Source organism: Bubalus bubalis, chromosome 4, assembly GCF_019923935.1.
Source record: "Bubalus bubalis isolate 160015118507 breed Murrah chromosome 4, NDDB_SH_1, whole genome shotgun sequence".
Taxonomy (NCBI): domain Eukaryota; kingdom Metazoa; phylum Chordata; class Mammalia; order Artiodactyla; family Bovidae; genus Bubalus; species Bubalus bubalis.
In genome coordinates, this window is record NC_059160.1 from 90,031,031 (window position 1) to 90,171,673 (window position 140,643).

Sequence of the window (140,643 nt, forward strand, 5' to 3'; positions counted from 1 at the left end):
GAGTGGATGGTAAGTCCTTAGGAGGACAAGGACCTATTTCTACATATTTTTATTACTCTGGTGCTTTGCATATAGCCTGTATCCTATTTTTGCAGTAAGCTCCTTAGAAGTTTGTTTAATTGACTTTTATACTCTTATAGCTTGGTATAGAGCATAACATCACAGTGGGTGCTCAATAAATGTTTAGGGACTCAATAATTACTCATTTAATTTGCTCCCAGTAGCCTCCAGAGGCAATAGCTTTGGCAAACAATGTTTTGCACGTGCTTGCTGCCAGCTCTGACAGGCTGCTTTAGTAGGTCATTGACAAGCTATGTCATGTAGTATGGTTAAGAGACCGAATTAGGACTGTCATGGTGGTTAAGCATTTAACACAAAGAGATGTGGCTCTCCAGGCAGAAATGCAGCCTGGAAGAGGCCTCAGCGGCAAGAGCAAGGCAGCTCAATTAAGGAAGAGTGGCTAAGACTCTGCCTTCTCAATGTAGGGGGCCCCAGGTTCGGTTCCTAGCCAGGGAACTAGATCCCACATGTGGCAACTAAAGATCATGCATGCCACAACTAAGACAAATAAATAAATACTAAAAGAAAAAAAAAAAAAGTTCTAGAACAAAGACAAAACTGACCAGTGCTGGAAGAGATGCATCAGCAAAGATGGAGAGGACCTCCAGGAGAAGGGGGCACCTTACGGAGGATCAGAAGAAGCATTTTGGTAGAGGAGTAGCATTTGAGTTCCTTTACTAAACTTTCCTGAATAGAAAGGGAATCGTCAGTTTTCCCCTCCACGCCTGCAGTCTGTTCCCATCCCTGTGGCCAGGGTGAGGTTCTGGAAGGGTGGATCCAATTATGTCATCTCTGCTTGGAATTCTGCAGTGGTTCCCATTTTATTCAGAGTTAAAATGGCTCCTATTCTTTCAGGGTGAAAAACAAAGCGTCCTTACAGTGGCCTACAAGGCCTTAAGTGACCTGTCCTCCAGTCATTCTCCAGCACTTTCCACGCTACTCTCCTCCCCTCACTCACCTGGCACCAGTCACACGGGAGACCTGGCCATTCCTCTAGTATGCCAGGCATGCTCCCACTTCAGGCTGTTTCCTTTGCCTGCGCACCCTTCCTCACAGCTTGCTTCTTCATCTCCAAGTCTTTACACAAATGTCAACTCAGTGAGGCCTGACACGCCCCATTTTAAATGGTAATCTCAGTTTAAAAATAAAATAAAATTAAATTAAAAAAAAAATAAATAAATGGTAATCTCAGGAATGCCCTGGAGGTCGAGTGACACTTTTCACTCCTACTCCTCTGCTGAAATTTGTGTTTCTTCATCATCTCAATGGAGAAGGAAATGGCAGCCCACTCCAGTGTTCTTGCCTGGAGAATCCCAGGGACAGAGGAGCCTGGTAGGCTGCCCTCTATGGGGTTGCACAGAGTTGGACACGACTGAAGCGACTTAGCAGCAGCAGCAGCGTAGCATCTTTTACCATCTGACATACTGTGTATTTTACTAATTTTTTGTCTATTTTTGCCCAATAAAAGTTCTGGGAAATCACTTTAAAAAAACAAACTCTTTTCTCTAGCACTATATCCCAATGCTTTCAACAGTGCCTCCTATTAGGTACCCAATAGATATTTGTTGAATGAATGAGGATGTGATACATATTTGAGGAAGTCTTCAGGAAGGGCCTCCTGGCAGAATTCCTAAAAAATAGTTACCTGAAGTCACTGCAGATGGTGATTGCAGCCATGAAATTAAAAGACGCTTACTCCTTGGAAGAAAAGTTATGACCAACCTAGAGAGCATATTCAAAAGCAGAGACGTTACTTTGCCAACAAAGGTCTGTCTAGTCAAGGCTATGGTTTTTCCAGTGGTCATGTATGGATGTGAGAGTTGGACTGTGAAGAAAGCTGAGCGCTGAAGAATTGATGCTTTTGAACTGTGGTGTTGGAGAAGACTCTTGAGAGTCCCTTGGACCTGCAAGGACATCCAACCAGTCCATTCTGAAGGAGATCAGCCCTGGGATTTCTTTGGAAGGAATGATGCTAAAGCTGAAACTCCAGTACTTTGGCCACCTCATGTGAAGAGTTGACTCACTGGAAAATACTCTGATGCTGGGAGGGATTGGGGGCAGGAGGAAAAGGGGACGACAGTTGAGATGGCTGGATGGCATCACCGACTCAATGGACGTGAGTTTGAGTGAACTCCGGGAGTTGGTGATGGACAGGGAGGCCTGGTGTGCTGCGATTCATGGGGTCGCAAAGAGTCGGACATGACTGAGCGACTGAACTGAACTGAACTGAAGTATCATTTATAAGGACAGATCTCTGAACTGCAAAGCTGGGGAACCTGCTGGGGGTGAGTGAATCAAGTGCCCTAGGCTGAAGCCACCAGGAATGGATCCAGATGTCCAAAGGATGGGTCTGGAATCCCTTGTCTCTCTCCCTACATTGATCGTATTTACTCTTCTCACTCAGCCAAGCACCTTCTCAGATGAACTCCACCCAGCTTTGGCTGTGTCCGTCCTTCAGCAGCTCCCATACAGCTCGGTCCTCTCCCTATCTGGGACAGCCGAGGCCCTTAAACAAGCACTCTGCTGCCTCCTTGTGGCTCCTGTAGTAAAGGAACTTCTGGAAAGTGAGACGACAGAGGTCTACACAGGGACTCTTAGAATGAGGGGCATGGGAGAAGAAACCTGAATCTTCTCGACCACCCTGGCAACCCTGAAATGCTGGCAGCTGCTCCTGCCCCCACAGACATTACTGCCAATAGCAATGACCATGCCCTCAGCAGAGCCCTGACAGGTATACCAGCGGGCCTTTGGCTTTGGTTGTTCCAGGTTGGGTCACCTTTGTGGAAAGAATTTGATGCAATAGTCATATCCCAGGGCCTTCTTTGAGGGGCATTCAGACCCGTTGACTAGTGTATCAATCTTCTCTCCTTCTCTGCCTCCTCCCAACTCACAGACATTAAGGAGTCTTTAAGGATCACCAGCCAGCTCAGGGCCAGGTGTGTATAGAGGAGGGCGCTGGGCACTGTGGAGAAGTGGGGCCCATGCCCTGGAGGACGCTGCTCAGCTGAGACACTGCTAGTTCCAGCCCATTACTGTTTCTGCAGGTAACTGAAACCCACCTAAGCTAATATCAGCCCCTAGACAGGGAACGTCCTGGAATACACTGGGTTATCTTGTGGACTTATAAGGGATACGGCTGGACCTCAGGAACCATCTGACTGGCACAGTCTCTGATGAGAAGACTTCTTTCTTACTTTTCTATATAATTTGTTTTTGTTTCTGTCTGCCTTCAAAACGTTCTCTTATCTTTGGTTTCAGCAATTAGACTAAGCTGTACTTAGGTGTGTTTTTCTTTATCCTGTTTGGGGTTCTCTGACATTCTTGGATCTGTGGTTGGTTTTCTTTCATTAATTTGGGAAATTCTCAGTGGTTCTCTCTTCAAATATTTCTTCTGCCCATTCTTTTTTTTTTTTTTCTTCTGCCCCATTCTGTCTCCCTTTTTCTGGGATTTCAATCATGTCTGTCAGAGCACTTGTCATTGTCCTACATATCTTGGTGATTAGCTTTGGGTTTGCTCAGTTCCTTAACTTAGAGTTACAGTTTGTTTAAATTTCTCCCGACCTGGCTTCAAGCTCACAGATTTTTTTTCCTCTGCTTTTGTCCAGCTTGATTAACTGGCCAAAGGAATTCTTCATCTCTGATATTACAGTTTTCACTTTTAGCATTTCCATTTTTTTACACACTTTCCTATCTCTGCTCAGATTCACCATCTGTTCACACATGTTGTCCACCTTTTCCACTAGACCAGTCTTAGCCATGCTCACATTTTTTTTGGAGAAGACGACTCCTCCAACAATAGAATCATAGTCGTCCTTTATCTGACTTTTTCTAAGTTAGCCTCCCCATCACATGGGACATACCAGATCCCACCTGGCTTTCCCCTCCCTGGCTCTTTGTCTTGATTGTTTACAAATGGTTTCTGTCCTTTTCACTTCATCAACACCTCCTTGAAGGCCACAGTTAGGGCTAAAGTAGACCCTTCTCTCATGTCACCTTCCACCTTAGTGTTGACCCCTCATCCTGGAGACCCCTGAGACTATGGGCCATGCAAGCAGAGCTATGGCCAACTCCCAAATCTGGCTTCAAGAAATATGCCAAGCAGTATTACTTCTCATATTTTGGCTTCCCTGTTTTTGTTTTTTTGAGGGTGAAGGCAATATCTTATTTGATCGAATACATCAACTTTGCTCTGAAAAAAAAAATGAGGCTCTTGTATAATATTAAAGAACCTCATACCAGAAAAACATCATACACTATATCTATATATCTCCTTGGTTGCAATCCTCTTGGCTTCACAGCCTCTATGAGATACTCTGAGAGCTTGAGAGAAGACATCCAAAAAGTCAAAGTCCTCCATCACCAGAGCGGGTTTGGCTGCCAGGCACCTTAAGCACAGTGCCAAGAGCCTATGAAAACATGTGAAACCTTTAAAAATGCCATTGGTGGGGCTTCCCTGGTGGTCCAGTGGTTAGGACTCTGTGCTTCCAGGGCAAGGAGCACAGGTTCAATCCCTGGTTGGGAACTAAGATCCCGCATGTCGAGGGAGTAAAGTCATTGGCACAAAAATATAAAAAACATGTAATTAAATGTTTATATAATGTTCAAAATCCTCCAGGCCAGGCTTCAACAGTATGTGAACTGAGAACTTCCAGATGTTCAAGCTGGATTTAGAAAAGGCAGAGGAACCAGAGATCAAATTGCCAGCATCCATTGGATCATCGAAAAAACCAGAGAGTTCTGGAAAAACATCTACTTCTGCTTTATTGACTACGCTAAAACCTTTGACTGTATGAGTCACAACAAACAGGAAAATTCTTAAAGAGTTGGGAATACCAGACCACCTGACCTGCCTCCTGAGAAATCTGTATGCAGGTCAAGAAGCAACAGTTAGAACCAGACATGGAACAATGGACTGGTTCCAAACTGGGAAAGGAGTATGTCAAGGCTGTATATTGTCACCCTGCTTATTTAACTTATATGCAGAGTACATCATGCAAAATGCAGGGCTGGATGAAGCACAAGCTGGAATCAAGATTGCAGGGAGAAATATCAATAACCTCAGATATTCATATGACACCACCCTTACGGCAGAAAGCAAAGAGGAAGTAAAGAGCCTTTTGATGAAAGTGAGAGAGAGTGAAAAAGCTGGCTTAAAACTCAAGATTCAAAAAAACGAAGATCATGGCATCCAGTCCCATCACTTCATGGTAAATAGATGTGGAAACAATGGAAACAGTGACGGACTTTATTTTCTTGGGCTCCAAAATCACTGCAGATGGTGACTACAGCCATGAAATTAAAAGATGTCCGCTCCTTGGAAGAAAAGCTATGACAAACCTAGACAGCGTATTAAAAAGCAGAGACGTTACTTTGCCAATAAAGGTCCATCTAGTCAAAGCTATGGTTTTTCCAGTAGTCATGTATGGATATGAGAGTTGTAGCATAAGAAAGGCTGAACGCCAAAGAACTGATGCTTTTGAACTGTGGTGCTGGAGAAGACTCTTGAGAGTCCCTTGGACTGCAAGGAGATCAAGCCAGTCAATCCTAAAGGAAATCAATCCTGAATATTCATTAGAAGGACTGATGCTGAGGCTGAAACTCCAATACTTTGGCCACCTGATGCGAAGAACTGACTCATTGGAAAAGACCCTGATGCTGGGAAAGATTGAAGGCAGGAGAAGGGGGTGACAGAGGATGAGATGGCATCACTGACTCTGGACATGAGTTTGAGCAAGCTCCAGGAGATGGTGAAGGACAGGGAAGCCTGGTGTGCTGCAGTCCATGGGGTCACAAAGAGTCGGACACGACTGAGTAACTGAACAACAACAAAAAACATAATATTGTCAGTTTCATTATTCTGTTAAATTTAATATTCAAAATGTTCTCATATTTACAAAACTTGTTAGATTTCCTCTCTATGGGTGATGAATGCTGAGAAGTCACAGCCCACTGCACATTAAAAAAAAAACACAACTTACTCATAGTCAGTCAATTTCCAAAGCAAAGTTATAAAAATCTTTTCAAATTATTTATAAAGAAGTATATTTAGCATGAGGGCTACCATGGGTGAGGCCTCCTGGAAAGAATAGACCCAAAAGGCTAGAAATGGCCCATTCTTGCCCCAGCAGTCCAGTGTGTGTGACCTGCATCAGGAATGCCTCTCACCATCCTCCCTCCAGCAGGCTTCCTTGGGATACACAGAGCTGTGGCTCAGAGATCAAATCCTGCTCTGGCCCAGAGATCAGGTCAAGCGCCCATCTGTTTGCATCCCATATTCTTCTCTTCCTTCCAAAGTTTCAAGCTTAAGCCGGGAGCAAGCATGGCTGCCATTCCTAAGAAACAGAACCACTGGACTGTGGGTCCTCTGAGGACAGGGTGACTTCCTAGCTCACGTTTGGTTGTGCCTGCTCCCAAGGCCTGGCCCGGCCGGGTGAGACAAAGCGGAAGGGGCGGGCAGAGGCCGATGGGAGACTGGCAGGCCGCTGAGTGCAAGGGAGAGTGAGGGTGGGACGCTGCTTATGAGCTGTGTGAACCAACCAAAGCCATGTCTTACCTGAATTAAGACAATAGACAGGCATGGCCTCCTAAGCCCACAGCATGTAGATTTGGAAACTCGTGTCTCCATTTGTTCCATCTGTGTCCTCACTCCTCAGAAGGACACTCGTCTTTGCCCTCCCCTCCGCAACCTGGTCACCCCTGGCTCTGACTTGTACCATCTTCTTTTGTTCTAAGTGTTGATGCTCATTATCAGTTACATATTTGTCCATGTCTCTGACTGAATGAAGACTTACTGAGCCCTGACGTGTGCCAGACACTAATCATGGCTGTCTTGGTGGATCAACTCCCAGAGGGCAAGCTCAACATTTGGGGGATCCTCTGTAACTGGTGTCCAAGTCATGGACCTGGTTCCAAAAATGAGTTGGGGAGGTGTGGGTTTTAGCAATGAGACAGAAAATTTAAAAAATAAACATATCTCTATTTTATTAACAATGTACAGTTTGCTGACTGAAAGAGGAAAGTAGTGTTTCTCAAAGTTCTAGGATTACTTAGCAGGACCCAGAGAGTTTGTTTAAAAACAGTAGCTGGGAATCTGCTTTGGAACAAGTTTGAGAATCACTGGCTCAGGCATGGAATGGGGCTGGGATTGCCTCGATCCTTCTGGCTCCTTGGGGTTCCAGGGAAGGACTCGTTTGACTTTTTATGAACAAGCTCAGCTGACTCCTCTGGGGGTTCCTCTTCTTCCTTTCTTTGCATCACTGAGGCACTGAAAGGGTTAATACAGTTATGGATTGGGGAGCAGCTGAGACATGGCCCCTGAGATGTGAGCGCCCACCCAGCCTACCCAGCTGTTTCCCTGGTCGACTCTGGGAGACCAGTCCAGGGCTGACCCAGATGTGGAACTGCTTAATACAACATTTCTGCCACATTCCAGGGGCTCTGCTGCTTTTCTTACGAATCTTCCTCTTCTTTCGCATCACAGAATTCTCCCTCTCTCTCCCCTCACTGTTTCCTGTCCTTCTTACCCATCCATGCTTATTCCTCTCCACCCCTATCTTGGTTCCTTCCCAGAAACCAAGTTATAAGCCCTCTCCTCTGTCAGCACCACACTGGAAGTCTGCATGAGTCCCTGCTCGCTGCATCTCGGCACACACATGTGAACTGCTGTGTACTTTGTGCAGAAACAGGCTCTGAGCAAGGGAGGGCAGGGCAGTCTGAGTCGAGGTTAAGATTCTTCTCGGACTACACACAGTGCCTAGAGTGTTCGGGCATGTAGCTATCTTACGTGTCAGACAGAGCGCCCAGGGGAGACATGTGTAAAACAAAGCATAGAAAGCTTCTGGAGGAGGGGGTCTGCTGGCCTTTGAGAGACTCAGTCCCAAAGCCCAGGGGGAAGATGAAGAGCCCTTCCCCACAAGCTGAGAAGACATCCCAGTTAGCCTTTGATGAGGCAGGTTGCCAGTGCCAAGCAAACGGGGAGAACGGCGCAGTTGGCCCGAGGTGGGTTCCAGTTAGGAGACTAGCCACTACTGTGAACTGGAGAGCATAGCCAGGGGAGCTGATGAGGTGGGCAGGGTCACAAAGGGGTGAGTGGCCTGGACCCACGCAACAGGTGGACATGCAGATTTGAGGTAGGCCTGGGGCAGTCAGCCAAAGAGGGGATGCACTTTTGGGAGTGGAAGCAGCATGTCTCCAGAGGTGCATACACACAGAGAATTCACAAAGACAGCAGCATAACCACCAGCCCAGGGGCAGCAGGAGCCTGGAAAGCGGCAGAGAACTTGCATTCAGGAGCAGGAGATTCTCAGGCCATAGAACTGAGATCCCAGGACAAGGCAGGCAGCACTGCCCTGAAATGTCGGGGATCGGCTTGACATCCAGGTAGGTGGTGCCCACCTGGCATGTGGGTAAAGAACACAGAAGCAGCAGGGCTTGACTTCTACACCTGGTACTGTGATAAACTGAATACATGCATGTGGAGTTAGAAAAAGGAGAAGAAAATTGTATTCACCTAAATTCCCCTGGAAAAGAGAAAGTCTTTGGTGGGAGCAATATTTTGATAAGTGCTTAAATCTGAAGCTGAGATCCCAGTGGAGGGCTGGGTGTGGGTGGAAGAGCTCTGCGTGAGACAGGAAGGAGTTTTTGCATTCTGCATGTTATATACAGAGAGAGGGGAAGAAAGGAGGCTGCTCTGTGGTGCTGTTCACTGTGAATCCCTGTCTCTGTCACCCTCCTAAATTTTCAGAAAGTTACTAACATTGTGAAGCGCGTGCAGCCAAGTGGCGTGTGTATACTTGATATTTACGTGCACGCATTTATGTGTGTCTGAAGAACAAAGGGGTTCGTGCCTCAGGTTGAAACAGATGCAGAGGAGCTTAGAGAGGAGAGACACCACTATGGGGGTGCGGGAGTTGAGGGCAAGTTTAGCCCAGTCTCAGCAGGGTGCGGCCCCTGTTGATTTCTGGGTTACTAAATTCTGCCACACTGTTGTTTCGGTTATTCTCAATTCTGTTTGCTCAATTCTGTTGTATCCAAATCAACTAACAATAACAGCAACACACCCACACACTTGGAATCGCTTTAGGAACCAAAACCAGGTATGTATATACTAGGTGGGCTATGTTGATGTCCAGCTGGGACTCTCAGGACCACTTCAGAGTGCGATCACAGCCGAGCACCAGCCTCCTTTGATGCTGCTGGGCCACCCTGTCTTCCCTCAGTCCCTGTCGAGGGACAATGGCAGCACCAGCATCTTGCAGGCTTGGTTCTGGTTAGGTCTAGACTGGCAGGCATCAGTGCCCGCTCCCTGTCTAACTCATTCATTCATTCATTCTTTTGTTTCAGGATCTTAGTTCCCTGTGTGCGTGTGCTAAGCTGCTTCAGTCACATCTGACTCTTTGCAACCCCATGGACTATAGCCCGCCGGGCTGCTCTGTCCATGGGATTCTCCAGGCAAGAATACTGGAGTGGGTTGCCATGCCTGCCTCCAGGGGATCTTCCTGATCCAGGGATCGAACCTGGGTCTCCTGTATCTCCGGCATTGGCAGGCAAGTTTTTTACCACTAGGGCCACGTGGGAAGCCCCTTAGTTCCCTGACCAGGGATTAAACTGGGGCCCCGGCAAAGGAAGTGCCAAGTCCTAACCATTGGACTACCAGGGAATTCCTATCCGGTCAGAGATCTTTAGATGCGCATGGCCAGGGCCACAAGAGACAGCTGGCATTAGTATGTAGAAGGGTTCCCTGAAGAACCTTGAGTCTTCAAGCCAAGAGAGGCAGAGTTGAACCTTCCTAACCAGAAAAGCCTCTTGTTGGCCCCACTGAGTCCCACTTCCCTCCCCTCAGCTGCTCTTCCCGGGGGCAATTCTTGAAGGCAGTAAGGAAACAACAGTGCCAAAGATGGGCCCAGGTTTATCCTGAGATTTTTGGTCTCTCTCATCTCTCCATACCTGCACCTGGCTCACCTTGAGAACAACCCCTGATACACTCTTGAGTAATTTACATGCAAGTCCCAGGAAATAAGTGGAAAGAAAAGACTTGCATCCTGGTCTTCTGAAATGCCATGTGGAGTCTTTGAGACAACTAGATGGTGTTGGTGTGGGGACCCAAGCTCATGCCTGATGAGGCAGGTAAGCATCTGTCTGTCTGATGTGGTACGGTAAGTGAAAGTGTTAGTCACTCAGTCGTGTCCGACTCTTTGCAGCTCTATGGACCATAGTCCACCAGGCTCCTCTGTCCATGGAATTCTCCAGGCAAGAATACTGGAGAATTCCTCTTTTCCAAGGGAATCTTCCCAAACCAGGGATCGAACGTGGGTCTCCTGCATTGTGGGCAGATTCAATGTGTTACAGTGAGTCATTATTGTTTGGAAAGATATCTGTTCAGCGGTTGGACACAGGGAGTGTTTACCCTGGCCCCTGCCCTTAATGGGCAGGTGTCCCTGAATCCAGATTGACCATCTGGCTTTGCACCTTACCGGGCCTTGAGGGACATCAAGCTTTTGTGGAAGGAGGACTGCACATCCAGTGTCAACAGGCGGGGAATGTCTGGGAAACCTCCTAGCTGGTCCCAGGACAGGCTGGCGGGGGTCTTCTTTTCTATGGGGTAACTGGAGGCAGCCACATCAATTTTCCACATGGTTTCCATCTGGTTCCCCTGCTGGCTGGGGTGTGAAGGCGGAAAGTACAAAAAGAGACGAAGTTAGACTTGCAGAAAGGGAGAGAATGGGCAGCAACAAGCTCTCCAGGGTTTTCTTCCCTCTTCAGATAGTTGTCACCATCCTCCGTGCCACATCTCTTCCCTTCCCAACTCTCAGTCTCACCTCCCGGAGTCTCCTCTGGTTGAGGAGCTACTGGAAAAGGCTGCCGAGATAGCCCCTGTTCCTCCGAGACATGGCCCGGGGCTGAAGCCCTGAGCCGGCCACGCTAGGATGGTTGAGGTGTGGCTCACAATGTCTCTCTTTGAGCCCAGCGGCCACAGGGTGGGAAGGCTCAAGTTTATTTTTATGGACGGACCAATGCTCAGGGTAGAAATGGTTGTGAGTTCTCAGCTGTGGGTCCCAGGAGTCTCTCAGTTGCATAGTTTGAAACATACTTGGTCAGGCTGGCCCTTGAAGCCCACACACCACACACATACACACACCCTCATCTAGGCCAATGGCCAGAACTGGGCAGGGCGGCTGAGAAGCTGGGCTCCTTGCAACTCATGGGTGAGCTTTGCTTGTCTGTGCCTTCACTGAGCTTCTGGTCCCCTACCCAGTCTGCTCACCCCTGCTCCCTGATTCCCCACTCACCCAGCCAGCTGCCCCCGGCTTCCATGCACCTACCGGGCCATCTGCTGAGGCACACGTGGCTGGTGCTTAGTCTTAAAGAGCTCCTGGGATCGCTTGCAGAAGGGGCTGCTGGAGTGGATGTGCCGCAGTAGGAATGGAGGAGGCTTGCTTTTCCTTGACTTTGGGGAGATGACCACAGGGGTGTGCAGGTTAACGTTCCACTCCTTCTGGAGCTAAGAGAAACCAGCAGAGAGGCATCATCAGAGAGACAGGAATTTATCCTCTTTTAAAAGAATCCACCTGCCAATCCAGGAGATGCAAGAGACACAGGTTCGAACCCCTGGGTCAGAAAGATCCCCTGGAGGAGGGATGTTTACCCACTCCAGTATTCTTGCCTGGAAAATTCCAAGGTCAGAGGATCCTGCTGGGCTACAGTCCATGGAGTCACAAAGTGTTGGACATGACTGAGTGGCTGAGCACAGCCCAACACAACTGCTGCCTGACTTGGGGTTTAGCACAAAGGGGGAGGTCCCACTCCAATTAGAGACCCCCTGGGACTTCAATGTATCACATTTCCTAGAAATGCCTTGAATTGCAATTTGCTGGTTTAGTTCCTGTTTTCTCCTTTGTTGTGGAGAATCCAGACAATGGGCAAAACAGCAAGGCAAAAACTAAAGGAAGCTAGAGCAGCTGGAACTGTGAAGACTCATAGGGTTCATGACACGGGTCAGGTTGTGTCTGGAATGCTCTCTGTATCTAGTCATTCAGCCTCTGCCCTGGCCCTGGGCAAGGAGCTAGGGGAACCCTCACAGCCACCTAAAGAATTATATACATATGGTCCCTTTCCTTCTCAATCTCAAAACCAATTTAGCACGTCAAGACACCTACAGGAGGTGATCAAGACTAGTATAAGGAGACAGGAAACTGAGTTGGGAGATGGCTCCATGGCAAGGCTCTTCCAACTGCCTTGACTCAACTTCCAATGCTGAATCCCTCAGGACACTGCTTCCCCCAAACTCTGACCACTGCTGCTCAGGACTCAGGGGGGTTACCTCCTGGCCCATCTTAGCAGATTCAGAGTCACTGCTAGCCATCAGCTAGCCTCCTGTGGGCCACATCAGCACTTAATGCTTTTCTGACCTTGGCAGCAAGGGAAAGAGTACAGGAAACTGCAGGCAGCCCTTAGAGAATAAAACTGGGTGAAACCCAATAGAGTAAGACTCAGAATGACTTTGGACTCTCAACAGCAAAGCCAAAACCTGGAAGGCAACGATCAGTGCCTTCAAAATTGTGAGAGAAAATGAATTCTAACCTAGACTTCTCTATTCAGGCAAGCTGTCAGCCTCAGTTAAGGGTAGATATTAAGTGAAGACATTTTCAGACAACCAGGGTCTCAGTGATTCTACCTGCCAGAAACCCTTTGTCAAGAAGTGACTGGAGGAGGTGCTCCACTAAAACAAGGGAGACCCAGGATTGGAAGCAGGGGAGCTGTCCCCAGAGAGCAGTAAAGGGAGTCCCCAGTATGAGGGTGAAGAAGACCTGGAGACCAAGCCTGGAGAGCAACCAAGAGAGCAACCAGATCCGACAGGAGCTGGACAAGGAGACCCACGGGAGAAGGAAGATCTGAGCACAGAGCTGGACTGCAGGCTCTGGCTACCTCCCCTGCAGAAGAGGCTTCCTTCTCTAGCTCTTTTCTTTTTAAAATTTATTTCTTTATTTTTGGCCGCACCTTGTGGCATGTGGGATTTTAGCTTCTCTGCCAGGGATTGAACCTGTGCCCCCTGCATTGCAAGCATGGAGTCTTAACCGCTGGACCACCAGGGAAGTCCCCTCCAGCTCTTTTTGAGGGTCCCTCAGATCCCCTGGAGAAGGGAAAGGCAACCCACTCCAGTATTCCAGCCTGGAGAATTCCATGGACTGTATAGTCCAATACAATCCATGGGGTCGCAAAGAGTCAGACACAAGTGAGCGACTTTCCCTTTCTTCCCTCTCTTGCTCTCCCCCCATATGTGGAGATTGGAAAACTTGCCTTCCTTCTACTCAGGCTGCCGCCTGCCTTCCCCTCTTCCTGGTTCAGAGGCTTTAATCTGCTCTCTGATTTCCCATCTGCTCTCCTGCCCCCAGGCACACCCCCACAGCCCCATGGCTCCATCCTGGCCCTGTTCCTGCTGGCCATGCTGACCCCTGAGAAGGTCGCAAGGTGCGAGGCCCACCTTGGGGAACATAGTCGCCATGCTGCTCAGGCACTCTCGGCGCTTCTCCTCCAGGTCCTTCTGCTTGTTTGTCCACACCTGGAGCTGGAGTTTCTGCAGGTGGTCCACGTTTTCCAGGAAGAGGAAGAGGTTCTGGGCCTTGTAGGAAGCCCCAGCTTCTCGCACGACTTGTATATGGTTGATCACGTCTTGGCTGGGAAGAGAGGAAAGTGATTTAGTGGGTGAAGGGGCCTCCTCCCAGCCCCTATGCTATGCTATGCTAAGTCACTTCAGTCGTGTCCGACTCTGTGCGACCCCATAGACGGCAGCCCACCAGGCTCCCCCATTCCTGGGATTCTCCAGGCAAGAACGCTGGAGTGGGCTGCCATTTCCTTCTCCAATGCATGAAAGTGAGAAGTGAAAGTGAAGTCGCTCAGTCGTGTCCAACTCTTAGCGACCCCATGGATTGCAGCCTAACAGGCTCTTCCGTCCATGGGATTTTCCAAGCAAGAGTACTGGAGTGGGTTAACCAGGGATGACTGTGTGTGTGTGAGAACTGGGGAAAACAGGGAGCAGAGGTGAGGTGGTGTCAGGTAAGGAGCCTTGGGCTGGGCTGGAAATAGAAAGTAAGGCCAACGGGGGAGTATGGCAGGCGGGTTATGGGCAGGGCAGTAGGACGACAGGAAGACAGCAGGAAGACTCCCAGAGGGAGAGCAGTGTTAAGTACTCCACCTCCCACACCTCAGGATTGCCCAAGGCTCTGAGGCTGGGTGTCCTGTGCAAGTCCCTCTCTCAGGGGCATCATGTCCAGGCCTGGGTGATTCTCCCCACCCCATGCCCCATGCTCCTTCTTTCTCATTGGGTTTTGGCTCTGCCCATGGGTGTGGGTGGTGCCAGTGGTTGCCAGGGAAGACTTACCGGAGGCTCTGGAAGTGTCTGTAGCAGATGTACTTGTGGCAGAGGCACCACAGCTTGAGCGCATTCAGCTCCATGGTGGTGGTGGTGAGCTCCAGCGCCTTACCACGCAGGTAGTGGGGCAGCCCCAGCATGTCCTCCTCAGTCAGGAGCCGCAGATTCCTCCTCTGGGCCTCCATGTCTATATGGTATACCTTCTCTTTCCGAGTTACCGGGGCTATATGCACAGGGGGCTGGGTCACCCTTCGTGGGGATGTACCCGCGACGGGAAAGGAGGCCGATTTCTTGGGCTTCATGGGAAGCCGGTGGGCCTGTGGTTTCTGGGTAAACTCGGCTGAACTCATGGACCTCTGGTTTCTTGGGGTGGGCTGCTGGGCCTTAGGGGACCTGGGCACGCATGGCCTCCTGCCTTGGCGAGCAGATTGGGCCCGGCTTGGGGGAGGTGCCAAAGATGCGTCCTCCGAGTCCTTCCAGCGAATGATGGGCACGAAGATCATCCTCTCTGCGTCCTCTCCCGGCTGCTCCAGCTCCCTCCACGGGCCCCTGGGCTCCTGGTCCAGTCTCAGCCGCTGCTCCCTTGCCGCCTCCTCTGCCTCCCACTGACGCAGCTTCTCCTCGTGCTCCTGCTCTAGCAGGGCCCACCTTTCCTGCCGCTGCAGCCACATCTCCTCCTCCTGCTGCCACTGCTGCCTCCGCCTCTCCCAGCTCAGCTCCTCTTCCCTGGCCTCTGCCTTGCTCTCCAAGGCCAACTTCCTCGACCTCTCTAGGGACAGCTGCTTCTGAAAATGGGACTTAATTTGGAGTCCTTCCTTCTCCCAGGCCACTTCCTGGAAGAAGTCCTGGTCTTTGGCTCTGTCACCTGGGCTTTCTGCTGACAGTCTTTCCCATTTCTTAGGAAACATGTGATCCATGGAGGATGGCAACACAGGCTGAAGACTTTCAGCGTCCTTGCTCCTGTACATATCTGCAATCCTTGAATCCACGGTCATGGTGGAAAGAGGCTGATCTGGTGAAGGCATAGCACCACTGTCCCAGGCCATGGCCATGGGGCTTGGGGAACATGGTGAAAACTGCTCCTCCTTCTTGGGCTCCTGTTGGGTTTCCTCCATGACTGTGCCTTTCTTTGGGAGGGCTTCTTTCTTGGCAGGGTCTGGGAACTCAACCAAGACCCTGACTAAGTCTTCTACTTGACCTCCAGCAGACTGAATTTTCTTCAGCTGGAACTCTAGGGCATGCTTTATCAGGAGCAGGTCATGGTACTTTCCCCCTAAAATTTCTATCTGCTTTAGCAGGGCATCTCTCTTACTCTCGAGGACCTGGAGGGACTTCTGGAAGTACAGCTTCTGGCTGCTGAGTTCTTTGGTCATCTCTATTTTCAGGTGCCTGTATTTGGCCTCCAGGCTCCTGTTCTCCTTGTGCTGGAGGATCAAGGCCTTATTGAGGTTCTCCACCACAGCAGACATGTACCTGATGGCCCTAACCTCCCCTTGGTTGAACATGGTGGAGTCCAGGAGCTCCTGTAACATGGACTTCACCTCAGAGACCTTTACGCAGGTAGTGTGCTTGTCCTGCAGCATCTGCTCTGGGCTCAGGGGCTGAGGGCAGGGTATCGCTTTTTGTGGGCTCTGTTCCTGCCAGTCCTGCCAGAAGGTATGTTTGGACACTAGGAGAGGTAGAGAGAACAAAGACAATAAGCTCCCATGGATCCAAGGATTATACTGATTCTCCAGATCCTGCTTGGCCACATTCCCATCCAGCCCTCTTAGGGCTTTGGTAGTAAGGAGCTGGGGCATTATATGAGGCCATGAGAGATACTGTCAGGAGAGGACTCTGCTGGGCTCAGAGCTTACCTGTCAGGGTCTGTCAGCTCCACAGCACCTGTAGGGCCCAGAGGGGTCTGGACCTATTTGATCCAGTTCAACTCAATTCAACACACTCCTGATTCTCCATATTTCTCTGGAGTAGAGTTATTTTTCTAATCATGCTGTTCCCAGTACCTACTTTGTGCCCCTTTCCTTTGTCCTTCAATGAGAGTAGAGCAAAGGGAAATGAGAGACTCGATGCCTCCTTTGGTGGCTATGAGGGAGAGGGGTAACACCTTTTCCATCACCTCGATCCATTCATCCAGGGCTTCCTCTTCCTCCTCACTCTTTCTGTTCTTGATCTCATAGGTCAGGCTGTCACCTGAGAAAGAGTGGGAGATTCAGGCTGATAACAATCTGTCCTCTAGGGAGCCCCAAACAGCGGTAGAGCATGGGGGTAACCCCAGGAGACTTTGAGGTTAAATTAGTTTAACCTCTTATTAGCTGTATGATGTTGGGCAAATCACTTATTCCCCTAAGCCTTAGTATCCTCGCCAAAAAAGGGCTGGGTATGGATTAAATGAGATAACACAAGTGAAATGATTAACATGAGACCTGCCATGTAGAAAATATGCATAGATATTAAATTGTATTATTGTACTACAAGGCCAAGCATGTGTCTGCCTTGTTATTTTTCTACGCTCATTGCCTTGCCTACTTATTTATTCTATCTGGACAATTAAAGGAATTAACTGGAGTCAACAGCTCTGCTTAGTTTCTGGAGGCAGCTGAAGAACCACTGAACTGAGCACTCAGGAGCAGGGCAATGTGAGGAGGGTTAGAGCACATGCTTATACCATCTTCCTCCAACACTGCAGCATCCACCACATCTCACACCAGACTGAGGTCTCTTGATGGAATAGTTCTGATCTTAAGAGGGGTAGCACCTGGTTCCAGGGCTGCGTGCAGCTGGTCCACACCCAAATGGCTATACCAGTTGCTTACAGCTGGCATCCGTGCTCTTTGGCCTAGTATCCATTCAGTACTTTGAATATCACCCTTGAGTTCCTCTATGAAATAGCTAGTATGCTCCACCAAAAAAAGTATTAGAACTAATAAATTCAATAAAGTTGCAGGACCTAAAATCAACACATAAAAATCAGTTGCATTTCCACACACTAACAATTAATTATCTAAAAAAGCAATAAAGAAAACAATCCCAATTAAAAAGCATCAAAACAATAAAATACATCGGAATAAATTTAACGGGGGTGTGTGAAAGATATCCACAGTGAAAACCATAAGACATTAATGAAAGAAATTGAAGAAAACACATATAAATGGAAAGATAACCCATGTTCATGGATCAAAAGAATTAATATTGTTAAAATCTCTATACTACCCAAAGTCATCTATATGTTCAGTGCAATCTCTATCAAAATCCCGTAGCATTTTCCACAGAACTAGGAGAACCATCTTAAAATCCATAGGGAGCCACAAAAGACCCCAAATAGCCGAAGCACTCTTGAGAAACAAAAACAAAGTTGGAGGCATCACACTACCTGATTTTAAGCTATATTACAAAGGAAATCAGTCTTGAATATTCATTGGAAGGACTGATGCTGAAGCTGAAACTCCAGTACTTTGGCCATCTGATTCAAAGAAGTGACTCATTGGAAAAGACCCTGATGCTGGGAAAGATTGAAGACAGGAGGAGAAGGGGATAACAGAGGATGAGATGGTTGGATGGCATCACCAACTCGATGGAGATGAGTTTGAGCAAGCTCTGGGAGTTGGTGATGGACAGGGAAGCCTGGTGTGCTGTAGTCCATGGGGTTACAAAGAGTCGGACACAGATGAGTGACTGAACTGAACTGACAAAGCTACAGTAAACAAAACAGTGTGGCACTGACATAAAAACAGACACATGGACAAATGGCACAGAATCAAGAGCTCAAAAAGAAATCCATGCATATACAGTCAGCTAGTATTTGCCAAGGGAACCAAGAACACTCAATGAAGAAAGGATAATCTCTTCAATAAGTGGTGCTGGTAAGCCTGTACGTTCACATGCAAAAAAATTAAATTGGAGACTCCTGTCTTATGCCACTTACAAAAATTAACTTGAAAGGAATTAAATAACAGCCCCCAAACCTTAAAACTCTTAGGAGAAAACTTAGGGGAAAAACTTTCTGATATTCATCTTGGCAATGATTTTTTTTTTATATATATGACATCAAAAGCAAAGCAACAAAAGGTTAAGTCACTTCAGTCATGTTCGACTCTGTGTGACCCCATAGATGGCAGCCTAAAGCAAAAATAAATAAGTGGAACTACATCACACTAAAAAAGTTTCTGTACAGTAAAAGAAATGATCAACAAAGTGAAAAGGCTCAACCTACAGAATGGGAGAAAATATATATAAACCATATATCTAATAAAGGGTTAATATCCAAAATATCTAAGAAACTCACAAAACTCAAGAGCAAAACAAAACAAAACAAATAATCTGATTAAAAATGGATAAAGGGGACTTCCCTGGTAGTCCAGTGATTAAAAATCCACCCTGCAAAATGCAGGTTCAATCTCTGGTCAGGGAATAAGATCCCACAGGCCTCAGAACAACTAAGCCCAAAAGCCCCAACTATGGAGCCTGCATAACACAGCAAAGATCCCTATGCAGTCAAATAAATAAACATTAAAAAATTGACAAAGGATATGAATAAACATTTTTCTAAAGAAGATATACAAATAGCCAATGAGTATATGAAAAGGTGTTTAACATCACTAATCATCAGTTCAGTTCAGTTCAGTCACTCAGTCGTGTCAGACTCTTTGTGACCCCATGGATCTCAGCACGCCAGGCCTCCCTGTCCATCACCAACTCCCAGAGTTCACTCAGACTCACGTCCATCGAGTCAGTGATGCCATCCAGCCATCTCATCCTCTGTCGTCCCCTTCTCCTCCCGCCCCCAATCCCTCCCAGCATCAGAGTCTTTTCCAATGAGGCAACTCTTCGCATGAGGTGGCCAAAGTACTGGAGTTTCAGCTTTAGCATCATTCCCTCCAAAGAAATCCCAGGACTGATCTCCTTCAGAATCAGGACTGGTTGGATCTCCTTGCAGTTCAAGGGACTCTCAAGAGTCTTCTCCAACACCAATCATCAGGGAAAAGCAAATCAAAGTCACAATGAGATATTACCTCAGACCTGTTAGGATGGCAATTATGTAAAAGATACGAGATAACAAGTATTGGTGAGGACAGGAAGAAAAGGGGCCCTTGTGCACTGTTTGTGGGAGTGTAACTTGGTATAACCATTTTGGAAAACAGTATGGAGGTTCCTCAAAAAATTTAAAATTGAATTACCATATAATCCAGCAATCCTACTTCTGGGTATATAACCATAGGAAACAAAATCACTGTCTCCAAGAGATAGCTGCATGCGCATGTTCAGTGAAGCCCATGTTATAAGAGTCAAGGCATGGAAGCAACCTAAGTGTCAGTCAATGGATGAACGGATAATGAAAATGTGGTATATATAAAGAAACACAGATAGTCCCCAACTTCTGACTTTTTGACTTTACAATGTGAAAGTGATACGCATTCAGTAGAAATCTTTGAATTTTTATCTTTTCCCATGCTAGCCATAAATGGTATGATACTCCCATGATGCTGGCACTAACAGCAAACTGCAGCTCTAATAGCCACACAATCACAGGAGTAAACAGCAAATACACTTGCAACCATCTGTATGCATACGGTCATCCTGTTTTTCACTTTCAGTATAGTCTTCAATAAATTATGTGAAATATCCAACACTTTATCATAAAATAGGCTTTGTGTTAGGTGATAAGCTAACGGAAGTGTTCTGAATAGGATAGGCTAGGCTAACCTGTTTGGTCGGTTAAAGTGAAAGTGCTAGTCACTCAATTGTGTCCAACTCTTTGGGACCCCGTGGACTGTAGCCTACCAGGCTGCTCTGTCCATGGAATTCTCCAGGCAAGAATACTGGAGTGGGTAGCCATTCCCTTCTCCAGGGGATCTTCCCGACCCAGGGATGGAACCCAAGTCTCCTGTGTTGCAGGCAGATTCTTTACCATCTGAGCCACTAGGGAAGGTTAGGTGTATTAGGTACATTTTTGATTTATGGTATTATAACTTAGGATAGGGTTATTGGGATGTACACCCATCATAAGCTAAGGAAGATCTATATTATTAAGTCACGACAGAGAAGGAAATCCTGCCACTTGTGACAATATGGATGGACCTTGAGGGTATTACACTAAGTGAAACAAATCAGACAGGGAAATGGAAATCAAAAAATGCTGAGCTGACAGAAACAGAGAGTAAACTGGTGGTTATCAGAGGCTAAGAAGTGAGAGAAATGGGGAGATGTTGGTTAAAGGTACAAACTTTCAATTATAAGATGAATAAGTTCTGGGGATCTAATATACAGCATGGCGACTACAGTTAACACTGTATTGTATACAGGCACATCTTGTTTAATGGCATTTTATTTTATTGCTCTTTGCAAATATTGCATTTTTTAAAAACTGAAGGTTTGTGGAAACCCTGCATGGTCAGATGATGGTTAGCATTTTTTAGCAATAAGTATTGTCAATTAAGGTATGTACATTGTTTGCTTAGATATAATGCTATTGTACACTTAATAGACTACAGTATAATAAAAACATAACTTTTATATGCACTGAGAAACCAAAAAATTCTTATGATTCACTTTATTGTGATATTTACTTTATTGTGGTGATCTGGAACTAAACCTGCAATATCCAATATCTGCAATTTGCTAAGAGAGAAGATCTTAAATGTTCTCACCATACACACACAAAAAAGGGTAGCTGTGAGGTGATGTGTTATTGTGATAATCTTTTCACTGCATACATATACATATAAAATAATCACATGTACACTTAACATTTATACACTGTTGTTTGTCAATTATATCTCAATAAAGCTGGAAAAAGAAAATAGTGTGAGTTTGCATTTAGTTTCTGTCTTACTGAACAATGAGATATAATAATGAACCCATGACTTAGGGTGCATCACATAGGCATCTAATGTCACAATCTGTTATGTTTTGGACAATGACACATTTGCCTCTCTAGGGAGTAGAGGTGACGTGCTATGTCTTGAGTGGGCAATGTTTTCACTGGCGAGGCACTACGATGTGTCTTTTGCTCCTTCTGCACCCACCACTCTGCCCTTGCTCCCATCAAAGGCTGGCCTAGGGTGGGGAAAGAAGGAGGTTGAGTGAGCTGGAACCAGAGTCACTAGGGGAAGGAACCCACCCTTAGGATTGCACCCCGCCTGCAAACTCACCCCAGTCACCTAGCCAGTGAAGAATTTCATACAAGTGCTTCTCTTTAGTCTTAGCATCTTTGGAGAAGGAGGAAATTTTCTCCAGCAAGATGAATCTGTTCTTGCCCTTCTGCTGTGGCTGGGGAGGTTTCGCCTTTTTTTTTAAATCATATCCTAATTCTTCCTGGAAGCGGTTGATGACACAGTTGACATTGTCCAAGATTTCTGAGAGCTGGGAAGAAATATTCTACACGGGAAGCAGTAGATTGCAGTGTTTAGGAATGTAATCTCTGGCACCAGATGCCATGTCCCAGTCATGTGATCTTAAACAAGGCAGTTAACCTCTCGGGGCCTCAGTTTTCTTATTTGTAAAGTGGGGATCATTATAATAACTATCTCACAGAGTTTTAGTAAAGATTAAATGAGCCAGTATTTGTAAAGCACTTAGGTCAGCACCTGGCACAGAAAGTAAGTGTTAGCTTTAATTACTCTCATTTCAATTATTAAGACCAGGTCAGGGAGAGAATACAAAAAATCCACAGTGAACATTTCTTCAGAATTTCAGAATTTGCAGGGACTTCTGGACATCTCTCCTCACAAGGATCCAGAGGCAACACACTAGAAAAATGAGGCCCCAAGAAACCCAAGGATCAGAAAAGTGAAAGTGAAAGTCGCTCAGTTGTGTCTGATTCTTTGTGACCCCATAGACTATACAGTTCATGGAATTCTCCAGGCAAGAATACTGGAGTGGGTAGCCTTTCCCTTCTCCAGGGGATCTTCCCTACCCAGGGATCATACCTGGGTCTCCTACATTGCAGGCGGATTCTTTACCAGCTGAGCCACAAGGGAAGCAAGGATCAGAGGTTCCCATTTAAAAATGAGAGTTTCTAGGGCTCAGCTTGGGGAGATTCTGATAGGTTGCCAAGAACAGACCTGAAATCATGAACTCTGGGCCCCTTCTGCCCTGGTATGGAGAAAGCAATGGCAACCCACTCCAGTACTCTTGCCTGGAAAATTCCATGGACGGAGGAGCCTGGTGGGCTGCAGTCCATGGGATCGCTAAGAGTCGGACACGACTGAGCAACTTCACTTTACTTTTCACTTTCATGCATTGGAGAAGGAAATGGCAACCCACTCCAGAATATCAGGGATGGGGGAGCCTGGTGGGCTGCCATCTATGGGGTTGCATAGAGTCGGACATGACTGAAGTGACTTAGCAGCAGCATCTGCCCTGGTAGGACCCACCACCATGGTCTCAGGGCCATCCTAGGGCTTCCCTTGGGCTGTCCTCTTCCTGGACCCATCGCTGGCCTCGGGAGGGTGCGGTTTGATTCCAGATCACCCTCCAGAGGCCAATCTATAGGAGGTGAATATTTTGCACTAAGCTATCCACAAACCCAGCTTGCTGAGGATCCTGAGGCCCCACAGGGGCCCAGAGCTGGAATCTTGCCCAAATCTGGCATCAGTCCCTGGCCTCCCCATCAGACCCCAACAGAAAGGTGACATTTTCATCTCAGGGGTTACCTCCTGAGCCCGAGTTAGCTGGGCAGCCTCAATCCTTGAGATGATGGCTTTCACTGACGCAGGGGTCACCAACTGTGGGGGTTTATCTTTCTCCATCTTGGATCACTCTGTCAGTCACAAAGACGTCCTGTGTCTCTGGTGCAGGGGCCTGCCTGAATACACAGTGTTGGCTGCTTGGGAGTTAAGGACTCCAGGGCAGCTCCTGACCCCTCTTCCTAGCTGCAGCTCCCTGTAACTGCCAGGTGACAGGTTCCAACTGACCTTCTTTATTCCAATGACATCATCAGGTTGACTGGAAGAATGACTTCCTGTCATCTATCTGCTTGATTATTTAGCTTTTTATCCATATCCATCACCTAATATATATTAACTTGGCCTACTGCTTTTTAAAAAATCATTAAATGCTATGCTCCCAAACTAATATTAATGGCTAAAAGTAGTAAAAAAAAAAAAAAATTAGAAAAAGTTATTTTCCCAAAGAGGTTTTTTAAAAAAATTACATTCAGCCAATAACTAATGGGAATACATTTCAATTTACACCAAGAGTCAGGGCTTAATCAATACTTTCACTGAAGATAATCATCATTACCAGAGGCCTTTTTAAAACAAATGATTAAAATGAACATTGTTTCATGCCCAGGACTAGAACTTTGCCTGGTATATAATAGGCACTTAATAAACATTTGTTGAATTAATGAATATGTAAGAAAAATACATATATGTGCAAATTATTCTTCCATGCTTCCGGGCTTCCCCGGTGGTTCAGACTGTAAAGCGTCTGCCTTCAATGCAGGAGATCTGGGTTCGATCCCTGGGTTGGGAGGATCCCCTGGAGAAGGACATGGCAACCCACTCCAGTACTCTTGCCTGGAAAATCCCAAGGACAGAGGAGCCTGGTAGGCTACAGTCCTTGGGGTCGCAAAGAGTCGGATATGACTGGGCGACTTCACTTCATTCTTCCATGCTACTGAAACATTTAACAGATAAGGAATTAAACATTTTAAGTTCAGTTCTCAGCAGTGCGATAGCCACTTAAAAACATGTCACCTGACACCCACCTGTCTTTTACATACTATCATTCATTCACTATGGGCTTCCCCTATGGCTCAAGCTTATTCAAAGTTAATTCTTTCATTGTCTCACTCCTACAGTGAACACTTATTGGTAACATTTAATGTTTCAGGCACGGAGCTAGGTGCTAGAAATACAGAAGAGTGAGACCTAGTTCTGCCTTTGAGGTACTCAGATCCTGCTTTATGGATTCCTATCCATACATCTAGCACTGGATTGCTTTAATCCCTTGTGATTTCAGAGCATGTTGTAGTTTACAAATAACTTATTCATCCTTACAAACATGTTTGAGAGCCAGCTGAGGCTCAGAGTTATGAGATTTATCTAAAGTTACAGGGCTGGCAAGTACAGAATCAGGACTTCAACCTGCTTTTTTGATTCCCCGTCTGGGGTTCCTTCCTCTTTTTTCCTTTCTCTCCCTCTCTACTTTTTCTTTCTCTTAAAGATGATCATGCTACTGCTGCTACTGCTAAATCACTTCAGTCGTGTCCGACTCTGTGCGACCCCATAGACGGCAGCCCACCAGGCTCCCCCGTCCCTGGGATTCTCCAGGCAAGAACACTGGAGTGGGTTGCCATTTCCTTCTCCAATGCATGAAAGTGAAAAGTGAAAGTGAAGTCGCTCAGTCGTGTCCAACTCTTGGCGACCCCATGGACTGCAGCCTACCAGGCTCCTCCACCCATGGGATTTTCCAGGCAAGAGTACTGGAGTGGGGTGCCATTAAATAGATGATCTAAATAAGCTAATTAAAAGATAGATTAGAAGATTCAATTAAGAAAAACCCAAGACTCAAACTATGTTCTGTCTACAAGAAACACACTTTAAATAAAAAGACACACATAGGTTAAAAGATGGAAAGAAATAAACTATGCCAATACTAGTCAAAAGAAAGCTAGAGTGACTACATCAATTTCAGATTTTATTTTATTTTTTACTTTTTGGCCACATGGCACGGCATGTGGGATCTTATTTCCCTGACCAGGGATTAAACTAGCACCTGCTACATTGGAAACTTGGACAGCCAAGGAAGTCCCAATTTCAGATTTTAGAACAAGAAAGATTAGCAAAGTTAAAAAGGGAGGTGTCCTTTTTAAATCCATAAACTCTATGATAGAGGTGTCAACTAATAAAAGTGATGTAATCCTATATATATTTGAACCTAATAACAGCTTCAAAATACATGAAGCAAAAAACTTGCAGAAGTGAAAGGAGAAATGGATAAATCCACAATTTCTGTTAGAGACTTCAATGCTTTTCTTTCAGCAACTGGAAAAAAGTAGAGAAAAAAAAAGCAAGGGTATAGAAGTTTTCAAAAATACTGTCAACCAACTTGACTCAATTGACATTTATAGAACACACCACCAAACAACAGCAGGATGCCTTATTTCCAAATGCATATGGAATAATAATCTGGACCATAAAACAAATATCAATAAGCTTAAGATTAGAATCATACAAAATCTGTTCTCAGATCACAATGGAATTAAACCATAAGCCAATAATTAAGAGGTATCTGGGAAAATTCCCAAATGTTTGCAAATTAAACAACACACTTCTATACAACTCATGAATCAAAGAAGAAATGACAGGGGGAACTATGAAGTATTTTGAACTGAGTGAAAATGAAAACTTGACATATTAAAATTTATAGGATGCTGCTAAAGCAGTGCTTAGAGTAAGAAACTAGATAAGTAATTACAGAGAAACTGAAGCAGAAGGGAATCGTATGGATAAGAGTAAATAAATAAAACAAACAAAGAAAGATAGAGAAAATCAATGCAATCACTCAAATCTGGCTCTTTGAAAAGATTAATAAATTGATAAAGCTCTATCCAGCTTTCACCAGGGGGGATAAAAGACACAATTTACCAACATCAGGAATAATAAAGGGGACATCACTACAGACTATATAGTGGGATATAATGAGAGTATTACAAAAAAACTTTATGCCAATAAACTTGATAAATTAGATGAAATAGACAAATTCCTTGAAGGATACAACCTATTAAAGCTCAATAAGAAAGCAAAACCCTGAAAAACCCTGTATCTACTAAAGAAATTGTAATTAAAAACCTTTCCCTTAAGGAAGACTCCAGCCCCAGATAACTTCATTGGTAAATTTTGCCAAAGATTTAAGGAAAACATAATATACAATTCTATATACACTCTTTGAGAAAGTTGAACAGTAACGGAATACTTCTCAAATCATTTTATGCAGTAAGCATTATCTTCTACAAAAACAAGACAGAATATTATAAAAGCACAGACCTGATATAGACATAAAAGAAAAGAAAATAGAAGCCCTGACAGGAAAAAAATTATTTGCAAAACATGTATTTGGTAAAGGACTTGTATTCAGAATATATAAAGAACCACTATGACTCAATTACAAAAGAGAAAACAATCCAGTTGTTAAATGGGTAGAAGATGTGAATAGACACATCACTGAAGATATTCACAGGCTTCCCTGGTGGTCCAGTGGTTAAGAATTCACCTGCCAATGCAGAGGATACGGTTTGATCCCTGGTCTAGGAAGATCCCACAGGCCAAGGGGTAACTAAGCTTGTGGCCACAACTACTGAGCCTGTGCTCCAGAGCCCGGGAACTGCAACTACTGAAGTCCACACAGAGAGAAGCCATCCCCAGTGAGAAGCCTGTACCACAGCAGAGTAGTCCCCGCTTGCTGCAACTAGAGAAAGGCTGCATGTAGCACAAGACCCAGCACAGCCAAAAATACATAAATAAATCTTAAAAAAAGAGAGGGTTCTCAAAAGGTAAATAAGCAATAAGAAGATTCTCAACATCATTAGTCATTAGTGAAATACACATAAAACCACAACTTGTTAGCCACAATAAAAAGCGTGAACACACCAAGTGTTGAGGAGGATGTTGGCATGTGAAACCCTCATTTATTACAGGTGAGGATGTAAAATGGTATGGCCACTTTAGAAAGCTGTTTGGCAATTAAAAAAAAATTAAATATCTATTCCATACAATGCAGCTAGCCCATTCCTAAGTATTCACCCAAGAGAAATTAAAACATATCCATACAAAGACCTATACACAAATATTCATCAACAGCTCTATTTGTTATAGCTCAAAACTATAAACAACCTAAATGTCCATCAACTGGTAAATGGATAAACAATGAAATGTACCACTTAGTATTTTTAAAAAAGAATGAACTACTGATACATGCAACAACATGGATAATCTCAAAAGCTTCATACCAAGCGAAAGAAGGGCAGACACAAACTACTACAAACTATACATTCCACTTATATGAAATTCTTGAAATGTAGAACTGTTGTGACAGAAAGGAGGTTAGTTGATGCCAGGAGCCAGATGAGGGAGATTCAACTGACTGCAAAATGGAACAAAGAAGGTCTCTGAGGGAGGGAACTGTTTTATGTCATGATTAATTCACTGCACCCTACACTTCAAATTGGTGAATTTTATTATGGGTAAACTATATGTCAATAAAGCTGATTTTTTAAAAAAAATTATTTATTTATTTGGCTGTACTGGGTCTTAGTTGCTGTGTGTGGGCTCTAGTTCCCTAATAAGTGAAGTCACTCAGTCGTGTCCGACTCTTTGCGACCCCATGGACTGTAGCCTACCAGGCTCCTCCCTTCATGGGATTCTCCAGGCAAGAGTACTGGAGTGGGTTGCCATTGCCTTCTCCAGGGTTCCCTAATAACTAGGGATCAAACCCAGGCCCCTTGCTTTGGCAGTGCAGAGTCTTAGCCATTGGACCACAAAGGAAATCCCAAAGCAGACTTTTATATACTTTTTTAAACTTTAAAAATCGTTTATTTTTGACTGCTCTGGGTCTTTGTTGCCATGCACAGCCTTTTTCTAGTTGCGGTGCATGGGCTTCTCATTGCAATGGCTTCTCATGTTGCGGAGCATGGGCTGTACGGGGTGTAGGCTCAGTAGAGGCTTCAGAGACGTCCCCCAAACTGATTTTTAAAAATGTAATGTTCTATAATGTTCAAGGCTGTGGAGGGATTGTGGGCAGACAGCACAAAGGACTGGAAGTTAGTCAGGAGGGTATAAGGAAAGAACTCTTTCTCTTTGCTCAGGTGGCAAGTCTTCCCTATTTCATTCCCTTTACCACTGGGGCTGGTAAAGGGGCTGGTAAAGGGCTCCCTCCTCCAAGCCCCTCTCCCATGCAGGTCAATAGCAGAATCTTCACCACAGTTCAAGGGTCACACTAGTTGATCACCAGCTCAAAAGAGATGTTTGCAAACGTTTAAAAAAGCAGCTGGGGGCTTCCCTAGTGGCTCAGTGGTTAAGAATCCGCCTGCCAATGCAGGAGACACCGGTTCGATCCCTGGTCCAGGAAGATCCTACGTGCCAAGGAGCAATAAAGCCTGCACGCCACAACTACTGAGCTTGTGCTCTAGAGCCTGGGAGCCACAACTATTGAAGCCCACACGCCCTAGAGCCCCTACTCTGCAACAAGAGAAGCCACTGCGATGAGAAGCCTGTGCACCACAACTAGAGAGAAGTTCCCGTTTGCCACAACTAGAGAAAAGCCTGCACAGCAATGAAGACTCAGAACAGTCAAAAGAAATAAAAATAAGTACACAAAATTATAAAAAAAAAAACCCAGCCAACCCCTTCCGCAAGCAAAGCCTTTTGTAGAACTTCACTATCTAAAACAGACACAAGCAATGTCTTATTAGAACACATTTGTAAGTTCAACTTCATATCTCTGTTATAAAATCATTCAATGTCAACTAGCCTGTTTTGACTAAACCAAAAATTTGAAATGTAGGACATCTGAATGTTCATATTTTTAAACTACTGTTTTACAAATAGTTAAAAGATATTTAAAGTTTCTGGGTAAAAATGGTAGATTGAACACATGTATCTAATTTTGCTCTACTAAAAATACACTAAAACTATAGCAAAGGGATTTGTTTTTTAGGGCATAAATGCACAAAGACAGGAAAACAGGAGAGGAGACAAGAGTGAAATACTTTAGGAAGCTAGATGAGTGGTTTCTGACAGAACAGAGAAGGATGAATCCTAGGACTGTAGTGTGGCAACCATATGGCAAATGGAATTGGTTGTGCCAGACTGCTGACCACCCTGAGAAGGCAGGCCTAAAGATGGGACTCCAGAGGTTCCCTGCAGTGAAGTTCTTAGAGACAAGTCCACTCACGCACCTGAGCCCACAGAGCACAACTGCTTCTAACTGGATTTTGGTAACCCATCCTTAATGTGAGCAGACAACAAAGGATTATAAAAGCAAAGAATATACATGAAAGAAACCAGAATCACAGGAAAAGAAATTTAGAGAAAACAGCAATTATGTGAAAGAAGAAAATTTAAACAAAAGAATCATTAATAGTGTCGGAGATGTGTGCACGTGCTCAGTGGCATCTGACTCTTTGAGACCTCGTGGACTGTCGGCCACTGGGCTCCTCTGTCCGTGGGATTTCCCAGGCAAGAACATTGGAGTGGGTTGCCATTTCCTTTTCCATCTGAATTATAGGAGTTACAAAAAAGAAATGAGAGAAAATGGCAGGGAGGAAGTCACAAATGGATGAGTCAAGACTACTTCCCAGGGGACTTCCCTGGTGGTCCATGGCTAAGATTCCATGTTCCCAATGCAGGGAGCCTAGGTTCGATCCCTGGTTGGGGAACTAGATCCCACGTGCCACATCTAAGAGTCTGCATGCCATAACTAAAGATCTCTTGTGCTACAACTAAGATGTAGTGCAGTCAAATAAATAAATAAAATTTTAAGAAACATTATTTCCCAGAAGTCATTGAGTGCCCAGCACTACAAATAGCCTCTCCCAGACATATCACTGTCATTTCAGAAAACTGAAGACAAGGAGAGGTTCAGAGGGAGGGGGAAAGTCACTTATGAAGGATAAGGAATTAAAAGACTTTGGACATCTCAAGAGCAGTGATGGAAGTTAGAAAGTAATATCACAATGCCATCATAATTTCAAAGAAATTCAGGCCCAGCCAAACAATAGACCAAGTGTCAGAATAGAATAACGGTAATGTCAAATGTGCAGTTTCCAAATAATTTACCTTCTCCTTTCTGGGGAAGCTTCTAGAAGATGGTCTCCTCAAGAGGGAATAAGTTAAAAAAGAGAAAGATATAGAAAATGGCAAATAAAAGATCTAACAAAGGAGAGAGGCAAAGAAAATGCCTAGAAGGATGAGAAAGGAGATGCTAGGTGAAGCAAGGGGGTGGGAGGATAAACATATTGGAGCAGGTCAGAGGGCTCCAGATGTCATCAAGAAGATGAAATTGATGGGATATCTCCTGTATCTACACATTCTGAGAAGAGATTTAGGCAACTGCGGGAAGATTCTGAGGCAGATTTTGTGATAAACACATAGAAAACTAAACAAATGAAAAAACAAGATAATTACTAATTCCAGGAAACATAAAAAGTGCAGGAAAGGAAGAGTAATCAAAGTTTTTTACAAGGCTCAATTGTGAATAGCATATGTAGTCACAGCATCGTAAGAACTGAAAATTCAACGAACAAAAATCATCAAATTTAATTTGGCAGATAGGAGATAAGAAGAAGGTATGAGCAGTGGGGAGAGAGGAAGGGGAAAGAGTTAAATCCTCAATCCTGCCCCTATTATTTGTGGGGCCTTCGACAAGGCCCCACAAGATTACAGATGGAGACTCACACACTACATATCTTAATGTTACAAACTAAGGCAACACACTGTTAAAGAAAATACCTTCCAAACTCCTAACTTAACAAATATACTTTCCTAAGGACCTACCTAAAAGGCCAGGCTCTAAATTACAATTTTGGGAATCCTGAGTTCTACAGTAGAAAATAGCAGCCCCTAGCCTCTGACTCTTGCCTGACCCCCTTCCTTTCTGCCCTTGCCTCTGTCCTGCAATGAGAGAGCCTTGCATAAGGTCCTGTGGACATCCCAGCTTGTGCTCATTCCTCTTGCTTGAATAGCTGTTCCCTGGCTACCCCTCAGTCCTAGGAATGCCCACATTATCAGCATGGTCTCCCTGGGGAGGAAAGACCCAAGGAAGAAGCTGGTGCAGGCCCAGGAAGCAAGCTGGGCAGGGAATCCCAGGGTCCCAGGTATTCAGAATATCATCTATTAGAGGGTAAGTGGGCTTTGGGTCTGGAGGAGGGCATGGCATCTCACTCCAGTATTCTTGCCTGGAGAATCACTTGGACAGAGGAGCCTGGCAGGCTACAGTCCATAGGGTTGCACAGAGTTGGACACCACTGAAGCGACTTAGCATGCAAGAACGGGCTTTGGGTAGGCACATCCCCTTGGGTGCCTCACTCTGAGGGGAGGGATACAGCTGGAGGAGGGTCAGAGCTATGAAGATAAATGCCAAAAGAAACAGTTTAAAAGAGCTGAATATGGCTGAAGAGGTAGAGATGATGGAGGAAGGGCTCTGCTGTGTCTATGTATTCTTAAAAATTATCTCATTTAAAAAAACAACTGTAAAAATAAAATATGATTAATAAAACTTTATGGAGCCCCTGAACCATTCTGTTATGCCTAGAGGTCTCAATAATAACATTTGAAAGCAACAGGACTAGACCCTCTTTGAGCCCATCTAGTATTACAATGCGGAGAAGGCAATGGCACCCCACTCCAGTACTCTTGCCTGGAAAATCCCATGGACGGAGGAGCCTGGGAGGCTGCAGTCCATGGGGTCGCTAAGAGTCGGACACGACTGAGCGACTTCACTTTCACTTTTTACTTTCATGCACTGGAGAAGGAAGTGGCAACCCACTCCAGTGTTCTTGCCTGGAGAATCCCAGGAACGGGGGAGCCTGGTGGGCTGCCGTCTATGGGGTTGCACAGAGTTGGACACGACTGAAGCGACTTAGCAGCAGCAGCAGTATTACAATGAAAACCACATGGTTTGCGAATTCCCTGGTGGTCCAGTGGTTAGGGTCGTCCCTTCCACTACAGCCGGCAGAGGTTCCAACCCTGGCTCAGGAACTAAGATCCCCACAAGCTGTATGCTGCCAAAAAAACACTCCCAAACCAACTCCCTCCAAATGAAGTTTCTCTCTGCAGTGGCCTTAAGAATGACTCTCTCTTCCTTTCCTCCTGTTTGTCACCTTTAGAACTTCTACTTCCTATTGGTTGTTTTCCTATCTCTCACCGGCTAGGCGCTCAGCTTCCGGCAATCGGACGCAGGTGAGAGTTCTTTGTATCTTCAAGATCTAGCACAGTACCAAGCACAGAGCACAGGCTCAGCTAAGTGTGAATAAATAAAGAAAAAAGGAAACATCTTTACCTGGGCTTTGGAGGAAAGATGTTCCACCTTTCTGCACCCGAATGCCTGGAGCTCTGTAAGTTACTAGCCCTGAGACGTTGAACAGTCATTAAATAGCTTTAGGCTATAATTCCTTTCGGAGAAGGCAATGGCACCCACTCTAGTACTCGTGCCTGGAAAATCCAGGAGAAGCCTGGTGGGCTGCAGTCCATGGGGTCGCTAAGAGTCGGACACGACTGAGCGACTTCACTTTCACTTTTCACTTTCATGCATTGGAGAAGGAAATAGCAACCCACTCCAGTATTCTTGCCTGAAGAATCCCAGGGACGGGGAAGCCTGGTGGGCAGCCATCTATGGGGTCGCACAGAGTCGGACGCGACTGAAGCGACTTAGCAGCAGCAGCAGCATAGTCCCTTTATCTGTGCAACATAATATCTATCTCACATCTTTATTCCTACAATGAATTGGGCTCCTCACCTTACTATTTCACCACTTGGTGGGAGCCAGTCTCAAATGAAGCAACACTGGAGTCACGTGAGAAACACGTGTACAACGCATGAGGGCAGGGATTTCCGGAGATCTGTTCACTTTTATTTTTTCCACTGCTATTTGCCCAGTGTCTGCACACTTCCCGGCACATTAACAGGTGTTCAAAATAAATAGCTGTTGAATGAGTGAATTAAAGTGCTAAAAATAACTATGCATTAAACAAAAAACGCCTTGCGAAGTGCAAAGATACCCCTATATTCGGAATGAATATTTGGGTCCGGCCTCTGGTCCTCAGAGCAAGCGCATGAGCCGCTCCGTGCGCCTGGGCAGCCCAGCACGAAGGCCAAGAAGCGGAGGGCGGAGGTCGGAGGCCTGCCGGCAGGGCGGGAAAGCAGGGGAGTAGCGGGTGCGCGCTCAGGGGGCCAAGCTCCACGTTCAGGCCGCGAGCTGCAGGCCTGCGTCGGCCCTCGTGCAGTCAGAGCCCGGAGCAGGCGTGCCCCGCCCCTAGTGGGCGGATCCCGGACCCGGTGGCGCGGGGGCGGGGCCTGGCTCTCCGCGCCGGGGGCGGGGCCGGACCCGGGCTCTCCGGGCCGGTAGAGGACCCGGCTGGTCGGTGGGAGCTACCGGAGCCCCGGCCACCAAGGGGTGCGACCCCCCACTGGCCCCGCCTTCCCGGCTGCGGTCAGCCAATCAGAGCGGCTTTTACTGGCGGGTGGGCCGAGCCGGCCCAGCTGCTCCGAGGCTCTGGCATGGTAACGTCCCCGCGCGGGGGTGGCGGGGCCCGGGGCGGTCCCACAGCGCCCCCGGCGGCCCGGGCCGGGGCCAGGGGGGCAGGGAGGCCGCCAGGGGTACCCGGGACCCCGGGGCAGAGCGAGGGGAACGAGGGGTTAGGGAGAGGAGCCCAGGAAGGGGGAGGGGGCGGGGATTTGGGGGGGAAGGGGCGGGGGAGGCCATGATGGAGGATGGCGGGGGGGGGTGGGGGTGGGGGTGTTGAGGAGAACTGGAGTTGCGGGACTGGGTGAGGAAGGGGAAAGGATGAAGTGAAGGGTACGTTTGTGGAGAAAGGTCGGGAAAGAACAGAAGGGCGAGAGACGTGGGAACCGTGGGTCTAGGGGAAAGGCGAGGGGTGGGGGGGCACAGTTTCCCCTCCTGGGATGTTTGGCGTGCGACAGGCCCCTTCCTCAGACTCACTGCTTGCTCCCTTTGGAAGCCGTGGATGCCCCCTAAGACCTCTTGAGACTCCGTTCTTCGTTTCCCCGCATAGTCTCCTGATGTGAGGAGGGGGTATTGTCTCCTGAGGAAGGAGACGTTTCTGGCCCCCACCCAGTGCTGGGTAGTCCAAGAAACGGGGAGAGCAGAAGCCCCTTTGTCCCAACCCTGGCTCTGCCGCCAAGACAGTCTGTAACAACTCTGTGTGACCTTGGGCAAGTCACTCACTACCTTTCTTTGGGCCTAAGATTTCCCATCGATTAAAAAAAAAAAAAAGGAAGATGCATAAGAAGGATATCCCAGATCTCTTTCTGCTCTTAAAATGGGGAGGTGCTTGAGGAGAGAGTTCAGGAGAATGGGTTCTAGGACGTGGGGAAGCAAAGGAAAGAAGGATGAAGATGGAGGCTAGGCCTTCAGCTGGGGCCGCAGAAAATCCCCAGGGACGTGAGGGGAGGGTAAGCACAAAGCAAGGCTGGGGCAGGCTAGCCAGCGCCTCTGGAATCCTGTTGGAGTGATGGGAAGACTGTAAATAAGACAAAGAGGTTGAAACTGAACCGAAGAAGGATGAAGACCAGAAGTAACATTCTGTTCATCAGGAGAGTGGTGAGGTGATGGCAGGATTAGAAGCAGTGGAAAATATTTTCTAATATTTTGGGGAAGCAGAAAGAATAATAAGGCTGGTACAGGGAAGTGGGGACTAGGATGGCCTCGAAAACAGGGAGGGAGTGGCTGGTGCTGTTTGGGGCAGCTAAAGAAGGGCAGCTAGTGGATGTAGACCACAGGGGAATCAGCTGGTCTCTCAGCCTCCCTAATATCTTTCTTTTTGATGATTGCTCCCTCTTTCGGAAAGGTGTGCCTCCCCAGCCTTCATTTTCCAGCATAGATCCCTTTAGGAAGTGAGTCAGAGCAGGCCAGCCTTGGGATCACCTGGTTGGCTGAGGATTTCAGGATTGTTTGAGAATTGGGGTAAAAAGAAAACAGAGGAATGAATTTAAATGTGAGAAATGCCTGTGGTACCATCATCCTTGCTTTGTGGAGTAGTTGAAAGCTTAGTCCTATTCGGGGTCAGACTGCTTGGATTCCAGACTTGCCCCTGCCATTTAATCTTTTGGAACCGTGGTCAAGTTACTTGATCTCTCTGAACCTCAGTTTCTTTATCTGTAAAATAGGGATGATAACCTCTAAGATAGTTGCAAGGATTAAATGACTGTTGGTCATGGTATCTGGCTCATAATAAGCACTCAGTAAATATTAGCAATTAGGTGTTGGGTTTTTTTTCCCCTCCTTCCATTCTGTGTCTCTCCAGTCTTCTCCTTTTCTCCTTTTGTTCTTTTTTTCTAAATCTTCAGTTCTGAGATGTCCCCCACGAGTGAACGCTGAGAAGAATTGATTGTATGGGGGTGGGGAGGAATCCTTCAGCTGGCCCAGGTGAACACATGATGATCAGAGATTGATTATCTCTTCATTGTCTGTCCCCACCCACAAATGTGTTTTTGTTCCAGGGAAGACACATGATCTGTTTCTCTTTCAGCCCCCTTTCCTGTATCGTTTTCTCACACAAATTACTTCTTCAGAGTCTCACCCAGAAGTGTAATAAGACTCGAAGATATATAGGCACTGCATCAAGTGAGATAGGGGCAGGGGTGTTTTAGGAAAGAAAGTATGCAGGTTGCACAGGGGAGACTCAAGGAAAGGAGGGCTTTGAATGTTTCACAGTAATTTATGTTCATACCATTGCTCTCTCCACTGTGGAAACTGTCCAAAACAGGCTAGTGTCTGGATCCTGGCCAGGAGTCTCCATTCCGTTAAAGATGGTCATATAGAGTTAGTTTTTTAAAATTGTTTAGGTTTTCCCATGTTAGTATTTGATTCTAGTTCACTTTCCCCAGACACACAGACCTCTGCCAAACTGCCTCTCTCTCCATCACAGTCAGCTTTTACCCAAAGAGTTTATACAGATGTACCTGGGCACATACACACACATTTGTCTATTTTAGGATGTTCCAGTATGCAAAAATAAGGTTAGGGATGAGTCTGCATTTTGTCACAACACTTTGTATACAGGGCCCTGACTTAACATTCAGAAGAGACTTAAAAGGAGAAAACTCAATCCCTAAACGTGGGGAAACCCCAACCTGAGTAGCAAGACATGCAGTCCCGTGTGGAACACCCAGCAGACATCCATAGAGTAGCGTGTCACTCTGTGCAAAGTAGTTCAGTATTTATCCCGAGGGGACTGAGGTAGGAGGGTGTATGTGTGGAGGATAATCATAAAGGCCCAAAAGGAGGTGAATATCGGATCATCTTGAACAAAATAAGAGACAAAACAGAATAAAAGAAACACATGGAGTAATCTAATACTTTCTGTGCAAAGAGGAGGAGGGAAGCCATGAATCAGGGTGAGCCAGAAGAATGTGGAATGGGTCTTGTTTAAAGGCTTTGAATGTCTGATGAGAGATTCTGTAGGGTGGGCAATGGGGAGCCACCACTGGCCCCTAGCAAGAAAATGTTGGACTTCCTGGTTTAACCACGTGGGTCACAGAGAATATGCTAGAGTGAAAAAAACAGAGCTCCTTCTTGTAAGGATTGTGTTTTTAAGGGAGTAGGCCCGGAGGGCAGATTGAATCCAGCCCTGGGACCCATTATTCCCCCTTTTTTCATCTGAGAAAAAATGCCTAGGGTAGTTGCCAGAGTCTCCTCCAGCTCTGACATTCAGTGTTCCCTAAATAACTGCTAGACCTTACTGATGGCTTTGTTTTGTGAACCTGCCAAGACCATTCAGTCATTAAGTTAAGAAATAATAGCATGTACTGTGAGCCAGTGGTGGTGGTGGTGGTGAAATTACAATGGGCACAGGGTTCTGGGATGAGCAAAAACAAAGTCCTTGCCCTTAAAATTTCTAGCCTAGGCTGGAAACTGGAGGTATCACATATTTCATTGATTCTAAGACTCACATCTTAACATTTCTGAAGTCAAGATGTATCTTAAGATCAGTGGTGAAAGTTGCTCAGTCACGCCCAACTCTGCGACCCTGTGGACAGTAGCCTACCAAGCTCCTCTGTCCATGGGATTCTCCAGGCAAGAATACTGGAGTGGGTTGTCATGCCCTTCTCCAGTGCTCTTTCCAACCCAGGGATCAAACCTGTGTCTCCCGCATTACAGGCAGATTCTTTACTGTCTGAGCCACCAGGGAAGCCCAAAATCAGTGGAGTATTGTAATTTGGGCAGCATTTGTTTTTTATTAGTGCCACATAATAATACAATCAGATACAAACTGATACAATTTGTATCAGTTGTACAAATAACTAAAATTCCAGTGACTAATTGCTGAAGGGGAAGGTACATGGTGTATGAAAGTGTAAAAGAGGGCTCTGACTAGTCCACTGGGTTGGAGAAAGCCTTTCCTGAAGAAATGATGATGACCAGATCTAAAGGTTATGGAGGCGGGGTGTGTGGAGTTGGAGGGAGCATTGCCCCAGGCAGAGGTGGGTGTCTTAGTTGGGAAGACTGCAAGAAGGAACTCAACATGGGTGAGGAAGACAAGGCAGCTGGGAAGCAAACCTGCCGCAGCCTCCCAGGCCCTGGACGTGGGTTTTGGGACAGTGGGAAGCCATTAAAGAGTTTTAAGCAGAGGAGAAATGTAGCCTGCAGTTGGAGTGGATGTGGGGAGACCAGTCAGGAGGCCACTGAAGTAGGTCAGATTTTTTTTTTTTTAAGTTGTAGGGTTGGAAGAGGAAACAAATAGATGGATTCGGGAAATCTTTAGGAGGTAAAATTAACTGGACTCATTGATGTATTCACAAGAAAGAGGGAGGTGTGGTGAGTGGCTCACAAATTTCTATCTTGGACAACTGTGTGGATGGTGGCATAGTCTCTGAGATGGGTGATCGTAGAGCCTGGTAGGACCCAGAGATGATTATGTAGCCTCTGGGAGGCTAGGACCCTGAGGCAGGTTGGGTGGGAAAGTGTGGCACAGAGAGCTGGATTTCATCCTGAGTTGATTTGTTTCTGACTTCTCGTGCAAAAGGAGGTTTCAGGGGGTGGAGCAGGTCTGAATTCAGGACTTAGAGTAGCTGAACCCCAAGAAAAGGTAATTTAAGTTGGAGTAGTTTGACTTACCCCCTCTCTTAGGACAAGATAAGCAGAGGGAAGGAAGGACAGGTGTTGCTGAAGTAGAGAGTAGAAGCATTGTTAAATACTGGGTCTTCCCAACATAGGGGTAATTGGGAAATTTGGGAAATTGGGTGGCAGTGAGCCAGCCCCCACCTTTACCTGGAACTCCTCCTCACCACCACGCTCCCAGCACCTTCCAAGCAAGGAGGAAGGACAGAGCCTTTTAGCTGCATTTCGGTGCCCCAGGTTACTTAAAAACTGTTTTTGAATGGGTGAACCTAGCTATATTCAAAGTTACAGAGGGCAGATAGAGTTCTTTCTACCAGTGTCCTCATTCTCATTTCTTGTGTCATCTTTTGTTTCTGATTTTTATGCAAGTGATAAAACTTCGCTGCACTTTGCTTTTTTTCCCACTTGTTTATGTATCTTCCAGATTATAATCGAGACAGTGGGCCTCTTCATTCTTTTTATGACTGCATAGTAGTTCATCTTATGTTTGTGTAAAATTTTATAGTTCCTTACTTAGGGATATTTAGGCTGATTACAGTCTTCTGGTTTTATAAATAATGCTGCTCTGAAAATCTCGTACACACATGTAGGGCTATATCTATAGGATGAATTTTTAGAGCCATAAGATTCTATATAAATAGGATTTGTTCCTTCATCTGTGTATTTATTCACTTTATATATGTTGAGTACCTATTATGTGCCAGATGCTGTGGCAGGTACCAGGAATTCAGCTTTCAACAACTCAGATATGATCTCTGCCCCCATGGAATATGTGTAAGGGGAAGCACATATCCAATCTAACATAATAATTACACAGTAGTATACATGAGGGAACTAAAAAGAGGATCAGAACAAATTGGACGTGCTTTAAATAGAGTCAGGAAGGCTTCTTAGAGCAAGTGATATTTAAGCTGAGAACTAAAGGATGAGATGTGGCTAGCCATTGGGTGTGGGATAGGGAGACCTAGGCTGTTCCAAGCCTCCTCCACTGGGATGAACCTAGGAAAGGCACAGGCTGCTGTCTTGATGGAGGCTGGGATGCAGAGCTAAAGACGAGGGGATGGGAATGGAGCTGTCAAGGACAGTGAGTGACTAAAGATGAGGCCAGTTAGGGGAGGAGGCTGGTGGTAGTACTTAGGAAGGACTAATGATTGTGTTTAGAGGGCTTTGGGTTGAGTCTCTGTACTTGTTGAATTCAGGAAGGCGAACAGGAAAAGAGGCCACTTCCTTCCTGAATGGGAATGAGAGACCTCTGACTGATTTGAGGGAAGCGCAGCCTTGCCCACAGGCGGGAGGGTGGGTGAAAAGCCTTGGAAAGAGTTGATCTGTGCCTGTAGTAGAACCTCCTCCATCTTTTCTTGGCTTGGGCAAAATGGAAACTTCCAAACTACAGATGACTTTGATGGGCCTCAGTCAGCTGACTCTGAACTGGCAAAAGAAAGAACAGATCTATCGAGGGCTCAGAGTGGGGATGGGCAGGAAACTGGGCTTTGAGACTCTTCCTTTGAACTTTGTGCTCCTTTTTCATCCTCACCCCTCTGCTTCTCTTCTACAAAAGCCCATCTCTTTGCCCATCCGGGGTTCTATGACTTTTCTCTCCCTCAACAGTCGGTTCCCGATTCTGGTCCCCGGCCCCCAGCAGCGCCTGCCCCCTTCCCACCGGGGCCCCCCATGATGCCACCACCCTTCGTAAGTTTTATGTCTTTCCCTGGGCTTGGCTTTTCCAGCCTGCATCCCCAACTTCCTAGCCCCCAGCATCGCCAGCACAGTTTTTGTGTAATGCCCACTTCCTGTTGCCCTTGGATGAGGGATGGTTTTGCTTGGGTCCATAATGTTGACAGTTCTCCCTTTGTCTTTTTGTCCTTGGGACACACGGGGGCTGGGGGAAGAAGTGAATGGGAAAAGACCCTCTTAAGTGTGAGGGCAGGGTGGGGCTCTCTTTCTCTTTCACTGCTCCTTGTCTGTATTCTTTTTTGTTCCTCCCCCAACATGGCTCGTGGGATCTCAGTTCCCCAACCAGGGATTGAACCCACACCCTTGCAGTGAAAGCTTGGAGTCCTAACCACTGGACTACCAGGAAACTCCCCTTGTCTATATTTTTTAAATACGCCATGAAGTCAGGCTGGAATAGCAACCGATGGTCATCAGTTGGGAAAAAAGGGATAGGAGGCAGAGGACTGGGAGATTGGGGACTGGACACCTGCCTCTGGCCCTGCATCTGAAAGGCCTCTCTGGAGAGAGTCGCTTAAGTGGTGGAGCCTTCCAGTCGCAGTCTGGTGGCAGTTCCATTTCTCTTTTCCCTCTCCCCTGCCTCTCAAGAAGCCGTTTGCTTGCCTCTTAGACCCAGAGGACCCCTGTTGTCAGTCTCAGTGGTGAGGAGGGAGGCAGTTTGATGCCTCTCAGACTGAAACTTTGGACTGTCTCAGAGCCAGTGTGGAGGGTTGGGTGGGAGATGAGTGGCTGTTTCCTGACAGGGGCAGAGCAGTGTCTCCTCTGCTCAGGCTCTCTTCCTTTCCTCGTTTGCAGATGCCTCCTCCAGGAATCCCCCCACCTTTTCCTCCAATGGGGCTCCCTCCCATGAGTCAGAGACCACCAGCCATCCCCCCCATGCCACCTGGCATCATGCCCCCAATGCTCCCACCAATGGGGGCACCACCACCACTCACACAGGTAATCTCCCCTGCTCCAGGGCCTCAGAAAACCCTGTCATCTCAGTTGCAGGTAGAGATGAAGGTGGATATCTGAACTGAACTTGAGAGTCTGGGGAGGAAGGGAGGGAAGGTGGGGCCAGGCCCATATGAATTTGCCTGCTGAGTGGCTAGAGGCCACTCTGAGGCTCAGCTGAGCACCCAGAGCCCAGTGCGTGCCCTTGTGAGGGTCATGGCCCCGACAGCATCTCTCAGGACTCTGTGCAGCCTGTGCTTGCCTTCACCTCAGTAGCTGGTTTTTGTCTCCTTTGTATCCATAGATACCAGGAATGGTACCTCCCATGATGCCAGGAATGCTGATGCCAGCAGTGCCTGTCACCGCAGCGGTAAGCACTGGGGGGCAGGAAGTGGGCTCTGCGCTGCAGCCCAGCGGGTCTGACTTGGCGTACAGGGACGCGGCCTCTGTTCTCTCCCTCTTCTCATCACATCCACCCTTGGCCCCTCTGTGCTCCCCACACTGAGTCCTTCCAGCCACGAACTCAGCTCTTCTAGCTTCTCACTCGTCCCAAAAGGCACATACATCCTCTCATTATCCCCCTGCTATGCCCAGTTCCCTTAAGGAACACCTTCACTCCAGACACTGATCACTCTCACAGAGTTAGCACTGTGGACACGTGAATACAATTTCCTCTTCGCATCTTCTTTGTCTCTGGAGGAAGCGGCAGTACCTGGAGATCTCACTATACCTTCTTGTGCTGCCGTTCAGCGTAGTAGAGTTGGGTAGGATGTGGCAGTTGGTACTTTCTGTGGAAGAGGTGGGCCATGGAGTCTCACTCAACAGAATACTCTGTCTTGAAAAAAGGAGCTGCCGTGCAGTTTCTTCCTGGGGTCCTAGAGCCATGGTCCCGGAGGGTGGGGGAAGCTTGTTAGGGAGCAGAGATCCCTGGGAGCAGGACACATGGATCCTGGCCTGGCCTGCTTCTTCATCCCCCATGGCCTGGGTCTTGGGGGCCACTGGGCTTGGCCCCAACCCTTCCCCCTCCTCTTTCTTCGGCAGACGGCTCCGGGTGCGGACACCGCCAGCTGTGAGTCTTCTGGGGGGTCTGCTCCCCCCAGGCTCGGAGGTTGGGCGGGGAGAGGGACCATGGACTAGGGCCCACCCTGGATCATGCCTGTTGGGGTGCCAGGGATCCTGGGATGTGATGGGACCAGGGGAGATTTACTGGGGATGGAGTGTAAGGGAGGAAAAGATGGGGATCAGATAAGGGTTGGAACAAGGACTTAATAGGTTTCCTTTGGCTTCTTTTCTAGCTGCTGTGGCTGGGACAGGCCCTCCGGTAAGTTCTTTCCACTCAGGGGTCTCTGGGTAGGAGGCTGAAAGAGGTGCTAATGGTTAAATTTTGGGGATGAGGAGGAGAAGCTTTGGGAAAGGAGCCGTGACCACCGTTCTGTGCACCCTCCCCTCCCTAGAGGGCCCTGTGGAGCGAGCATGTGGCCCCTGACGGGCGCGTCTACTACTACAACGCTGACGACAAGCAGTCCGTGTGGGAGAAGCCCAGCGTGCTCAAGTCCAAGGCAGAGGTCCTGAATGGGGCTTTCTGGCTCTTTTTTTCAGCTGCCCTGACCCTTCCAAGTCCTTGGCCTTCCTTGAGTCTCTAACCATACTCATGGTTCCTCTAATCCTAAGATCCCTGACTATTCCCCAACCTTCCTAGGATCTCAAGAAGTCCACCTTCCCTCATCTTGAGCCAGGCCAGGTGGTAGCTAAACACTTCTGTGTACCCCCTCACTGGGTCCCCTCACTTAGCTCCCCCAACTGTGGCTGGCGGGTATGCCCAACCCACTGATGTTCCCTGGCCCATCCTCTTACAGCTCCTGCTGTCCCAGTGTCCCTGGAAAGAGTACAAGTCGGACACAGGCAAACCTTACTACTACAACAATCAGAGTAAGGAGTCCCGCTGGACCCGGCCCAAGGACCTGGATGACCTGGAGGGTGAGGAGGGGGTGGGCCCAAGCAGGGGCTCAGGGGCGTGACTCTGTGCTACTCTCTAACCATGTTATCCTTTCCTGTTGCAGCTCTAGTCAAACAAGAGGCTGCAGGGTAAGTGACTTGCTTGTCTTGCCTGCCCGTCCACCCATACGTGGGGCCTCCTGAGGGGTGGGAATGGCCTCTCTCCATGATCCGTGCTCTGTGTGAGGAAGAGCCGGCTCTCATCTCCTTGTGGAGTGGTCTGCTCTGGCTCTAGTCCTTCACAGGATGGAGACCAGTCAGCCCCTGACCACCTCTGTCTTTGCACTACTGGACACTGCCCTTCTGACCCACCTGCAGGAAACAGCAGCAGCCACAGACACTACAGCCACAGCCTCCTCAGCCTCAGCCCGATCCCCCACCTGTGCCGCCCGGCCCCACCCTTCTGCCCACAGGCCTCCTAGAACCTGAGCCAGGTGGGAGTGAAGATTGCGCCGTGTCAGAGGCTGCCCAGCCCCTGGAACAGGGGCTCCTGCAGCAGCCAGAGGAGGGCCCCAGCAGGTGAGGGCTGCCTCCCATGGCATTCTAGACCTCAGGCTCCCACCTGGGTTCAACCCTTGACCTCTGCCAGGTTTCTCGGTAAAGGGGTGAAGATCTGGGCATGGCTTCTAATGAGCAGAAAAGGGCTTCCCTGGGGAACAAGGGAGTGTCCTGATCACACAGGGCACTGAAAACTATAGGGACTTGGGGACTCTGGCTGAGTTCCCTTTGTATCCCAGTTCTGCTGGACAGCATCAGCCACCACAGCAAGAGGAAGAAGAATCAAAACCGGAGCCGGAGAGGTCTGGCCTCAGTTGGAGCAACCGGGAGAAGGCAAAGCAGGCCTTCAAGGAGCTGCTGAGGGACAAGGTGCTGAGGGTGGGGCTCCCAGGGTAGCCCTGGAGGGGGCTGAAGGTGGGCAGGGCCCATGACCCCCGCCTGCTCCATTCCAGGCTGTCCCCTCCAATGCTTCGTGGGAACAGGCCATGAAGATGGTGGTCACTGACCCCCGTTACAGGTAGGCCTGGGCAGGCCCTCCAGACATTGTTCATGAGGGTGGCTGATCCACGGATTTCCTAAGAAACCCTGATGGGGTCAGAGTGAGGAGAGTGATAGATGGGTGAGCGTGCTGGGGAAGAGAAGCTGAAGAGCCTCCAGGAGAAGGGGAAGGGGATCATTCAATAAATGCTTGTTGAATTGAATTGATTGGAATTGAATTAATTGGGGAAAGGGGTTGGATAGGGCAGAGGCCTGACTGCAACTTGAGAACCCATAGCAAAAGGGCTCACTCAGTATTAATAGTGTCTTAAGAGCCCTGTCTTGTTCCCTCACTGTTTGTCACCCTTCCCCACATGCCAGAGACCAACCTATCTTGCTTCCCTGTGCCCTTGGGGCCCCTGCAGCCCGCTGTGCCCATGCGTGGACATTCAGTCAGTTCTGTGAGACCCATCCCCAGTGTGCCATGACCCTGCTTTGTGGGCTGTGCATTCTGGTTCAGGCTAACTCGTCTGTCCCCACCAAACTCCCACCCTGTCCACCCTAGTGCCTTGCCCAAACTGAGTGAGAAAAAGCAGGCATTCAATGCCTACAAAGCGCAGCGGGAGAAGGAGGAGAAGGAAGAGGCCCGGCTAAGAGCCAAGGAGGCCAAGCAGACCTTGCAGCATTTCCTGGAGCAGCATGAACGCATGACCTCCACTACCCGCTACCGGTCAGGGGGCCAGGCTGGGTTTGGGCCTGGGAACCCTGAGACCCCCATGGGCCCAGGCTCTGTTCTCTGCCTGCCTTCTCACAGCCCATATGCTCCACAGGCGGGCAGAACAGACCTTTGGGGAGCTGGAGGTCTGGGCTGTGGTCCCTGAGAGGGATCGAAAAGAGGTTTATGATGATGTCCTCTTCTTCCTGGCCAAGAAGGAGAAGGTAACAGCTACTGGGCTGGATCCATCAGCCCCAGTCTCATTAAGGCCTTCCATGTCTTGGCTTCCTTGTGGACCCACCCATTCACTTGCTGCCCCAGGGTCCCAGCTTCTTACTTAGAAGCTGGTATGGCACATCCCCAGTTCATGCTTTGGGCCTACAACTTGGTCTGGGAGGACAGGAAGGTCTCTGAGGGTGTGGTCTGTAACCTGTGCTCCTTCCCCTTTCTGGAGTCAGAAAGGCCTTGAGTCTGGCCATCCCAAAGTTCCCAAACCACCTGCCTTTACCTAGGTTCTTTGCCCAGGCCCACTTGTGTAGCTCTGCCCTGCCCTGCCTCACCCTAACCCCATGGCTCCCTAGGAACAGGCCAAGCAGCTGCGGCGCCGCAACATCCAGGCCCTGAAGAGCATCCTAGATGGGATGAGTAGTGTCAACTTCCAAACCACATGGTCCCAGGCCCAGCAGTACCTCATGGATAACCCCAGCTTTGCTCAGGACCATCAGCTGCAGAGTAAGCCTGGGTCTCCACTCCCTTCTCTCCCTTCCTTTTTCCTTCCTGACCCCCAGCACCTGCCTCACACCACTCCCCCTGCACCTCCTATCCCCTTGGACATCTAGGAGTCCCTCGCATTTAGTCCAGAACCTCTCTGGACTTGAGATCACAGGATGGATGCTTCAGGACACCTCTCCCTCTAGGGTCTATAGTTAACGCAGATATTATGTGTTCTTGGGGGAAGAGCACTGGGATAGGAATAATATTTGAAGATGACTTTTATAGCTCATGTGAATATGGTTTTAAATCATCTTGGTATGGTGGGCTGTAAATGATCACACATGTGGCAATCAGCTGCTGTTGGCCTGTCATCATTTGCAGTATCTTCTGATATTCACCTTCTGAAGTTATATCAAAGCCTGGTTGATTCCCAGTCCAATAAAAAGTAAAACCTTAGATTCTGAGATAACTGATTTTATATAATGACTTCTAGTAACCAAATTCACAAGAGCTGAATGCTTCTATTTAATACTTCATATAATCACTGAACCCTTTTCATGAACCATCATTCCAATAGCCTCTCCCAGGAGCCCCTGCTCCCCTCTCCCCACCACCCTAGATGTCCCCAACAGCTGCAGGAGTAGCATCTTGGAAACTCTGGAGGGGCTGGGACTGAGAGGGTGTTCACCTGGTGCGGTGCCTGCTGAGCCTCCTCTCTGCGGTTAGACATGGACAAGGAAGATGCGCTGATCTGCTTTGAGGAGCACATCCGAGCTTTGGAGAGGGAGGAGGAGGAGGAGCGAGAGCGAGCCCGACTTCGGGAGCGGCGCCAGCAGCGCAAGAACCGGGAGGCCTTCCAGGTATCTTTGCCGCCCTCTGGATCGGAACTCAGCTCTGCCCCGGACAGTCTCTTCACCCACACGCTGCCTCCTCTTGGCCAGGCCCACTGTTCTCCCTGTGCCCAGCCTGTCCTCGCTCCATGAGGACTGTCTGTGCCTGCAGTTTTGCTCCTGCTGTGTCCCCTCAACTCTGGGCCAGCTCCTCTAGACTAGGTGTGCGTGCCACCTGGAAACTGCCAGCAGATGGCGCCCTAAAAGCAAGGCTCAGCAGCTTGGCCAGGTTTATTTCCCTTCACTGGGGAGCCAGACAGGCATAGCTAGTTCATCCCCCGTCTTGGAGGTGGCACTGGTGGTGGCGGTGGAGGGGGTTAGTTGGCTGTAACACATGGGGAAGTGTGGGAGTCATGGGAAGGTAATGCTGCAGGCGCTGTTTCTTTGCCTCCCAGTCCGGCTTATTCTCATGTGGAGTCTGTCCCTTTCTGTTCTACAGTCTCTGTTCACATTGCTCTCTGCCTCCCCATCTGTAACTCTTCATCTCTGCCTCCCTTGCCGGCATTTCCTCAGTCTGGTTGTTCCTGCCTCTCCCTGCCGTCTCTCCTCTCCCCACCCAGGCTTTAACTTTGCCTCCTTCCCTCTCTCACCCTCCCTGTAACTGTCCTCTTCCCTGCTTAGACCTTCCTGGATGAGCTGCACGAGACAGGGCAGCTGCACTCCATGTCCACCTGGATGGAGCTGTACCCAGCGGTCAGCACTGATATCCGCTTTGCCAACATGCTGGGCCAGCCGGGTAAGGCAGCCGGGCTCTCCCTTCTCTGGCCTGGCTTCCTGCCCTGCCAGTCTCTCTGCACTCCCACTCCCTGGTCCTGTCCTCAACCCCACCCTCAGGCCTTGGGAAGCTGCCGCCCGCCAGGCCCCCCTCCCTCCCTCCCCCGCAGGCTCCACCCCTCTGGACTTGTTCAAGTTCTATGTGGAGGAGTTGAAGGCACGATTCCATGATGAGAAGAAGATCATAAAGGACATCCTTAAGGTGAGGGAGGCCTGGGGCTGTGGATGGATGCAGGCTGGGTGCAGGGCTGCTCCCAAGACAGGGCTCCCTGATAAATCCTGTTTTGTGGAAGCATTGCAGCTCAGTTCAGGAGATAGCTATTGTGATCCTTTCTTTATACAGAAATGAACAAGATACAGTTTCTGCCTAGAAGGAGCTCAGGGTCTAATAGGAAGAGAGACATGGAAAGTAGATAGACATTACAGAGGGGCAAGGGTTATTATTACAGAGATGAGAATCAGAAGAATTGCCATTTGAACTGCACCTCTAAGAATGAGGAGGTGGGGGAGGATGGAGGCCGGGGGCGTAGGGTGCCGCAGGAGCAAAGAGGAGCAGGAAGCACAACTAGTCATAAACTAGTTCCCCACAAGTATTCTCCTTCTGCCTGTACAGTGTTTTAGAAAAACCTGGAATTCGTTGCTAACATTTTAAAATCAATAGATTACAATTAAAATCTGGATCTTCAGCATCTCTTGGAAATTTGCATTATCTAGCAGCGCTAAGGTTGGCTTTGAGAAGCATTCAGTGGGCTAAAGCTGAGATACTAAGGCTTTTTAGAAGGGGCATATCCTCCTTATCTGTCCTCACTCCTCCCTGTCACATCTGTAACACGAGAGCAAAGTCACCTACAATTTACCATCTCCATGCTGGAGAGTTCCTCAACATTCATGTCTATCAAAGAGGAAAAAGTGAGTGATGGACTGAGAGAGCCCTGTGTTTCAGGAAAAGATAACAAAGAGAAGCATATTTCTTTGTGGAAATAAAGACCCTTCTCATGAGTTTCGGGGAGCAGTGTGCACCGTGGTTAGGAACAAGACTGTGAAGGCCGACTGTGGGGTTGAAAGTCCATCTTAACCACTTACAAGTTTTATGACCTTGAGCAGATTACTTAATTTTTCTGAGCATGTTTCCTCATCTGAAAAGTGGGGAATATTCCCCCAAACTTCACCTGATTATCAGCAGGAATAACTTGGTACCCGAGATGAAGAAGGTCTCAGAATAAAGCTAGGAATGTCTCACTGCACACACATTTCTTTTAAATCCCATGTCTTGCCTTAAAATGCATGCAGGTGCTGTACGTTAATACCGTAACACTTATCTGTTAATATTTTAAAATTACTTACCATTAGGTAACATATATTGTATTGTCCTGTGGCTTCCTCTATTTCTCTGTACCCCAGTTGGGAAGGAGAGCCCTGCATATAAAATTCTTTGAATGCTAAAATAAGGAAATTGGATTTTTATCTTGTAAGTAACGGGGAGGTGGGGAATGATGTCTTGGAAAAGCCCCAGTGGTGGTGTAGAGCCCTGCCCGCAGCCAGAGTACTTGTATGCGCAGGGATGGAGTGGTAGGGAGACAGGACTTGAGGCCTCAGGACGCAGAAAGTGATAGTGGCAAGTGATTCAGATCAGTTCTGAGCTTGAGTCATCCTCTTCTGACTCACCCCTAGACTGCTCCCTTGCTGTTGGGGCCCTTGGGAGAAAAGTCTGGGCAGCCGTGGACTCTCGAGGCAGGGTTTGAAGTGTGGGGGGTGAGCAGAGAGACCAGGCAGGAGCTGCTGTGTGGTCTAGGTGGGGATGGCCGGTGAGCACAGCTGAGGTGCTCCAGTTGCTTCTGAAACTCCCAAGGTCGGCTCACGGGGGCCTTGGGACAAGCCGGAGGGGACGGGGTGGAGGGACTTTTTGCTCCTTCCTTTATTTTCAAGTGTAACTGCTTGTTTCTCTTATGGAATGAGGGTTCTACTTAAGATTTTTATTAAAAAAAAAAAAGCATCTGCTGATTTAAAAAAAGTGTTTCCAACCAGTAGGCTAGACTCACGCAGAAGTAGAACTGACACATTTGTGTGTGTGTGTGAAATTGAGGGAAGGAAGGAGTGAGACGGAGATAGCAGGGGTGGATTGATGGTAAGGATTAAGCAGGAAGAACAGGGCTGGAGAAAACAGGAATTCCATTTGGGAAATTGTTCTCATAAAGCAACCAGAGGCAGGGAGGAATAGAGCAAATACCATATTTTAAATATGATAATCACATAGGGTAGAAATATCTTATCTGGGAAGAGTTAAATTTTATTGGACACTTAACTTTTAACCCCTAAGTGGCTGGTACTGCTGACAGGCCTGTAGGAGCCCTATCCTTGCTGAGGCCTGTCTCTCCACACCTCCTGAGGACAGTCTTTGGTCAGTTCCCCTTCCTGTTGCCCCTTTTGGGCTCCTGCCTCTAGAAGGGAGGTGAACCCAGGGCCCTGAGGCCATCTACCCGCCAGGCAGACTGTGGGCTGTGATGGCACTCCACATCCCATGGGGTAATGCAGAGTCCTGAACTCGGAGAAGCTGAAAGTCAGAAGATCTGGGCCCATCCATGGGAGTGGGGAGTGGAGTGTGGGGTGGGGGCTCCCAGAAAATGAATTATCTTGGGATCTGCTGAACTTGAAGTGTCTGTGAAATATCCAGTCTAGAATGGGTCTGAAAGTCAGGAGAGAGGTGAGGGGTGGGATTGCTAGGAACAGTGTGGAGCAGGCACATAAGACAAGAGAGGTGGTAAAAGGGGTCAGAGACAGGCGGGGACCCCGGAGAAGGAAGGACTGCAGAAGTGAACAGAGGCTAGAAGAGTGAGGACTCAGAAGGGGTCCCTGGAGTTCTTAGGACATGAGCAACCTCTAGGGGAGCAGTGTCCATGAAGAGGGTAGAATAAGTGCAGCACAGGCTTTAGTTATATAACTCCTGGCTGTTTATTGGTTGAGACCTCTGCAAGTTATATAGTGTCTCTGAGCCTCAGTTTCCTCATCTGTAAAATGAGGATAATATAAATGCAAGGTCATGAAGTTAAATGATAACATTTGTAGCATCTTGCTCATTAGTAGGCTTAATAAATGTTTTCCTTTGTGCTACATTTAAAGATTGTGAAACAGAGGGACAGAAGCAGAGGTTATTAGCTTGAGGAAAGTGAGAGCAGGGTGGAAAGGGTATTTCAGGTTAAGTGAGGTGCATACTTGACGGAAGGAGCCAGTGAAGAGGCGAGATCGAAGTCTGCAGTTCCCTAAGCGAGAGAGATTGTATGTCTGAGGAGAAGAGCTGGAGAGCATGGGCTGAGGAAGCCCTCTTGGAAGCAGCAGGAAGAGTATGCCTCTGCTGTCAGCAGGGGGCCAGAGCAGGTTCCGGATGAGCAGAGGTAGTAGATGGGAACCTGGGCCTCTGCCTCAGACCCTACGCTCCAGTGGCTCCACTTTCCACTGAGTCGTGTTGGGCCAAGTGAGACAACTCTCCTACAGCCTGCTCACTGGCGTGTTGTGAGGCTTAGGTGAGAAGCACAGCGCCTAGTCCATGGTGCTTTATAGTGTGACGTGTCCTTAATAATGTTGGGGAGTTGTACAGCTGATGGCCTTTATTTTTCATGATTGTGGGTGTAGTGCTTAAAAGTAGGGACTTCATCGTTAGAAAGACCTGGGGTAGAATTCTTGTCCAGCCATATGTTAGCCTTGAAGACCTTGGGCAGTTACTCTAGTTTCTCTCAACCTTGGTTTCTTCTTCCACATAAAATTAGGACCTGTGCTTTAGTTCAGATATGTGAGGATTAAATGAGATAATGTGTGTGAGGCACTCAGCATGGTACCTGGTACATAGTAAGCACTCAATAAATACAGCTGTAGATGTTGACTAAGAAAGAATACAGGGAACTTATGACCCAGCAATGGCTCAAGCTTAAGCCAAAGGGACAAAGAATCAGTTGTCAGAAACACAGGCATCTATCAGACGGAGAACATGTACCTTGAACACCTACCCGTGATCCAGCCCTGCCAGTCCCGTGACAGCTAAGCCAAGGGCTGGTATGGGAGGTTTAATTATCAGATGGGGAGGACTTGAATGACTTGGTCTCCGAAGTGCATCCCCGTCCTGTGGATCCCTTCCGGGGGAGGGGGCTACTTGAGCATCTGTAGTCTGACCCGTGACTGCCCTGGAGGCAGCCAACTTCAGGTTCAGGCCTGTGGTGCCCCCCTGCTTCATGCGCTGCTGTGCCCACAGGACCGGGGCTTCTGCGTGGAGGTGAACACAGCCTTCGAGGACTTCGCCCACGTCATAAGCTTTGACAAGAGGGCTGCTGCGCTGGATGCAGGCAACATCAAGCTGACTTTCAATAGTGTGAGGGGCCGCGCGGGGTGGGGCTGTAGCCAGGGCTCCGTTCTCGAGCTCGTCCCTTGCTCTGGTTCCGTTCCTTCTCACGCACCGCCCCAGCGTGACTCTGCCCCCAGTCCAGGAGTGATAGTAGGAGCTCAAACCCCAGCTTCCCACACACCCTCTCTTGAGTGACCCTGCCCTGTGCCCTGTCGCCCTCAGCTGCTGGAGAAAGCAGAGGCGCGCGAGAGAGAGCGGGAGAAGGAGGAGGCCCGGCGGCTGCGGCGCAGGGAAGCTGCCTTCCGAAGCATGCTGAGGCAGGCTGTGCCTGCTCTGGAGCTGGGCACGGCCTGGGAAGAGGTCAGGACTGCAGCCTGGCATCAAACACCACCCCTCAGTCCTGAGGGCAGCAGTGCTTCTCCACCACTGGGGGCCCACCCCAGTCGTAGCACAGCTCGGGGCCAGCTTCGGCGCCCTTCCTTCCTTCCTCTGCCCCAGCCCTGCCCTGTGCTCACGGCGGCCTCCACGTTGTGCTGGGGCTGGTCTGATCAGCAGTGCTCTCCTGTTCAAGGTCCGTGAGCGCTTTGTGTGCGACTCAGCCTTTGAGCAGATCACCCTGGAGTCGGAGCGGATCCGGCTCTTTCGGGAGTTCCTGCAGGTACTGGAGGTGAGGCAGAGCTTCTGGTCCTCTATATCTGCCCCAGGCTGGTGAACACATGAAGCTAGCTTAACAGTAGCCTCAGTAACCTCTCAGCCCCAGGCTGTCCTTTCCTTGACAACTAAGGAAGGGGAGGTCTCACGGTGCCCTGGATACACCCAAGGCCCTAGCCTCAGAGGAGGCAGCAAAACCTCTGGGACACAGGGTCCTTCCTGGGGCTAACCTTGCCGCCTTCCTCACCCTCCCTTCTGCCTCCACCAGACGGAATGCCAGCACCTCCACAGCAAAGGCCGGAAACACGGCAGAAAGGGCAAGAAGCACCATCGCAAGCGTTCCCACTCGCCTTCAGTGAGTTGGCGGGTAGGAAGGATGTGGGGTGAGGCTGGACTACCTGGGGGAAATAAGAACCACTTCTCTTGCTTTCCCCATATATCACCTCCCCTGGAGGGAGACTGGGAGATTCCTTTGGTCTTGGATTTTCCTGTCCCCAGTTCCCAGACTTGAGGGCTTCTGGAGCCCAGCGCCCCTCTGTGCTGACTTTTATCTGCTCATCTACCCAGGGCTCTGAGTCAGGAGATGAGGAGCTGCCCCCACCCTCTCTCCGGCCCCCCAAGCGGAGGCGACGGAACCCCTCGGAGTCAGGCTCTGAGCCCTCTTCCTCACTTGATTCTGTTGAAAGTGGGGGTGCTGCCCTTGGAGGACGGGGTTCCCCCTCCTCTCGCCTTCTCCTTGGATCAGGTAAGTAGTTGGGAGCTGGAGGGGAGGCCTTAGGGGAGCCCCACCCCTGAGGGTGGAGGTGGTGGGGAGGGCTGCACCTGTCAGAGAGTAAGAACTTCCCGTCCCTGCCCAGGCGGGAAGCGGAGAGAAGGAAGGAGGACTGGACTGAGACTTCCTCAGAAAGGTCCCTGCCTGTGAAGAATGAGCAGAAAAAAGGATGAGGCCTCCCTTTTCCCGTGGGACTTAGTGGGAATTTTTCCATCTCCAGATCATGGTCTTCGGAAAGCCAAGAAACCAAAAAAGAAAACTAAGAAGAGAAGACACAAGTCGGTGCGTAGAGAAGGAACTTGCGTCCAAGTCTCTGCTATTTTATGAGATATCTTCATGTCTTCACCCGCCTCCCGGGCCGTCCTCCACAGAACTGAGGAGGTGGGCTCTGGGCTCTTACAGAATAGTCCTGAGAGCGAGACAGACCCTGAGGAGAAAGCTGCCAAGGAGAGTGATGAGAAAGAACCAGAACAGGACAAGGACAGGGACCTCCGGCGGGCAGAGCTCCCTAACCGCTCCCCAGCCTTTGGAATCAAGAAGGAGAAGGTGAGAAGCAGGCACCCGGCCCCCGCCCGGTCAGCGCTCTACCCAGGCCCTCGGGGAAGCCGTGGGTGAGCTGTGCCTTTGCTCCACCAGACGGGCTGGGACACGTCGGAAAGCGAGCTGAGTGAGGGTGAGCTGGAAAGACGGCGGCGGACGCTCTTGCAGCAGCTGGACGACCACCAGTGACCTGACACGCCACCATGCCTCGGGTCTGCGTGAGGCTGTGGCTGAGTTCACCCTCGCTGTCTGCCTCAGACTTCTTCCTTAGTTGGGTCTGTGTCCACTTTTTCTCAAGTATCCCCAACCCCAACCCACCATTTCTGGCATCTCCCAAGGTGCTTGCGGTGTTCAAGGGTCCCCTCAACTTCCCGGACAACTAGTGCAGTCCTTGCCCTCAGTCTCAGACCAGCGATTGGTGGTGAATGCCATGTGGGTGGGTGGTGCCAGTAGATAAAATGTGAGAAGGGGCCCCCAGAACAAGTGGCAGGCTGGTGGACACAGCCTGGGCGGCAGGGGCGGGTCCTTAGCCGCTAGCATCAGGGCCTGCTCCCGCCTGCCCAGGCCCTGGGGCTCCACCACCCCTGGGGCCCAGCGTATGTGTGTTTTGTTTTGGTTTTGTTTTTTAAATGACAATATTTATAATGTGGCCAGTGGCTGTTTTGTCTTGTCCTTGGGCTTGGTACTGGGGGCAGGCTGGGGACCAGACAGGTACACACATGGCCAGCAGGGGGCACTGGTGCCTCATGGGAGGCCTGCCTCCCTGTGTGAGGTTGGCGCCCATCTAAACCGATTCTCCTTGCCCAGGCTTCTGCAGTCACCTCCCCCAAGCATGGCAGCTTGGCCCAGCCTCCTTTCTGTCCCTGTGGCTTGCTGCTGCTTAGCCACATCAGTCGTGTCCAATTCTGTGTGACCCTATGGACTGCAGCCTGCCAGAGTCCTCTGTCCATTGGTGAGAATACTGGAGTGGGTTGCCATGCCCTTCTCCAGGGGATCTTCCCCACCCAGGGACTGAACCTACGTCTCCTGCATCGCAGGCAGATTCTTTACCGCTGAGCCACCAGGGAAGCCCCCCTGTGGCTTAGGTCACCCTAAATGGCCAATGTAGCCCCTACGCTCAGAAAAAGGAGACAAGAGTCAGGCCTGGTATTTCAAGCCTTTGTTGAGAGAAGGAAGGTTTGGGGGTTTATATACAAGAGAGAAGGAAGTGGTACATGTACAAAAAGGAGTGGGCCCCTGTGTTCCCTTCAGGGACTGAGAAGAAACTGGCAGGGGATGGAGAAAACAGCTTAGACCACCACGACCCTGCCCCCTGCCAGCAAAACCTAGCTGGGGAAAAGCGAGGATGCTGTTGGCACATCCTTTGTCTTGCTGTCTCCAGGTTGGGGAAGAGGAAACGACCCCTCTGCTCACATTGGCAAGGACAGAGTCAGCCTTGACTGCAAAGGGCCATGGGCAGGGAGTGTGGGCTCGTTCCTCCTCATCACTAGGGCACAGCTGGGCAGGCCCAGGCTTAGGAGAGCCTTGCTCCTGGTAGAAGGAGACCTGATGCTGGCAGGGTCCAGGGCTTGCTAAGCTTGGACACTCCTAGATCACAGCTGACCACTGGGATTCAAAAAGTAAGGGGAAAAAAGAAGGGATACTTGCTTTCTCCTCTCCTCCCTCTGCCTCTAGTGATGGCGGGCCTAGGTGCCCGTGGCCTAGCTTAAAGCTGAAAATGGTTTTTCTAGCCCTGAGCTGGCTCTTGAGGAAATGAAGTTGAAGACCTTGGGAGCAAAGTGCAGTGCTGGAGGCACCAGGGAAGTGCCAGGCCCTGAAAGACCTAGTGCCCACAGAGGCGGCAGGCAAGCTGCAGCTTTGAGAGCTGGGATGGACTGAGAGCAGCATAGCCCTCTGCTGGGCCCTTGGCCAGTTGCAGGGCTTCAGGTGCACTGGTTGGACCTGCAGGACTCCGAGGGTTGAAGTGCTTCTGCTTCCAGGAGGGTCTCAGTGGGGGCCTGGAGCCCGAGGGGGGCCAGCGGGTGGTGCAGCACTCCTGGCTGGATGGCGAACGACAAGGGGCTGGTGGTGGAGGCCTGTGGGGAAGACAAGAGGCCTGTGAACAGGCAGGGAGGCTGGGCCAGGCCCACCTTCTGTAGGCCCAGCCCCACAGGCAGTCTAGCGAAGAGCCAGCCGTGAGGCTGATGAGTGAGATTAAAAGAGGCTGGAGTGGACAGTCAGGGTGGACTCGGCATGTTCAGAAGAATAGGTGGGGGTACTAGAGGTCACTAGGGAATGGCAGAAAGGTGAACTCAGCAAGAGCTAGAAGCGGGGAAGAGATGTCAGGCCGATTGGATATCAGGAAACAGGTCAAGGGTCATCTGATGTCGCTGGGCAGAAGCCACTGCCAGAGCTCATTTGAGGAGGCAAGGACAACGGACACCCAGGCCCAGGACTGGAGCTGCTCAGCCTCAGTAATCAGAGGCGGCGCCTGGTCCTGCCTATTTGGACAGCTCCCTACCCCTTGGGTCTTAGTAGAAGCCAGGACAGCATTAGTGGGAGAGCACCACTTCCCTGAGGGTACATGCAGGGGATCAGTCACGCTTCTCAGAGCATGGGGCATGCAAAGGAAGAAGTATGTGTCCCCCGTCACCACGAGGCTGCCAGAGGGTGGTTCCAAATCATGCAGGAGAGGAGGTGCCTGTGGGTCCCAGCAGGAGTGCTGGGAGGTGGGCATGCAGAGGGCAGCTGTGGTGCCCAGTACCTGTCAAGGGCCCCAGCCTTGGGGGTTAACAGTTTGACTCATCATGGTGGGCTGCATCACAGAAGAAGCGTGAGCCCCGCTTGGCAGTACGGGCCGTGAAAGGGACACTCTTCAGCACTGTGGCCCAGGAGAGAGACACAGTGGTCAGGCCCCATGGGGGTGGGGTGGGAAGAGGCCCAAAGGGCTATGGGAGGGGTTTGGGAGCCACCCAGCGGCCAGGTGCCAGGGAGGGCAAAGGGCCCACCTGTGATGATGTCCTCAATGGTACCATCCTTCCCCTCGTAAACAGGCCGGTGCTCCTTGGCTTGGCGCCGCCTCAACTCTGCAATCAGCTCCTGCTGCTGCCACTTGTTCCGCTGAGATGGGGTCTAGGGCCGAGCATTTGAAGGGGAAGGGAGTCAGCACTAACCCTCCACGGGGCTGGTTCCTGCCTCAAGATACACTTAGACCCGCTCACCAGCACCCCACCCCCATGGCCTGGAGTCCCCTCTAGTAGCCCCTCTCCCCAGCCCGTGGACTCCAGCATCAGGCCCTCTGGGTGGTCTTGGGGCTCCAGCTCTCTGCTCCACCCTCCCCCTAAGCCTTTGCCCTGTTCTCCAGGCCCCAGCTCTTGGTCCCACCCACCTTGGCATCCAGTTTCTTGGCTTCCTGAGCCAGCTGCTTCTCCCGCATTACCTCCTCCTGTTTCTTGCGGGCTTCATTCTCTTGTTCTGCTTCCTAAGAACCAAGAAAGATGGTGTGTGTGTGTGTGTGCGTTGAGGATGGTGTGTGTGTATAAGGATGGTGTGTGTGTGTGTGGAAGACGGTGTGTGTGTATAAGAATGGTGTGTGTGTGTGTGTGTGTGGAAGATGGTGTGTGTGTATAAGGATGGTGTGTGTGTGTTGAGGGTGTGTGTGTGTGTGTGTGTGTGTGTTGAGGATGTGTGTGTTTAAGGATGGTGTGTGTGTGTGCTGAGGCTCACACAGGCTATGAGGGGAGGAGCTGACACTGAGGGTGGAGAGTGGGTGTCAGTGGGACCAGCAACCCCAGGTGGCCACCCTCTGGAGGGGTACTTCCTGCCCCAAACAATGACAGGAAGGGCCTGGGCCCCCACCCTGCCCACCAGTTCACAGCTAAGAGGCCTGTGGCCAGCTTCCATTGATCCCTCCCAGGACTCAGAGGAGTAGATGAAAAAGGCCCAGACTTGAAGCCCAGCCCTCTCTCCCCCTACCCAATTTCTCTGAGGCAGACTCCTCTTTAAAAACCTCTCTTCTACTCACCTTGTAAGAACGAATGAATCGGACAAACACTGGGAAGAATACAGAAGGAGGTGTGGTCTTGGGACTCTCACCGAAGTAGCGTACTACCGCATTGTAGGCTTCCTGGGGAAGGGGTGGGCAGAAGGGGTCAGCCCGGCGGGGAAGGGGAAGCCAGCTCCCACCAGGGACCAGCCAGGACCAAGGAGAGGCAACAGCGGCCCCCATAGCCCCTGTGGGAGGGAAAAGAACAAGGGGCTCCCAGAGCCCCCTGGAGTGCGTGTCTCCAGAGGCAGCTGCCTGCCACCACAGTGCAACCCTCTGCCCCCCAATCAGCCAGCCAGCTGCCTGACGAAAGTTGTCTGAGCCAAGAGCCGGAACCACGCTGCTTCCACCCGCCTCCACCCTGTGCTCACCTCGGCCGTCTTGGCGTCACGCTGGAGCTTGTCCAGTTTGCCTTCGTTGGTGCTAAGGAAGTTGCGCAGGACGCTGTTGTCATGTATGCTGCATTCCCGCCGGATCAGCTCCATGCCCCGGCCCAGCTCCTTCACGTCCAGCAGCACGTTCTCCAGGGACACTGTGGTCACCAGAGCCCAGGCTGAGGACTACAGCCCTCCCCGCAGCGGGGACTAGCTTGGTTCCTCACGCCCTGCTTCCAGAGCTCCCACATGGATGGAGAGGGGCACACCAAGCTAGCCAGGCTCTTATAGGGCAGGCAAGGAGAAGGAGTGGAGGCTGTGGGCTCATGACCCTCCAGATAGCCAAGGAAGCTGAGCCAGAGACTGCTGGGCTCCAACACAGAGCTGCCCCAGGCCTGCCCCGGTTTCAGGAGTGGGACAAAAATAACAGCGACCCTATGTCTGTGGGGGGCTTCACACACATCACAGAGACATGCAGGCTCCAGGGCCAGCCTGTGGGGGCAAAGAGCCACGGCTGCCTTTCTCTACCAGCTCCCATAGCACCCAGGTGGGCAGAGCCGGGTGGGGCAAGGGGCCTGTAGGAAGGCTCTCTCTGGGGTGGCCCCTGCCCATGGCCCCAGCAGAAAGCTTTGAAGTGTCAGAAAGAAAAGCCAGAAAGAAAGGCACCCAAGCGTTCTTCTCCTCATAGCTTCTGGGGATTGTCCTGGGCTCTCACCTGCAGCGGCTTTCTCCACAAAGTGCAGCTCATGCCAAAAGTTAGCCAGGTCTGGGTACTTCTCCTTCACCGTCAGGGCGATGAAATGAAGCAGGGTCATCTTCCTGTCGGTGGACTTGGTGTCCAGCAGCTGGTCGAGGGGGGCAAAGGGCAACGCAACAAATCTGAACACCTGGGCTCCACAGCTGCCCCTCAAGCTCCCTGGCTCCGTGTCGCCCCTACCCTCTTACCAGATCCAGGCTCTGGAGCTTGAAGCCATACACAGCTCCCCGCTTGCTGCTGTTCATGTAGTTCCCCAGCGCAAGTATGATCTGTCCAGAGGTGCACCAGAGGGACTCAGGGCAGGCCCTCCTCTCTGTACAGCTCCAGCCCCACCCAGGACCTGGGGACCACCCGCACCCATATCCACAACCTCCCCTACCTCCAACATCTGCTTCAGCTTCTGGGAAGACTTGACAGAGGCAGAGGCGGCAATGATAGCGTTGAGTTGCTGGAAGGCAAGAGGAAGAACTAAGTAACCCCACGCCAGGGCGGGACGACGTCAGAGCAGGGCCAACAGGGAAGGGGGCCAGCAGGTCAGGAGTTGGGGTTGGGGCACCGCAGACCACCAGGATTCGGGGGAGAGCCGTACCGGCGTGAGCATCTGCAGGTTGTCCTGGAAGTTGCCCAGGAAGGCCATGCCAGCCATTCGCTGGGTCAGCCGCTCCACCTTGCTGAAGAGCAGCATGAAGCGGTCCTCAGCCGTCAGCTCCTCCAGTGGCTGCCTCTCCCGCTCGTACTGCCGCAGCAGCTTCACCTCCGCCTCCGTGGGCAGGAAGCGCATCAGGCACTCCACGAAGTCCACGGGCAGTGTCTGGAGGTCAAACCTGTGTAGGAGGGAGGAACCACCTTGGGTCTTGCCTTTGGCCACAATATCTGTCATCCCTTCATTATCCAGTTCCTGCAAGGACGGAGGGCAGGGTCTTGAGCAGCACACAGCCAGAGGCAGAGGACTCACTGCCTCACCTCCAGTAACTCCAGTACTGATGTTACTCAGCGCCAGGAAAAGTCCTAGGGGCACAGTCCATTCTTGTTTAAGAACTCTTCAGTATCTTCCCTCTGCAGCTGAGAAGTTTTTAACTCCCAGATGTGGCTTAGGAGGCCCAGCCTGCAAGACTTCTGCTCACCTCTCTGCTCTGTCTCTTTGGCTCCCCTCCTTACACTAAAGCCAGAGTCAATTTTCAGTATCCAGGGCACCATGCCTCTTCCTCCAGGCCCCAACCTGCACTTTATATACACATACATCCTTCAGGTCGCAAGTGAGACATCGCCTCCTCTAGGAAGCCTTCCTTGATCATCAAGCTCGGCTACCTGGCCCTCGCTGTTCTCCCAAAGCCTCCTGTACCTCCATCATCTTGGTGGTTACCACCCAGTGTTACTGGACTGTTCCCACTAGACTGGGAGCTCCCTGAGGGAAGGTCTGGGCTGACTACCCTGCACCTCATACAGTGTCTGGCACACAGCACAGATGCAGTAAGTTCTGGCCAAGCCACTGGATGACTGAGGGAGTTCTGTCAATACCCTGGAATCCAGGGAAGGCTGGGGTCCCAGGTGGAGATCCTAAGTGGGTTACCAACAGCTGGGGGCCAGGGAAAGTTCAGTGGGAGCCTCACGTGTGGATGGCCCTGCAGATCTCCTCAGCTGAGCGGCCAGCCTTGCGTAGGGTGATGGCCAGGTTCTTGGCACGATTGGCTTCCAACAGGGTCACCTTGCTGGCAGCCTTTTGTGCTGTCTTGTTCTTGGAGCAGATGAGATCGAGGGCAGGGCCCTGGGCTTTTGTCTTGAACAGTTCTTCAAACTTGTCCAGGTCCAGGTCCTGGCAGGAGTCACGAGAGGGAAAGTGCTGTGTGGTCTTACCCTCAGGAGGGCCCTTGGCAGCACACAGCTCTGGTGCCCCAAGGCTGAGCCCGGGGGCTCCTCCAAGGCCAGGAGATCTAGCCTGAAGGACACCCTAGTCCCTAGCCCCCAGCCCCATGCCTCAGGGCCCCGGGCCCTGCTACCTCCAAGATCTTCTCATCATCAAGTTCGCTGAAGACAGTGCCGCTGATCTGGTTGGGTTTTAGGGCTGTCCAGTTGAAGACGGGCAGCCGGAACTTGGTCTTGATAGGTTTCTTAATGCGAATGGCTAATTTAGAAGGAGGAGCAGTGAGACAGGAGCCAAGGACACACTCCCTCGGTCCCACTAGCTCTACCCAGAGCCCTCGGGACACTCACCTGACAGCCCTACTGTCAACACCACAGAGGGGGCAGCACCAGGGAGAGGCGGGGCTGGGGGACACTTGTCTGGGGGAGAAGAAATGGCACAGTTACTCAAGGGCCAAGAGACCCCTCTGCTCGCCTACCTGTCCTTAAAGACTTTCAGGAGAGCAGGCTGCATGAACTCCCTGCCCAAGTGGCTCCCAGGGGTTCTAACTGACTCCCAGGGGTCCCGGGGGTGGTGGTGCTAGTCTCTGACCCACTCTTTCCTGCTTTAGTCTAAGCCCTCTCCTTGAATGTCTTCAGAGCAATCAGAAGCAGCATCTTTATGCTCCTTAAAACAGATCCACACCTGCTCTTAGAATCCTTCCCTAGTAACCTGAGCATCCCTCAGATCCCAACCCTCCTCCAGCCCCTCCCATCTGACTTTACATCCTTCGAGCACATCCCCTGTGACCCCACAATAAGGCTGCACCTCTTGGGTTCTGCTTACCTGGTAACGGGGGAGGAGGCGGGGGCAAGGGAGGAGCTGGCGGTGGAGGCAGGGGCAGGGCCTCCTCAGCCGGGGGGGCCAGAGTGAGGAGGTCCAGGTCGGAGTGGGGCATGCCCTCATTCAGCTCCGCAGAGCCCACCCGGGCTAGAGCCTCGCTGCCCATGGACTCCAGGCCCCGGGCACTGGGCTCCAAGTGGCATCGGCGCTGGAAGGCCTCCTCTTTCTCTTTAATGAGCCGCCGCAGGGTGTGTACCTGGTGGCTTGTGTTCTCATAAGTCTCCTATTGGGCAGAGGGTACCATTAGGAAAAGAGCACCTGAAGGCCTCTGGGAGGGAGGCTTCCTACACCGGGGTCTCCAGGAGGGTGTTCAGAGGAAAAGAGCAGCAGAAACCCAGGTGGGGACTGGGGGAAGCTAGGATGCAACGTAACAAGAGGCGAGTGGAAGAGTCGACCACCTGGCCGGCACCCAGCAGTGCTCCAGTCCAGTTTCACCGGCCCCTCAAGAACTGGGTGGAAGCTGCCTTGGAGATGCTCTCTCACCCACCAGCAGCCTGCTATGGCTGCTCTCAGCCCTTGGTGCCTCAGGCCTGCTCTCGTTCCATTTGGTTTGTACAACTGCTCAGCTGGAAGCCCCCTATGGATGAGGCCCTGCCTTAGCCACCTCTGTGTCCTCCATACTCCTGACAGAGCACTTCAGACTCCTAGCAGGGGCTTGGCGGATGTGTGCTGGGCTCAACAGAGCTGGCATAACTGTATTCCTGTGGGAGAACAGGTAGGTTGGGGCATGATTTTGCAACTACATCAAGTTCAATGAGGGACAGAGAAGACACTGAAATATGGCGAGGCCTTGCCCTCCAGTATGGGACGCCTGGTGGAAACCCTAACAAACAGCCCCAAGGAGCTGGGCTGGGGAAGCACGTGGAGGTGCAGGCGAGGGAGAAGCAGGGGGACGGGCTGGAGGAGGAGGCGGGGACTCGAGGGGTCTCTACCCTTCTGTGTGTGCATCTGGCCGACTCTGGCTCCAGCTTCCCTCTCCAGCTAGATCCTGGGGTGAAATCATCAGCCCACCCTCAGTGGAGTGCTCCAAGGGTGAATCAAGATCTGGATTCTTGAGGACTTGACATGACTCAGGGACAGAAAGCAAGCTCCCCCGGCCCCAGTGCCTGGGGGCCCCTTCCCCAGGTAAGCTGGTACCTTGATGCTCTCGAGTTCCTTCTCCCGCTGCAGCAGTTGCTTCTCTAGCTCCGCCACACGCATCATGTTTTCATTCTCTAGGTCCAGAAGCTTCTCTGTGAGCTGCAGGATGAGAAGGGCAGGTCTGGGGGCCAGTCCTAAAGCCTGGCCACTCAGCGGAGCCTAAGCCTGCGTGACCATCCTGGGCCCGACCCCTCCACCCAGGGCTCCAAAGGCAGCTTGGCCCAGTGGCTTCCCTACGGACTCCTGTGGGCCTGGGATCTGAGGCCGCGGGAAACAGTACCAGGCAAATGGCTACACCCAACTCTCTGGAGCCCAAGGCCACCTCACATCCAGGCCAGAGGTCACCAGTGGTGTGTTCACTCTACCACGGATGGCCCCGTGCCTCAGCCGAACCATGCGCCAGAGAGCCCTGCTGGGTTCTGAGGCTTCCCGGGGGCTCAGTCGGGAGGTAAGTAGGTCGGCTCGGGGTTCCTGGGACTCACGTGTCCCCATTCCCTCCCCACACTCAACAGCGGTTCTGGAAGCCACGGAGGACCACGTACATGGGACACATGCTCCTCCAGCTCTTCCACCTTCTCCAGGGCCACATTCTTGGTCTCGGCATCCTCCAACAAACCCCCCACGTCGAACACGTTGTCCAGGTACGCCTGGATCTGCACCTGCAGCTTCTCGCTCTCTGTATGCCGTGACTTCTAGGGAAGAGCAGACAGAGTAGTAGTGAGGGGAGCCTCCTCATCCCCTTCACGATCCCTTCCCAGAGCTAGGGCCCGGGGAGTTCCTTCTGCAACAGTGTCCAATTCTTGGCCCTGAAGCTGACTGATTGAGCCCTCTGCGGGAAGGCCTGAATCCCAGGCCACAGAAGACAGGTGGGGTGCCAGGAGCATCCATGACTAGGCTCTTAGAAAAGAAACACCCACTGTGATACAGCTAAGCTGGTCCTCTGTCCTGAACTGTCCTGAAGCGCCTCCCACTGTGAGGACTCCGGCCTAGCTCACCTGCAGGAACTCCTCCAGCCCCAGCTTTGTGAACTCATACTGCAGATGGACCCGGAAGTTCATGTCTTCCACTGAGTGCACCACGATGTTGATAAACTGCATGCAGGCCACCTGGGGGAGGAGCAGCCCAGAGGGTCAGAGAGCTGAGACAGAGATGGTAGGTGGCTGGCAGAACCAGCATCATCGGGGATAATCAAAAGGAGTGAGTAAATAGGGAAGGCTTTGGGGAACAATAGCAAAATAAGAGTATTTTCATTTAAGTCAAACAATATTCAGTGTACGAAGACAAACTATATGAGAAATGAGTATAAATGAAGATTCGTGCTCTGATTTCCTTTGCACATCAGCAGATTTTTTTTAAACTTACTTCTATTTTTATTTTTTAACCACATCAACCTGGCATGTGGGATCTTAGTTCCCCGATCGAACCTGTGCCCCCTGCAGTGGAAGTGCAGAATCTTAACCACTGATCACCAGAGAAGTCCCTCAGCAGGTATTTCTTGAGACCACCCTACTAGCTGAACACCTTCGACTGAAGAGAAGTGAAGCCAGAGGAAAAGCTAGGGGAAAGCCGCTCAGGAAGGATCCAAATCAGGGACTGTAAGGCCAAAAAAGGGGGGAAAGGAACCAGACCCAAGACAGAAAAATGACCTTGTCCTGGAGTTTCCTCTGGGGTGAGTGGGCAAGCAGCAGTTACTGAGTAGAGAACCACTTGCGGTTCCACACAGAACACCAAAGCGCACTGTCGGCCTGGCCCAGCTCTCAAGGAGTAGGTGACCCTGCTGGGCAAGCACCTGACCCAGCCCAGCTCCTCACCATGAAGTCAATGTTGCTGTCCTCATTCCGGAAATACTCCATCAGCTTCTCAAAGCGGTGCAGCTCCTTGCACACCTGAACAAACAGACTTTCTCAGTGACAGGATCTGTCCCCTGCAGAACCCTAGCACCCCCCGAGCCCTGGTTCCTAGGAACATTCGGCAAAGGGACTGGTTCTGACCAAGTGTAACCACAACTCTCTATGTAACTGGCCACTTGGGACATGACATAAGAAAGCCTGGGACCTGACATCTGCTCTGGGCCTCAGAAGAGGCTCAGTAAAGGTGTGACCTTAGTCTGGGCTCTAGGTGCCTCTGGGGGTAGGCCAAGAAGAAACAAAGGGGTCTGGGGCGCTGAGTTATTGAAAGGAGTCGGGTGGAAGATGGGTGGAGGCCAAGGCTGAGGCAGGACGCTGAGGTCCTAGCAGGGATACAGGAGACAGGCTGGGGCGCAGGAAAGCCCCAGAGCTGAGAGGGGTCCAGAGACTCCGCTGAGCCTCTGGCTTCAAGGAGGAAGAGCCACTTCCTGGCTTGAACAATGGATGCTAGGGAAGAGGTCCAAAGAGGAGGAAGGGGTGGGACCAGCAGCTGCGGCTGGATGTCGAGGAATCCTGTGTTCAAGCAGATGGGGGTTTCAGAGCCAGGCCCCGGGGCTGGGGAATTCCAAGTAGGAGGTCCCTCTCCCTTTACCAACAACAGCCCACCCAGGAGAACCCCTGCTTCTCCTCCCACAACAAGTATAACTGCCTTGGGTATGACCAGTGTGTTCACCGCCTCTGAACCACCCAGGTTGCCTGTTAAAGCACAGATCACCAGGCTTCCCAGGGGTCCAACCATTTACCAGGCTCTTCAGGTATTCTGCACAGTGGGTTAGGACTGCGGGACTGTAGCCCTCAATGAGGGTATCCTTTGCTGGCCGATCAGGGGCATCCCCAACATAAGATCTAGTAAGACTGAAGTTTGGCTTTGGGTTTAAAAAAGCAGGGGGCAGACAACCTAGCTAAAAGCACTGCGCTGTTAAAATCCCAGGATGTGTGAGATCACAGGAAAGGGTGCTTAGCTACCTGGCTCCCATATCCTCCCCACTAAACACACACATGCACACACACACACACGAATGTAGGACACTGACCTCTTTGAAATTGTCAAAGGCAGCAAGAATGATTTCGTGACCTCCTCGTACCAAACACACAGCTGCCAGGAGCTCTAAGACAAGGGCTTTGGTCCTAAGGGGTGGAAAATAAAAATGAATACCCTCGCCCCTGCCCTGGCGACAACACAGTTCATTTGCACACCTGTGTGAGTTCTTTCGAGGGAACAAAGACAGCCTCCGTGGTGAAGGAGAAGGTGTGGGCTTGGGAGAGAAGGCAGGGGAGACAAGCTGGCTCCCCTCCCTAAGCTGTGAGGGAAGCAGAACACTCCTCCTACAGCAGAGGGGAGGGGGCCGAATTGAGGCACTGACCTAGGCCACGGGACCCGAGACCAGGCAGGACTTCCGGACAGGGACAAGTGGAGCCCAGATCTCCAGAGCCCTGGGCAGAGAGGGGAGGAAAGGAGAGGAAAGGAACTCACCTTGGATTCTTGTTGTTGAGACTGAGCGCAATCTCATTGACAGCATGAGGGTGGGACATGACCAGGTTGAATCCATACTGCAGCAAGGACAAAAGACAGGAGGGGAGACGGTGATGGGGGGAAGGCAGACCCCAGCTGGAGCTCCCTGATGGTGGCCCCACCCGCAGACTCATCCTTTACAAGCTGGTGCCTTCCTAGCTGTCCTGGGTGAGAGACCAGGACGAGACGCCCATGGCCAGTGCTGTCGCCTTACCTGGTAGTTCATGATGGCTCTGAGACAAAGGATACACACGTGGACATCATCCTTCTGGCTCACCAGGCGGGAGTTCTTCAGGGCCCTGCGCCCAGGGAGAGTGCTGTACCTGGGGGAGAGGGGGCTTCTGGTGAAGGGTCGGGGGCATGCAGCATCACCCAGACAGCAGGCTGCCCCTCAGCAGCAGGAGGAAAGGGGGATGGAGGACCTTGCACCAATAGCCCCGAGAGAGAAGGTACAGGGGGCAGGTGCTCCACTGTTTTCACCTCCCTGGAGCAGGTCTTTGTCAGTAAATATCCAGGACCCCAGCCTTAAAACCAGTGCCCAAACCATCCTAAGCCCCGGGCTCCTCCAAACACAATAGGAGCTGTGAAGGCCTTCCTGGACCTCGGCATGGGTCCAGGAGACATCCATCCGAGCCCTCCTTACTCCTCCTCCCAGTCACTGCATCTTCTACACGTCCCCTGGGGCTGGGGCATCTTGGCTCCTACCCCACTTCTAGGTCCTAGGGAAGACAGACCAGACCCCAGGGGCTACAAGAGGGCTGGGGCTACCTCCGACTTTGCCCCCAGTGATGTTTCATGGGAAAAAAAGGAAACACAAATGGTATCTGGTCATGCATGACTAGAATGATGAGCAGTGTCAGGGGCAAGACCCAAAGGAGACAAGGAGAAAAGCATGGCTGAGAGAAATTATGGAAAGGGCCACAGGGCCCAAAGGGAAGCCTCCCTCTGTGAAGGAGCTCTGAGAAATCATCCAGTCCATCCACCTGCATCCCGGCAGGACAGCTCTTCAGCTACTGCAGACCAACGCACACGCTGCAGCCTTGGAGGAAAAAAGGCCTAAAGGAAGAAGTGAGGGAAAGGTGAGCAGCAGCAGGCTGGTGGGGGGTGGTCTCCGGGCAGCTGATGGAACAGAGGGAAACAGACATGAAGGCAGGTGCTGGACCAGCCAGTGAAGACCAAGGAGCTGGATGAGGACAAGCCCTGCCCAGGGGCCTGGAGGAACGGCAGAGTGAGAGTGAGGAATGGAGGGGCCCCCAGAGAGGGGGGAGACGAGAGGGGAGGGCACAGCCGAGGGGGATGTACTTACCCAGGACAGATCGCTGGGCAGAGTCAAGGGACAGAGAGGACAGACCAGAGACAGACTGGCAGGCAGAGGGCAAGAGAGCTGAGCCTGGAAGCAAGAGTGAAGGGAGGCGCGTGAGCACTCACCGCCATTACCCAGGACCTGCACGGATGGGGGCGAGGGTGGGAGGCAGGCGGGCAGAGCAAGAGCACACATACCGGAGCACAGACTGGCGCGCAGAGCGAGCGAGGCTGTTGGTGAAGGGGGCTGACAGGGCGCTGGGTGGCTGCAGGTCCTCGATAGACCTGCTCCAGGACCGGAGCTTGTCAAACGCACCATCGTCACCACTCTCCAGAGCCTCAAAGTCAAACCTGGAGCAGGAAAGGACACACATGCACGCACACAGGAGAAATTCAGTGCCAAGCCCCTGGCGGGCCCACCCCCGCCCGTTAGACCTTGAGGGCCATGAAAAGCAAGGGCAGCCAGAAGGAAAAGCAGAACCGGGCAGCAGAGACCCAGCCCTGGGCGGGAGAGCCACTGGCACAGGTGTGCTGAGCAGGGCAGAGGCGGCATGGGCCATGCCCAGGAGGGGCATCTGAGGAGATGGGGATGCTGGGAGGCCAGCTGCTGCTCCCCACTGGCCAAGCAACTCCAGGAGTCACCTCCCATGAGCCTGAAGGGACTTGGGGGGCTGGTAGTCTTTCTGCACTCCAGCCATAGACAGGACATCTCAGAGAAGCCATGGGTCCCCTTGAGTCAGCCCGAAGAGCAGCGGTGGGGAACTGGACAACTGCAGGTACTACTAGGCGGCCGACAGCAGCTGCCAGAGAGGCCTCTCAATGCCCTGAGGGGGCCTGGGTGGTTCTGGATTATGTTCATGAGGGTAGGTCTGACTGGAGGGGCATGGGGGTCCTGGTGAAGCCAGAGTGGGACAGGCCTCCATGTTCAGGAGGAACTCCACAGTCCCATCCCAGCACTGAGTTTTGATGGCTGGGTTCTCCATGATTCTACTTGAGGTTTCTAGGTTTTCCTGGCTCAAAGGCTCCTCGCGCTGCAGCTTCCCTTGGGGGAGGGCAGAGGTGTGAACTGGGGTCCTTAGTCCCTAAGAGAGTTGGGACGGCTTCTTTGTCACTTTCTGCTTCTCGGACCAGCTGTCTTCCATAATCAGCAGTTTGGGACTGTGGCCAGAGTAAAGAGGACAGCTCAAGATGATGATCCCACAGGGCCTTCTCCCTTGTAGGTCCCCTCATCGGATCTCCCCCTCTGAGAAACAAGCCCCACTCCCCTTTCCTGTCCTCTTCCCTGAAGAGGGTCATCCAGGACAGAACGAGCATTTCCAACAGGCTCCTTAAACATGCACAGCACCAGGGTCAAAGTCACAGAGGCCAAGGCTTTCTGAAATAGGAAGCAGTATCTGCAGATGCTTGAATGTTTCCAAGAAAGTAGGAGCAGACTTCAGGATCCTGACGGTCAGATGTTTGATGGGGCTTTCAAGTGGACCTCGGAGGAGTCTCCAAGACAGGGAAATCGCTTGCCAGTGCCCTCCCTCCATCGAAAATAGTATTCCCCACTCCAACCCCACTCTGGGACGTTCAGTGTACAAATTAAGTGCCTTTACTCAAACTCTTATTTGGTTTCACTCTTTTCCTCTCAACCCGTCCCAAAACACACACTCTTACCTACCCTCTGCCTGCCCTGAGTCTTTCTTTTAAAAACACAGTCAAAGGTACTGCCAGGGACACTACAATACTGAGGTTCCAGGGTATTTTGGTTTCAAGCAGCTGGAATTTATGTGCTTTCCAAACAAGATAGGCTTATTTGGGAAAATGATCTACATCTTTTACTATAAAAGCTCTGAATTATTTTTTTTAAATTGCTTCAGCAAATATTTTTCATTTCTTTCTATAAAAAGAGTAAGTTTTTTTTTTTTTTTTTAAGGGATAGACGGATGATAAGGCTTGACTTCTGCAGGGATGGGAAGGGGGAGTGGGTCACTCTTGGTTTTAACGGGATGACCTGGTAAAAATGACTAAGGCCAAACCCAGGAGGGGCAATAGTTCCGAACTCTTAAGGAGATGAGGGGGAAAACCTGCTGAGGAAGGAGAATGGCCCAGGGCAAGGACGGCAGCAAGAAAAGTGAAACTCGTGACTGGGGTGGAATCCCCGGACTGAGGAGTTCCCCAGGATGAGGGACTTTCAGCACTAACACTGGGGAAAGTCATGTGGGGAAAATCATGGGTAAACTGGGATGATCGGTCACCCGAGGGCTCTGGTAAGTCTTGGGTACAGGTCTGCATGTGTTGCTCATGCTGTGAATGATCAACATAATCCCTCTTTCCATATATTTAGGTAATTATGGTAGGGAACACCTTAAATAACAATTAACAAATAAAAAGTGGCTACCACAGTACAGCCTATGTTCCAAGTACTACAGACTGCTTTACACACAGTATCGTCTAATGCTTACAGCAACCCTGGAACATGGATCCCCTCTTACATAAGAGGACCTCAACAATCTTTCCAGAGGTCACACAGATAGTAAAGGACCGAAGAGACCCACGCCAGGCTTTGCCTTGAAAGCCCTCGTTCCTTCCACTCCCACCCCAGCCCACGTTGCCTTTTCCTCTGCGTTAACTCACTTCCAGCTGCCTCCAAACCCCCGCCTGCTTGAAAAAGGCTTCTGAATGCTTCATTTTCAGTCTGTCAAAGGTCATGCTCACTGCTTCTGGGGTGACACGGAGAAACCCTCTCACAGCTGGAGACCTAAAGTGGCTTTGAGAAGACCTAGCTCTCCCTAAGTAAATGAACCCTGCGGGGGGCCTCTCTCCCAAAGGCCAGGACACCTCCTTGGGGAGCTCCCAGCATGGAGTCTGGGTCTTCTGGGTTAGGATCCTGAGCTGCTCTTCCACATCTTGCCTTCTGCTCCCCAAAATGCACCTTCTACTCCAGTCACCTGGCACTCTTCACTGACCTCAGACAGCCCCGTGGCCACCTGCCCACGCCCAGACTGCTGCCTGGGGTTCCCATTCTACCTTCACTACTGGCAGTTCCAGTCAAAGCAGAACGGGACCCCCCACCCTGGTCCCAGGTGGTACTCACATGACAGAACACTGGGCAAAGGACAGGTAATCCACCAACACGTCCAGGCCTTTGTTTTCGTCATTCAGAAACTCCCGCACCCACCTGCAGATAAAGGAAAGATAGTGGAGGAGTCTGCTAATAAAGTGGGTTGAGGGGGAGGAGCAAAAGGTGCCTCTGTGAAACAAAATCCCCTCTTGGATCCTCTGGAACTTAGCACCAGGCTGGGAGAATTCTGAAGATCAAAGCCTGTGGCTGACCCAGCCACAGTCATGTCACCTGGCCGGACCTCCCCTAGGCGGGGGAGCCAGAGATGGGGAGAGATGCAGGCCTTCCAACACCACGTCAGCCAAACCAGCCTTCAGGAGCCCCCTCCTCAAGAGCCAGGGCCCCCACTCCATCATTTTCTGGGTTCCTGGTGTCGAACACGAGGCTGGGCACAGCTTCCTGATGCCACATTTGTGGGAGGAACTGAGGGTTACACAGAGCATTTACTGTAGTCCTTGGACAGAGCTGAGCCTGACGGAAGCTGGCAGGTCCCCAAATTGACCGGTGGCTCAGCAGGTAAAGAACTTGCCTGCAGAGCAGGAGACATAGGAGATGTGGGTTTGATCCCTGGGTCAGGAAGATCCCCTGGAGGAGGAAATGACAACCCACTCCAGTATTCTTGCCTGGGAGATCTCCAGGACAGAGGAGCCTGGCGGGCTACAGTCCATGGGGTCACAAAGAGTTGGACACAACTGAGCACCCCAACTTAACCAAAGTGTCAATTAAAAGACAGGCTGCTGCTGCTGCTAAGTCGCTTCAGTCGTGTCAGACTCTGTGCGACCCTACAGACGGCAGCCCACCAGGCTCCCCCGTACCTGGGATTCTCCAGGCAAGAACACTGGAGTGGGTTGCCATTTCCTCCTCCAATGCATCAAAGTAAAAAGTGAAAGTGAAGTCGCTCAGTTGTGTCTGACTCTTGGCGGCCCCATGGACTGAAGCCTACCAGGCTCCTCCGTCCATGGGATTTTCCAGGCAAGAGTACTGGAGTGGGGTGTCATTGCAAAAAGAGCTCTGGAAAAGAGGCATACTGGGCCAAAGGGCTTTCCACCAAGTTCAAGAAAAGGTATTTTGGGAAGCAGTGAACAGAGGGATACGTGGGATTTCTGTGTGTGGTCACAGGTGAGACTGGCAGAATAGGAGAAGGATGGGGGAACAGTCAGGAACTCAAGTAACTCCGGAACGGCTCTGACCTCTAAGGGACTGAACCAGGGAGGCAGGAAGACAGACAACAGACTGGGGCACTTCCACCCTTCTGCCTTCAAGCCTTTCAAACTGAGACAGCCCTGGAAGGAGTCAGGAACAAGTCCCAGGATTGTTACAGGACAGGTTCACTCCTGTCCTGTAGACACACAGGACCCCGAGAGCAAGAAAACTCTCCAGATGAAACCCTGACTCTCCTGTGCCCTCTTCACTCTGAGAGTCTGGGGTCTTTCTAGGCCAGCTGCGCCGAACAGCCCCCTGAGGCCGCTTCTCCCCCACAGCTGGGACACCAGCGCCATGTTGGATGGCCACACCCGGGCTGCAGAGAGAGGCCGGGCCGAAGCGCCAGCCCCGGCAGAGATCTGGCAGCAAGCTCTGGCGGAGGAGGCTGACTGACACCGGAGCTGCCTGAAGTTAGCTTCCTCTCTGGGGGCCGACAGGCCTCCCGTTTCCTGTCTGTCTGCTCTCCAGCTCCCCACCCCCTTCTCATTTCCTGTCTGAGTCTCCACTGCTATTTTCGGGATCTTGACACTTTGAGGAGATGTCAAAGGGCACCTCGGCGAGGCCGTGAAACCAACACAAACCAGGGGGAGGAGGAGCTGGGGTAGCTCTGGAACCCCGCTTCCCAGCCTGTCCCGCTCCAGGCTCAAGTCCCCCCCTTCCAAGGGCCTGGGGCGGATCAGGCTGCTTCGGAGGCAGGATCGCCCTCTTGCTACCTTGTCCTGGGCTCCCACCGAACTGGAGCTCCCACAGCCCTGCCTGACAGCCTGACACACTCTTCCTGCCCAGAAATGTAGGAAGCGTCCTGGCCTTCCCACATAACTCCACCAGGGGAGCACAGTTCAAATGACAGGAGCTCCTCAAATGCCAGATGTTGAGCTGCTCCTGGGAACCAAGGACCCGGTTCGGATCTCTAGCTTGTGTGCCAACTGCTGAGAGGCCTGGGCCTGGGAACCACGCTGCTCTGGCCTCAGAGCCTGGCCAATGGCCAGAGGGGACGGCAGCAGGTAGAGGCGGAAGGCTGGGGGACCGTCCCACACTGCTCCAAGGCCCTCTCCGGGGAAGAGCAGAGCCCCCTCCTCGGGCAGCAGGACTCAGTAAGGAAGCAGGGGGGGTAAAGGCCCTCCGGATGAATGCAGGGTGGAGTTTGGAGCTGTCATCCGTGTCGCTTGTGCTCCCACACGTGGGGCAGCTGATGGGGCGCTGCAGTTTTTCCTTCCTTGAGCTTCACTACATAAAGGTGAAGGCTGAGTTACACATTTCCTAGCTGGTCAGTTCTCAATGTGTGGTTCATGGATTCATGGATGAGGTGTGGAAGCCAGCTCTGGCCACCAAGCACAGCGACTGCGCCAGCAACTGTCCCTTTCCTGTTCTCTCCCATGACTACAGGAGGCAGCTGACTGCATACAGGTAGCCTGCACCAGAAGCCCAGGCGGGACGGGAGGGGAAGGCAGATGATGTCATTTGGCTCTTTCTACTCCTGCTTCTGGGGCTGGAACCTGCCCAGCGACCCCACCTCCACCCCAGGCTAGACTTCTCAGACGTCTCACTCCTGTGAGCTCTCAATGATCAGGCCAGATTTGTAGTACTGCCTGCAGTTCTCCGTCACAGTCCCTCACTGTCCTGTGTGCACACACACACACGCATGCTCGCTCTCTCATCCTCTCTCTTGCTCTCACTTTCACTATATTTACCCTGGCTGGTTACAGTTTTATGAATCCAAGACTGTAGCTCTTTCCCTGTATCTCACGCATTAGCCCTGTGCCTGCTCAGCAGGTCCTGGTTCCTCACTCCTCTGGAAAAAAAAAAAGACTCATGTAGCTTCTAGGGGCTCAGGCAACAGGTTGACAGGACCTGGGTCTGGGACTACAGAAGACACTCAGCATTTGGTCCACCTGCTTCAGATCTTCCCTGATGTTTCAGGAAGCTGCTTCTGCTCATGAACTAAAATTGTCTTATAATTAAGCAAATAGTCTTCTGGGCACCAAACAGTCTACAAACCAGGTCTCAGCAACCCAATACAATACATTCCCCCATTCCCAGCCTTCTCTGGGCCTCCCTTGGCCCAGCCCCAGGCCACAGGCAGACTCCAGTCTCAGCTGCTGTGGGAATGTCTTCCACTCAAAGCCACAGACTGAGGACCCCAGGAGAGGCCCCAGGCTTGCCAGCAGCATCCAGTCAGCAGCTGGCAGAGCTGAGGGGGAGAAAAGCCAGAAAAGGAACAGTCTGAAGCCCTCTGGGGAACCAAAAGGCATTCGAGAGGCAGCTCTGCCCCACAGCAAGGAGATAAACGTGCAAACTCTCTTCAGTGGACGCCACGTCCTAAGCGGCCAGGTGGAAAGGCTCTGATGGTCAAGGGTGACTCACCCAATGTGGTTGGTCCGCAGTGAGATCTCCAGCTCTCTCAGTACTTTGGTTGACTCCTGCACTCTCCTCCTGAATTTCTGCGAATGTAGGATTCTGTCACTGATGGAGGCCCCCAAGTCAACTTTACAATACAAGCAAAAGGGGCAGAAAAGGAAAGGGAAGGCTCCCAAGAGGGCGGTGACAGTCCTTCCATCTGTTCCTAGCCAGCCATTGCCCCACAGCCCCAGAACACAGAAACCCAGCTCCTGCTGCTCAGAACAGTCCTGACCCACGTCACAGGGTTTGCCCCTAAACCCCACAGGACTGCAAAGGACAGCAAGATGGGGCTACCCTGCTTCGCACCTCACCTTCCGAGTTACGCTGGGGTCCAAGAAGCTCTGGAGTTTCTGGATGTACGTGTGGGGAGGATTCTTCACCTGGAATCGTTCCTGTGAGGGAAACACGTGTGTGCACACAGACACTCGGGCTTCTGAGAAGAGTGCTGAGGAAGCAGGGCGCCCACAGTGTCTGATGTGAGGGGACTCCTTAAGCTGTCACCTGGCCCTTAACATCCCCCACACCGTAAGTTTCCCTCCGTGACTTATCCTCAGGTACTTCTCTGTTGCCATCTTCTCCTCCTTTGATGAGTAATTCTGAGTTACTGAGTAGACTCAGTAACCCTGAGTCTAAAGTAATTTTCTATGTTAAAAATTAAGAGGTTGCTTGCGGCCAGGCCTGTCCGAGTTCAAAAACTCATGATCTGTCATCTTCAAATGTACGCAGGGGAAAAAGCAAGGCCACAGGTGTGAGTTCTTGATTCTGAGCTAAGTGAAAATCTCTCTTTTCTCTTCTGGCTCTAAACACTTTCATGTAAAGGGAGCTTCCAATCCTCACATTCTGAGATCTGGGAACAGAAGACTAGAGAACCGGGGCTTCTCATTCCTAGAGGCCTGTAAGTAATGGGGAAAAGGCTGCTATTCGCCAGGTCTGGAGCAGAGTGAAAGACAAATGGCGCTTTGGATTCTTTAGCCAGGCACAGCCCTCACCCTGGTTGGAAAGGCAGAAACAGGCTCTGCTGGGGAAACCACCAAACTCCTTCACAGCAGACCTCACAGCTCAATAAACCTCACTGGGAAGAAATCAAGACAGTGCTTTGTGGGAGCTAGAGGGGAACCTGACCTGCCAGCCTGTGTCTGTTAGGAAAGTGCTTTTAGAAGAGGAAATAAGCATGGGCTGAGGCCAAGACCAGGCTGGGGTTCCTCAAGGGACCCCAGGGCTGTGGTTAATGCCCAAGGCCCCGCCGCCGTGCTTGGCCTCACTTCCGGTCCCAAACCCTGTACCTGGTCACAGATGAGGTCCCACTTCTTCTCGTTGTCGTACTGCCGGAGGAGCCGCGCCTTGTCGGGGGGCAGGTTCATGGAGCTCTGCAGAGAGAACCTGAGTCAACAGGGCTGACAGGCTTCCCTCACGCCTGAACCCTCAGGTTTCACCCTGACATTCCATGGGTGAACAGGAAGGCTCAGAGGGGCACGGCCATCTTCCCACTTCCCCTTCATGTTTGGTTCAGTTTGGCTGAGCAGCATTTTCCAAACCACTGGTTGTGAAATCAGTGAAGTCAGTCAAGAGTAACTTTATTTTGAATGAGAATGAACAGATTAAAATAGAACAAGAATTTAAGATATCAGAATTGACTGCAATTAGGAAGTATAAATAATGTTTCACAAAGTTTTTGTTTCATGAACAAAACAGACACACAATGTAAGATGTGTTTCTTAACATGGGACAGGTCAAAAAAGTTTGAAAGTCACCAGTCTAAAGTGACAACATCAATCAATTTCCCCCCACAGCCTGAGAGCTGGGCAGGCTTCCTGTACCACACACACCCCTGGGTGAATCCTGAGCCACCCATACATAGCCTGTGCAGATGCTACAACTCTAACCCTTTCTGTCACATCCAGGACCAGGGAATGAGCAGAACATCAACATGAAGATAACTGCTCAAGTTTTTAAGGAAATAGTTTACAAGATTTCAGTACTTTTAATCATTAGTGCTGATTACTCATGACACAGCTCCCAATTATTTAAGACACAGTGAAGTGTCCCAACCCCTCCCTGAGACACTCTAGCTGAGAGTACAGGACAGACCAGGAGTCATTTTATTTTGTTCACTACCATTTGCTGAATGAATACATGAACACAAGTGTAAGTGAATAAAAGCCAAGGCATCCAGGGGCAAGTCCCACCCAGACCGGCAGCTCTACTGTCCCCTCCTTACCCTTCGCCTCCCCCTCTGGTCCAGCCAAGCCCCTCCTCTAACCAATCTAGCTGCCTTGGCTGCAGGTCCTCTCATCTTCCTCTCCCTTACCTACTGCTTGAAGCTCAGCTCTAACTTCCAGGTAAACAAAGCGTGACCACCTGGCTTATCTCTGTTGGGTCCCTGACATCTTTGTCCCTGGGGACACAAATTGTATGTGCCCAGGATCCTGAGAAGTCATACCAACTCTGAGTTACTCCAAAAACAGCAAGAGTATCCTGGGAGTAGGCTCTCTGTTTTCTAAGAAATTCAAAGAAAATCCTTAAACATCATTTATTTTTGTTACATGTATCTATTTATTAGGTATTTATTTACACACATGCTATTAAGCCAGTTGTATGCTCAAGGGCTTTCCAAGTGGTGCTGGTGGTAAAGAACCTGCCTGCCAATTCAGGAGACATAAAAGATGTGGGTTTGATCCCTGGATCGGGAAGATCCCCTGGAGGAGGGCACGCCAATCCACTCCAGTATTCTAGCCTGGAGAATCCCAAGGACAGAGGAGCCTGGCCAGCTACGGTCCATACGGTCACAAAGAGTTGGACACGACTGAAGCGACTTAACACACACACACACACACACACACGGTCATCTAAAGGACTGACTGTACCATTATTCATATGATCTCCAACTCCTAATAACGTCTAACCATACGACAGGCACCAAGTAGAGAGTAAGCTGATGGTAAACCTACGGTTAAGAGGTCCCAGTTGTGGGGCTTCCCCTGTGGCTCAGTGGTAGAGAATCCGCCTGCCCATGCAGGAGACACAGGTTAACAATCCCTGATCCGGGAAGATCCCATATGCTATGGAGCAACCAAGCCCGTGCACCACAACTAGAGAACCTATGCTCTAGACCTGGGGGCTGAGCTGCAACTACTGAAGACTGTGTGCCCTACAGCCTGTGTTTTGCAACAAGAGAAGACACTACAATGTGAAGCCTGTGCCCTGAAACAAGAGAGTAGCCCCTGCTCGGTGCAACTAGAGAAAAGCCTGAGCAGCAACAAACATCTAGCACAGCCCAAGATAGATAAATTTAAAAAAAAACAAACAGGTTCCGGTTCTGAGCTCTGGGCCAAGCTTCTGGCTGGAAACAGGGTCATTATGGCTCGAAAAAGGAAGTGGAGTTGGGATCTCTGTTCAGTGTTTAGAAATGGAAGAATTTAGAAACCCAGAAGAGAAGAAAAGAAGGGGAAGGGATCATCACGTCATGCCTCTCCCCATGGTTGCTCCCGCCCTGTGAGTCTGCCTGAGCTTCCGCAGGGAAGAGGGGCTAACCGAATCCACCCCACTGCCGATGGAGCAGGCCTGGCCCGACAGGCAAATAGGACCCCAGGTGTTCTCTCTGGGACCACCCTGCTAAGGGCCGATCTCAGCGTGTCTGTGTGGCCAGCAGGACAGGAGCAGGAGGCCACCACAGAACAGGGACCTGAGGACCAAAGGTGGCCTGGAGCAAGTTCTCCCACCTAAGCAGGGCCAGGCTGCAGCCCGCAGAGCCCGTGGGACCAGGCCTGGTTCTGGCTCTGCGCACAGCCTGATGTGGCTTCACTGTCCTCCTGCGTCTCTCTCTCACGTCTGTGCCATGAAGACAGAAAACAGTAGTCTCCCCTGGAAGCACGCGACTCGGGAGGGGGAGGGGGAGCTCGTCGCGGCTGTGGCAGACATCACATCCCGTCTACATCAACCTCCTCCCTCAGCCGCTGGGGCCTCACACTTCCCCACCAGGTGAACCACTGAGAAAACGTCTGGTCCCCCGGGGCTTCAAAGATGAAGCAGGGTCACCACCTCTGAGAACCCCAGCCTAAGAGCATGGAAGAGGAATCTCGGGGAACTGGCCAGACTTTAGATGCCCAGGAGAGAGGGATGCCAGCAAACAGAAACCAGGAGCAGGAGCGTGAAGCAGCTCTGACCACAGGCCCACGTCCTCCAGTCTAGAGCTCTGGGTGACGCTTCTGAGCAGTGAGGGTAGTTTTCTCTCCTTTGTGACTGAAGTGTGACGGGGAAGGAAGTGGGTGGGGGAATTCCCCAGCCTCCAGCACTCACAAGAAGTCAGCCATGGACTGTGGGGGGGTGGGAGCCACCCATCACGGGCAGGGCCAGGGTTTGGTGGTTCTCTCCCCGCCCGGCCATGGCACTGGGGCCCCTGCCTCCAGCAGATACTGTGTGTGAGGCCAACAGGGCTCAATGTCCTGAGGAAGGGCAGCTTCCTGAGTTCCGGGGACAGCCAGGGAGCAAACCTGCCAACCTTCCTTCCCGTTTCAGTCAGAGGTTGCTTCCTTGACATTTTCCTGCTGTGACTCCACAGGCTCTCTTGAGGCAGAAGCCGGGCTGAGTTCTTGCTAACTCCTCTCGGAGCCCCTCGCTGAAGAGAAAGGAGACTCGGCTGTTTTGGAGCAGAGGACACTGGATGTGGAACCAGCGAGGTCCAGAACGAGTTCAAGCTCTTTAGAGTCACAGAACCTCAGAGAGCTCATTCACAAAACGGAGATAATTTCACCACTTCACAGGGTTTTATGAGGATTAAATGATAAATACTTTAGGTCCGAGTAAGTCTGGAACACTGTGGGTGTTCAACACACTTCCCTCCCCGCTCCTCCTAGAAACCCTGAGCGATGCTCTGACACCCCAAGGACCTGCCCTCTCCCCGGTTGTCCTCTATTCCTGCCTCTGTCCCTCCTCCTTCAGCTCTGCTTCTCAACACTCTGGGGACAGAGCAACCCCTCACCCCTGCTTTGATCCTTCGCTGCTAAGACTAGGAGGCAGTAAAACATCACTGTCCTTGGGGAGGGAGGGGGAGACTCCAGGGAGACGAGAGAAGAGGAACTCAGACTCAAAGCAACTCTGGGACTGATTCCTAAATCAGAGGGAACCAGCCAGAAGTCTAAAATAAAAACCTATAACAGAAAGCAGAAGAAAGGGGTGGATCTGATGCTTCTCCAGCAAGGCGGCTCTGGTTTACGGCCAGTTTGAGACCAAGCTGAGCACCCTGCTCAGGGGCCAACCCCTTCCATGGGAGCAAGGGCCCAGTCCCCGCAGCGAGGCTTCCTTACTCCCCACACGACCCTGTTGGCCCCAGAGAAGCAGAGGAGGGGGGAGCTGGCTCTGGTCACAGAGGTTCCTTTCCCTTTCCTGCTCTGCACCCCCAGCCGGTTAGCCCCTCCTCGCTTCCTTCCCACCGCAGGGGAAGGGAAATGCCGGTGGGGCTGGAGTTTCCTTCAAAGCTGTGGGTCCTGTGCTGGGACTCACCCCTCCTCTGCCAGTCTCCTTGGGCCAGGCCTGGGGAAAACCCAACAAACAGAGATAGGAACCACCCAAAATTCCCAGCTGCCTCTACTGGTCCCAGTCAGTCATGATAAATTTCAGGATCAGAGGCTAAAATGGCATAGTTCCTCTGAGGAGAGAGAGAGAAAGAGAGAGAGATGGCTGAAATGTTCCTGCAAAGGGGATTCTGGAGACTTAAGGAAAGGCAGGCAGGGGCTGTTCATCTTGAGCAAATATAGAATGTGAGTTGGTGGTTTTCTTAATGTTTTCCCTCTCAGAACCACCTCCCCACCGAGGCCCTTATGGCTGGCCACTTCTCCCTGGAGTGGTAGCCGAAGTCGCCATGCTCAGCCCACGGGGCAGGGAGCCCTGGGAAGCGGAGTCTAGATCCTCCCCAGAGGGGGAGTGAGGCACTGTCCCAGGCTGGTACTATATGCTATTGAGCTCTGGCCCCTGGTCACAGCTGCCAGCAAGTCCTCTCGGGCATCTGCAGATCAGCCCATTATGCGGATGGCAGAGGAGACGGCGGTGAGAAGGTACAAGGTGTGGGAGTCCAGGAGACTGCTGGAGGAGCAGCTGGAGTACCATATTCCCACCAGGAGCCCCTCACAAACCAATATCTCTGCCCCCAAGTCAATGGAGAAGCAGGCAACACTGAGCACAGAGGCCCACGCCCAGCCGCCAAATGGACCTAGGGTTAGGAGTGGCCAGGCCTCCCCTCCACATGTCTCTCCTGGTGGGGAGTAGGGGCAGCTGTGGCCAGCTGGGTGCTGCTCCCAAAGGGCGGGAGCCCAAGGAGGTGGGAGGCATCATTCCTGCTACCCCGGCCCCCTCAGCAGCCATAGCCAGCCCTGCCGCGGTAGCAGCTCCCAGACAATGAGAGTTATTTTCAGCCAGCGCTTTAACACAAGCCAGCTGGCCAGTGTGCAGGGCGGGAGGCCTCCTCCACCCGGCCCGCCCAGACAGCAGGCCCAGCCCGGTGCTTACGCTGCCGCCGCCTCTGCGTCACTGTTTGTTTATCTCACTCTTTCAGCACAGCTCCTCCCAACTGCCCCCCAAAACTACAATATTGGCAAAAGGAAATAAAAAAAATCAGAGTGTTTGAGTAAAGGTCCAAGAGCTAAAATTAAGAAGGTCCAGACATGGGAAGCACAGCTTCCCCAGCCCCGTGACCGGTGGGTGTAGTGCAGGGAGGAAGTGGGCCGGGTCGGCAGCCAGGTCTCAATGCAGCCCCCGCAGACAGCCCGAGCCAGACTCTGCGGCCAACCTAGGAGACGAAGCTCAGGATGGCTCTCCTCGCTTTCCTCCCTCCCATCCTTCTTTTCAGAGCTCAGGTTTGGAGAAGATAACATGAGACAGACAGAGCCTGGAATGAGCCCGAGTCAACTGGGAAAGGCTCTGGGAGAAGAAGTGCCCTGCGGCAGAAAGGAAATCACAAGAACAGTTCATGACACTTGGCTGGAGGAAGAGGGAGCCCTGCCCATGATGGAGTGGGATGAACACTTGAAGAATAGGAAGGAGTGGACCAGGAGCAGTCACCTCCCTAGATGCGAGGCCTGGAGCCCTGGTGCTGCCAAATCCCACAGCCTCAACAGAGCAGCTCCCCTGCCACCCCCCTCCCTCCATTTGCAGCCCCATGCACAGGAGCTCATGGGTGTGACACAGAGCTCACCACACACAGTTTGCTCAAGGCCTGAGCTGCCCGACTAGACCTGTGGGAAATTTACCGCAGTACCTTATGGCAAAAGACATCGGAAAAGTGGGTGCTCCTTGACTTAAGCGTCTGTAGTGGCTTAGATCTGACTTTCTGGTTTTGTTTGCTTGAAGCTATCACTTTGGGGACAAGCTACCAGAGAAAAGCCAGCTTTCAGAGCCCTGTCTGGAGAACGTGCTTCTGTGGTCATTGATGACTCTATAACCAGAAATGACTTGCTGAGTGGTTACGGGCCAAGTCCCTGAGCAGCCTGGAGGAAAAAGAGATGGATTTGCCAGATGTCTCAGGCTGAGCTCTGCAACTCACACCAGGGAAGTCGGGTAAAGGCAAGGTCCTGGAAGGCCGGTGTCAATCAAACGAAGAGGTGGCTTTATCCAAATACAACTGTACCCCTGAGGCCTCCTCCTCACCATGGTCTACTCCCACCTGGGATCCTGAACTGGTGCAGGAAGTCAGTCAGGTCCCCAGCTCCAGCAAAGCCCCCTAGCTCTACTCTCTGCCACGGGGCCGGCCTTACACCTGACATTGGGTAACCTGAGCAGGTAACCTGGCCCTGGCTAAGGACGCCCTCTTGGCTTACTCAGTCAAGAAGCATACAATCTGGGATAGAAGAACTCTTGTTAGCCACGGGCCCCAAGCCCCAGCTTAAAAACACCACTGCCACAGCAACTCGATCTGTCTGCTGGCTCCTCAGCCCCTCCTCGCGGTTAGCCAGACCCACACTCCCCAGTTACGCAGAATGGAAACTATTCTGCTGGGGGCCGCTGCCTTTTCCAAAGCCAAGGCGTCTTGGGGCAGACTCACATTGTCCCTGTAGCCAACCAGGGTTTACCCTTCTCTTCACCATATTCTGCCTTCCCGCAGGGGGAGCCCTTAGGCAGTGCTACCTCAGAGAGGACACAACATTTCTGGGGTTACACCCCACAAAAGACATTTTCCTCTCTCTCCTCGGACCACAGGCCATTACTCACTAGGACCCAAGTGTGCTTCTCCCAGGGTCTCTCATCCATACCTTCTCTTCCCCTCCCATGGCCACCATCAGATGGGCCCTTGTTGTACACTCCTGACCTTCTGGGATAAACTTCTAGCTGGCATCCCTACTTCCAGCCTGCATGTGGATGGAATTTCCAAACTTCCTAGCACGTAAGATAAATCATGCTTCTTTTCAGTTCAGAAATCTCTGACTCCTTACCATTTACACAAGAAAACCTAAACTCCTTGGCTGACTTGTACTCAGCATCTTAGATAAGGAAGAGCTTCAGAGCTAAGATTTTTTCTGTGTTGGCCCCAGCATCTCTGACCAGCTCATTGTCTCCTGGGTTCTCTTGGAGCAGCTACTCTAGTCATAGGATTCACTTGTAACTCATGTCTGTGACTACCCAACATAGCTCAGTCCCTCTTCTGAGCTCCAAAGCATAATTATATGTGAAGAATGATAAGGCGGAGACCTGCTTGTTATCCCCAACCTCTTCTCATCTTCCTTATTAATGAACCTCTGATGCTTAGCTGAGCACTTAGCAACCCAGAATTAATACATTTCGATAAACAACAAGATCCTACTGAATAGCACAGGGAACTAAATTCAATATCCTGGCATAAACCATAGTGGAAAAGAATATAAAAAAGAATGTATATATGTGTATAACTCAGTCACTGCTGTACAGCAGAAATTAACACATTGTAAATCAACTATACTTCATAAAAAAATTTTTTTTAATACAAAGAATTAATATATTTCTCATCTTTCCTAGAATTCAGATGTGGCTATGTGACCACGTGGGATGTGAACAGAAATAGTATGTATAACTTCTGAGAAGTATCATTAAAGGGAGGGAGTATACCTTTTTTTCTCCTTTCTGCTTCCAGCTGGCTGGAATGCAGAGACAATAACTGGAACTTCAGCAGCTATTCTGGAAAATGAGGTGACCTTAGAAATGAAATCCAGATGAGTGAAGCAAAGAGAAAGAAAGTACCTGGTCACTGAGACTGTGGATCTCAACACAAATTGAATGAAGTCATATAGTGCATTTTCATGCATCTGCTTCCTTTATTTCAATTAGAATACAACTGCTGGAGGGGAGGAGTCATGCCTTATCCTTCTCTGAATCATGTGCAGGTGCTTAATAAATAACTGATTGATCCTGCTACTACCTCATCCATCACCAAGTCCTTTGTTCAGTCCCTGGTTATTTTTGGAGGGGATTATCCAACTTCTCACAATTGTCCTTGCTATTTCTGGTCTTATAATCTGCCTTATGTGCTACAGCCCAAATCATTTTCCTTATATGTTGCTTCTCCCGCAGCAAATTCCCACTTCTCATTGGGTTTCAACTCTGTCTTTCAGTTCATGTTATAAGTCTAAGACACTCCCCTGACTTATTGTCTAACCAGATGCACTTAAAGTCCGCTAGACCACAAGCTCCTGAGCACAGGCATCATCATCACCAGCTTGTTGATCACTGCGGTAGGTGCTCAATAAAGATTGAGCAAACTGAATTTCCCCAGACATATATTCTTCATCCGCTTCCTAAGATTTCTCCTCCATCATCCTCAGAGATCATCTCCTTCCCAGCCGCCAGCCATCCCCCTCATCCAATTCACAACGGGAGAAATCCCACCTTCTCCAGCAAATCTGTCATAAGTAAGAGTGGGAAGGTTTACACTCTCCATTAGAAGTGTCTCTACACATTCCCTAATGCTTTTAGCACGTGTTCATGGAGTTGTGATGTACAGCTAATGTCTCTTCACTTTTTCTTGGGTGTTCAATAAATATCACAAATCTCAAAGAGTGGCTAAACCACAGAATGAGGAGCTATACTGCCCTAGTATGAATCTTGGTTCCACCACTTACTAGTGTGGCCTTGGGAGAGTTATTTAATTTCTATGAGCCTCAGTTTCCTCATCTGTAAAATGGAGGTACAAACAGTACCTACTTCTTAAGCTTGCTATGACAACTAAATAAGTAAGTATACATAAAGCATTTAAATCAGAACTAACTAGGTAATAAATGTTACACATAAAGCTAGCTGTGTTCTTCTTGGTTTTTTGTTTGTTTTTGGTTGGGATTTCTTATTCAACAATTAGCAGAAAATAACTATATGCCCGTCACTAAGCTAGGAGCTGGAGATATAAAAATAAATAAGGTAGGATCCCTACATTCAGAAAGTTTATATCCAGAGGGCAAGGGAGATCAGCAAGCCAGGGATGAGTGCACACAGCACTGCTGTCAAACAGCAGCATGTGGCACTGTGGGGCCCCAGGGAGGAAACGGAACAGAGGAGTCAAGTAAGGCTTCCTGGAAGAAATGCTATAGGATTTACTCTTAAAACATCAAGCAGGAGGAAGTTAGGCAAAAGCAATGAAGCAGGGGAAGATGGTGATATTCTGGGCAAGGACATGGCATTTGCAAGTACATAGAAGTACAAAACACCATAAAAAGCCCAGGAGTCTCCAAGTGATCTGCAATAATGGAACAACAGCATATTCGAGGAAATTACAGCAGGCAGGGAATGGCCAGATAACACAAGGTCCTAGGAACTAAGGTAAATCAATGGGCATGAGTAGGATACTAATGACACTACCATTAAAATGAAAAATGGAATAATGACAAAAGCTGATGACATTTATTGACAAAACTGAGATAAGAACTCTATATAAATTATCTCATTAATTCTCACAACTAGCCTATGGAGTTAGGACCAAAATCATTCCTATTTTACAAGTGAGGAAACAAAGGCTCGGAAAGGCAGGCCAAGGAACTTGCCCAAGGTCACACAGCTAGTGCGTGATGGAGTTGGGGTTTGAACCCAGGTCTGGTCCTGACTTTGTATTCTCACACAATGCCTCCTCTGAGACAACCAATTGTTTTAGCCTTTCTCTGAACCTTTTCGGATTGTATGCATCCTTCAGGATTAATATGATCAAGGTACCTCATGAAGCCCCCTTCAAACAACCCAGACCTCTGCACACTCCGTCCCTTGAACCTCTGCAGGGCTACTGCCCTCGTTTCCCATCCACGATTACATGCCATCATTCCTTTAGTATCTTCGGGGCACCATACGCTGTGCCAACTGGAAGTCTTGTTTTGTCTGGCAATAACTCTTATATGTTTACCCAAAAAAGGAAAAATTATGGCTTATAAATATCTACTTTGGTCTGAACACTATGCTAGATCTTTTAATTGTAAGATTTCATGAAAAACAAAATGATTTCACTCCCATATTGCTACTCATCTTTCACATTCTGTATTATTTCTTGAACTAGACTGTAAGCTTCCTGAGGGCATGGACTTTTCCTTGATCTCACATGTTCCTAGACAATCTGACATAGAGAAGAAGCCTAATAGGTGTTGTGAGTTGCCCGTGTGGCCAGCTGGGGACAGCACTCCACCCCACCCAGTACCACTGGGTCTGGATTTCCAGAAGTCTCGTTATAAATCCAGGAGCTTATCACCAAGTCATAAAACCTAATGAATCCCTTCCTACATCCAGACTACACGTGGGAGAGGCATGACTCCTGCTTTTTGGAAGGACAAACTGAGGCCCAGCACCAGTCATATCAGCTGGGGAGAGGCACTACAAGTCTTATCTCCCCTGGCTTTTCCAATTGCTCTCAAACGGGGGTCCATCTCAGTGCCTCGGAGCACCTCGCCTCTTTGGGGAGGAAACATAAAGACCCCAGTCTGCTCTTGACCCACAACCCACCTTCCCAACATTGTCCCTCCCTCATACTTGTTAAGGCCAGAGCTTGACACAGGGGTCATGACTGCCCACACCCCCAACCCCATCTTTGAGTGTCCCAGCCTTTTTGTATCTCATTTGATCGTCCAGCCAGAAAAAAAAAACAAAAAACAAAAAAAAACACCTGTTTAGAGGCAGCCTCATAAGAATTCCCACCCCTTGACCCAGAGAGACTCTGAATCTTGTCTGCTTCTCTCAGTGCCTGGCATTCTGGGTGTCATAACCTGAACTCAGGGCCACAGATGGGGAGGAAAACATTACTGAGCGTCTGTTACACGCCAGGCACTTTTATCACTGTTCTCAGTAACCCGTGGAGGTTAAGTGGTGTTATGCCTGTTTAACTGGTGAGAGAATTAAGAATCTGAGACCAACAGGCTTGAAGTCACACCGAATGAGGCAGAACCGAGATTCAAACCCAGATATGTGGCCTCCAACAGAACTTTTGACAGGACATGCCTTTTTCTGCCATATCTTGCCATCTCCTTTCAAAGAAATCAAATCTCCATTTCTAACTTGGAAAGGCCCACCTGGATTTGTCTGACTGACTTTGGTTGATCATTAAACAGTGCTTCTCTGTCCAGCAAGACTGGGTGAAACTAGCTGAATGAGGTATGTGTGCTGGACACCTGAAGTTCAAGGCTTCTGTCTTACAGGAAGAGGGACACCATGCAGAGCAGAAAGCCAAGGGAACTCCCTCTTGGATACCACCAATGACAACTCCTTCATATCTGAATGGCATTTTAAACATTCAGAGCCATCTATAAATAATGGCATGGGCTTTGCAACAGGGAGAACCTAGATTTGAGTCCTGGTACTTTTCATGAGACAGTGGGAAGGTTACTAGACTTCTCTGAACTTCAGTTTCTTCATCTATAAAATGTGAATCACAACCTCTATCTCCTACAAGATTTCAGTGATGGGATGAATGAACGACAAGTATTTTGCATATGGCCTGGCCCAGGAGAAGGGCTCTATAAATGGTAACTGGGATGAGCTACTCCAGGAGTCACAGGTGATTCAAAGACAGCTTCTAAGCCCATACATAAAACATAATTTCACAGTACTTTAAAATACACAAAAGAGAGAGTCTATACATGCAGCTGAACAATATAGGTTAAATATATTTACTTATATGTTTACTAATTTTCTAGGTTAGAGCAGTTGCACATACACCCCTTTGAAAGATAAGACTGAAAATACCAATGGCCACCCAGGGGATTCACAGGAAAGCTGGGACCAGAGTTTGAGGAGAAAGAATTGAGTCACTGACTGCCTAAGGTGCTCTGCTGAGTGATCTTTTGAATGAGATTTTTCAAAGAAAATTGTTTTTAGGGTTCCACCTTATCTCAAGTCCCTTGCTTCCCCGTTGTCTCCTGACTTCCTCAGGTTAAACCTGCAGTCTGCAAAGCTGAGGTTTGATTAACCACAAATCTCTGTTTTCGGTCCCCTCAGCTAACCATTTTTCTCCACAACTCTGTTTCTTCCCTTGTGACCTTGCAGAAGTCCCTGGAGTTGTCCCTCCCAGACACACTAAACGGCTGTTCTGTCTATGGGAATATAGAGAGAGGCGTGAGAATGTTTAAGCCCCAAATTTTATTTGACCAATAGACACCATGCATGCTGAGTTGCTTCAGTTGTGTCTGCCTCTGTGAGCCCCCATGGACTGTAGACTGCCAGGCTCCTCTGTCCATGGGATTCTCCAGGCAAGAATACTGGAGTGGGTTGCCATACCCTCTTCCAGGGGATCTTCCCAACTCAGGAATCGAACCCACAACCCACATGTCTTATGTCTCCTGCATTGGCAGAAGGGTTCTTGACCACTAGCACCACCTGGGAAGACACCAATGACTCACTCAAATATGCATTTCTATCTCAAGCTAGAAATCTAGTGCCATCCTGAATTCCTCCTTTCCCACTTATCTCCACCTTTCCAATATCAAATTTGATCCATCGAGCTCCCTAAATTTAATCTTTTAAACTATTTGTTGAGTCTCTACCACACAAACCAGCCCTGGTTCGGGCTGCCACCAGCATCACCACACTGTCAGGCATCCACTTGGCTGTCGACCTCCAACTGATTCCCCTCCCACGGCTGCCACACTGACACCTCAAAATCTGATTGTGCTACCCTCCTACCAAAAGCATGATGTGTGGTTCATCCGCTGTGCTGTGCTTAGTCGCTCAGTTGTGACCGACTCTTTGCAACCCCATGGACTGTAGCCTGCCAGGCTCCTCTGTCCCTGGGATTCTCCCAGCAAGAGTACTGGAGTGGGTTGCCATGTCCTCCTCCAGAGGATCTTCCCAACCCAGGGACTGAACTCAAGTCTCCTGCATTGCAGGCAGATCCTTTATTGTCTGAGACACCAGGGAAGCCCATCCACAGAGCAGTCAAAGTGCTTTCACCACTGTCTGCCTTACACTCTATACTCCAAAAGCCCCAAGCAGCTCCGGAAGGATTCTCTGAGCACATTACGCTCTGTCTCGCCCGGATGTTGCCCCTCTACCTGGAATGCTTTCTCCTCCACACTTCCCTCCAGCTCCTAATTATCCTTTTAGCCAGCAGAGATTTCCTCCTACAGGCAGCATTCCCCAAGCCCTGCTCTGTGCTGCCCAGGTGCTCCTCCCTTTCTACACCATCGCACTTCCCAAGCTGAAGACTGCAATTAGATGTTAATGTGTTTGTCTTCCCCTTCAGACTGAACTCCTGGGGGCAGACACTGGCTCGGTCATCTTTATTTCTCTGGCACTTAACACAATCCTAAGTGCTTAGTAAGTGCTTGCTGAGTGAATGAACACCAGGCTGCACTCAGGAGGCTCTGAGCACTGGCATAGCATTCCTCTCCCTTCTTCATCTCCAGGCGAGGAAGATGACACCTTCACCATTCTCAGTTCGCAGCCTCAGAAGCCCTCCAGAGTACTGAGTGACTCTATACCTAGCCGTGGTGGGATAAGGCCGGAGTAGCCTCTCTGCCCTCTTGCCTCTGAGACAATCAGAAGCAGCCGGCAGTGTTTTATAACACTGTGACACCACCTGACATTTCCCTACAGTCATCCATAGGCAACAAATACTAGATGGTTTCTTTACAATTCCTGGAGGGAATCAACTGAGAAGCCTAATGCCACCAGACACTGTCTAGCCGCCGACCCTTCAACTCCTGAGGTTTTACTCCCAACTTTTAACAAGGGTATTCTGGGGAAATGACAGATAAATGCTTTGGGAGCTCACCAGGACCTGCTGCCCCATAAATGCAGGAGACTCTTAATCCCTTACTCACCCACGATGCCAGCAGTAATTAGGCAAGCCCAAAGGGAGCAATTAATAGCTGCTATTGGACCATCAATCTGGAACTCATGCCAGATGCATCAGAAAATAATCTGCAGATGTGAGCACTTTACAAGGGATTTACCAAGTGTCCTGACTGCCAAGGGGGTGAGGATAATGAGTGTTTGTGTGATGCTGATTCTGCTGAGCAGCAAGTGAAAACAAAATAACCACAACCATAAACCAGAAATCTGTCCAAAGGGGCCTAAGCATACTCTGGACACAGAAGATTCAAACAAAAATACTCTTTCCCACTTACCTATCTCTCATCCATCTGTTTTAGAACATTATCTGGGCATCATTCTGAGGGAAGTTTTGAGAAGAAAGGGAGTCTGTGACCCCTTCAGTCTGCAAATGAGCCAATCCCCCCCCCAAAGTTTACAGTCCCAGGAGCACAGGTCTGGACTTCAGTAGGCCTAGGCTGGCTATTTTAGCCTTGGTAAATGCCTTAAAGGCTCTTCAAGTTCCTTCCATGGCTACGCTAGAGATGAAAGGTGCTAAAGGATAGGCCAAGGGCTACATTGGTTCCTGGAGGTCCTAAGGCCTGTGGGGAAGTCATGACAAGGTCAAAAACATCAAGGAAAGCAAGGTGATTAATGTGTGGTATGCAATTCAGTGATTTTACAACTTTGAGGTACATAGAACCAGCCTCTTACCCATCAACAACAACCCATATTTCTCAATTAATACCAGATCCCTGACTTTGAGGGCTTCCCAGGTGGTGCTAGTGGTAAAGAACACACTTGCCAAAGCAGGAGACATAAAAGACACTGGTTTGATCCCTGGGTCGGGAAGATCCCCTGGAGAAGGGAAACAACAACCCATTCCAGTATTCTTGCCTGGAGAATCCCATGGACAGAGGAGCCTGGTGGGCTACAGTCCATGGGGTCGCAAAGAGTCAGACACAAATGAAGCGACTTAGCAGCCCTGACTTGAAGAGGTTGGTGGACTGAGAATAATATTTCTACTTAAAATGTACTGAGCACCCACCACACCAGACATTGCCCTGGACCCTTAAATGTTATTTATGTCTCCTAAAATCCCTAGAAGCCAAGTACTCTTATCCTCATTAGACAGACGTAGAAACTGAGGCTCAGGGAAGTTACAACACTGGCCCAAGGTCATGGAGCTAATAAATGGCAGAGCTGGGATTCAACTCCAAATCCGTGGAGCCCCAGGGTCCTGAAAAAAGGCCTGGCTGGGCAGCAGTCCCGGGCTGAAGGAACCCCAACACCACTTATAGCTTCCCGGGCCAGACTCCTTAGTCCTCCTCTAGCCAAGAACACACAGTGGCTTCAGGAAATCTTAAGAGAATCAGGCTTGAGGAGCCCTGAAAAGACAAGTATCTATTTACAGTTAATAGCACCCTGCTCGGCCCTGCAGACAGTTCTGACAAGTAGAGCCAGGAAGAGGCAACCACAGGCTCTGACTGGGCCCACCTGGGGCTAGGAACCAGCCAGGCCCCTGGATGAGCAGCGTGGACCAGACCCTGCCCAGACGGGCTGTGCTGCCCAGGGACCCCCTGCCCTGGGGGACTCTCAGGAGCTGGGATCCAGAGTCCACAGAGAGTTGTCTTCACTATTTTACTTTTCTCTTATATTTCAACTCCCCAAACTGCGACTTTACTAAAATATCACCGCTCTTCCTCTCTACCCCTTTAGCTTCTTTTTCTTCATGGCACTTATCCCACCTCAACATTCTATACAGACCCGTGTATGTGTTGATCACTGTCCCCACGAACAACGTGACATCCATGGGGCAAGTCCCTCTGTCTCTTGTTCACTGTGGGACCCCTAATGTCTAAAATGCTAACACTCAATACATTTGTGTTGAGTGAATAAATGAGTGATCACACAATCAAACATTTAAAAATTCTACTTTTGGAACTTCCGTGGCAGTCCAGTGGGTAAGAATCCGTCTTCCAATCCGGGGACACGGGTTTGATCCCTGGTTGGAGAACTAAGATCCCACATGCCACAGGGAAACTAAGCCACAAGAGTCCACATGCCTCTCACGTGTCACAACTAAGGCCAGATGCAGCTGAATAAATATTTTTTTTAATGTATCACTTATTAAAATGAAAAAATACGTGCTTCCCAATGGGTTATTTGAGAGGCAACTGAATAATGCCAGCCTCCTAGGAAGCCCCATCAAACCTGTTGTTGGACCCTAACAACCCTTGCAAATATCTCCCTAAAGCTCACCCCTACAAGGCCCACAAACCCTAACTCACCCAGAGCAGGTACTCCAGGGAGAAAATGGGGCAGCGCCTAGGGAGGAGACACATTTCTCTTCCAGTTAAACACAGCCCAGGAGCTCTGCAAATTAAAAGCTCCCTCTTTACTGAATCCACTCAGCTTTAGTTATAGGTCGCACTTTTTATTTTTGTAACCAGCCAACCCACCAAATTATAGGCTCAGGCCACGGGCAGGCACGCCAAACACTGGGGCCAGCCTAGCAGAGGCACTGCCCTTTCTGGCCTGAGGTGGGTATAGGAAAGAGGGCTGGACACCAGTCAAACCTGAAAGAGCAGAGGGCTCGATCACCCTGCTGGGCAGAGCTGACTGAGAAGCCTGGTCTCACTCAGGCCAACAGGCTGCCCGGAGGAAAGCCAGATTCCAGGACTCTCCACACAGCAGCGACAGTGAACTCTTCACACTATACAACACATCGGGTCACTCCCCAAAAACTCCTTATCAAGGCTGATAAGGTTCCATGACCTGAGCCCTGATCACCTTTCTTCTACAATCCCTGACGTCTCTTTAGCATCCTTGTTGACCAGTCTGGCATTCCTTCAGTTCCTCGGATGTGCAAAGTTCTTTCCCATCCCAAGGTTTACTCTTTTTTCTTAGAAAACCTACCACTCAGATCTGTATATATGGCTGTGAAGATGAATGGGGGCGGGAGTAGTAGGCAGATGGGGCTGGGTCTGCAAGACTGGAGGAGAGACCCCTAAGGAGTCTACTACAGCGGACCAGGCAAGAGATGAGGACCAACGACGGCGGTGGTGGCACACAGAGAGAAGGCAAGAGGAGCACAGCCAAGAGTAGCCCCAGGTGTCCAGCCTGGGTGACTGGCTGGGAGGGGGTGCCATCCCACTGCCCCCCACCCTAGTACAGCATACAAGAAAACCCTAGCAAGCAGAAAGGAGAACACACGCACTGGACACTATGTAATGAGTAGTATGAAATGAACACCTAACATAACAAGGTATTGTTAATTATATAAATTATTTAGTACACGACCACATTCCACTTTAAAGGAAGGCAAGATAAGTTTGGCAAAGGCAAGAATTAGCCCCAAACTTGGTGACTAGAAATAGAAGCATCTATGTTTTTTGAAAGTGAAAGTGTTCATTGTTCAGCTGTGTCGGATTCTTTGTGACCCCATGGGCTGTACGTAGCCCGCCAGGCTCCTCTGTCCAAGGAATTCTCCACTGGAGTGAGTTGTCACTTCCTCCTCCAGGGGATCTTCCTGACCCAGGGATTGAACCTGGGTAACTTGCATTGCAGGCGGATTCTTTACCGTCTAAGCCATCAGGGAAGCCCTTAGATTTCTCCAATTCAGGGGTGACATTTGGGATCATCTTCCATCCAGTTTTACTTAAATCAAATTATTCAGATTTTCTAACCTGTAAGGACTGAGCGGGTTTTTTTGTTTTCTTGTATATTTCAATCACTCATTGTTACAAGTAAGACCATGAATGGCAAGGAACCACTTATCAACGAATCTCTATTCCCCTCTGAAACTCTGGGCAGGAAGGCCTCCAGAGCCTTTTCTAACAATCAGGGGCTCTTCAGACCAAACTCTCTGTGAACTGGCCAACTGTTCTGATCCAAGCTCATGTCTGTGTCTAGAACTAGGATCTTCTACCCTGACAGGTGGGTCTCCTGGCTGCCCTTCATAGATCTGGCTCATTCCTCCTCTTTACTCCCCTCCCATTCTGCTCTAGCCTTCCGCGTCCTCTCTCCTAATCCACACCTGTCCCCTTTAAGGCCTGACTTCAAGTCCACGTCCTTCTGAGAGCACTGCCTGATTAGCAATCCTAGGCCATGCTAATCCTTCCCTAACCCTCTAGTCCTTCTGTGCTTGGAGCTATGTGGCCCCTCATCACCTCATGATCTCATTTGGTCTTCTTGGGCAAGACAAACAGTAACCCCACGTTATGGATAAAATAACTGAGGCACACAGAGAACCTCACAGATAACCCGAGGACATGCACTTGTTTTAATTCTCTAGTCATTCAAAGTACAGCTCTAAATGCATATTTTATCTTTCCAATTATCTTCTATTTTTTGGTATTCTCCAAAGCACTCAAGAAAGTGTTGTATATACAGCGGGCACCTAAGACCTATTTTCTTAGTAAAGCAAGAAAGGAAGGAAAATTAGATGAACGTAGAGTCTCTCATAGATCCCAAGGCTGCCTCTGGCCTTCATTTAAAGGGGAGTGTTGGTTACATTCTCTAACAACCTGTTCTTTGCCTTCCAAGGACATACGATTTGTAATTAAGTACTTATTCATTTAATGTCTGCATTCCCATAAACTCCATGAAGGCAGAGGTGATATTTGTTTTTCACCACTGTATACCCAGTGGTATCACTGGCACAGAGTAAATGAAGAAGGAAACATTTGTTGGACAGTGAATGTCCTACGGGATAGCTGGGATTCAAACCCAAGCCTGGCTGGGATTCTGAAGCCCAGACCTTCCCACCACACCTCTCAGCAAAAGATGACCTGTCCTACTTCCCCTGATTTCTGCTGTAATGTACACAATCCCCACCAAAATGATACTGAAGGCGAGGGAGGTGCTGACCCCAGAAAGAGAAGGAGATTGTGGTTAAGGATGTGGGTTTTGGAGTCAAACTGCTTGGATTCAAATTCTGACTTCACCACCTACCAGCTGTGTGATCCTAGGTGAGCTATTTAGCCTTCTTGGACCTCCATTTCCTCATCTATAAAATGGAGATAATAATAACTACTTCATAAAGTTGTGGAGATTAAGTGAGATAACATGTATAAAGAGTCTGCCAGGTGACCAGCCTACCATTAGCACGCAACAAACATTAGCTGTGAAAATGATGCGCTATTCGTGTCTCTGGGAGACTAGAATCTAGAGAACATAGTTTCCTAAGTCAGTTCCCAGCTGCTGAACTGACTTAACTTTGAGAAGCTTAGCTGCAGTGAAGCCCAGAGCTCATGTTTATTCTCTTTGCTAACTTCATCTGCTAAAGCTCTGCTGAGGCTGGAGGTGCAGCTTTCAATAGCCTAGAAATGAGAGAGGCTAAAAATACACAACCTGCCTGTGTCTAGGGGACCGAGATTGTGCCTACATTTATGAATTTAAAATACAGCCTCAGGGCATAAGGGCATCTCTTAGGATTCTTTCTACTATGAAAACTAGTGCCAAGCTCAGTACAGAGCAGGGAATGACCCCAGTGGTGTCCTTTCTTCCTCCTGCTCTCTTCTTTTGGATCAGTGCAGAGTGAGAGACAGGAGCTTTCTTTTTTGCAGCAAAAGTTGAATCTTCCTCCCCTATTATTATTCCTCCTTTTCCCTTAAAGGAGGAACAAATATGTGGATATGTGTAGCTTAAAAAATTAATCAACTCAAAAGCTTATAGAATAAAAAAGGAATCCCTGTTTGGTCCCCAACTCTATCCATCCCCCTCCACAGGTAACCACAGGAACCCACAGCTTGGTATTGATTGTTCCAGGCCTTTTTTTCTATACATTTACATACAAACATGTTGCTTTATAAAGCATTATATATAGTCTTCTTTTAATTCCCCTTTTAGACTATTATATTTACACACACACACATATATTGGAGATTCCCATCAGCCACAACCATTTATTGAGGGCCTACCCAGTGCCAGGTATTGGGGTGGACAGTGATAAGCATACAGAAAGTCTCTACCCTCATGGAATCAACAGTCTGGGAAGACAGATAATAAACAATTAAACAAAGAATTTTAAAACAGAAAATGATACAAAAGACGTTAATAGGATGCTAAGATAGAGAATAATAAGGAAGAGAGGCCTCTCTGAGAGGTGATATTATAAAAACTGAGCCCTGAAGCATAAACTAGATTGAACCATTTGCAAATCCAAGGACAAGACATTCCTGGAGAGGAAACAGCTTGTGCAAAGGCCCTGAGACAAAGAAGGAACCTGTCCTAACTCAAGGAAGGCTAATGTGGAGGCTAGCAATCAGGAGGGCGAGTAAGGTTAAAGAAGTCAGCAGGAGCCAAAATAATGCACTCTTAGGGGCCAAAGCCAGGAGTTTGCTGTTTTTTCCTTCAAGAAGGAAACCATTAAAAAGATTTCTCGGTAGGAAATGATGCTATTTGACTTGTAGTTTAAATTTGGCTGCTTTGTGGAAAATGGATGTGAGTACGGAGAAAGGGACAGTGGAAGAAATCGGGAGGCCAATTTGTTGGGTGTAATACAAGTCAGAGTTGATACTGGCTTGGACTGAGGCAGTAGAGATAGAATGGGTAGATCTGAGACATATTTTCGGAGATGGAACTGGCAGGGTAATAGACTGGGTATGGAGAAAGCAGAAGGAAAAATGAAGGCTAACTCCCCGTATTTGCCCAAAGTAACCAGATGAACGGTAAAGGAATAGATATGGACAGGAAATGGACAATCAGGTTTCTCCCAGATGTTTATTGTAAACAATGCTGTCCCGAGGATCTTTTCCATGCACCTTCATGCACATGCATAAACAATTCTGTAAGACAGCTTCCTAGATATGAGATGACCAAGTTAAAGGGCATGCACATATGAAACCAGTAGACCCTACAAAATACCTTCTAAAATGTCTGTACCAAATTACACTACCCCTAACGGTGTATTAATGTACTATTAGTGACAACCATGTTGTTGTGTTAGTCACTCAGTTGTGTCTGACTCTTTGCAACCCCATGAACTGTAGCCCACCAGGCTCCTCTGTCCATGGAATTCTCCAGGCAAGAATATGGAAGTGGGTAGCCATTCCTTTTTCTAGGGGATCTTCCTGACCCAGGGATCAAACCTGGGTCTCCTGTGTTGCAGGCAGATTCTTTACCATTTGAACCATCAGGGGAGCCCAATGACAACCACAGACGCTGTCAATCTTTAAAATTTTGCCCTGATGATTAGTATACAAGTGTATCATTGAAATATTCATTTCTTTGATTTCTAATGAGATTAAAATTTTTTTCTTTAACTTTAATGTATAACTAACACATAAATACATTCTCCTTGTAAGAAACGTCAACATAATATATAAACCTAAATTCCCTTTGACTTTCCTGTTGTTCCTATTATGATTCCTTCCCTGCATTTCACAGGTATTCATTATTAGACTTATTTGTATTCTTCCAGAAAATTTTCTCTGTTCTTTAAAATCTATATGAGCATCTTTTAGAAGCTGTATTTCTATCAATCCTTTTAGCATGAACAAAAGTATCTAAACAAAAATTTTTACTTAAGGCCTCTCTAAGTGACATTTAAGCTGAGACCTTCTCCAGGTTAGTTAACTCCTCTGAGTCCTGGTTTCATCACCTGTACAACAGACATAAAATAACTGCCACATTTAATGAGATAATTCATGTAAAAGTATGTGTCATATACCCAACAAATGTTGAATTCTTTCCTTAAGCTATACGAGTTAAGTGTAGGCATTTGGTGGAGCAGAAACCAAGCCATCTATAAGGATGAGACGGGAGACTCCACCCAGAAAAAACATTCTTAACACTGTCCTGAAAAAAAAATTTTTTTTTCATAATAAATGAAGCCCTCCAAAGATCTGAATTTTTCTTCACAAAATTTTGGTATGAAATATTCTGAGCAGTCAATAAAAGCAAAGGTCTTTTTTGTTTTTCTTGGCAAGGTAGAAAGCAAAAGGATTTACGCATAGAAGTAACTGCTAGAAACTGTATGTCAAAAATCCCCTTTAAGGCATGCCCAGGGAAGCCACAACCGCCTGGATTTCCCCAGTGACCTTAGGCCTGAGGGAGAGAGCTGCAGTTTGGGCAGGTAATACCTACAAACACAGGGAGATGACCTAACCCTAGGGCCTCACTGCAAGGATGCCCCTGGTTCCCCTGGCTTGTCAAAGTACATCCTGCCATCCCTACCTGGATGTTCCTGGAGGTTGAGGGTCTGGCTCAAAGGGGCAGACCTCACCACAAAGTATCCTTAGTCCAAGTTAAGATGTCCAGGGACCAGAATATCTCCCTCTGAATGGCAGTCAACCACGTTTCAACATGCTCTCTTTTTGGATCCACCAACAAAGGCATCCTTTTATCTGAACTGATAAACGACTCCCTTCCTCTTATAAAAATATTGAGTACTGTGTGTATGAAGGAGCTCCTACAGTGGCTTCTCCTCGTCTCCCTTCCTATTCCTCTAGGCTCAAAGCCAGGGGTTCCCTAGCAGACCCAAGAACGGGTTTAAAACCCTAAAGGGCTGTGTGCATGCCTAGAATTAGGAGTCACAAATTTAAGTGGATTTTCAAAAGGGTCCTTTACTCAAAAGATCCAGAAACACTGTTTAGAGAGCTCTTAAACATATTCCCAACCTAAAAGAATACTTCCCCTGGCTTGAGGAGCTAATGGGATTAGTAAAGGTCAACAGTGAAATGTGTACCCCAAATTGCTCCTTGACAAGTTGTAGGATAGAACTCACAGTACAGAAGGAACCAGGGAATCCGCCCTTAAACCTATAGACAGAGGTAATAAAAAGATGGAGGTCCAGCTCTTCCTTGAAGGTGTACCAGGAAATGGGAAAACCATGAGAAAAACCAAAAACTGTTGCTCTGCCTTTACTTTTACTGCCCTTAAAGCTTCATCCCCAACTGGAACACAAAACAACGAGGTACAGATCAACAGAAGATAATTCTCAGCAGAAATGCTATTAGCATTTTGGGTAGGATCATTCTTTATTGTGTGGGACTGACCCAAACACTGTGGGATGTTTAATATTCCTAGTCGTTGGGCACTAAATGTCAAAAGCCACCCCCATCTCCCCTAGTCAGTGTGATACCAAAACATCCTCACTTACCAAAAACTCCCCCTGGGGCAATACCTCCCCCATCTGAAAACCACGTTAAGAGGTGGTATACAGTGGGTAATGTATATGCCACAAACATTTAACTGTAGAACCTTTACAGATTATACAGTATTTTCACTATGTTGTCTACTTTAAACATCTTCAAAACCTCGTAAAGTAGGTATAATCATTTCATAAAGATGAGACTTGAATCAGAAAAGTTATAGACTTTGCCAATGGTCATCAGTTGCGGGGAGAAAAAAGGCTATCAAGCTGGATCAGAATCCAAGTTTCCTGATTCCAAAACTGGTGCTTTTTCTTTCAAAATAATATGTTTTTTAAGGCTTCATGGGAAATACTGGGAGGATCTAGGGACTGGCTTCCCAGCTCCCTGCAAGGAAGCTGGCAAAAACTGAGAGGAAACTAACTCTGCTCTAAACTGTAGATAGTTCGTAAAACTAGATAACCATCTCTGAAAGTACCCAAACACCAGGCTCAGGCCCTGCTCTTCCTTATAGAGGGGCTGAGCAATCAGAGGAGGGCTATGCCACTCTAGTCTAGATTTGAGTGGAAATGAGCGAGCACGGGAGGAGGAAAGTGCATCACTTCCTCCTTCGTGTTTTCAGGGCTGACCATCAGCCCAGCCAGCCCTGGGAATAATCTAGGAGAAGGGGAGAAGGTGGTATAAGGAGGGAACAAGGAAAGACATGAGGACAAGAACTGAACCTTCATGGGAATTCAACAGCCTAAATCCTTCCTCTACTTGCAAAACCAGTCACATAAATAATTCTGCTCTCCCCCTGTGGTTCTGAATATTACTTAGAACACCCTTCACGTACCTCAAAGTACTTTATAAACTGAGAAGAATATGCATATTAGTGAAGGGAGTGGGGAAAACTGTTTCCCCAAAACCTACCCAGGTCCTCCTCTACCTAACACACAAACTCCCAACCCACAATTTTGTTGTGAAGTGATAAAGACAGAAAGCATAAGAGACTCTGGGAAGAGGATTCAGAAAGATGAAAACAGAAGAAGTACAGAGGAGGGTGGGAGGCGAAGACAACCAGAGTATCTCAAAGACAAGAGGCAGCCTGATACCTTTACATCTTTCCTGGGGGACGCATTCTCCCATGCAAGGAAAACAAGATATAAAAATGTGGCTCTGCTGAGGGAGGCAAAGACAGACTGGAGACGGGAACTCGGGAATTCTAGCTGCCTAGTTCATCTCTATTCCAGAACCTTCTTCTTCTTCGTGGATGACAACCTTAATACCCTACATTTCCATACGGTGCTATTCAGAGAGGGGACTCTCAAGTATGTGGCAAGAAGCAGGGGGTGGGGGCTGTGTGGAGACAGCACCCTCTCTTATCTTCAAAGTAAAAGGTCCTTCCTCTTCTCTGAAGAGCATTTCCGAACTGGAATGAACCCCCAGCCTTTTCCTGGCACTGCTTCAACTCAGCTCCGACTTGGGAGAAACATTTCCCCGGAACGGAGGTGAGCAGCCTGGCTGACCAGATCACACGCTGGCTTCAGGCGGCCAGGGCTACTGTCCCCTGGGCCTTCTGCACTCGGCTCTGGGGCAGATTCTTTGGTTTCGACCACAGAACTGGGGCCCTGGCTCCGTCCAGCCTTCCCAGGCAACCCCAGGGGCAGGGGAGGATCTGTGGTCTCATTTCCTCTCCACCTTGGCTTCTTTTTTCACTTCACTGAAGATTAGCTATTTCCACCACAGCCAGTTCCTGCTCTCACCAGTGCAGCGGTTGTTTCCCCACAGACGCAGCCATGAAGCGCTGGTGCGGCTGCCACCTGGACCGCCCCCGCTGCAGCCACAGGTCCCAGAGGTCCTGAGCTAAAGGGCTTTCTCATCCCAGAAAAAAAAGCAGGGAGAAGAAATTAAGGGGCAAGAAGCAATTCTAAGAACTCCCCAGCGGATATACTAGTACCCATTTTATCGTTATTTTAATCTTACATTATAGTTATATATGCTCTTTCATACATGCAAAATATTTTATAATGAAAAAGTGTAGAAAGTGTATACATTTTTTTACACAGAAATATGTATATATAATAAAATCCCCAACAGAGAACTAAGAACACATATAAAAGATGGCCAAAACACTTATGAGGAAATGTTCAAAGAAATGCAAATTAGAACAAGCTACTACTAATACTACAAGATACTACAAGGTACTGGCTAATTAAATTGGCAAAAGTATTTAAAGTTAAACCATTCAGTAATGATTAGCTTATTGAGAAAGGAGACACATGGTCAGTGGAAAAGCCAACTGGTACAACCTTTTCAGAAAGCATATTTCTCAAAGGCCTTTGATCCAATAATTTTTCTTCCAGCAATTTATCCCAAGGAAATAGAGATGCACACAAATATTTATGCACAGAAAATTCATCACAGTGTTAATTATAGTAACAAAAAGGGGAGAGAGAGGAAATATAAGGCATTAATAAAATACTATATTATGGAATACTCTGCAGATGTGAAATCACGATACTGAAGAATAAACAAATGAAAAAATGCTTAAAATAGTCAAATTAAAAATCAACTTACAAAACAATATGCACAGTATGACTAATTGTTAAAATATAAGTACATCAAAATGTTAAAAGTAAATGGAGAGATTATAGGTGATTTTAATTCTCTTATTTATATTTTTTTATGTATTTTATACTTTACAAACTTTTTACTTCTAAATTTGCTTAAAAAGTGTTTTATTTTCATAATCTGGAGAAAACAAGCTATTCTCAACCCTCCTCCCTCCCTTTAAAGACACTCACATGCATTAATCTCTTTTTTAAAAAAATCATTTGGAAATACATATCTAGGACCTGAAAAACATTATTTCCTACAATCTGGCAAGATCAATTTTGGGTTTCTATCCCAAAGAAAGCTCTGTCTATTGAAAATGTACACCAAGATATTCATCACAACACTGTTTATGCCGGCAAACAGAAGCAAACAAATGTCCAACAATAGGAGGAGAGTTAACAATAGTACATTCACTTGATGGACCATTGTGCAAGCATTTAAAAATGTTAACAGTGACTAGCCTGGGAAAACTACTGAAATAACAAAAGCAAAAAAAAAAAAAAAGCCATATTGGATAAATATGTATGTATACACACACACACTATCACAACATTGTATTGATACAAAACTCTACACAGAGAAACACATATGAAAAGTTTTAGAACACATGTCTCCATTTGCTAAAGGAATGGAGAAAATATGGACTTTTTCCTTCAATCTAAATTATAAATTGCCCAAACTTTTTAGAGAATGAGTATTACTTTAAGAAAAAAAAGAAAAAAAGGTTGAATCTCCTTACGAGCAATGAAACATCCTCAAATCACAAGGAGTCCACTGCATCAGTTCCATCCCTCTCCCACCCAGCCCTACACCTCCCCAGTCTAAAGCAGGGTCACATGGAAAAGTCTAGGAATTAGGCTCCTCTCTGTGGCCTAGGGTCTTCTCAATGGGGTCTCTTAACAAGGGGGTTCCTCTGGCCAGAGCTGCTGTCAAGAGCTTTTTCCCTCCCCCAAGTTCTATCCCAGCCTGAACTAATTCACCACAATCCCCAAGGCTGGGAAAAACATTTCCACCATGGCGATTTGGAACTTGATATTTAGTCCAAGTTTTTCCCAGCCCCTTTCTATGTCAAAGGAGGCCTCTCAAAGTCTCTTGACAACTAGCACCCAGGCCAGTTTAGCTCCCACATCAATGCTACACTTATAGCAAAACCCCAAGTCATCAGTCATCACCAGGGAAATGTGAAAGGAGGGGCCATGGTAGGGACAGGCTGTCACAAGGCCCCTCCCTCGTGCCCTGAGAGCCTCCTCTTGCGGAATACCCAGGGCTTTTTCTGGCATCAGAACCTTTAGACTTCATCTCAAATCTGTAATGAGCTAGCAAATACAAAAATCAGGGTGCAAACAAGAAAAGCTATCCTTTCAAGACCATTAAAGCTCGCTGTCTCCCCTCTCTACGCCAGCACTGGCCAGCATACTAGCTTCTGAGCAACTAAGATTGGGTAGTAATCCAGCCAGGACCAAAACACAGAAGGGGGCTTTACCAGACCAGAGATCGGCTCTCATCCTGGTGTTAATAAAGAGGAGCTCCAATAACTGCCCATCCTAAACTCTCAGTCCTCAACAGAATAGGCGCTGCTGTCAAGACATGGGGTAAGGGAGGATCCCAAGGAAATAGTGTAACATACATAGCAGCTTCACAGCCTTTTTAATATGAGGGCACATCTAGAAAATAATACTGTTTGTACTGTACACAGAGTAAATGGTGGAAGCTGATCCAGCCAGAGGGGATCCATCCGGGATGTCAGCTGCCCCCAGAGCAAAGAAGGGCAGCATCTCAGCACACCAGGAGGAAAGCCCCAGGTGAGGACACTGGACTGGGGCAGCACTCTTGGGAACAATGTCCTGCACAAATCACCTCATGGCTTCAGACCTCAGTTCTCCAACCTCAGCTGACAGATTGTGGGTCAGATCACGTGTCTGCACCAAAAAGCAGGGAGCCTGTGGTCTTGACTCAGCAGTGATACAACTTCCCCAGCCAGGGTGTTTTTCAGGGGGGGTTTCCATAGATATATTGGGACTGGGGAAGCCCTCCATGTGACAGCAGCAGCATATCCTGGGACTGGCTGTACATAATGGGGTAACTGGTTTCATCAGATTTCTGAACTGAAAATACTTTTCTGGGAATACAAGTGCTCTCAGATCTGAGTCACAGCTGAGAGTTACACATTTAAAAACTACTATTTACTGAGCATATAGTAGATGCCAGACTATGCTAACTAAGGACTTCTAGTTTTGTTAAATTCACACAATAACCTCATGTGGGAAATACTATTACTATCTTCATTTATAAGAGGAACCTGGGACTTACAGAGATTAAGTAACCTGCTGGAGGTCAAATACTTTTCTAACTGGAGACTGTGAGGAGCCATATACGAGCCCATTTTGACTTGAAAATGCATATGCTTAACCAGGACACCAGCGCATCACCTCAGCAAAACCAACAAATAACTTTTTCATAAACCACGTCAATCACAGTGAGGCTGACAATCTGGGAAAGAAAATGGTGAAAAAGGAGCAACCTGTCACACAACCAAAAAAAGAAACAAATCTATATTGAGTACCAGGTGCTAAGCACTTTATATATATACCTCACTTAATTCTCAAAATCCCACCAGGATGGGAATCATTTGCCCCATTGTACAGATGAAAAAAAATCTAGGCTCAGAGAGGTTAAGACAATTGCTAAGTCAGAGCCCCTGCCTTTTCTACTTTACTAAGCTTATCCTCGCTGTTAGGATATACACCTGAGCCTGTTCCAGGGTCAAACAGCTAATAGCCAATGGAGTTCCCAAAGGATAGTGGAAAGGGCATGTTTTAGGAACAGAGGGAAAAGGGATCTTTAAGAGCCCCTGAGAAGAACTGAAATCTCCAAGAAAGCATGATTTCCGTGTGTTGGAAAAATGAGGTAAAATTCTCTCCTTTCCTAAGACAACTAGCCCCGGGCCTGCCCTGTCCCAGCTTCCCATCAGCAGCAGAAAGATCAAAACAAAAGCAACAAGGAAGCAAATCAAAACTTTATACAGAAAAGAAGGCTTGCGAGTGGGTGGTCAGGTCTCCGGCTTGACCTGGGCTTGCTGGCTAGTAATCAGGATATCTTGTACATTTTGTGAATATTAAGCCATTAACCTGCCAACTAAACAAACGTGTCAACCAAACCCCCAAGAGGACATGACCAACTCTGGTTTTGAGCTCTCACAACAACCAGCCTGGTAGCCCCTACCTAAGGCAGCCCCCCATCAGTCCACCTTTGAACAGCCCTTTCTCTCCAGTTCTGTAGCTACCTCATGCCATCGGGGGTTTTCACACCCTTACTGGAGTGCAGATTCCCTCCTACTCTTTTCCGCAACAGTTGAGCTCTTGTTCTCAAGGGCACCAAATCCCAGGCTCTCCTCCTCAGCCTCTGAGATGGCCACAGCACATTAGTAATCACTGACTCACCCCATCCCCCTGAAGAGGCTAGAGGAAATGCAGAGGGCCACAGGATGTGTGGCTCAGATCCCTCAGGCCCTTCACAGAGCTGATGGGCAAGAGAGGTGCCAGCTTCCCTTTGGAACTCCGTGGACCCACTCTGATCCCGCTACGGTGCCAATGGGCTGATGTCAGGCTCTGCACCATTGGAGAGGCCAGGATCTCTAGACAGCTTCACTGATGCCAACAGATCTAATCTGCCTATTCCAAAGCAGATGAAATCCAATAAGGCTGCTAAGTCCACAACTTATCCCTCCTCACAGGCAAAGGCAAAGTCAGCCTTTCTGGCCATAGTAACAATAAAGGCAGCATTGGCACTGCCTCTAACAGAGTTCTTGGAGCAACTGGGAACTATTTCCCCAAGTTTCTCTAAGATTTACCTCTGTTAGCAAATGTTCCATCACCTAGTTCACTTTCTCCAAAATTTCATTTTTAGCTCCAACATATTCTCTGTCTCCATCTCAGTGATATCAATCAGATCCCCTGGTTCCAGACAGCCACTAACATCAATGTCCAATCTCCACATCAAAGGAGGGTCCCAAAGTCAGCCCTAAAACCTCACTCATACAGATCACTTAGGAACCTACAGAAAGACTAAAAAGAAGCACAGGCACAAAACAAAAACCAACCACTAGGGCTTAACATAAAAAGGGGGGTTGTGGGGGAGGCAGGATGGTTTGTGTATTGTTTCAATTGGAAAAATACACTAGTGAAATGGTTTATCCACATGTTCAGCCCTTTTAGGCAAACCCACTGTAACTTTGCAGGATGCCTGCAGGCCGTTCTGAAAATAAGTAGAATGGCATCACTCTTTATTCCACCCCCTTCACGAGCTGCCAGCCCCCCTCCATTCCCCCACCTCTCCCCTAAACATCTGGTCTGGGCTGGGAGTAGGACCCACTCCCTGGAAAGCCTCCATGTTAACACGAGAGGCGGTCTCCCCAGTCAGAGAACCCGGACTGAGGCTGAGGAATGGGCCGGCCCAGAGCTTCTTAATTCCCCCTCTCCCGCCAAAGATTTAGAAATGAGAATCCCAGGGATCTGGGGAGACTGTCAAGGAAGTGGGGAGAAGTGCGAAGGGCGGCAGAAGGGGGAGAGAAGAGGAAGAACTCTGGATACTGGGGCGGTCCCAGGTTAGGGACCCCTCCTCCTAAGTGTCCAGAGGTAGAGGCTTCGCTTGGGAGGTCCCCGACGGGGCTGCTCAGCGCCTGGAAAGGCGCTGGGGGTCGAGGGCCATCGGGGGTCCTGACTGAAGGGGTGGGCCGGGCCGAGGAATCCGGGCAAAGTCCCCCCCGGGGCGCTGAGATCGGGGCGTGGGGGGGTGGGGAGCGGTAGGAGGGGGAAGGGACAGGATCGGCTCTCACCAGCACTAAGGCGAACCTCTCTTCCAGCTCACAGGGCTCCGGCATCGGCATCTTGCCAGGCGGCGGCAGGAGCGAGACAGAGGAGGGCTCGCCCGGGCCCCCCTCGGCGCTCTCCAGGTTGCCCATCGCGGCGGGGCCCCCTTGGGGGCCTCAGCCCCCCCACCTCCACGCCCGGGGCTCCTGGGCACGGCCGCTCGGACCCAGCTCTACCCTTAGTGCCAGCTACCCCGGTCCCTACTCCTCCGCCGGGTCGGGGGCTCCTCGGGGTCCGACAGGAGGCGGTGCAGCGGAGAGCTGCACCGCAGCGACAGGCACCGCGGCCACGGCTCTCGCTCACACCCGCCGCCTCGCCGATCTCAGCGCGCCGCCCCGGCGCTGCCCCTCCCCGCCCCCCGCGCTCTTTCCCTCCCCCCAACACTTCGCTTCCTCCCACCCACTCCGGGCCGGGACTCTTGCTTCCCCCCCGAGCGCCGACTGCAGCCGCGCGCCGCGCGCCCCATTCATGCAGACCCCGCCTCTCGCCCACGGGCCTCCCTGGCGCCCCTCCCCACCCCGCCCCTGCCTGCGCCCGATTGACTGCAGCAATTGCCAATCACAGCGCCTCCTGCCCACTCTTCCCCCGACTCCCTCCCGGCGGCTTCGCGCCTGGCACTTGGCGCGCCCTGGCGGCCCTGGTGCGTATCTAATCACCGCAGTTGCTGAGGCCGTGAGGTGTGTCGGCTTGGGCGCGGGAAGCGGCCGTTTTCCACAACAGTTCATAATATACACAAATAAGTAAGATATTGGGCACATTGTGAAAAAAAATTACTACAAGAGAAGTAGAAACAAGTAGGATGCTCAGAAGTAGGAGAGAGACCACATCTGTTAAAGAGTCAAGATAAGGGAGATCATATTTGGGCCATTCAGGGATAGGGAAATACCGTAACTAACAGACAGGTGAAAAGGCAGTTGAGAGGACCTTACCAACGTTCAGAGGTTGATCTGATTGGATGTGAAAATGGAGAGGCAGGACAATGCTGTTCTGGCCGAGTTCTGCTGGGTGGGTCATCATTTATGTGATGGACATCTGTTGTTTCTGCCAGCCTAGCCTATATCCCTCTTCAAGTGATAGCACCCCATTTGGGAACTTAACGTTCTGCTGTTCTGAGTCTATGTAGAGCGGAATTTCACGCCTGTCCCAGGAGGTCCCCATGACCCAGGCTTTTTCTTGCTCTACCTTTAGGACTGTTTTAGGGATTGACACTTGACCCAGAATATAAAACTCATTTCTAAGGCTTTCACTGGAATCATCAGGAAAGAGGCACTCTCTTCCCAGAGTGGGAAGGCTGCTGGATTGTGAGAATGTAAATCTGGAGCTGCTGGTGGCCATCATGCCATCACCATAAGATCTCAAGCCTGTTTGAGAATGAAGTCAGTGCAGAGGAAAGCAAAACTAAGAAGGAGTTCTAATAACATGCTGAGAACCTGATTCCAGCCATGTCTGAAGTTATCACCTTGACTTTTCATTCATTTATTCAACAAGTATTTACTGAAAAGTTCATTATATGTCAGATACTGTTTGGGGCATTGAAGACATATGTGTAAACCGAAAAAGGCATACAGGGAATTCCCTGATGGTCCACTGCCAGGGGCCAGGGTTCGATCCCTGGTCAGAGAACTGGGATCCTGCAAGCTATGTGGTCTGTCACCCGCCCCCCCCAACCACCCCCCACCCCCGCAAAAAAAGAAAGAAGCATACATCTCGGTCTCCTTGCTCTTCTGGGTAGGAAAAAAGGTGGACAATAAACTAAATAAAATGTACAGGTGTTAGTGATAAGTGTTAACAAAAATAAAATCGAGGGACTACTCTGATGATCCAGTGGTTAAGACTCCACTCTGCCAATGCAGAGGGCGAGGGTTTGATCCCTGGTCAGGGAACAACTAAGATTTCATGTCTCTTGGCACAGCCAAAATTAAAAAAAAAAAAAAAGGAAATGGAATAGAGGTGAGTTCAGTTCAGTTCAGTCGCTCAGTCGTGTCTCACACTCTGCGACCCCATGAATCGCAGCACGCCAGGCCTCCCTGTCCATCACCAACTCTCGGAGTTCACTCAGACTCACGTCCATCAAGTCAGTGATGCCATCCAGCCATCTCATCCTCTGTCGTCCCCTTCTCCTTCTGCCCCCAATCCTTCCCAGCATCAGAGTCTTTTCCAATGAGTCAACTCTTCCCATGAGGTGGCCAAAGTACTGGAGTTTCAGCTTCAGCATCATTCCTTCCAAAGAACACCCAGGGGTGATCTCCTTCAGAACAGACTGGTAGGATCTCCTTGCAGTCCAAGGGACTCTCAAGAGTCTTCTCCAACACCACACTTCAAAAGCATCAATTCTTCAGCACTCAGCTTTCTTCACAGTCCAACTCTCACATCCATACATGACCACTGGAAAAACCATAGCCTTGACTAGACGGACCTTTGTAATTTTAAATAGGATGATCAGAGCAGACCTCACTATTAAGGTGAGGTCTTGGATACAAAGCTGAGGGAAGTGAAGAATTGAGTCATGGGACTATCTGGGGGAAGAATGATCCAGAAGAAATGTCAAGTACATGCTATATTTGATGTGTTAGAGGAATAGGAAGGAGGTCAATGTGACTGGAATGTGAAGAGCAAGGGAAAGAGTAGTAAAAGATGAGATCAGGGCTTCCCTGGTGCCTCAGTGGTAAAGAATCCACCTGCAAATCAGGAGACTCAGGTTCGATCCCTGGTCCGGGAAGATCCCACATTCCATGGAGCAACCAAGCCTGTGCACCACATCTACTAAGCTAGTGCTCTAGATCTAGGGAACTGCAACTACTGGAGCTCGAACACTCTAGAGCCTGTGGTCCGAAACAAGAGTCGCCTCTGCTCACCACAACTAGAGAAAAGCCTATGAAGGAACGAAGACCCAGCACAGCCAAAAATAAATAAATTAATTTAATTATTTTTTTAAAAAGATAAGGTCAAAAAGGTAACCAGAAGCCATATGGTGCAGGATAGTGTAGACTGTTGCAAGGACTTTGGTTTTTCTCTAACTAAGATAGTAGCCATTGGAAGATTTTGAGCAGAAGAGTGACATGATCTGACTTATGGTTTAAAGGATCTTCTGGCTCCTGCACGGAAAATGAAAGGAATAGAGGCATGGGCAGGAAGACTAGTGAGAAGGCTATTACAATAATACAGGTGAGAGATGATGGTGGTTTGGAGCAGTGTTGTAGTTGCACAAGTAGAAATGATCAGATTTTTAATGGGTTTGAAAGAAGAGCTAATAGAATTGTTTGACAGTTTGGTTGTTGAGGGTGATTGAAAATTAGTGCCAAAGCATTTGACCTGAGCAAGTGGGAGGGTGGAGTTTTCATTGACTGAAATGGAGAAAGATTGTGGGAGGAATAGATTTAGTGAGGGACAGCCAGAAAGGGAAAATCAGGGACAATGTTTTTAGCCATGTTGAGCTTGATTTGCTGATTGGACATCCAAGTTGAGGTAGCCACTAGGCATTCTGGTATGTGTGAGACCGGAGATCCAGGCTGGCAATATCAATTTAAAAATCATTGGCATGCTGATGCTATTTAAAGCTAGTAAATTCTGCTTTGTTATAGGTCAGTCTGAGTTAGGTTTCTGTTGTTTACCAAACAGTGAAGTCCCTGTCTTTGCAAACCCCTGAAGCTCTGGAAAACCTTAACCTCCTCCAGTCAGTTGGACAAATCAATTAACTCACATCTTATCCCCTTTCCTCCTCCCCCCATACTCCAAACACACTTTCCCAATTACCATAGCAGACTCTTCTAGGACAGGCGAGTTTTAACACAACTGAAAACTTCTACTAGACAAAAAAAAATTAGAATTCAAGAGAGGAAATAATGCATCAGTCATTTATCATGGAACATCTACCAGAAAGGAGAGACTTGACAAGACAGTACACAGTAGTGTATTCACTCTTGTGCGGTTTCTTGGTCCCAAACTTAAAAAAAAAAAAAAAATTATAGTTGAGGCCCCAGGCTCTAGTGCTCAGGCTCAGTAGTTGTGGCACATAGGCTTATTTGCCCCAAGGCATGTGGAATCTTCCTGAACCAGGGACTGAACCCGTGTCCCCTTATTGGCAGGTGCATTCTTATGTACTGGACCACCAGGGAAGTCCTGATCCCAAACCTTTTGTTTTTGCTTTATTTGACTACCAAATTTACATACTCTAGGGTCTTCTGGAGTCTGCTAGATTACTTCTTTCATCATTGACTCTCTGCTTACCCACCTTCAAAGTTTTCTTACTTTATACAGGATAAAGCCAAAGCTTACTCTAGTATTCAATGAGCAAGTGGGAGGGTGGAGTTTTCATTGACTGAAATGGAGAAAGATTGTGGGAAGAATAGATTTGGTGAGGGACAGCCAGAAAGGGAAGATCAGGGACAATGTTTTTAGCCATGTTGAGCTTGATTTGCTGATTGGACATCCAAGTTGAGGTAGCTACTAGGCTTCTGGTATGTGTGAGACCAGAGATCCACGCTGGCAATATCAGTTTAAAAATCTCTATCATCTCCAAACCCCAAGGCCTCTTCAATCTAGTTTTCCTATCTTGCTGCTGCTGCTAAGTTGCTTCAGTAATGTCTGACTCTGTGCAACCCCATAGATGGCAGCCCACCAGGCTCCCTCATCCCTGGGATTCTCCAGGCAAGAACACTGGAGTGGGTTGCCATTTCCTTCTCCAATGAATGAAAGTGAAAGTGAAGTCGCTCAGTCATGTCCAACTCTTAGTGACCCCATGGACTGCAGCCTACCAGGCTCCTCCGTCCATGGGATTTTCCAGGCAAGAGTACTGGAGTGCGGTGCCATCACCTTTCCTATCTTACATGGCTCTAATATTCGTGAGTCCTTTGCTTCAGCAGCACAGGTCCATCTCCTAACATTAGTTGTGCATTTTTATGTCTTCAGCTTTATTCCTTGTGGTAGACAGAATAATGGCTCCCCAAAGTACCCACATCCTAATCCCCAGAACCTGTGAATATGTTATTTTATGTAGCAAAAGGGACTTTGCAGATGAGATTAAGTTAAAGAGCTTGAGAGGGGAAGATTATCCTGGATTATCTGGGTGGGCTCAATGTAGCCACAAGGGTCCTCAAAGAGGGAGACAGGAGAGTCAGGATGAGAGAAGGAGATGTGACAACTGAAGCAGAGGTCAAGAGGATGCAGGGTCATCAGCCAAAGAATGCAGCAGTCTCTAGAAACTGGAAAAGGTCAGGAAACAGATTTTCCCCTAGAGCTTGTAGAAGGAACACAGTCTTAACACGTCAATTTTAGCCCTGTAGGACCTGTTTTCAGACATCTAATCTCTAGAACTGTAAGATAATGAATCTCTATTGTTTTAAGCCACTAAGTTTGTGGTGATTTGTCAGAACAGCAACAAGAAACAAATTCCTTCCTGCTGTGTCCCTGATCTGGATTTCTATTTTTCTTATCTGCAGCCTATTCTGATCCCCCCAGGTTCAGCATAATCTTTGGTTCTTAGCAAAATGTAAAAGACATTATTGGATGCTTATCATGTGCAAAGCATCTGGCTAAATACCAACAGATAAAGAATGCAAGATAACGAAGATGAGTAAGAGACTCTCGTGCCTCCCCACTTCAAAAGAGCTCATAGTCTGGAGCAAAGGAGGTAAGGTACAGAGGAATAGAAGTATGGACTAAGTTTGAGGGCACCAGCTAGGACCTTTGGTTATATTAGTAGGTGACAGTGAAAGTCGCTCAGTCATATCTGACTCTTTGTGACCCCATGGACTGTGTGTAGCCTGCCAGGCTCCTCTGTCCATGGAATTCTTCAGGCCAGCGTACTGGAGTGGGTGGCCGTTCCCTTCTCCAGGGGATCTTCCCAACCAGGAATTGAACCAGGGTCTCCTGCATTGCAGGCCAGTTCTTTGCCAGCTGAGCTACCAGGGAAGCCCATATTAGTGGGTACCAGCTTTGAAATCCCATCCTGGAGCTCTCCCAGATTTGTGATTCTTATTTTCTCTTACTTTTCATTTGAAACTTAATTCAGTGATGTTACTGAGTCTACTATGTACAAGACACTGGGCTAGGTGCCATGGAGGATACCCAATACATAACTTGTGGTTCCTCAACTGCCATTGTTGTTTAATTTTTTTGTGTATGTCTTGTCTGGACTGTGGGTCTTTTTGGTTTGTTTATGTAAGACATGTATATCCAGTACCTGCTTTGTTTCAAGTACAAAAGAAGATTCAGTGATGAATAGGTATCTTTCTTTCAGGTTCTCAGAATCTAGTAAGGAAGACTCTGAAAATAATGTTTATAAAACAATGAGATAAGTTTTGTAAGAGAAGGGTGTGAAAAATGCTGTCTAAGGCTTCAGGGAGTAGATGTCACTTGATCCAGGGCTGAGGGATAAATAGATGTGCCAATGGAAAAAGTGAGACAGTGTGAATGAGAAGGTGATGGAAGGAGGGGTGATCAGGAAGGGGAAAAGGCAGTTTAAGGAGGAGGAACTGTACAGGTGAAAATGGAGAACTGTAGAACAGCACAGAATGAGCAATAATAAGAATTTCAGTGAGGCTGGAGCATAGGGTATGTGGTGAGAGGACAGGAGACAAACCTAAAAAGTCAGGTGAATCAAGTTTAGAGGAGTCTCATGTTCAGCTGAGTCTTTTCTGCTGTAGAAGATAGTCCTGTGTCCTAGTCAGGTTTTTTGTATTTTATTTTTGTTTTTCTGACAAAGCAAAGAGTCTTTGTTGAGAAGAGGTGACTGTGCAGAGAGCAGCAGGGTAAGCAAATCCAGGAGAACTGCTTTGCCACATGGCTCGCAGTCTCAGCTTTATGGTAATAAGGCTAGTTTCCAGGTTGTCTCTGGCCAATCATTCTAATTCAGGGTCCTTCCTGGTGGCTCACGCATTACTCAGCCGAGATTGATTCCAGCAAGAAGGATTCTGGGAAGTTGGTAGGACATATGGACTGGTGTCTCCTCTCCCTAGTCAATTTTTGAGTATACTCTTTGGAAGGATTCTTTTAGCAGCATTTGAGAATGCAGAGATGATATGGAGGAGATAAGGGCCTGAACAAAATCAGGACCGGGGCAGGGGTCAGGTGAAGAGAAGTAGAATTGGTGGGAAAGATTACATTAGTCTGTTCAGGCTGTTGTTATAAAATCCTGGAGCCTGGATGTCTTAAACAGCAGATATTTATTTTCTAACAGTCCTGGAGCTTAGAAATCCAAGATCAAGGTGCCATCAGGGTTGGTTTCTGGAGAGACTTTTCTTCCTGGCTTGTAGATGTCTGTCTTCTCGCCATGCCCTTACAGGACCTTCCCTCTGTACTCACATGGAGAGAGGGCTTTAGTGGCTTGTCCTCTTTTTTTTTTTTTTAAACTTTATTGCATTTTCTTACAATATTGCTTCTGTTTTATGTTTTGGTTTTTTGGCCTCGAGGTATTTGGGATGTTAGCTCCCTGACCATAGATCAAACCTGCATCCCCTGTATTGGAAAGCGAAGTCCCAAACACTGGGAAGTCCCTTTCTTCCTCTCCTTAATAAGGACACCATCCTGTCAGGTTAACACCCCACCTTTATGACATTTAACCTTCATTGCCCCCTTTAACCTACATTAACCTTCATTAACCCTTCATTAACCCCCTTTAACCTTCATTGCCTTCTTAAAGGCCCAGTTACCCACTACAGTCACATTAGCATCATATGAATTTGGGGAGGACACAATTCAGTTTGTAACAGAGATATATCTGAGACAGAATCAACAAGACATAGTTACCTATTTGATAACAGTGACTAATATTTTTACAGTGTTTGTAATTTACAGAATTTTTTCCCACATCTATTATCTGGTTAGAGCTTCACAACACTGTGGGAAAGGGATATTATTATCCCCATTGCACAGATGAGTAAACAGATTAAAAGAACTTAAATTAAAAAAAAAAAAAAAAAAGTAAATTATTTAATACATCTGAGGCCTTATAGCAAGTAAGTACAGACCCTGGCACTGAACCTGGCCTTCGACTTAGAATTCCATGCCATTCTGATTTTCTTGTGAGAAGTGAGGGAGTAAAGAGGACTGAAAAGTTGAGGCTAGCTTGGCTCCCTTACCCTTATTCTCTGGGGAGCCCAGACTCTCTCTTAAGTCAACTGCTTACTCAAAACACTTTCAAACTCCTGCTACTTCCTCCTACCTAGGAAACTGTATATTATCTCTAGCCCCCTCCTCTAAGGTCTTTAGAAACACACATCTGCTCTCTCCTGTCTTGTGGGAAGTTATGTTGGCGGGGGGTGTGAATATAGAAATTTTAAACTTTTACTTTTACTTTTTTAATTTACACTGGTACCGATAGAAGGATTTTCTCTTTCCTCTTAACTGGCTAATTCTTACTCATGCCTTAAAACCAGGCCTATAGGTCACCTCCTTCATGACCTCTCCAGAATTGATGAGAACATGTCTGTGAGCACATAGTGCCCCAATATATTTCTGTCATCATATCTTGAATCATCAGATTGTGTAAGTTCCTTCAGGGCAGGCTGATATTCCTAGTATCTAGCAATAGCACCCACTTTGTGTCTGTTACATGTTGAATAAATGAATGATTTCATACATTGTGACATTCCTCCCACACCACAGAGCCCTTTTACTCTTTATCATTCTTCTCGGATACAGTCTGACTGCTTGTATCACTGAAGGTTCAATGCAGAAAACAAAAACCCCTCCAAGTAGTACAAGGATATGAAGACATAGGTGCTTACAAAATCACTTGGAATGTCTAGAAGCACCCACTCTGGGCTGAAACTCCAGCAATGGAGCTCCAGAACACGATAAAAGTGCTCTATCAGACGAGCTGCTACCTCTGCCATAGACAGAGAGGGTGGGGCACCTGGACGTCTCCACTGATGATGGGGCTTGAGAACAAGTGGTCGCAACTGTGATCCAGGGATCTGGAAGCTATAATCAGGACATTGCCGCCGCTGCACTCTGATGCAACCACCTCTCAATGTTTGCAAAGCTTGAGACATCACTGGGCTGCTGCAGTAGAAATAGATCACATCTCCAAGGCCTTCCTTGCCAGGAGAAATAGCCAAAGTAGCAGAGGGATGACCTTTGTCTCACTTCTGCCTTTTAAATCTCACCCAAGTACATCTGACTGACTACAAGGTATGTTGAGAAATAGAATCCTTATTTTTTTCAGCCTCTGCAGTATAGGAAAGCACACTGGAAGGAAAAAACATGTTAGGAATGTGGGAATATATGCTGAATGCTAATAAACATATCCACTACTCTGCTTGTATGACAATCCACCCAATGTCTTAATCACCTGTAACTGGGTCTCTTCCTCTCCCCTCCCTCTGCCTTCCCTCCCCAGCCCCCATCCCACTCCCACTCCCCCAACCCACCCAGGGGCCCCTGTTGGTGACGATCTCTGGTCCTGTCTCTCAGTCTTCTCCTTTAGGCTACAGTTTGCCCTTTTCTGTGACGTGGATGAGGCCAAAGTTCTTAGTTATCCTTAGCACAGTCCTTAATAGGACAAATGGATATACTGGACTTCATCAAAATTAAAAACAAATGCTCTTTGAAAGACATTGTTAAGAGAACTAAAAATAAGCCACAAACTAGGAGAAACGATTACAAATCACATATCTGACAAAGGACTTGTATCTAGAACACAGAAATAACTCTCAAAAATCAATAATAAGAAAACAAACAGCCCAATAAAAGAAATTGGGCAAAAGATTTATAGGCTTGTTCAGCAAAGAAGATATATGCATGACAAATAAACACATGAAAAGATATTCAAATCATTAGTCATTAGGGAAATACAAATTAAGACCACAGTGAAAAACCACTATATACACACCTAAAATTTAAAGTGATCTGAGTGTTGGAAAAGCTGTGGAGAACTTGGATCTCTCATATCCTGCTGGTGGGAGTGTAAAATGAATGGTACAACCCTCTGGAAACAATTCGGAAATTTTTTTTTTAAGTTAAACATACTGTGTAAGATGGTATGGGAAACCCAAACAAACTTCTTGGCCAACCCAATACCTACTATATGATTCAACAATTGTACTCCTAGATATTTACCCCAGGGAAGAAGAAACCAATGAGCACAGAAAGATTTGTACACAAATATTCTCGGCACCTTATTTATAATGAGGAAAAAAAAGTCCCCTGGAAACAATCCCAAATTCATCATCAGGTAAATGAATAAATGATTTATGGTAAATCAGATCAAACCAGTCAATGCTAAAGGAAGTCAACCCTGAATATTCACTGGAAGGACTGAGGCTGAAGCTGAAGCTTCAATACTTTGCCCACCTGATGTGAAGAGCTGACTCACTGGAAAAGACCTTGATGCTGGGAAAGATTGAGGGCAGCAGGAGAAAGGGGAGACAGGATGAAATGATTGGATAGTATCACCGACTCAATGGACATGAGTTTGAGCAAACTCTAGGAAATAGTGAAGGAGAGAGGAGCCTGGCATGCTGCAGTCCATGGGGTCACAAAAAGTCGGACATGACTTAGTGACTGAACAGCAAAAAACACAATGGGATACTTCTCAGGAATAAACAGAAATGAACTATGATTTCTGTTTGAACAATAAATAGAAATAAACAATAAACAAAAATGAACTGTGATTCATTCACAGCAATGAATGAATCTCAAATTTATGGTGAGTAAAAAGAGGCAAAAGAAAAAAGAGTATATACTGTATGAGTCCATTTACATAAAATTCTAGAAAATTCAAACCAATCTAATAGTCATAGAAAGCAGGTCAGTGGTTGGCTGGGGATGAGGAGGGGGAAGGCAAGAGAAATCGTCGAATGAAACAAAGGGGCATGAGGAAGTTTGAAGGGATAATGAATCATTCTTTATCTTGACTAGGGTAATGGTTTCATGTAAAAAACTCATGAAATTGTACACTTTAAATATATGTAGCTTATTATATGTCAATTATACCTAAATAAAGTTATTTAAATTTAAAATAAAGCAGAGGCCTTTGAACTGGGAAAAAACTGCTATGCTCCTTGTGTGTGTGTTTTCCAAGATCTTATTTCCCCAATCAAGCATCACACCCAGGGCCCCTGGGCCCAGCAGTGAAAGCTCAGAGTCCTAACCACTGGACCACCAGGGAATTCCCTCACTTCTCTCACTTTGTGAATGTCTGATGTCTGTCTTCCCCTGTAGAGTGAAAACACCATAAAGGCTAAGGCCATGCCTATTTGCATCTCTAATGTTTAACACAGAACCTGGTGCTTGTTAGGGATTTGACAAATACATGTTGAAGAAAGAAAAGAGAGAAGAGTTGAGAAGAGCTCCAAGTTTTAACCCTGAATGAAAGAGAAAGTGTGTCGTTGCTGATAGATAGGGAGGAATCAGGAGGCAAGGCAGAGGTGGAACACCCTAAGAGGGTGAAAGGGAGCCACGTGACACTATGTCCGCAAAGCCAAGGGGAAAAGGCATTTGGATTTTTGGATTCCACAGTTAGACAGCATTGGCTCCCTTAAGAAAGCGATTTCAGACAGATACCGGGTTGTTTTCCCTCCCCAGTCTTCCCTATATACAAAACACCAAACTTCCCTATACAGTAGAACACCTACTTGGCTTCCTCCATCTTCAACAAGCTGCCATTCTAGTCCAAGCCCTCATTCTTCCTCATTTGTTCCGTTCCAGTAGGAGTTTCTTGGATGCCACTCTTGTTCTCTTCTGTCACAAGTTAGAGGGATTTTTTTTTTCAAGTTGTACGCTTTATTTATTTTTAATTTTTGGCCTCACAGCATGTGAGATCTTAGTTCTTTGACGAGGGATTGAACCACACTCCTTGCATTGGAAGCAGGGAGTCTTAACCACTGGACCACCAGGAAAAGTCCCTAGAGTTTTAAAACTAGGGACACAGGTCCTGTGCCTAGCTCTTCCTTGGAATCTCCTTGTCATTCAGTTTATCTCTTCACTGCAATGATTGGCACCCAAATGTGTTCAAGCTATGAAACTCTCAAGCTACATCACATCATCAGCTGGAATCAAGAAAGGAAACTACATAGGATATTAGTGATATATTTCTGCCTAGCAAATAACCCCAAAACGTTGAGGCTTGAAACAACAAAACCAAAAAAAAACAAACAAACTATTATCTTACATTTTCCGAGAGTCAGGTATCTGGGAGAGGCTTGAAAGTGAAAGTGAAGTCGCTCAGTCATGTCCGACTCTTTGTGACCCCATGGACACCAGGCTCCTCCGTGCATGGGATTTTCTAGGCAAGAGTACTGGAGTGGGTTGCCTCTTCCTTCTCCAGGGAACTTCCCGACCAGGGATCGAACCCAGGACTCCCGCATTGTAGACAGACACTTTATCGTCTGAGCCACCAGGGGAGAGGCTTAGCTGGCTGCTATTGTCTCAGGGACTCACATTCAGTTCCAATAAAGCTTTCGGCTGCAGCTCCAGTCATCTGAAGGCTTGATTTCTTTCTTTTTTTTTTTTTTAATATCTATTTATCTGGCTGTGCTGGGTCTTAGTTGAAGCGTGTGGATTCTTTAAGTTGCACCATGTGAGGTCTTTTAGTTGTGGCATGCTGAATCTGTTTTAGCTGTGGCATACAAACTCTTAATTGCAGTGTGTGGGATCCAGTCCCCTGATCAGAGATTGAACCTGGGCCCCCTGCATTGGGAGCACGGAGTCTTAGCCACTGGACCACCAGGGAAGTCCCCAACTTGATGTGCTTTTAAGATGCCTCACTTACATGGCTGTTGGTCAGATGCTTCACTTCCTTACTAGCTGTTGGCAAAAGGCCTCAGTTCCTCCACCACCTGGGCCTTTCCACAGGGCTGATTGAGTGTCCTCCTGATATGGCAGCTGTGAGCAGAGAGAGAGCAGAGAGGAAGCTGCAATGCTTTTTCTGACCTAGTGTTTTTACCTAATCCTCATCACTTCCACTTTATAGACAGTCCCCAACTAACCATGGTTAAACTTACGATTTTTCGTGTTTATGTTGGTTTGAAAGTGACACACATTCCTTAGAAACTGTAGTTAGAATTGTGAATTGTAATCTTTTCCTAGGCTATTGAGATGCAGTGCCATACTCTTCCCTAATGGGGATCATGACAGTAAACAACTGATGCCATTACAACCATTCTGTACCCATACAAGTATTATATTTTTCACTTTCGGTACACATTCAATAAATTACATGAAACATTCAACATTTTATTATAAAATGTTGTGTTAGATGATTTTGCCCAACTGTAGGCTAATAATAAGTGTTCCGAGCACATTTAAGTTAGGCTAGGCTATGGTGTTGTATGGCTTAGATGTATTAAGTACATTTTCAACTTAAAATATTTTTAATTTTTTATGGGTTTATTGGGACAAAGTCCCATAGTAAGTTGAGGAAGATCTACATTCTATTTATTAGAAGCAACTTAACATCCAGCTCATGCTTGAAGGGAGGAGAATTAAGCTCTGCTTCTTGAAGGGAGAGGACTTCTCATGTGAGGCAGTGGTAAAGAATCCATCTGCCAATGCAAGAGACAAAAGAGACGTGGGTTTGATCCCTGGGTCAGGAAGATGCCCTGGAGTAGGAAATGGCAACCCGCTCCAGTATTCTTGCCTAGAAAATTGCATGGACAGAGGAGCCTGGCAGGCTATAGTCTGCTGCTGCTGCTGCTACTAAGTCGCTTCAGTCGTGTCTGACTCTGTGCAACCCCACAGACGGCAGCCCACCAGGCTCCCCCATCCCTGGGATTCTCCAGGCAGGAACACTGGAGTGGGTTGCCATTTCCTTCTCCAATGCATGAAAGTGAAAAGTGAAAGTGAAGCCGCTCAGTCGTGTCCGACTCTTAGCGACCCCATGGACTGCAGCCTACCAGGCTCCTCTGTCCATGGGATTTTCCAGGCAAGAGTACTGGAGTGGGGTGCCATTGAGATGGCAAAAAGTCTGAGCACATGCACGTATACCTGAAGGGAGAAATCTTAAAGAACTTGTGTTTATCTATTTTAAAACCATTAAAGGAAGGCAAAGGAAAAAGGTATGTTGAAGCCTTAAGGCAAGAAAGATTTTTGTCACCAGTTGTGAATAGTCATTCAAGCCAGTGCAGTAAAACAGTGGTTATGCAATGCAGTGCTTTTCTACTGAAACCGAGTCCCTCTAAAACTTAGTTCCCCTGCAGAGTTTGTGATTAACCTCTCTGTCCAAAACTTATTCCCTTTCTTGTCTCCTCTGACTTCAGTCCTGTGCTAACTGAATGCTAATCAATCAGAGTTAGATGGCTAAAATTGTTGTTGTAAGTAACACAACATACAAACAAAAACCATACAAACCATACAAACTACCACCATACAAACTCGGGTTGTTCCTCCAGGGCAAGATGAACTAACAGACCCCCAAGCCATGAACCACCTGGCCAGAGAATCATAAACCAGAGATATCCTGGCTTCCAAAACTACAATGAAGAAATGTCACAAAGTTGTCACAGGACAATGATTAATCCCAGCCTCTTGGCTCTTCCCTTTTAAAAATCCCCTAACTCAAGACCTAGTGGGAGTGGATCTGAGGATTGTCTCCCACACCCTTGCTTGGCACCCTGCAATAAATCCTTGAAAGTGAAAGAGAAAGTTGCTCAATTGTGTCCAACTCTTTGCGACCCCATGGACTTACACAGTCCATGGAATCGTCCAGGCCAGAATACTGGAGTGGGTAGCCTTTCCCTTCTCCAGGGGATCTTCCCAACCCAGGGATTGAACCCAGGTCTCCCGCGTTGCAGGCAGATTCTTTACCAGCTGAGCCACCAGGAAAGCCCAAGAATACTGGATTGGGTAGCTTATCCCTTCTCCAGCAGATCTTTCCAACCCAGGAATCGAACTGTGGTCTCCTGCATTACAGGCGGATTCTTTACCAGCTGAGCTATCAAGGAAGCCTAAATCCTTGCTTTGCTGCAAACTCCTGCTGCCAGGGTTGGCTTTCTGTGTGCCCTGGGCACATGAGCCCTTTGCTGTGTTTCACTACCTGCACCCATGACAGAGGCAGGATGAAGATGAAGCAGATGAAGAGGTTGGCCAAGTGTCCGGGGTTTGGAAGTGGTGATGGAATAGAAGAGTGTAGACTTTATTTATTTATTGGCTGTGCTGGATCTTCGTTGCTGCAAGCGGGCTTTCTCTAGTTGTGGTGAGTGGGGGCTACTTTCTAGTTGCGGTGCGGGGGCTTCTCGTTGTAGTGGCTTCTCTTAGTGTGGAGCACAGGCTCTAGGCGAGTGGACCAGTAGTTGCAGAGCATGAGTTTCGTTGCTGTGTGGCATGTGGGATCTTCCTGAACCAGGGATCAAACCTGTGTCCCCTGAATTGGCAGGTGGATTCTTAACCACTGGACCACTAGGGAAGTCCTGAGTATAGATTTTAGAGTGCTGGGAAATACTAAAGTAATTGATCTGAAACTCAGACTGAAACTCAACAGAAATGGAGAGAGCTAATTACATCTAAGACCAAAGCATCTCTCATAGCTCTTTACAGAAACTAACAATCTATTTGAGTTTCGGTTTCCTCACCTATAAAATGGAACTGATAATATCTGCATTACCTTCTCCACTGGAGTTTTTATACAGAGAAAGTGAAATGACAGATGGAAAATTATTTTGAAAAGAGTAAAGCATTCTTCTAATACTCTTGCTGCTGTTAATCACTGCCCTCTGAAAGGTTACAATGGGCTGAGTTGATAGTAAAAACTACTGTAAACTGTGTAGTTTAGTTGTTTTCTCCTTCTGGTCTTCAGTAATAATAGCCTACAATACTGTGATTTGAAAAAGAAAGCTCAAGTTTTGTTTCTTCACTTCTGTCCTTCAGATGTCAATGGAAATGCAAATGAGATCTGGGAAGTGAAAAGGCTCCTCCTGAATCTTAAGCAGAATATTAAATACACATTTATAGGTGATGGTGCGGATTTTGATGTGTTTCAATCCTGTTCGCTGCTTGTTCTCATAACCACTGGGCAGAACAAGGTCAGCAAGTTTGAAGGAGGGATTGGAGTTATAAGAGTAGACAAGGAAAAGATTCAGGGAAGCCATGTTTATCATTATTGTTAGGAAACCAGTCAACCTCCCTATGGTTAAGTTGAGAGTAGGACCCCCAGTCATTCCAAGCTATCCCTTTCATCCTCCTCTCCTTCCTTACCCTGCTTTTCACCTCCTCCCTAGCTTCTGGAATGTAGACTCTGTTGCTGTCTTCCCACCTCCTCCCTATCATTTTTCTTTTTTAAAAATTTATTTATTGACTGTACCAGGTCTTAGTAGTGGCACGTGGAATTTTTTTTATTATTATTTAGTCGCAGCATGCAGTGTCTAGTTCTCTGACCAGGGATGAAACCTGGGCCCCCTGCTTTGGGAGCTCAGAGTCTTAGCCACTGGACCACCAGGGAAGTCCCTTCCTCACCATTTTTTAAGCTCCCCAAGCTCTTAATGTCAAGTACAACTGCTCTTTTCTTTCAAAGATTTTATTAAAATACAAAAACACATAGAACTTTACAAAATTGCATTAACAACACATGCCAATTTTATGAGATGCAGTATAGCTTAATGATTAAGAATAAGGGCTTTAGAATGAGATACCCAGAGCTCAAATTGAAGCTCTGTGACCTTGGGCAAACTGAGTCTTAATTTCCTCATCTTAAATGTAGTATTCGTTCCTGCCTCGCAGGATGATTATAAGAATTAAATTAGTTTATACATACAAAACATTTTATCCATTGACTAACATGTAAGAAACAGTGCACAATACATATTAACTAGTATTATTATAGAAAGCAAAGGTAAAAAAAAATTACCTGAATTCCCTAACAGTCCAGTGGTTAGGACTTGGTGTTTTCACTGCTTCGGGCCCGGGGTTCAGTACCTGGTCAGGGAACTAAGACCCCTCGAGCCGTGCTGCATGGCCAAAAACACAAAAAAACAGAAACAGAAAAATCTTACCTATAATCACAAGTGTTTTGCTTCTGCTAATAAAAACAGACAAAAAATAACACTACAAATATTCAGAGGTTATGAAGCTTAAGAAATCTTTCTGGAGTCTTTTGCTTCTTGGTCATTAGTTACATCTACACTCCTTGAAATAACTGGAAACCCAACAGAATTTTCCTTCAAATTCACGTTGTGGGAGGAGGTCACTTAGCTTTCTCTTCTCCTACTATCCTCCCTGCCTAGCCCTCTGTCCTACAACTTCCACTCTGTCCCAGGTTTGGGGCTGGCGGTTGTCCCAATTTGCCTGCCCTGCTTTTAGTACTAAAAGTCCTGCATTCTGAGAAACCTCCCAGACCCAGGTAAATAGATGTTTGGTCTTTTGTTCCCTTAATTTAAGGTTGGACATACACACTCGGAGGATCTTCAGGTAGACTGGGTGATGGCCATTTCCCTGGGTCTCTGTGCTATTTGGAAACAGTCTCCTTGAGTCATTTCCAAAGAATATGTCTATGCTTTCTAAAAGCCAAGTTCCAGGCCCTCCTGGGAGGTGCATTTTATGTAACTGAACTTGGCATTGGTGGGTAGAATGGGAACCAAAGGGTAAACGGTGAGATGGACAAATAAAGAAGCAATGGGAAAAGAAGGCAAAGTCTAATTTAGGAATCCTGTCAGCCTAAATTTCGCAATGTTTTTAAAGGATCTAGAGTCCAGGCCTATCAGATAGTAGGTACTTCAACAGCAGCTATGGCCTAGTGCTTTAAATCACATTTTAAGATTTTTCCCTTGGTTTTCTTCCTATTTCCCCCCAGCAAGCAGTCGGTGGACTTTATGTTTATTGTCTTTGTGGAAGATATGGCAAGTAGAGCAGGGTCAGTGAACAAATAACGCCTGCTAAGCATTTCGCTTACTGGCAAAGTACTCAAGGGCGTGGGCATAGTGTCTTGGACAGATAAAAAAGGACCTTCGTTTCACCAAACTAAGAAGAATCTCCCTCCCCTGGATTAGAGACAGGATGGAGGGGAGGTCTGTAGGGGCCTGAGAGCAGAGGGTTTCTGGACCAGGTAAACCCATCTATATCTTCAGGGCCAGGAGAATGATATGAATGGGGTGAAGCAGGCAGGGTTTTTAAAAAAAGCTATTTGTTTTATAAGCAAACTCTATCTGCTCCATCCATTCATATTCTTTCATTAAATTGGATTTCACTGACACAGACCCAGTTAAATGCACTTCCCAGGCAAGAATACTGGAGTGGGTTGCCATTTCCTTCTCCATAAATGCACTTCACACACACCTAAAACAAATAGGAATTTTTAAAATATTTAACTTTTTACTTCCTTTCAATTTGAAAAATTTGGGAGGAAAAAAAAGCACAGACAATAATAATAAATGTCCATGTTCCCATTGGTTACAATTAATGAATGTTAAGATTTCATAACTTTTTCTTCAGAAAATTTCTCGTAAAGATAGGATATTATAAATACATCAAAACTTTCCTTAATCTAACTCACGAAGCATCCTCTGAGACCCCTATTATCATGATTCCAAACCCAAGTCTCCTGCATTGCAGGCAGAATTTTTACCATCTGAGCCACCAGGAAAGTCCAATGTTAATACAAGTTTTGGACAAAAGTTTGGACAAAAAAGTCCAAGTTTTTTAAAAAAAACTTTCTAAAACCTGTAAAATGTTACGGAAAAAAGCCCAAAGAACTTTCTGGCCAACCCAATATTTAAACAATATATACATTACTGTTCTGCTGCTGCTGCTGCTAAGTTGCTTCAGTCGTGTCCAACTCTGTGCGACCCCATAAACGGCAGCCCACCAGGCTCCCCCGTCCCTGGGATTCTCCAGGCAAGAACACTGGAGTGGGTTGCCATTTCCTTCTCCAATGCATGAAAGTGAAAAGTGAAAGTGAAGGCACTGTTCTGAGTGTTACTTTATACTTAAGTCAGTTGTACCATTTTGGGTGTAACATTATATAATTTGTTTTCATTCATATTGTGTTCAAGATGTGTCCATGTTGATACATATAAATCTACTACATTTGTTGTAGCAGCTGCAATGGTTTTTCACTGTGTAAATCTGTTTCTCAACCTTTAGTTATTTTTCCCAAAGAGAAAATTTTGTTAACTACCAGTTATTAAATGAATAACATTTAATTTTAATTTAATTTCTTCCAACAAGAGAAAAAAAGTTCTAAGGAATAAAATTTTCATTGGATAGAACTGAGCTTTGGGGAGTTCACAAACCACAAGCCACACCTAAGTTTTGGCCCTCTAAGAACCAATTTTCACCATTTTCAGGGTGATATTTGCCCCTGTTGAGAATGTATGGTATAAATATACCATGTTTCTAACTTTTTGTTGCAAAGAAGAGTTTAGTTTTATATTTTTATACATATGCATTAAAATATTAATATATCCCTAGAAGTTATGAGGTATGTTTATTTAAGCTTTGGTGCTGCTGCTGCTGCTAAGTCGCTTCAGTCGTGTCCGACTCTGTGCGACCCCATAGACGGCCTCCTACCAGGCTCCTCTGTCCCTGGGATAGATCTTGTTAAATTGCTCCCCAAAATATTTATGACAGTTTTCCATTACACCAGTAGCATATGATTTTCTGTTTTTCCACTTCTTTATGAAAGCTGGAGTTATCAGGCTTTTTGATTTTGCCAATCTGTGTAAAATGGTCTATCATTGTTTCAATTTGCATATTTCTTAAATACTAGTGAGACCGAACATACTTTCCTTTGTCTATTGACCATTTGGTTTTTCCCTTGGATGAACTGCCTGTTTATACCCTTTGCCCATTTTTATGTTGGTTTTGGTCTTTTTCTTACTGAGTTGTAGAAAAAACACACTTGTCCATGCCACCCCATGACAAAAACCAACAACCACTTTATTAAGCCTATGGAATCTATGAGATAGGAATTTGGACAGGACACAGCAGGATATCAGCTGGGAAGATGAATTGCTAGAATCATCTGGAGGCTGGGATCATCCAAAGACTTCATTGCTCACATGTGTAACATCTGGGCTAGGATGACTCAAAAGTTGGTTCCATTGTGACTGTTGATGGGAGAACCTATACAAGGCCTCTTCAAGTAGCTTAGACTCACAAGCTAGTACCTGGGTTCTAAGAGAGTCTCCAGAGAGTATCCCAAGGAACAGTGCTCCAAGAGAAGCAGGCAGAAGCTGCACGGTATCTTATGACCTAGCACTAGCAGTCACACAGCAATACTTCTATAGTCTATTATGGGAAGTAGTCATGAGCTTGTTCAGATCCAAGGGAGAGGGAATAGACTTACTCTGTTTATTAGTGTCAAGCATTCAAGGCCATTTTAGAAAAACTACCCCAATTACAGCTCCAGATTCAGCAATTCCACACCTAGGAATGGGCCCAAGAGAAATCAAAACATATCTTCACACAAAAGCTTGTACATGACTATTCACAACAGCATTATTGATAATAGCCAAAAAGTGTAAACAACCCAAATGTCAATGGATGAATGGATAAACATCCCTTCTCAGCATGTCTTCTCTTATACTCTTTAAACCATAATCCTAGCATTCTCAGACTGTGATCTCTTTCAGTGTTAACCACATCCCTACCCTCCACATATCAAGGATAGAACAAGAGGCATAATGTCATATGTGCACGCATTTGGCACAACTTAAGACTGATGTGGGTGGGAACACGGCATCATCACAGCATTCAGAAACAGAAGAGGACATTAGTTGGGAAGGCCTTTTGACACTGTGGACCAACAGTTTTAAAAGCACTCAGAAGTGATCTTGGAGGAGAAAGGTGGGGCTACTCCCAGAGGACTGCTCGACATACATTCCACAGTCTTTGAAAGAGATGCAGTAAATGCCCTGGGTGTCAGTGGTAGGATGGGTGGGGGGGTGGGGTGGGGGTGGCTTGTGTGTGGTGATGTACAGAAGAACAGATGCCTGCGGTCTCTCTGTTTCTTCTGGTGCTATGGACACACACAGCCCCACAGTCAGAACACGGACAGGAAAGGATCAATACAGGGACCCATACACACAATTTGAGCCCAAGGCTTAGTAGAAGACTCTTGGCAGCCCAGAGGCCTCAGTTCATCTTCTGTCTGACCCCCAAGTAGGCATACCAGCATGATCCTGGAGATCCAATCTCATGGATTCCACAAAAGAAATACTATCCTGGCCAGCAAGAGTGATCAGGCTGCCCTCTGGGGGCAGAGACTTGATCACAGGGCCTTGGGATAATGCTATAGACATGAGTTCCAGAGTTCCTTGGGCATCCTGGAATTGGAGAATCCCATGAAGAGGAGAAATTTGAACAAGAGCTCAGCAGGACCCGATCTGGGCTGAACCTTGATGCCATAACTGGCCTAGATTGGTCCCAGGCACATGAGGAAGACTTAGAAAATTTCTAGGAAGGCCCTCCAAAGCATGAGGCCCTCTGAGGCATGAGACTTGGGACAGGGCTCTGGGAATAAGGGTATTACTATAAGGAAGTGATTGTTATGCAACTGCAAGGATAAGTTGTAAAAAGGGTTTCCATCTAGTTGTCTCTGCTTCTGGGATTGCTCTTTCTGGAAAAAGCCAGGCCTCAAACTTGAGGACATTCAAACAGTCCTAAGAAGGAACCCATTTGGAAAGCTTCTAAGGTCTGCTACCAACAGTCAGCACCAAATTGTCAGCCGTACCTTGGAAGTAATTCCTCTAGCTTCAGTCAGTCCTTGGATGACTGCATCCTTTGTTGACATCTGATTGCAACCTCTTGAAAGACCCTGAGCCAGAAATGGAGTGAATAATCTATGTCTTCAATGAATGAGTAACCTATGTCAGTATATACTATCCAGGCCAAATTCTTAGCAACCTCTTGTTCTAGGTGGATAATTCAGTATTAGCTTGACAAAAGGTTTCTTGTGCCTTAAGTATAGGAAGGAAATAGCTACTGCTATACCTGAAAGGACACCAGTACAAATGTAAAAACTTCTGCAGCAACCTGTGTAGATCGAAGACCAGGAACCAGATAGGCCCTGTTCCCAAGCACTTTAGCCCCAGAAATGTGACAGAAATTAGGGTGGAATAGGGACAGAAATCTCAAGGAAGACTGATAATATATATTTTTTCCACTCTGATGGAATAAGGTTCAGAGTAAACATTAGGTTGCACTACAAAAAATAAAATGTTATTGCGTATCTGAGTTTGTGTTCCAAGAATCATACCCTGCCCATTTGTATTCTTTATGAAAAAAGATAACCATTTTACCCTTCTAGGGAATTCCCTGTCAGTCCAGCTGTTAGAATTCCATGCTTTCACTGCCCAGGGCCTGGGTTCAACCCTGAATCAGAGAGACGCTGCCAAAGAAAAAAAAGAAAAAAATAACCTATCCTTCTAGAAAGCAGTTTCCTAAATCTTTCATTCTGATTTGATATTCACTGATGAAATGCTTAATCTAAATTTCTTCCCTTGTTTTGCTAGAACCTTTTCTGTCCAGGGGCTTGTTTCCTTATTTGTAAAATGAGGGTCAGGGGTGGATCTATGCTTTGTACAGCCCAAAACATCTACAATTGTAGGGCTGTATTTCAGAAAAAGAATACAAAATTATGTAATAGAGTCAATATTTATTTAGAATAAGAATATTAATAAATCATTACAGATTTTAAAATGACAAAACCACAAACATCACCACAATCAAAAAAATTACATTATTATTACTAACTGGGAGGGATTGGGGGCAGGAGGAGAAGGGGACGACAGAGGATGAGATGGCTGGATGGCATCACCGACTCGATGGACATGAGTTTGAGTGAACTCCGGGAGTTGGTTGATGGACAGGGAGGCCTGGCGTGCTGCAATTCATGGGGTCGCAAAGAGTCGGACACGACTGAGCGACTGAACTGAACGGAACTGCTTGCAAACCACTTTAAGCTTTTTTTCTTTTTCTACTTTTTTTGGCTGCAAACTCTTTGCCTCTTCGTATGACCATGTTGTATTATTTTTGTAGAGATATTAGAAAAATAAATCAGCAAAAAAAATAGTTCTGAAAAAAACTGATAGTGTAGAAACTTTTTAAAATCACTTTCATAACTCCTTACTATAAGTTCTTGCGCAAGTATTGCTTAGGAGTCCTCGGAGAGCTCGAGCCCTTTGATCTTCCATGGCTTAGTTTCTTCAGGGCTGTCAGGGCAGCTCGGCCAGACAGCCACCCTCGTTCCCCTCCCACCCATCAGACTAACAATATCCACCTCCCCGAAGCAAGGTGGACAGGGAGGTGGTCCTGGCAGCCCGCTGGCCCCGCCCACGACCCCAGATCCACCATTAAGGCTCAGAGAGGGACTTTCAGGGTGGGCTCGTGCGTCCGATGCAGGACTGGGGCTGTTAATTCTTCCTCGCGTTCCTGGAGAATTCACTGAGCCTCCATAGGTGTTCTGAAGTTTAAGCTTCACTAGATTCACGGTAAATTGGCCCTTGTGACAGCGTTTTTCTATGTGTTCTCTGAATCTGTTTCCCCCTTTAACATTACATGACAAGCCTAAAACCAGAATCCTGACACTTTTGCAGCGCTACCTCACGCGTTTTGCAGGCTGCATTAGTTGCCCTGTGTTTTGGGTGGGGCCTGCCTCTCTTCCCTTTGTCCACTAGAGGCGGCTTTGGACCGCGACCCTTCCTTACTATGCAGGAAGAAGGTGGAGGTCTTTTGCAACGACGCTGGTTGGCGGCTAGAGTCCTGATCGACAAGGGAGTTAAGCAAATAGCTCTGAAGTAAGTAGTCGTTGTTTATGCACGTACAACCAATAGAAGGGCAGAAGTGCAGTCAACGACCAATGAGGACTGGTCTTAGGCCGAATACGGAGGCGGGGCTTCCCTCGAGGGGCGGGGACGCAAGGTAAAGAGTCTGGAGCGGACCCTGGGAGAGTCAGAAGCACATCCGGTGTTAGAAGAGCTGTGTGGGCTCCCGAGAGGCGGGTTAGAAGGTATGTCTGAAGCTAGGAGTGCGCAGGCTGGGAGTGAGAAATGGAAAGAAGGTTAGCAGTTATTGCCTGAGAAAGAGTGGAAGTTGTCACCGTTTTCGGACGGACTGCATCCTGGGGGAACTGGGCCTTGCTCGGCCGCTGGACTCCGGAAAGCTAGGCGGAGAGGGAAGCGAGGGAACTACAATGGCGCATGCGCCACTGTACCGTAGCAGGGCAGAGGCGGGGGGCAAGGTTGCTGGGTCTTTGCGCGGCGTCGAGGCGGGGATTCTGCGCGTAAATGTTATCGAAGGCCCCTTTCTTGGCCTTCCTGCCCCGCCCAGGCCGCGTCCCTCCTTCTGCTCCGCCCAAGTGTAAACTGCCTAGGCCTAGCCTCGATTCCTTGAATTCGGGGCGCGTTTCCCCGCCCCCCACACACACCCCTTCCTTCGGAGGAGAATGAAAGCGAAACCTTACGGGCTTGTGGTCATCCCAACCCCTCCCGACCGATTGCTGGCCTCCTGGGAGGCCTCTGGCTAGGCCGCCTGTGGGTGAGGGGCTGGGGCTTGGACTCCGGAGTACCTGGTCCGACAGGCTGCCCTGTCACGGCGGGACGGGTGATGCCACACTCTTCTGTGACATGGGAGGCGCCTTAGTTACTTGGAAGCCAACAGCAGAGGTGGGAGGTGAGGAGAGACCAGGGCTAGTCCTGGTTTGCCAGCCCCACTGGGCAGCCCCGCTCTGATCTGATTGGTTACCTTTGGACAGGTGAGGTGGGTTTGGCTTTGCTGGTCCTGGGCCTTGTGGGCGTCTTTCTCAAAGTTCGCTCAGGAAAGCGTCATCGGGCAGTTTTGTTTTGTTTTTTCCCCTTGGACCTACTTGCTGGAGCTGTGGTATTTTTGTGTATTTATTAAGTGAGGAATTGCAGCCCTGTGCCTGCCCAGGTTGCGTTGCCTGCTTCATCAGCCTTTCATTGACCAAACAACAACAAAAACCTTACTGAACTTGAGACTCTGTTCCAGCAATAGTTCAGTTGTGAATGTCTAATCATGCAGAAGAGCTGACTGTGCCTGAAACATAGACAGAAATTTCAAGGTTAAAGGTTAACGGCAAATGGGCTTTTCTAGTTACTTATTTATTTCAAGTTTATCTTTTGGTTGAATGTGTAGTTTAAGAATTAAGTTCAGGAAAGATAAAAATTTTATAACCACATTTCTTATGGCTTCTGCAAACACCTTTCTGTAATGACTTGACTTATTCTCTTCGGTGTTTTCTTTTTCCTCGTCTAATGTTTTTTTTCTGTCCTGGCTTCAAGAGTGTTGACATTTAGATTTTCTGCCATTTTCCTCCAGTGGAGTCAGAATGGTTGAAGCCTTAAGAAGTGCACTCTGTAACTTGGATTCAGTGTTTCCCTTTTCCATTATTTTGTTGTGGAAACCTGGCTTAGTACCCTCTTTCTTTCCTTCTCTCTCCCTTCTCCCCTGTTGATCCACTGAAGTCTCACTCTCCTAAAGAATAGGAAAGGTAAAATTAATCCAGATATTTGGTCAGCCATTTCCAGGTTTTTTCCTGACATATGTGTATGGTTCATATTTACTGTAGAAATGCTGAAAAATACAGAGAAAAGTGTAAGAGGAATCGGGATATGTTTGTTGTCATAGTTGTTTTACAACTTCTCTCGACCAGCAGCTGAAACTGCTTTAGGGAAAACTTGCTTTTCTGCTGTCGGGTGTAATAGTATAAGAGCACTAGAGTTTACCTAACCGGTCCTGGCTCCACTGTTTAACTTTCTGACGTTTGTCAGCAGTACTGTCTGTTTAATGTCCACTGTAGTGTTTAACACTTTACAGTAATTTCACAGAGATTTTCTAATTGGCATTCAGTGAGCTTGATAGGGAAGGTGTTAATCGTCATTCTCTCACAGATGAGGAAGCCTAGATGACCTTAGGTAAAGTGATTTCCCCAAAGTTATGTGGCAGAATATGGCAGGACTTGTAACTTCAAATCCAGTGCTCATGATACTATTATGTTACTTTTTTGAACTGTCTAATCTTTAGAGAGGTACTAATCATTTTTGTCCTTTCTTCATGTGTATAATGATCAAAGGGGATAATGTACATAATACAACGCTTTGAAAGTTGTAAAGTTTTATATAAATGCAGTCAGTGGTATTGTTACAGGAGGTACCGTTACTGGCCTGAAGAGTTTCACTTTGTTTCATAAACTACCCAAGGGTATTAGTCTGCTCTGGGAAAACACTGAATATTCTCTTGATGCGTTATCTTGCTAAATTTTTCTTTGCTACTTTGGATGTAGAAACTGGTAGAAATGTCTTTCACTCCACCTTGCTCTCCTCTAGAGTTACTAACCAAATTGTAGGGAGTAGCTTTTATATAACACATACACATTTTTGTTTTCAAAAACAGTATTCAAACCAAGGAGAGAAAAACTGTAGACTGGTTTTTAGGGCCACTTGAATGACCCTTTAAGGTAAGTTCCTCTCTGAGCCAGCTGAGAAATCTTGATGTGTGGTTGCAACGCTTCATTAGATAGTAGCATCTAGATTTACTCTGGAGATTTAAGTGTGGGGGATAGCGAGATGAATCACATGCAGGTTCTTAAAGTGATTACAACAAAATGTGTGAGAAAAGTTCCTGCACAGTTAACTGGAATCCAAAACACTTGGGGAAAAAAGAGCTTTAGGAATGAGGGTTGAGTGAGTGTGCCGTTTGTCCTAATCTATGCCTGCTCTCACTTGGGCTAAATATGGTTTTATTGGGGAGGGATTGCTGGTTTATACTGGAGGATGATTATGCATTTAGGACTTTGAGACCTTCTTAAGGCGATTCAGTGTCTGTCAAACAATTGTGCTTTAGTGAGGGAGATTTAGTAGTGTCAGCTTGATGCAAAAAAATAATTTATTGAAGGCAATAGGCATTCCATCTCCAGTTACTTGTTAGGTTCTGAGGCAGCCTCCTAGAGATGCAGTGTTACCTGATCCAGGAATTTTGGTCCAAGTTAAGGGATGGGCTGGGACATCTGGAATCCAAATCTAGGACAATCAAAGCTCAGCCCTAGCGGAGACAGAATTTCTTGGATTTCCTGAAACCAAACTGACCTGCCTCCTAAGGGTGGCAAGGAAAACATCAAGCTAATAAATAACCATTTACTTCATCAAATTCTTTTCCACATCAGACGATCACTTAGTGGTTATTAGGCTGTCTCAAAACACCTTTGTGGTCCTGGGGGACAGGAGAGACTGTAAATGTACCAGCAGAGAGACATGCCATTTAAACCTTTTAATCGGTAGTTAGCTTAACCAGGTTCCTTTCAATTCCAGTTTATAATTTTCCTAGACTCTCCCCTCCTCCCATTTAATTTTACTCTCTCATTGTGTAACTGTTAAGCCTTCAGGATATAGTTAGTTATTGGATAATATATTTTTTTAAGTAAAATACAGAGTGTATATAAATTAGGTCTAAGATAAATGTCTTCTAAAACTAGACTTAAAAAAGGGAAACCCACCACCTGTAGCCCTGTGAAGGGTGTATTTGGAACATCTGTTAAATGATTCTAAACAAATTTAAAAAAAAAAAAAAAAAAAAAAGGGAAGTCATGCCCTGAGGACCTGAGAGGAATGAATTACACTAGTAACAACAATGGTTAACATATTGAGCTGGTCTTACCAAAAAAGCACTACTCTGAGCGCTTTATTTGTATTCTCTTGCTTAGTCCTCATTCCTATGAAGTAGGGAATATTAAGTGTTACTATTTTACAAAAGAGGAAACTGAAGCACAGTGACGTTAAGTGCCAGAAACTTGCTGCATTATACAGCTAAGGAAGTAGCCAGGGTTCAGAGGCAGCTGGCCATGTTAACCACTGTTCCAGGGACATGGTTGTACAGAGTCTACAAGCTATTTAGTAGGAAGAACTGCTAACAAAATTACTGCTCCACCCCCCCCCCACTTGTTTTTTTAACATGAGATTTTTCTTAAGTATCAATCAGATCCTTTTGGATGTGTACTACAACAGGAATGAAGAACCATATAATTCACACACTGAATGTTTAAATCAATGTGTGACCAATGTTTCTTTGACTTAATTGGTTTAATGTTGTTAAATTGTATACACTGAGGCAGCTTCTGTGCTGGCTCCAAGTCAGCAAGCTTTTCTTTTTCAAAGGCAAGGATTTTTTTTTTTTTTTTTTTTTTAATGAATGCTAAATGCATGATTGTTTTGCATAGCTTTTGGCCGCTTGGCCATGTTTCATTTGCATTGTACTTAATATGTGTTAGAATAAGATTGAGGAGAATTTTTTTTTTTTTAAATATAAGGCTTGGCTGTTATGTTTTAGGACAGGTTAAGGGAGATGCTTAAAATAAAACAGGAGATTTAACAGTATGTGAGAAGACATAGGTGTTCTTTGATCAGACTATCTGACTCCTGTCTCCCTCTGCCTGCCCCTGCTGCCCTTCCTTCCTCAAACCAAAGCAGACCTCATGAATACCGACTCAAAGCAATGTGTTCACTTAAGTTTTTCTTTCTTGGTAGAACTATGCAATGTTTTTGGGTGCCTCTGGCAGAGAGGCCGGCCTGGGAAACCACACTTCCAATAAAGCTTTAGCAATGTATGCGTGACCAATTTTGACAAGTTTTGGTATTCTGCCTTTCTAAGGATGAAAGCATAAAATGAGTCTCTAAATTAAAGAAATTTAGTTATGATTAACACTTGAACATTTACTTCTCATTTACAAATGCAGTGCAGGCAAATTTCCCATGAGTCTCAGAGGCATTGTCCACTTTACTGTTTCAGATCGGAGTGTAGAACTGTGTACGAGTTGGGGTCCAGAGTGAGACAAACCAATGCTGGTATCCATTCTGTAATGGGTTTCAATGTATGTTAGGGGAAATCCTTTATTGAGTACCTTTTTAGATACTTGCAGTATACTTTTCTCCTTTATTTTGGTAAAATACACATAACATAAAAATTATTTTAATGTGCTTTTACATTTTATTTATTTATTTATCTATTTTGATTGAGCTGCTCGGCCTGCAGGATCCTAGCTTCCTGACCAGGGCCTGAACCTGGGCCCTTGGCAGTGAAAGCATGGAGTCCCACCAGACTTCCAGGGAATTCTTTGTACTTTTCTAAAAGCAAATCTTTAAACAAAGATTTTCACTTAACTGTGGGGGCCCTCTGGAATGTTAACTGAGTTACTTGGTTAATGGTTCTGAATACTTCAAGCTGGGCTGAGAACTGACTGTTCCTGGGACTGAAAATACTTCTGGTATGGGAGCTGCTATTTTTGAGTTATGAATGCAATTTAATCTTGTTCAGCTGAGTTTACACAGGAACCACTGAATGTGGGTATCTCTTCTCTATGCTTCTGAGCACAGGTAGTTAAGGCTAAGATTGAAAACTGGTGCGTTTAGTCTGTCTGGCAAAACTTGTAAGAACAGTTTTAACTCATTACTTGTCTGTGTGTTAGTGTCTGTTTGGAACAGACCAAGAGGAAACTGTCATATGTTTCCTTGATTCAAAGTCCTAACTTTTTTCCCCTCTGATTTTAACAGTTCTGAAGTTGTCATATACACCTTGTCATATTTATTAAATGTTTACTTTATTGCATTTTCCCCATAAAGTTGCTACTATAATTGCTGTTTACCTTTGCATCTAGAAAATCTGATAATTACATATTTCACTTAAATTTTAGAGTTGATTTAAAAAAACTTAGAGTTGATAGTAATGGCGAAAAACTAGTTTTATTTAATTAATTAATTTTTTAATGATTTTAATTCACAAGACACTAAATCATGGAGAAATTCTTATTTGACACCTCCTTCCCTATCTTAACAACCTTTGATGACTTTGGTTTTTCCATCAGCAGTTTTAAGAGAGAGAGTACCCCCTGGGAAATGCCAAAAAGCAAACTGCCATTCTCCGCTCCCACAATTTCCACTCAGTGGGGTCTGGTTACAGAATGTTGCCCCTTTCTGACTAACAACCTCCAGGGTGTTTGAGGATTTAACCGCCCTCCCCATCCCCACCTTTAACTCTTGAAATTGGAAGCAAGAGGCACTCGAGCTTTGTTGTAAGAGAAACTTGGCTCTGCAGGTTGCTTCAGTGCTGTTGCAAGTTCTGTCTAGGGATGTCATTAGGGCACTTAATGGAAGCTTTAATCAAAGACACTTTCCAGATGCTGGATTCTGCCATCCTATAAATGTGTTCTCTAGAGGGTGTATTCATCATGGTTATGGAAGGCTGTGGTTGGCCGTGCAACAGCCTGCAATCATTGCACCATCTCGATCAAGAGGGCCAGAGTCCCGTGACTTAGAGGTGAGGGGAATGGCTTTAGTAGGTTCTGGAGCTTCTCACTGTGTCCATCCTTAAGAACAAAACTGAAGGTGCTATTGAGGTGAGTAGGGATTCCGGTGAGAAAGGAAAGGGGAAATCAGGAAGCAAGCCCGCCATTGTAGTTGTTTTCATTTGTGAGAGAGAACCTCAGGGAACAAATGGTAGCAGTGCCTGTGAACTCTTAAGGATGGCCCAGGATTCCTCAGGAAGTTAGTTTGGGGATTGTAACAAAAAAAGTTTCCTTCTTTGTTTCTCCAAGAAACAGAATGTCTTTTAAAGGGCAAGTTACCTAATGAAAAAATGGAAATCGATTGCTGGTAATGAAACAGTTTGGGCAGCAGATGAGTTTGTCCCCTTTAAACTGGTTGCATATGATTGCGAATGTATTCTAGAAGGAAATATGTAAAAAGGAAAATGGTTGTGTTAGGGCAGTGGGATTTTCAGATAACTTTCATTTTTCCAAACTCGTATGTTGCTGTTTTTCATAACAAATACCTGTGGCTGATTCATGTTGAGGTTTGACAGAAAACAACAAAATTCTGTAAAGGAATTATCCTTCAGTAAAAAGTAAATAAATTTAAAAAAAATCAAAAGAAAGTTGTTTGTTATTTTGTGTGTCCCTGTATCTTTCGGATAACTTTTTTTATATCCTTGATTTCACAGAGCGGAGGCTGTGTCCCACAGACACTAGCATCATGAATATATTTGATCGGAAGATCAACTTTGATGCACTCTTTAAATTTTCCCACATGTAAGTGCTTTGACTTTGACTGTGCTTCCTTTTATGTTTCCTTTTATGTCTTTTTTCTTTTCCTTTTCCTGTTGTATTAACTTTTGCATATATGAACTAACATTAACTTTGCTAGAGTCCAGAGGCTCTGATAAAAGCATCCAAACCCTTAAGGGCTGCTGTGTGGTCACTGAAAGCCAGTTAGTTATTATAGTTTGGGTACCAATTGTTAATTCTGGGCTATGGGGCCTTCCTCAGAATTTAAGATTTTCTGTTCTTTCTTTATTGTATTAAAACTTTCATATATTCCCTGAGAAGAAGGAAAATTATCCTTAGCTTAGAGAATAGATTGGTCCTGGAGTGATGGCCATTATTAACCTTTTTTCCTAGAACCCCCTCGACACAGCAGCACCTGAAGAAGGTTTATGCCAGTTTTGCTCTCTGTATGTTTGTGGCGGCTGCGGGGGCCTATATCCATGTGGTCACCCATTTCATTCAGGTAAGAGCAGTTTTCTTCTCTAGTTGCTGTGGCATAAATTGCATTAGGAAGAAACTAGCTCAGCAGGGTGGTACAAGCCTGTGTCTCTCCGTAGTCTTTTTCAGTAGTTTGGGATCTGCACCCAGCCAAGTGAAAGTCATTCAGTCATGTCTGTCGCATTGGACTTTCTCCAGGCCAGAATACTGGAGTGGGTAACCTTTCTCTTCGGCAGGGGATCTTCCCAACCCAGGGATCAAACCCAGGTCTCCCGTATTGCAGGTGGATTCTTTACCAGCTGAGCCACAAGGGAAGCCCAAGAAGACTGGAATGGGTAGCCTATCTCTTCTCCAGTAGATCTTCCCAACCCAGGAATCGAACAGGGGTCTTACTAACTGAGCTATCAGGGAAGCCCAGCCAAAACCAGTCATGAATCAGGACATGCAGAGCCATTTACTTTTTCTGGCAGTTATGCCCTCTATAGGTACTGAAAACAGGATGTCTTGACCCTGACACTGAATGCCGAGCTGCTGACGTACGAGGCCCCCACCCACTGAGTAGAGACTTGACATGCATGCTGGGGTGACTTTGCACAGTAACCTTTTTATCTGTTCTTCCATTCTTCCTCTTTTTGCCTGAATGACTGTGGAGTACTTGGATACAAAACACTGATTGTATGTTTAATTTCCAGGAGAGACAGGGTTGAGACCTTTAAGGACTTGGTGCATTTTATTCTATGATACAACTCATTTTCCTTTGTTGAGGGAGAGTTTGAGTTTGGCTAGCATCAATAAAAGGAACAGTTGAGGAAAAACCAGAAAGTGTGAGGCTCACTAATCAAGACTGGTCCCTTTCAGAGTTGTCCTTTTTAGTGTAAATATGGAGATGTACTTATGTTGGCATTTGCCACAGCTGGGGAGTGGCATGCTCAGACACCCCAATGCTCAGGCATCTCCTGGCAGAAGCTGTGTGAAAAATTACTTTGGACACTCAAAGATAGAGCTTTGATCCTTCGAGTTTAGACCAAAACATTGTACCTTTTAGGCAACAGTGGCCCTTTTGGTTTCTGGTCGTGTTGGCTTTTTTAAGTGAGACACAGTCATCCTCATTATTTGTGGATTCCATATTTGTGAATTCACCTACTTGCCAAGATTCATTTGTAACTCTAAAATCAACCTTTGTGGTGCTTTTGTGGACTTTTACAGCCATACACAGAGTGGCAGAAAATTTGAGTTGTCCGCTGCACCATGTTCTAGCTGAGATTGAGCAAAGAATACTGCCTTCTTTCAAGCTCTCATACTGTCAACAAGTGTCCTTTTCATAGTCTATTTAGTGCCACATTTTTTGCATTTTTATCATTTTTGTTGGTGATTTTGATGTTTAAAATGGCCCCAAGCATAACGCTCAAATGTCTGGTATTGCTCAATGCAATACTGTGATGTGCCTTCTAGAGAAAATACGTGTGTTAGATAAACTTTGTTCAGGCATGAATTACAGTGCTGCTGAGCACGAGTTGTGTTAAAGAGTCAGTACTACATACCCAAGTGTCTTTAACCAGAAAACACACATTCAGTAAGGTTTTGTATTTTATTTAGGCCAGTTGATAAAAACGTTGACAAGACGCTCGAAAGAATTACACCTTCATTTCCTCCAGGAGCATTTGTTGGGTATCACTGATTCATTGCTCACAGTGACTGTGCAGAACATAACTACTGCGAACACTGAGGATCGACTCTACCTTTAAGAGAAGGAAGGAACTTTGGTGTCTGCATACATCTTTAATTATTTTTTTCTGTCTCTATTGCCTGTTACTTGTCCCATTTGCTTTAAATTTTTTTTTTCTTAAACTAATACATGTTCACCATAGAGAATTTAGAAAACAGATTCGTTATAAGAAGGAAATATAAAACCCTGTAATCCCGTCACCCTAAAATAACTCTTAACATTTTGGTTCTTACTCTGTCTCAGTTCATTCACGCTGCTATAACAGAATACCATAAATTGGGTGGTTTAAACAAGAAACATCTCTCACAGTTTGGGAATTCCATGGTCAAAGCACGGGCAGATTTGTTGTGTGGTGAGGGCTTGCTTCCTGTGTAAGCGGCCACCTTCTGTGTCCCCACATAGTAGAAGGGGCAAAGGAGCTCTCTGGAATCTTTTATAAGATCATTAATCTCCCTTCAAAAAAGCTCCACACTTGTGACCTAATCACTTTCTGAAGATTCCACCTCCAAATACCATTACATTGGGGATTGGGATGTAAACATGAGTTTTGGGGTACATGAGTACACAGTCATTCAGTTCTCTCTCTCTCTGTATATTTGTGTATGTGTTTTAAAGGGATCAAAAAGAGGTCATTCCTACTTAATTCTGCAGATTGAAATGTTCTTTAAGCACCTGTCAATTTTGATTCATCTTTTCTGTTTCTTGGGCAAGACTCATAATTTGACTTGGGTAGTTATAGTGGATGGACTGCCTCCAGCAGCCGTCATGGTCCTAAGCCTGTCCCACAAGGCTTTTGGTTTTTCTCCTCTGCCTTCACTGCCTTTTCCACTGCCTCCAGGTTAAGATCAAATATTAGGAAGTTCAGGTGAATATTTTAATCCAATAAAGTCTCCTGTAAGATAAATTTGATAGTTTCAAGTATTTAATTATTGATTCTGGATCTGACAGGCTGGCCTGCTCTCTGCCTTGGGCTCTTTGGGGTTGATGATTTGGCTGATGGCAACACCTCATAGCCATGAAACTGAGCAAAAAAGACTGGGACTTCTGGCTGGATTTGCTTTCCTTACAGGTATGTTTGGGATGGCTCTGATTTTTGAGGGCGCGACACTATATTTTAGTATCTCTTTAGACCAAGGCCCAAGATATGTATGTATTCTGATGCATCCCAGCTGGCACACTGTATTATCCTGTCTTGTATTTGAGTGTGCCTTGTATTACTTTCTTATTTCATATAAGTGCATCTTGCTCCCCCATCCAGAGGGTAAGCTGTTTGTGACTCGTGACTATGACTTCTACTCTTGTATCCAAAAATAAGCATTCATGTACTTGAATGAATGAAGTTTAAGAGCTTAGGTAGCATGACTTGTTAACAGTGGACATGGGACTAAACAGCGGCCCAAGAATCTGACTTAATGAATTAAGGACTCAATGCTGGCCACTTTCGTAGGAGCATCTGTTCTGAATCTTGCAGACAGTTCATTAAAGCTGTACATCAAGATTCATCCTACAGGGCACTTTGCTGATTCTCAAGAAAAGAAGTACAAGCACAGCTCTTCTAGAATAATCATTAAGGAAAACAGTTCAAGCTACATAGTAAAAATACTCACAGAGCAACATTTGAGTTAATACAACTTGTTCTGAGTGCGTCTAATCTGTACAGTGTTGAAGAAGTTGTAGAAAGGAAGGGATTTAGAGATTAGATTTTTAGATCAGGAAAAGCTGGATTTTGAAAGTGTTAAGAGGTGGGATGAGCAGAAGGAGAGGGCATGGCCAGAGTAGAGGAAGTGTTGGAGCTGGGACAGGTTTCCCTCCTATTGGCAAGTGTCCACCTGCAGAACCGGTCTGGCCTTTTCTGCTACACAGGGAGTCAGTCTGCATGACTACAGGTTGTTGGCCACTTTTCACGACTTTGCTCTTTATCCTTTTCTTCTATTCTGATTCTCGATCTGGCCCACATTACAGTCTCACATCACTGCTCTTCAGAATTTTTCA

The 140,643-nt window shown here is 47.7% G+C and overlaps 4 protein-coding genes and 1 long non-coding RNA gene across 23 annotated transcripts in view; 2 read left to right on the forward strand and 3 right to left on the reverse strand.

The window, feature by feature from the left end:
• Nucleotides 1-7,013: 7,013 nt before the first annotated feature.
• Nucleotides 7,014-32,657, reverse strand: FAM186B (family with sequence similarity 186 member B). Of its 4 annotated transcripts, XM_006075806.3 has the most exons (8): nucleotides 23,080-23,425; nucleotides 21,577-21,802; nucleotides 16,436-16,618; nucleotides 14,438-16,097; nucleotides 13,541-13,733; nucleotides 11,382-11,560; nucleotides 10,533-10,718; nucleotides 7,014-7,324 (listed from the first exon to the last, which is right to left on the reverse strand). In XM_006075806.3, exons 1-8 carry the CDS (start codon nucleotides 23,173-23,175, stop codon nucleotides 7,174-7,176), a joined length of 2,874 nt encoding a protein of 957 aa, XP_006075868.3. In that variant the 5' UTR covers nucleotides 23,176-23,425; the 3' UTR covers nucleotides 7,014-7,173. The 4 variants fall into 4 exon arrangements, with proteins under 4 accessions (XP_006075868.3, XP_044797656.1, XP_044797654.1 ...); XM_044941721.1 differs by lacking the exons at nucleotides 21,577-21,802; nucleotides 23,080-23,425 and adding an exon at nucleotides 32,429-32,657 and having other exon boundaries at nucleotides 16,533-16,618; XM_044941719.1 differs by lacking the exons at nucleotides 21,577-21,802; nucleotides 23,080-23,425 and adding an exon at nucleotides 32,429-32,657.
• An 834-nt stretch (nucleotides 32,658-33,491) lies between these two features.
• On the forward strand, nucleotides 33,492-53,896 carry PRPF40B (pre-mRNA processing factor 40 homolog B). Of its 9 annotated transcripts, none has more exons than XM_044941725.1 (27): nucleotides 33,498-33,648; nucleotides 39,836-39,916; nucleotides 40,754-40,897; nucleotides 41,196-41,261; nucleotides 41,933-41,960; nucleotides 42,187-42,212; nucleotides 42,346-42,456; nucleotides 42,748-42,868; nucleotides 42,952-42,976; nucleotides 43,205-43,405; nucleotides 43,624-43,753; nucleotides 43,837-43,901; nucleotides 44,427-44,591; nucleotides 44,692-44,800; nucleotides 45,158-45,308; nucleotides 46,017-46,150; nucleotides 46,802-46,916; nucleotides 47,065-47,156; nucleotides 51,195-51,311; nucleotides 51,507-51,644; nucleotides 51,856-51,951; nucleotides 52,204-52,302; nucleotides 52,503-52,680; nucleotides 52,793-52,843; nucleotides 52,928-52,989; nucleotides 53,110-53,253; nucleotides 53,344-53,896. In XM_044941725.1, exons 1-27 carry the CDS (start codon nucleotides 33,646-33,648, stop codon nucleotides 53,434-53,436), a joined length of 2,745 nt encoding a protein of 914 aa, XP_044797660.1. In that variant the 5' UTR covers nucleotides 33,498-33,645; the 3' UTR covers nucleotides 53,437-53,896. The 9 variants fall into 9 exon arrangements, with proteins under 9 accessions (XP_044797663.1, XP_044797660.1, XP_044797664.1 ...); XM_044941723.1 differs by lacking the exon at nucleotides 33,498-33,648 and adding an exon at nucleotides 33,897-34,708; XM_044941726.1 differs by lacking the exon at nucleotides 33,498-33,648 and adding an exon at nucleotides 33,897-34,708 and having other exon boundaries at nucleotides 42,748-42,820.
• Nucleotides 53,897-54,391: 495 nt separating this feature from the next.
• On the reverse strand, nucleotides 54,392-105,892 carry FMNL3 (formin like 3). 8 transcript variants are annotated; one of them, XM_025284098.2, is made up of 28 exons: nucleotides 105,478-105,892; nucleotides 78,215-78,331; nucleotides 75,000-75,083; nucleotides 74,028-74,108; nucleotides 73,681-73,757; nucleotides 70,087-70,170; nucleotides 67,206-67,358; nucleotides 65,920-66,028; nucleotides 65,667-65,743; nucleotides 65,227-65,320; nucleotides 64,097-64,171; nucleotides 63,281-63,391; nucleotides 62,828-62,974; nucleotides 62,283-62,384; nucleotides 61,089-61,368; nucleotides 60,614-60,682; nucleotides 60,400-60,524; nucleotides 60,013-60,215; nucleotides 58,992-59,226; nucleotides 58,782-58,850; nucleotides 58,591-58,671; nucleotides 58,361-58,490; nucleotides 57,643-57,803; nucleotides 57,251-57,352; nucleotides 56,615-56,707; nucleotides 56,235-56,358; nucleotides 55,991-56,107; nucleotides 54,392-55,322 (listed from the first exon to the last, which is right to left on the reverse strand). In XM_025284098.2, exons 1-27 carry the CDS (start codon nucleotides 105,601-105,603, stop codon nucleotides 56,016-56,018), a joined length of 3,201 nt encoding a protein of 1,066 aa, XP_025139883.2. In that variant the 5' UTR covers nucleotides 105,604-105,892; the 3' UTR covers nucleotides 54,392-55,322; nucleotides 55,991-56,015. The 8 variants fall into 8 exon arrangements, with proteins under 8 accessions (XP_025139883.2, XP_025139881.2, XP_044797657.1 ...); XM_025284096.2 differs by having other exon boundaries at nucleotides 62,828-62,977; nucleotides 105,478-105,886; XM_044941722.1 differs by lacking the exon at nucleotides 58,591-58,671 and having other exon boundaries at nucleotides 62,828-62,977; nucleotides 105,478-105,889.
• Nucleotides 105,893-111,810: 5,918 nt separating this feature from the next.
• LOC123333298 lies at nucleotides 111,811-118,499 on the reverse strand. Its single transcript, XR_006550594.1, has 3 exons — nucleotides 117,624-118,499; nucleotides 114,238-114,700; nucleotides 111,811-112,803 (listed from the first exon to the last, which is right to left on the reverse strand). It is a non-coding gene; the product is annotated as an uncharacterized LOC123333298 (long non-coding RNA).
• Nucleotides 118,500-129,251: 10,752 nt separating this feature from the next.
• Nucleotides 129,252-140,643, forward strand: part of TMBIM6 (transmembrane BAX inhibitor motif containing 6) — a 16,668-nt gene continuing 5,276 nt past the window's right edge. The window contains exons 1-4 of the mRNA XM_006075799.4: nucleotides 129,252-129,389; nucleotides 136,385-136,472; nucleotides 136,842-136,950; nucleotides 139,600-139,720. Of these exons, the coding sequence (XP_006075861.1) occupies nucleotides 136,417-136,472; nucleotides 136,842-136,950; nucleotides 139,600-139,720 (286 nt within the window). The 5' untranslated portion in view covers nucleotides 129,252-129,389; nucleotides 136,385-136,416. The remainder of the gene's footprint in view (nucleotides 129,390-136,384; nucleotides 136,473-136,841; nucleotides 136,951-139,599; nucleotides 139,721-140,643) is intronic.

Bases quoted from the DNA above. Each gene is read 5' to 3' on its own strand.
- FAM186B (XM_006075806.3), bottom strand. From the start codon at position 23,175: ATGGAGAAAGATAAACCCCCACAGTTGGTGACCCCTGCGTCAGTGAAA. The intron at 13,734-14,437 runs GTAAGTCTTCCC...CTCTCTTCCCAG, and splicing joins AGACACTTCCAGAGCCTCCG to CCAAGACGTGATCAACCATA. The intron at 7,325-10,532 runs GTAAGGTGCAAA...TAACCCTTTCAG, and splicing joins TTGATGTCCCTCAAGGCCCG to TGCCTCAGTGATGCAAAGAA.
- PRPF40B (XM_044941723.1), top strand. From the start codon at position 34,670: ATGAAGACCAGAAGTAACATTCTGTTCATCAGGAGAGTG. The intron at 43,754-43,836 runs GTGCTGAGGGTG...GCTCCATTCCAG, and splicing joins AGGAGCTGCTGAGGGACAAG to GCTGTCCCCTCCAATGCTTC. The intron at 44,801-45,157 runs GTAACAGCTACT...ATGGCTCCCTAG, and splicing joins TCCTGGCCAAGAAGGAGAAG to GAACAGGCCAAGCAGCTGCG.
- FMNL3 (XM_025284096.2), bottom strand. From the start codon at position 105,603: ATGGGCAACCTGGAGAGCGCCGAGGGGGGCCCGGGCGAGCCCTCCTCT. The intron at 70,171-73,680 runs GTGAGTCACCCT...CTTTATCTGCAG, and splicing joins CTGCGGACCAACCACATTGG to GTGGGTGCGGGAGTTTCTGA. The intron at 65,321-65,666 runs GTGAGTTCCTTT...TCCACCCCTTAG, and splicing joins CTCAACAACAAGAATCCAAG to GACCAAAGCCCTTGTCTTAG.